The 142,798-nt window shown below is 41.3% G+C and overlaps 5 protein-coding genes and 1 long non-coding RNA gene across 11 annotated transcripts; 3 read left to right on the forward strand and 3 right to left on the reverse strand.

Annotated features, from left to right (window-relative positions):
* Window positions 1–708: 708 nt before the first annotated feature.
* On the forward strand, window positions 709–23,486 carry DHX32 (DEAH-box helicase 32 (putative)). Its single transcript, XM_064663552.1, has 11 exons — window positions 709–1,583; window positions 4,152–4,345; window positions 6,106–6,478; window positions 6,694–6,939; window positions 9,128–9,227; window positions 9,343–9,501; window positions 17,741–17,932; window positions 18,891–19,040; window positions 20,101–20,291; window positions 21,127–21,308; window positions 22,404–23,486. Exons 1-11 carry the CDS (start codon window positions 1,314–1,316, stop codon window positions 22,597–22,599), a joined length of 2,253 nt encoding a protein of 750 aa, XP_064519622.1. The 5' UTR covers window positions 709–1,313; the 3' UTR covers window positions 22,600–23,486.
* On the reverse strand, window positions 22,829–33,173 carry BCCIP (BRCA2 and CDKN1A interacting protein). Its single transcript, XM_064663553.1, has 7 exons — window positions 32,923–33,173; window positions 29,296–29,370; window positions 28,728–28,808; window positions 27,572–27,670; window positions 26,899–27,086; window positions 25,665–25,842; window positions 22,829–23,220 (listed from the first exon to the last, which is right to left on the reverse strand). Exons 1-7 carry the CDS (start codon window positions 33,043–33,045, stop codon window positions 23,050–23,052), a joined length of 915 nt encoding a protein of 304 aa, XP_064519623.1. The 5' UTR covers window positions 33,046–33,173; the 3' UTR covers window positions 22,829–23,049.
* An 80-nt stretch (window positions 33,174–33,253) lies between these two features.
* UROS (uroporphyrinogen III synthase) lies at window positions 33,254–45,426 on the forward strand. Of its 4 annotated transcripts, none has more exons than XM_064663554.1 (10): window positions 33,254–33,979; window positions 35,289–35,378; window positions 36,180–36,263; window positions 36,643–36,739; window positions 38,504–38,578; window positions 39,015–39,089; window positions 41,680–41,763; window positions 42,082–42,167; window positions 43,337–43,435; window positions 44,150–45,426. In XM_064663554.1, exons 2-10 carry the CDS (start codon window positions 35,316–35,318, stop codon window positions 44,294–44,296), a joined length of 810 nt encoding a protein of 269 aa, XP_064519624.1. In that variant the 5' UTR covers window positions 33,254–33,979; window positions 35,289–35,315; the 3' UTR covers window positions 44,297–45,426. The 4 variants fall into 4 exon arrangements, with proteins under 4 accessions (XP_064519624.1, XP_064519626.1, XP_064519625.1 ...); XM_064663556.1 differs by having other exon boundaries at window positions 33,254–33,556; XM_064663555.1 differs by having other exon boundaries at window positions 33,254–33,500.
* A 225-nt stretch (window positions 45,427–45,651) lies between these two features.
* EDRF1 (erythroid differentiation regulatory factor 1) lies at window positions 45,652–68,874 on the reverse strand. 3 transcript variants are annotated; one of them, XM_064663547.1, is made up of 25 exons: window positions 68,716–68,874; window positions 67,168–67,376; window positions 65,678–65,744; window positions 64,364–64,489; window positions 63,750–63,874; window positions 63,247–63,406; window positions 61,909–62,010; window positions 61,505–61,626; window positions 60,714–60,825; window positions 60,037–60,184; window positions 59,854–59,962; window positions 59,452–59,563; window positions 58,282–58,542; window positions 56,834–56,905; window positions 56,568–56,718; window positions 54,227–54,415; window positions 53,004–53,204; window positions 52,486–52,704; window positions 51,149–51,372; window positions 50,592–50,750; window positions 50,011–50,160; window positions 49,626–49,779; window positions 49,247–49,362; window positions 48,478–48,641; window positions 45,652–46,465 (listed from the first exon to the last, which is right to left on the reverse strand). In XM_064663547.1, the coding sequence occupies exons 1-25, from the start codon at window positions 68,779–68,781 to the stop codon at window positions 46,294–46,296; spliced, it is 3,690 nt and encodes a 1,229-aa protein (XP_064519617.1). In that variant the 5' UTR covers window positions 68,782–68,874; the 3' UTR covers window positions 45,652–46,293. The 3 variants fall into 3 exon arrangements, with proteins under 3 accessions (XP_064519617.1, XP_064519618.1, XP_064519619.1); XM_064663548.1 differs by lacking the exon at window positions 68,716–68,874 and adding an exon at window positions 67,500–67,725; XM_064663549.1 differs by lacking the exon at window positions 61,909–62,010.
* Window positions 68,875–69,489: 615 nt separating this feature from the next.
* On the forward strand, window positions 69,490–75,268 carry TEX36 (testis expressed 36). The gene is made up of 5 exons (XM_064663558.1): window positions 69,490–69,593; window positions 70,187–70,403; window positions 71,197–71,328; window positions 73,531–73,611; window positions 74,918–75,268. Exons 2-5 carry the CDS (start codon window positions 70,353–70,355, stop codon window positions 75,173–75,175), a joined length of 522 nt encoding a protein of 173 aa, XP_064519628.1. The 5' UTR covers window positions 69,490–69,593; window positions 70,187–70,352; the 3' UTR covers window positions 75,176–75,268.
* Window positions 75,269–134,386: 59,118 nt separating this feature from the next.
* On the reverse strand, window positions 134,387–136,572 carry LOC135418465 (uncharacterized). The gene is made up of 2 exons (XR_010432461.1): window positions 136,334–136,572; window positions 134,387–134,789 (listed from the first exon to the last, which is right to left on the reverse strand). It is a non-coding gene; the product is annotated as an uncharacterized LOC135418465 (long non-coding RNA).
* Window positions 136,573–142,798: the final 6,226 nt, after the last annotated feature.

The following is a 142,798-nucleotide window of genomic DNA, read 5'->3' on the forward strand; positions in this document are numbered from 1 at the left end:
TCAGAGTTGTTCCCCCAGGAGATCACACTCGGTTTTGGTCCCCAAACTGGGCAGCCTGTCAGTCCCTGGTGCCAGGCACTCCTAGTGCCAATAATCAGCCTGTTCTGTGAGCAGCACAGACATATAATTAAACTTATCTCATTTGTACTGAGATATCCATGCTGCTGAAAAAAAGAGTTTCTCCTCCTTCTCTTTGTTGTTTTCCTGTGCTGTTGCCATCAGAAGCTGCATTTAGGGCATCATAGCCAAGATGGTCCAAAGCTATGAAACAAGAAAAATTCGTAAGAAGAGGCAATAACTTTCATTCTATTACTTAGTGCAGAAAAAGCCTGATATAGAAAAAGCATCCAAACACTGTGCTCCCAGTCTGTTCATCAAGACATTATCAGCATCATTATTCAGCAGGACACTTGCCTCTGGAGCTAAAATAACAAATGTTATTTAATATTTGTCTTGCAGTACAGATCAGTCAAGATTAGGAAACACTATTTTGTTACTTTTGAGCCCCAAGAGTTGGAGTCACTTTACGTCAGTAAGTTTTTCTTCCACCATCTTTCAAGGCCACTCCCGGTGCCCTTGGAGGGTTAGAACTGGACTTGCTCTGCTTTGTTTTAACATATTAAGCATATTTTAACAGTGGCAAAAGCTGTCAAAGCCTTGCAAGATCTCTGAGCTAATACACAGAGTATATAAAACGACTCTTTACCACTCTGACTTGCTAAAACACTGCAAACAACACAAACCCAGAGCGCTGGCTGTTCCCCGACGGACTCTTTCCGTCACCTCCCCACTCGCTGTTGTTGCAGCACCCAGGGGTGAAGCCCATTGTGCCGGGATTAGCCTCCCACATGACATCCCTGCAATCACAATAAGTGCTCCAGAGCCTCCTATTCACGGCAGCAGGAGTGATAAAGGTCAGGCTCAGAGTGCTCTTTCCCAATTATTCTCCAGCCTGGCCCAGCCAGAGCAGACAAGAGCAAACACACCGGGACTTCACAGGCTACTGGAGTGCAAAAGCTACTCAGCTTCTCTTTAACGTCTTTGGGTTTAATCATCGTAGCTTTGAAGAGTTTGGATGATTTTTTAAATATATTTTCTCAAGGTTATTGAACCACCTGGAGTGGGACAAGCAGACCACAAAGGCAGCTGGAGCCCAAGACTGAACTTTTAAACCGAAGAGCTGCGAAATACTAATCCTGGGGCAAGGAAAAATGGATTTCCTCAGGTTTAGGGAGCCAGAATGATCCATCAGTACACAAAGGACTCCTTCCACTACTAATGTGTTTTTACTGGGGATAATTTATGCAAGAAAAATGGAGCTTTTAGCCTTTTCTCCAGAAAATCACTGCTTTTCAGAGTTACTTGACAGCAGTGATGGTGATGAAGAGGAAATACTTGTATGTGGAGAAGATTTAGAGCTTAATCCTTTTGATGGCTTGCCTTACTCCTCCCGTTATTATAAACTTCTGAAAGAGAGAGAAGAGCTTCCAATATGGAAAGAGAAATATACTTTCATGGAAAGTTTGCTTCATAATCAAATTGTGATGGTGGCAGGAGATGCTAAGACTGGCAAGAGTTCCCAGGTCAGTACAACAGACTTGGTTGGGGGTTTTTTAAATTATTTTTAGAACATTTAATGTTGTCTACTTTTCTTCTGCTATAACTATTTCACTAATACTACATATTCTTAAAAAATAATTTTGCAATAATTCAGTATGCACAGCTGTTGCCCTGTATTGGGCACATCAATATCCAAATTTACATTTTCCTTGTATGTATTATGCTGAGAACTGTCTGGTATTGCAGAATAAAAGCACCCAGTTCTGAAGAGATGCAACACACACAGTTGTACTGAGTTTAGCAGTTCTCAGTGCAGAAACAGATGTGCAGCCAACTATTGTAATCTGAGGTATTAAGGCCAGAGAGGGAAAGTGAAATACAGGAGGTGAATAAACATCAGTGCAGTCAAACATGGATTTAAAATTTATGAAACATTTAAACAACTTTCTTTAAATGTTCACCAAAAATTGGTACTTTATGTTTGTCTGTTACAAGCAAGTTTTACTTGGTTGATGGTGTTTTTAGGGTTCAGGGTAAGATAAGTTCAAGAGTAACACTTCTCAGATTGTCTCAGATGCTCATAAACAACTAATAAAAATCTCAAACTACAACTTTTCTGTATTAAATACTAAATTTAAAAATATCAAGCCCTTTCTGAACACTGCAGACCACATGCATGAACTGCTACAGTATAAAATCCAGAACCAAATACACACACAGCCTTAGAAAAATTCCGTATAAAATATTATTGTACCCACCAGTATGTTCACTGTTCATTTTTGTTTTGTTTTTATATCCAAATGTAACATCTCAACATGAAAACGTACCAAATGTACACTTCTAAATGTATCACAGAATGTATCAGCTGAAATCTTTCCTTCCTGAAATTATAGGTGTATTTCCACAGTCTGCACATAGACCAAGACTAAGTGTAAAATACTTTAGGACTTATCTCAGGTTTAGTATTTTAGCAGTAAATAATTCCTTCTACGTTTGGCTGGCCATTCTTTTGTTAATTTGGGGAATTTTGTTGCCTTCTCCTTAATCATGACTAAACTTGCCTTTTTTTGCTTCTTTTTGTCCATCATCACACTGAACCCCAGTGGAAATGGCAAACTCTGCAATGCCTGTTTTGGATTCAATGCATATTCTTACTTGGGAAGTGTGTTTTGGTTCTGATTAGTGCTACATCAGGAAAGACATACAGTGGATTTGCTGTCAGGTCATAAATGAAGGTGATAAAAGTACTCAGGGAATGAAGGATTGAAATCAGTAGGGCTGTTTCTCAGGGAGAATTAATAGTTTCCCTCCCTTCAGCCAGGAGCCAACACTTTTTCCAAGAAGACAAAACTACTTTGCAGAACTCATGCGAAGACATCACAGAAGCCAAGATGTCAGTTGATTCTAAGCACACAAACATCAACCAGGACTATCAAATTCTGCTCTGACAATATATAACAATCTCAGTCTGTTGCCATAGTAAACAGAGAATTTTCAAGCAAGTGTTAGAAGCCACAATATTATTGTTTGTGATTGGGAACAGGAGAAAACTTTCCTGCAGGTAAAGCTGGGGGATAATTGCTGTTGAAGGGCATCTCATACCTGCCAGAGACTTTGATGCTGGACACTGCTGGAGATCACATATTGAACTAGAGACATCACACTTCCCTCTGAAAATTCCTATGTTCCTATAAAAGTGACACACACCCACCTGGTGCCTGGAATGACTTTTGGAGAGCAGTCTTTCTTGTTACTGACTGTAATTTATACACAGCAAACTTTGTATAATAATAAACTGCTTGGTAAGAAATGTTAGCTTTTAAATTGTCCTTAAACAAATTGAATAAGATGTAACACGTTGCTGGTTGGTTTTTAAACATTTTTAGAAATACATATATAACTATACCGAATAAATTATTTATGGCTGATGCACCTGATTTTATATGTTGATCAAGTAAAGGATTTGAAATCTAATACCTTCACTAAAATAATATTTATAATGCAATTGCACTTTCTCATGACAATAACACATGAATATTTTCCAGCGTTGATTTTATGTAAATCTATAAATTAGAGCACTGCTGTGCAAGCTGCTGGAGCAGATCAAGTTTCAGTGATCACTGTTTGCAGAGTAATTCATCTGAAATTACATATATTTACTGTGGCATTTGTCAGTTTGAAGTCCTGTTCTTTGTGGGACGTGTTTCTATGGATATGATAAAACACGAGCAGGTTTATTCCTGTCAGCAGCCCCTGACAACAACTGCTCTAACCACGCTGGATCCACCAGCAGGTCCTTATCACGACACTGCTGGTGCCACCTCCTCCCTGGAGGCCAAATCTGTCCCTTCCGCAATATATTCAAACTAATCTGAGTCCAGTTGAGAAATTCCCAGGTAAACCTCCTCATTCCTGTTGAGCACTTACGAGATTCCAAGCGCTGACATCTATCAGGGCAGACGATTTCCGAGCGAGCGCAGCGGGTGCTCGCGTTGATTTAGTTGTTCTACGCTGTCAGCTGCCGAATTACAGCCTCTGTTAAACATGTTAAACACTACATCCTGGTGGTTTTTTTCCCTGTTTCCCTGCAGATCCCTCAGTGGTGTGCCGAGCACTGCCTGTCTGCCCGCTACCAGCACGGCGTGGTGGTGTGTGCGCAGGCGCACGGGCGGACGGCGGTGAGGCTGGCCCTGCGTGTGGCTGATGAGATGGATGTCAACCTTGGCCATGAAGTGGGGTATCTCATCCCTTTTGAAAGCTGCTGCACACCAGAAACTATCCTGAGGTCGGTGCATTTGGGGTTTTAAGGCCTTCAGGCTCGCCTTGAATATTGTGTGCAGTTTTGGGCACCGCAATATAAGGAAGATATGAAGCCATGAGAGAGCGTCCAAAGGAGGCAACAAAGATGGGCCTTGATTTGAAGCCAAGTGAGGACACTGAGGGCACTTGGTGTATTTGGCTGGAGAAGAGGAGACTGAGGGGAGACCTCACTGCAGTTACAACTTCCTCAGGAGGGACAGGCACTGATCTCTGCTCTGTGGGGACCAGGGACAGGACCCAGGGAATGGCCTGAAGTTGTTTCAGGGGAGATTTAGCTTGGATATCAGGAAGAAGTTCTTCCCCCAGAGGGTGGTTGGGCACTGACCAGGCTCCCCAGGGCAGTGGGCACAGCACCAAGGCTGCCAGAGCTCAAGGACTGTTTGGATGATGCTCTCAGGCACATGGTGTGACTCTTGCAGATGGTCCTGATGCTAAGGGTTGGACTCGATGATCCTTGTGGGTCCCTTCCAACTCAGCACATTCTGTGATTTTGTGATTAATGTGTAGCTCACAGCTCCTTGCAAGTGCAAAAGTTTGCAGCTCAAGCTCTGCAGTTCTTAGCTCTTGAAAACAAAGAAATCCAACACTGCTTTATACAGCTATGTATAATACTTTAAAATGCAGATTTGTGATCAATCAAGAAACAGTAATGGGTTTGAAGGTGCTAAAAATCATAGTAGAGATTTAAGTGGGCAAAACTTCATCAAGCACCTCAGTGACTTCCTTTTTTTTTCTCTACTTTTGTCTCCTCTACTTTCCAGGACAGGAATGTTCATTATCATAAGAGAACGTGGGATAATCTGTCTCAAAGTAAAGCTGGAATTCAAAAGCCATCCAAAATCATGGCTAGATGAGGGTACATTCAGTAACAAGAGAAAAAAGTATTTGGGAGGATATTTAAGAGATAAGAAATGCGCATTATATATTAACTATAGGCAGGTGACACCAGCAGCACAGGGATTGATTCAGCTTTTGAGCCTCCCAGAAAGTTAGGAGAGTTATTTTCTCTGGTTCCTTAATATGGCAGGCACAAAACTAGATCACAAGCCTTTTTCCCAGCCACTGATTTCCAGTGGGGAAGAGGATACTCGCCCCTTCTGAAAATCAATTTCAGCCACTCTGCCTTTTGCACATCCTTTCTCTTTTCACGGAGAACGCTGTAAACCTCATCCAGCAGCACAACTTCCTGCAGCTGCTCCAGCTGGGAAAGGGAGATGAATCCTGTCCTCTCACACATCGAAACCTGGTTCAAAATTTCAAAGTCCTGCTGAGCAACACAACAAAAATATAACATCCTTTAAAAAGAAATTCAGGAGCAGGAATAACAGGGACAAAAGTGAGGGTATGAATTAATCTCCCATCTTGGTTCTGGCACTGCCTCACGTGCTCCTTCTTTTCCTCCTCTGAAAGTATTAGCTCCAAGCTCAGGAATTGTTTGTGGTGTGTAATATGCTTAGATAGTTTGGAAGATAAAAGGCAACACAAGTCATGATTTTAGGGCAGAAGTATTTCTTCTTTTGCCTGGAGCATCCTTTCAACCACAGCGCCACTGAGTGCCATTGAATCTCACCGAGTGTGTAGCTACTTAAAGAAGGATTTAAGCATGGAGCTGAGACTGTGCCTTATGAAATCTTTCTTGTTAGAACAGAAACAACCAAGCTGTCCCCAAGCCCCTGACTGAATATTCCAAGCCACTTTGCAGAGTTTTCTGTTTCTGTGTTGCAGATACTGTACAGATGACATGCTGCAGAGGGAAATGATGTCCACGCCCCTCCTGAGCTATTACGGGGTTATTATCCTGGACGACGTGCATGAAAGGACTGTTGCAACAGATGCATTGCTTGGCCTTCTCAAAGATGTGCTGACAGCAAGGCCAGAGCTGAGACTGGTGGTCCTCACTGCCCCCCACATGTGCAGCACTCTGCAGGATTACTGTGGCGGCATTCCCGTCATCCGGGTGGAGATGAAGCACCACGCTGAGGTCGTGTATTCCTGCTCCACCCACAGGGACCTCTTTGGGGCTGCCCTGAGGCTGCTCCTCGAGATCCACCACACCAAGGAGAAGGGGAACATTGTGATCTTCCTGGCGTGTGAAGAGGTAAGAGATTGATCTACTCTATTATTTCTGTGTTTAGATGGCCTATAAATATCTTATTGCCAGTGCCTAAGACCTGTACAATACTTGTATCTTCTTAAATATAATAATTAAGGTAAAGTAGGGAGGTTTCTGAATACTTTGATCATTTTACATATTGTAATTGGAGTAAGAACACAGTAGTTTCACGAGGAAAAATGCGTTTCTCTTGATTACAGGAAATTGAAAAAGCTTATCAAATGATCAGACAGGAGCAGCCTAATTTAAACCCTGACCTTGGCGAACTCATCCCCGTCCCCTTATACCCCACAAAGCAAGACCCAATTCCCAAACCAACGCCAGACAAACAGAAATGCTGCAAAAAATACAGGAGGAAAGTGCTGCTCACCACAAGCTTTGGACAATCTTTGATTTGGATTAAAAATGTGACCTTTGTCATCGATGTCGGTGTTGAAAGAAGAAAGGTCAGTAAAGCTAATCAGAGTCTGTCACAAAGGAACTGTGCAGAGGGGTCTTTTCAGGGTGGGGGAAAGGGAAATGTGCAGCTCAGATTGATGAAAATGGCTACAAAAGGACCATATATTTTTCTTTTCTGTCGTAAATCAGGTTCTGTCGTGTTTTTAAGATACAAATTAATAAAATCTACATAACTTTCATGGATAGCTCATGTGAAAACCAAGCAAGAAGTCACAATTACTTCCTAAATTCAGTCAGAAACCAAAAATTTCAAGTTTCTAAAGCCAGATTAACACATCCAGATGAAACTGCCACTCATTTGAGCACCAAACCAATGGCAGGTCATGGTTTGGTCACTGACAATGACAGGTCACCTCACTTTAGTTTTGGTCCCAACTATCTCTTCAGTATCTTATAGTTAAAGCAAAATACAATCAGTTCTTGGGTACCTACTGGCAGATTTCCTGATTTGGTAGATCAACCTCATTCTTTGTTTAATGAGTTAATAATCCATGTAGTGTCATAACCATGTAACACCACGGGATGCTCACACAGGGAAACTCTCCTTTTTAAAGCTGCTTGTGCTCCTTCTGGATGTGTGTTACCATCCAAGTACCTCAAAATGCTGCAATTTATCTAATCAACCTTTGAACTTTTACAGTTTATTCTAAATATGCCCTCAGTTCTTGTTTCCCACCCTGGGAAGGGCTAGTGCAGCTGCAAAAAAAATCTCATTTCTTTCATTCATAGAAAATTGATGAACTAAAGAATGAGTAACTAGGTAGGAACATGTCATTACACATGAGTTTGAAAGCTGCACTACTACAGACTTTGTGCCTGTCCCACATAGTCTCCTAGTCAAAATAAATATTGCAGTAATAGGCAAAAGAAACAATATAATACAATTGCTTTCTATAATACAAGGTGGAATAACAAAAATTGAAGTCAAGCGTTCCTAAAATCTTGGAGTAGGGTCAATAATCCTGATTAACTCTGAAAACAGTTGAGGGAGAAGCCTGTAAACTACCAGGACCTTTCATTTTCATTGTAAAAACCTGTCATTTTTAAAGGTTCTCATATGGGGGTTATAAACTAAGTCATACGCCAGTCAAGCTAAAAAAAAGTCCTACTTTGGTGTGCAAGAAAGAAGAGCCTAAAAGCAGTTTTCAATTAGACCATAATAAGCCAACTTATTTCTAAAACTCCAGGTTTTTTGGGTGCCAAAAATGAATCTCATTTCCATAGTTAACCTGAAGCCTGAAGTAAAATTCAGTGCTTCCAGACTTCTGTGACTCTAAAATACGAAGCAATGGGAACAAACCAGTTCCAGCAGTCCTGACAGCCATCAAAACACCTCTATTGGTTATGACATTTTTACCTTTAATTCAATTATTTTGTCCTTACAGCTGAAGTTTAGTTCTGTAACATTCGTCCCTCAGCAATTCAAACACATCCAACCCGTGTGGCCGAAAGTCAGATGAATATTGAGAGAACAGGGAAAGTTTAGTGCAAAACAAAATCCCACCTAAGTCTTACAGCTGGGATATTTACCTGGAGGAAAAAAATTTGTCCCCTGCACTGAAGGACAGTTGTTTTTTTTTTAATAAGACCCAGCTTATAGGAGACAAAGATATTTCAGATGTCATGATTAAAAAGTTGCCTTATCCAAACAGCCCTTTTATGTCTTGCTGAACACTGTGGGGGTTATGGACGTCATTGGTGGCCAGAACAGAGAGTGAATCAGCTCCTCAGTTTAATCAAAATAAAGTATAATTAAGAAAAAAAAAGAAACAGGGCATTGTACATCTTTAATACAGCTGCTGTCTCCTGTACTGAATTGTCAGATTTCAGTGTTAAGACAAAAATCTGGAGTTATGGAACAAAATGTTATTAGACTGTTATTGGAAGAAATAAATAACTTTTTTTGATGCTTTTCTAGATGACACCATTTTCTGCTTTAGTAAGGTGCATTTCTTCAGAAAAAAGACATTTATCTTAGAGCACACTTGGAGTTACTGCAAAACTCTCATTTTGTCAGTGCTGACTACTCTCATTTCCAAGCTGGTGACATAAAAAGAAATGAAACTGTTACGACACTTTTTGTAAAATGACCTAGAGAAGAATTCAATACAGACCATTAATATCTTTGTAGCCTTCTTGTACTTATCTGATGCTTAATATCTCTTTCATTTAAAGGTGTACAATCCTAGAATCAGAGCAGACTCTGTTCTAACCCAGCCTATCAGCAAAAGTCAAGCAGAGATGCATAAACAAATTCTGGGCATGTCTCCATCAGGTAGAATTATCAGCTCAACATTTACATCCATTAGCTCAAATTATTAATAGAATCAAACTGCAATGCGAGGGAAAAAAAATTAAAAAAAGGTAATTTTTCCTGAAATCTCTTCCAGGCAAACTCTTCTGTTTGTATCCTGAGGAATTTGCAGACAAAGAAATGAAACCACATGTCCCAGCCAAAGTGCAGGAATCCAACCTAACCAGCCTGGTGCTCTTCCTGAAGAGGATGGACATTGCTGGCTTTGCACACTGTGACTTCATAAGCAGCCCAGGTAAGGGAGATGCTCCAATTTTTCATCTTTTTGTTATTACTTTTGAAGGTATTTAAACATTAGTTTTGCCCTGTTACTCCCAGTATAGTTTTTTATTTAAATACTTGTAATAATATTACTCTGCTTTTACCACTTACCTGCTACAACAGTTCCCAATTCAATAGCTGCACTTAAAAAAAAATACCATAAAGTATCTGAATGGAATTGGAGTGAAAAAAAAAAAATCAATATTCCAAATATCTTCTCATCTAAGTTTCATATTATTTTCCCGGAACCCACAAAGAAAATGTGTGTCCCATTGTACAGATATCCAACAAAATAGATTCCTTTAATCAAAGGTTTACAACCCAAATAAAGCACTGTTGTTACCTGGGGGATATATGTGGAGGAAATGAGCTTCCTTCTTATCCTCCAGCATCTCCCACCTCAAATTTACAATGAGCTGTTACTTAAGGACAATATTCTTTATAAAATAAACCCAAATAAACTTGCAGTGCTAGACAGGGAATACACTGAATTTTGATGTAAGCATGTGAAGGAAGTTGCTTTTTTTTCTCCTGACTTCATAATTTAGGACTTTTTCTATAGAAGAGTATTCTCTGTTCTGGCCTATCAAAACACCCAGCAAATCCTGTTATTGATTTGAAACCCATTAAAGTGAAGGAAATAGCACTGGTTTCACTGGTCTGGGGTGGATAATGGCTTAATTCCAGATAATTTTCCAGTCCAAATAGGAATAATTCTTATATTATCCTGCCTTTCCTCTTGGACACACATGAATTTGAAACAATCACTTGTCTTCTACATGTTGTGCACTGCAATTAATCAATAATAGAGAGTTTAATTCCCACTATTGGGTGTTGCAATAGATTGGAAGTGGAATTTTTAAGAAGAATGTATTCTACTTTTCTCTTGTTTGCCTATTTAGCAGAAACATGCCTAAAAGACATATGAGAAAACATTGCCAGTCTGTGCAAAAGCTGATGCAAATCAAAGTATTTTGTCCTTGTGAGTGTCACCTCCTGTGTTGAATCTAGGAAGCCTGCATGGAAAATGCTTATGGAATACAGCTGTCTTCCACCCAAATTTAAAATGTATTTTACTACAAAAAAATATACTAAAACATGTAAGTTTTTTTACTGGATACGAAGGAAGTTGTTCTCGAACTGTAGAACGAATTAGCAAAATTATACCAGGAAAAGCATTCACATTTTGGGATTTAAAGACACAGTGGAGAGGCATTCAGAGAAAATGAAATGCTAGAGGCGTTTAAGGATTTCACAGATGTAGGGATTGTAAGTTTTGGCTGTATTTTGGATAATGCAGCTGAAGAAAAGCATTGTGTTGATGAGTACAAATCATGAAAGCATTTGGTGAATGCATCAGCTTTACTTGGATGGGTGTTAAATATGAAAAAGTTTGTGCTAACTAGTCTAAAAGTGTGAGGTCAAGTATTGAATAGTTTTAGGAATTACTGAAACGGTGTGAGGAATGTCAGACAAACTGTTTGAACAAAGGAAAAATCCCACAAACTCTGTAGGGGTCCCCTGACAGGAGATGAGAAAGTCTGCACCATTTCCTGGTCTCCTTCCCATCTTAGGCCACACACAATTAAACATTTGAGACAGAGCTGTAATGGTCTAGTACAGCTCTTCATTTATCCTAGGATAGGTCACACATTGGTTTTCTCTCCACTTTAGAGCAGGCAATGAACTTTTCTCCTACTGGTACTTAAACTGATCCCCCACCACAATCCCCCCTGTAAACCTGACATGATCAGAGCACAGTCTGAAGGACCTGCTGTGAAACACATTTGTCTGAAAGGAACAGGAACACTGAAGGAAGGAATTTGTAAGGGGAGTCAGTTATTTTATTAGACCAACCTACAGAACTCAAAACACACGTCAGGCTTTCAAGCACATAAACCTCAGAATGGTTTGAGTTGGAAGGGACCTTAAAGATCATCCAATTCCACCCCCTACCATGGGCAGGGACACCTTCCACTAGCCCAGGTTGCTCCAAGCCCTGTCCAACCTGACCTTGGACACTTCCAGGGATGGAATTTGGGTCCTTCATCTTCACAAGAGCTTTGGGTCAATGATCTCAGCTTGTGAAAGCCCAAGTTTTCTCATTCTGTGCCAAGATAGACCCAACCAGCCACAGATACTCAATGCTACACTGATCTCCAGTAGTTAAAATCCAGCACAATTATACAAATAGATATATATAAATATATAAAATAGACTGTCCCTAAAATCACACCATGGAGCCCCTGCTGCCCAGCTCCAAATATCACTGGTACCCAGTTACAAGGGAGCTCTGAAGGTTTTTATTGCTAGTTATAAGGTCAAATAGATGTTACACCTTCTCTGGGTTATGTGCTGCAGGACAGTGATGCAGAGGAGGCAAAGAGAAGAGCTCTCAGAGATGGGAAGTGTCCTCTCCTGAGCAGGAGATTTTACCTTTCCAAAAAGGCTTCATTATCTATCATAGAATCATAGAATCACAGAATGGTTTTGGGTTGGAAGGGACCTTAAACATCATCTAGTTTCAATTCCCTGCCATGAGTTTGACTATTCCATGGCTCTTCACCTTGGACTTGATTTCCCTTCAAGAAAGGGAGTAAAGACACTGCAGCATCTCCCATGTGCCACAGGTTTTCCTCTGGACCCTTTCTGCCCAACTCACATTCTCACCTTTCCTTTGCAAAGGAACAGATGGAGGCTTGGGTTTTTTTTTTAATCCATGCTGAACTTCTCCTAAACAAAATAATATTTTCACTGAGATGAGTAAGGTATGGACAGGAACTGGTGAATAAACTAATCAGAAGGACACTGAAATTCATAGCAAGAATTCCAAGTACTTCACAGTCCATTTCCTGCACGTGAAGGAGAGAACATACAGCAGATAAGAAGTAAAAATTACATCAGTAAAACATTTTATTTCTGCTCAGCAACAATGTGCACGAGAGGTTTTTTCCTCTGCTCTTTGAGGAAAAATAAAAGCTGGGATTAACTCTGACTCATTACTGCATTATGAAAGCAACAAACATGTCAGGCTTACAGCTGCTGCATTTAATTCATGCCATAATCGAGAGCAGCTAATGCAGCTTGTTACCCTTTTTAGGATTCATGAGCCATATGAAAATGTATCTGGCACTGCAGCTCTGAAGTGCATTACTGGAATTCCTGTGCCACTATAACAGGGATGTGTTTACATTTGCATCAGTTAATCAGATAGATTTTACTGTGTTTTATAATGGGACAAAAGAATTCCAGTCCCATGGATTGCAGCAGTGTTATGTGTTTTTGTAAATCACTGGAAAATCCTTGTTTAAACTATGCAAATCAGTATAAAGATGAAGCCGTGTAAAATTTCTGTAAGAAATCAAGGTGGAAGCAGTTTGCAGATTCTGCATTCATTCACAATTACCATAAACAACTTTCAGAATAAAGTATTTGTTGATGGTCATGGAGACCATGAAATTTGACAGCTGCGCTATTACAACCCCACCAAGAATATATTTCTAGAAAATCCATCATAACAAAAGTTGCATAAATGTGTATAATTTCAAATTGTTCCAGGAAAGAAAACTGTTTGCTTATTTTTTCAGTAGAAACAGACTGTCAAAGACAGAAACTCAATGTACCATGTAAGGTCTGCTCAACAGAGACCACTTCATGGCAGATTTAGTATCTCAAGTTTATTTGTTAATTCTCTGATGGTTTGATTTCTGAATTTCATCAGTTAAGTAGTGTTATGTCTCCTAATGAAAAGCTTTCTGATAGCATAGACATGGCCACATAGGTCATGGTCTGTGCTGCACAGATCAGTGGAAAAGGATAAAAGGAACTGGAGAAGGTAAGGACCAGACAGCAAACAAAGGAAGGAAGGACAACCTGTCCCTTGGCAGCAGGAACAAGGGGCAGGGCAGTAAATACAGTCTAATAACTGAGCCTACACCCCACTGAAAGTAGCCAATTCCTTAGAGCTTGTATCACAAAGGGCATCCCAAAAGGTTGCCCAGAGAAGCTGCGGCTGCCCCTGGATCCCTGGAAGTGTCCAAGGCCAGGTTGGACGGGGCTTGGAGCAACCTGGGACAGTGGAAGGTGTCCCTGCCCATGGCAGGAGGTGGAACAAGATGGGCCTGAATGTCCCTCCCAACCCAAACCAATCTGGGAGTCTTAGATGAAAAATGAGAAGAAGGGAGGGCAGTAATGATATATAATATTATTTAAATGATTCTCTTTCTGGATATCCATGTTGCACAGTCATGTAGGTGCTCTGAGGGCGACACAGAGCAGACAGAAAACAAATGTTGCTAAGCAGTCAGTGCTATCCCTGGTGTGCAGATATTATTCAGTGTATGCTGTCAGGAAAGTGCAGGTCAGGCTCTGCCTTGCCTGTCCCTCCTGGCAGAAAACACAGCAGGGACCATGACCAGCCTCACTGGAGTGATGAAGCAGCATAAGGGGGAATGGAAAGACTGCAAAGTGTGAGTTTGGAAAAGCAATGTTTAATGATCAACTATAATTTCAAAATAATAGTTATAGAACTAGTGGCTTCAGAGCAAGACAGACTCATGAAAAATCCTCCCTCAGTTACAGGGGAAAAAAGAGAATCAGGATGGAATCTGCATACAGAAGCCTGTGCTTGGAGAAGAAAAGCCTTTGCATGATTTGAGGAAAACTTGGCACTAGATTTGTCCATATCTTCAGTTTGCTATCCAAGGAGCAATGCTAAAAAACAGTAGCAGCATTCCTCAGAACTGTTCTCCCTGCAGTAATTACTTTGGCAGTTCTTCCTGTTGCTCAGCCCAACAGGAGCTGGAAAACTTGCTGTTTGCCAGGCAGTGAATCAGCTCTTTAAAGACAACATCCCTTCACCTGACATTCATGTCAGCTCTAACTTTACAACAGTTATTTCCATGGAAAGAAAAGATCTACCAAGAAAAAGATATTTTACTTACACAATGTTTGCACAGAGCAGAAGGAACACAGGAGCTGTGGATCCTAAGTGGACTATTAAAAATTTTGAAATTTAAGTTTCCTGTCTCTAATATTCACTTATTTTTGAACTTTGACCAAACCCCTAAATCACTTGTTCCTTACGCAACAACAATAATACTTCTGTATTTATCTGGTCACACCTCGAGCACTTAATTTCAGCCATGTGGGACGTGACACTGAAAAGACAGGTGCAGCTATCTTTAGAGACATAATTTACTGTTCATGTCAAAGTTACAAAAAACTGAAACAAAGAATATCATTTTAAGTAGTTTGAGACTCTCAGATAAATGAGTTCAGTGCTAACAATGACAATTAATTATATATTTGCTTTACTAAGCCTAAGAATGATCAAGAGCAGGGTCTGTATTTCTATAAAACTGGTCAGATTTCCTGAAACAAGCCCAGAGCAACCCAGTCTTGAGCAGCCAAAGAACACAGACAAGGGAAAGACAATACCAGATTAGGAAATACCTTTTCAAATTCCAGGGATGTGACAGTTTCTTGGTGAAAGCACAGGACACATCTTGAGAGCTTCTTTTTAACTCTGCTCCTGTGAAAGCAGCGGTGGAGCCACAAAGCTTTGTGGTTCAGCAGTGACTGGAGTTGGCATAAACCCCTAAAAATAATGACATTTGCTGGCTAGAAATAGTTGTAAGACAATGCACAACTCTTCTTTAAAGAAGGGTTTTCCATATCTAAACATCTCCACTACTTTTGGTTTGTCACAGTTTTTATTTAAATAGGATCACACCATAAAAAACTCTCCAGTGAGCACTTGCTGTTCTTACACTGACTTTTTACTGATTTTGTGTCTCAAAATGCAGCCCCATATCTGAAAGCCCTACTCTGTATTTTTTATTTTTTACTGTTCCTTCACCTGCTCTAATCCTTTACTATCTTGTCCTTTCTAGAGCAATAAAACTCCAGGAGTCTTCTTTTTCTATTTTCAGAACACTCATAGCAAGACAGGGAAGTAATTTGTGCTTATAAATCTCAAGACAACTAACTCTAGGGCATAAAAATGCAAACTACTGATGCCATCAGGAGATCGAAATTGGCTGCCATATAACCATATATTTTGTAAGTTCTAGCACAAACTACTTTGTTGATTTCTGGAAATTAGCTTTCCATGATTCCCTAGTAATTACCATGTATCTGAATGACCATTTTACTCTCCCTGTATTTTCAGCCACTGATATTTATTTCCTGTCACTGACTCTTAGTCATCATCAGCTGTTACTTTTCATTTCTTTAAAACCCCTAAGTATTTTCTTCTCAGATGCTTCAGCTTTTGTAAGGGCTCATCTTTTATCCCATTAAACCTCATACACCTGGCAATAAAAGTTCTCTCTAGACAGAAAGCCCTCATGTTGTAAAGGCAGAAGTAGGAATTCTGAGTGAAGCAGGTCCACAGTTTTAACAAGAATTTACAGACACCTGAGAGAATTTGTCTGAAAACTGGGTGTTTTAAAGTGAAGCCACAACACTGGCAGATTTACACACTGGAGAAGTTGTATAAAAACTCACGTAAGGGGAAATAACAAATCATTTTTTTTTCCCCTTCAGACATTAGCAACAGAAAAAGGTTAAAAACAACAGGTGCTTGTTTGCCTCCCATCTTACATTTTTTTCCTTACTTGATTATAAGTAGTTAATTACAGAGAGATGGCAACAAACTAAAAGTTCACTGCCAGTGAAGTAAAAAACTCCTCTTAAGATCTTCTTGCAGCTGTGGTGTTATGGAGAAATGGGACCCACCAGCTAATTACAGCCTTGCTTTGCTTTTAACCTCGGTGATCAGAAGTGGCCTGCCAAGAGACATTCCCATTCCCAACAAATGCAAGAAATTACTTCTAGTCACCTAATGAAGACACAAGTCCAAATACACCCCCTGCATGGGTGGGCAGCTGTGGCTGGGGCTTGGTTATTTTATTTTGAGGTTTTTTTCACATTAATATGCAATCTGCCAGCAGCCCATAGAGGGCTGACAAATTGCCAGAGCACTCATTAACTTCCAGGGCTGGGGATGAGGCCAAGTCCTGCTGCAGTGGAATTTTTGCCACCAGCTTCAAGGGGACTAGAATTGAACTTGTTATCCATAAAACTGAGGATACATCAAGCAGTTCCTAAAACTGGCATAAGGAGGGAGTTGCTGCAGTGACCAGAGGGCAGTTATGGATATAAATGAACTGGTACTCATAAAACACATTGACCACTGCAGTACGACCTGGGGTAGAAATCTACCTTTGAAAAGAGATGGGAGGAAAGAACCTTCACACTTCAAAAGCTCCCAAATTTCCCCCAATGTCTTTCATGCTCTAGCAACTACTTTCTGGAGTGTAGGCTTGACAACTTCTACCCAGCCTTCAGGTTCCCTCTCTCCAGCCCCAGCATGCACATGAAGCTCTTTGCTCTTTTGGCCACAGGGACCTACTTTCATCATCATCAGATTTCCTACAGACCTGCTCAAGTTCTAATTTTAAGTATTGATTTGCTCAATCCTGTCCTTTCAGGACATCTTCCTATATTTTCATTATGTTTTCACCTCACTGTTCTCACTTCTACCTATGGAGGTTGTAAGGAAGTTATAGCCTCCAATAAGAGAAAATTGAACAGTTAATTTTGTGGAGTGAGAAAGCCCAGCCAGTTGCTAGAGATACATTTTCTTTTATTACATTCCCATTTTTCTTCTGACACCATGAGAAACTACACAAAAAAATTAAAAATTAAACAAAAAGGCAACCAACTCCAAATACCTGTAAGAATAAGATAGTTACAATTTCTGTAACTGTCTTCTGTTTAAAAAGCTCTTTCCTGGAGCTGTTCTGTATCCATCAGCACCCCTCAAATGAGACCACCCCTCTTTAAAAAGAACAAACATGCACCCAAAAAAACACCTGAAGGCTGCCAATAGTGGAAGGAGTTTTGACACAGTCTGGGGACAATAAACTATTTAGCATTGTCTGGGCTTTTGACAAAAACTGTTCCAACATGAAAATTATCAACCAAGTTATCTACAGCTCTCTGAGTGTACCTCTTATTTTCTTCCTCCAGACTATTCTCAGCCTTCCGTTCATCTATTACTTTTTCTTCTTACTTATTGTCAAATAAAAGAATTTGACTTTTATCATTTTTACACAGGAAATATAAACCTGAAATACTATAATGAGCGTTCATTCATTTTTAAGTAGCCATTCTCAAGAATTGGAATTCTCTGTCCTCTTTCTCAGCTCCTGAAAGCCTGATGCAGGCTTTGGAAGACCTGGATTACCTGGCAGCCCTGGATAACGATGGAAACCTTTCTGAATTTGGAATTATTATGTCAGAATTTCCCCTGGACCCACAACTGTCCAAGTCACTCCTGGCCTCGTGTGAATTTGAGTGTGTGGATGAAATGCTCACCATCGCAGCCATGGTAACAGGTACCAGAAATCATGTCTTACTGCTTGCCTTGTGCCACCTGCCAAATCCATGTACTTTCCTTCCAAGTCTATCCACAAAAGCAAATTTTTGTTGTTCTCATCCTGCTTATTACAAATACATTAAAATCTTTGGCTGTTTTAAGTCTTGCCTTGGTGTGCAATGAAATATAAGTAATGACTCCATAAGAAGCATTCCATTTCCATGTTTCAGCTGCCTGACTGGGCTTCCACTCTTTTGACAGAAACATCCCTTCAAAATTAACTTTCTTATCCCATATTAATCTACATTTGTTACAGACAAAGTTAGGGGAATTTCTGATTACAAACAATATTGAACTGTTGACCTACAAAGAATTACTTTGTGAACTTGTCTCTCTACTTCAAGTATGTTATAAAACCAACATAACTTCGGACTCTCAGGTAGAAAGGACATAAACCCACAGGATATCAAGCTGCATTAATTGTTCTCCATATATTAATTGTTCTCCAACTTTATGCCCAAGCTGGGTTGATTTTTAACAGTGGCCCTAAACTTGTAATAAAATTTTTAAGTACATGTAAAAAATGTAAAAGATTGAGCACAGGCACAACTTAGTTTTTAAAAAGTTCAACCACCTCCAAAGACACAACAGAAGTGAAATGTACTGGGAGGCACAATTTTCAGTGTATAGGGGTAAATTAAGGCATTACAGCTGTAAATTTAGTTTCTTTCTATAATAAATAAACCATATGGATTCTGGCTAAATTGGATCATGCCACTATGAGGCATTTTTGGCAGCATTCTGGGAGAAAGCTGCTCACCTCCCTTTCTGTCTACAGCACACATTAACTCAACAAGAGACTGAGAGAAACCCTATTAAATAAACCCCTAGTGGGTTCAGCTCTTCAGCAGCTGGACACCAAAGGAAACTGAGGAAGAAAAAAACCAACATAACCACTGTGTTGATTTTTTTCCAAGCTCCTAATTGCTTCTTACACGCTCCTCCTGGGACAGAGGAGATCGCCCTGACCTGCTGGAGAAGGTTCTCCCACCCTGCAGGAGATCACTTTACTCTTATCAACATCTTCAATGCCTTCAAGGAAGTCAGTGCTAGCTCTACAAACCAAGGTGAGTGTGCCCATACCAAAAAGAAGCACATTGGGACCAGTTTGGAAAAGACAAGCCAAAAATCTGATCAGCTGTTGTCATAAACCCTTCCTGAATGATTCCTTCCAGAACTGCTGATTTGCAGGGAGAAACCTATGAGTAGCTACTGCTAACGAATATTAGTTTATTAACTAATTGAAAATAACCTAGGACAGCAGTCCCCATCCAACATGGATATGCAAGCACTGTTCCAGTAGTCATTTGAAGTGACACTGATGGTTCCCTCTGTAAAAGCCCAAATCCAGGTTTAAGATGTGAAAGGACATAAATAACAGCTCAGGAGGCCCTCGATTCCCTCAGCAGCCCAACAGTTCTGATGGTTTTTTGATAGCTGTCAACTCAAAGAAAAGCTAAGGGGAAAAATGGAAAGTAGTAAAGGTCACATTAGGAAACCAACTAAAAGCCAGGGGACTGCACAGCAGCAGCAGCTCTTCACAGCATTTTCCTGTGCTCAAACGTCTTGCTCCAGGTCATTAAACCCAAGTCCAGTGCTTAGACCATGGAGGGATAAATCTGCACATAAATCTAAGTAAAACCCTCAGACAGGAAAGTAGGATTATTTCCCATTCAGTCATGCTGGATGCTGAAGGGAAGTCCAGGAAAACCAGTCCGTTTCCAGAATGCAGGGCCATCACCAGCACTACAGATGTGATTTCAGCTCCGTATCCTGGCCTGAATCCAGAAGGCCTGAAAAACAGAGCTGCTATTCATTCTCTTGAAAGCTGTTACTTTTAACAGACCAAATGAGGGATTTTATTCAGAAAGAAATAGTTTAAGTTCTATAAAACTAAGTGAGGATATCAGGAACTGCCCACTGACTTCACAAGGAACATCAGTGAGCCCAAGACATCTGTGTGGCTCATCACCAGAACTGCAGACAGTCCAGACACAGCTACTCCCTCCAAAATGGTTTTAATTTCTCGCTCCACTCAGAGAGCATTTCAGAGCAGGATCTCTGTGGATTGTACCTATCAACAAGACTTTGCTTTGAGCCAAAATACTGGTTTTTTTTCCTCCCCAGAGTCCAGCACTGAGAAGTGGTGTCGGGATTATTTCCTGAGCTGTCCTGCTCTGAGGATGGCAGGAATCATCAGAGCCGAGCTGGTGGAGATTATGAAGCGCATTGAACTCCCCATTTCACAACCAGACTTTGGATCAAAGGAAAATGCACTAAACATTAAGAAAGCTCTCTTATCTGGTTACTTCATGCACGTAAGGAAAAATACCGTGGTTTGATCTTGCTGCATTGTTAAATCATACAGAATGCTTTCAGAGAATTTAAGTTAGTGAAACCTCTTGGTCACCAAAAAGAATAAAAGTCATTTTTTCCATGGTGTATCAAACACTTCCACCCATTCCAACCTTTTCTCTGGAGTTCAGCTATCACAGAATAAGAAAAAAGCAATAAGAAAACTGTCAATATGACTTTCACTTAAAGAACTCTTTTACCTCAAAAAACTCTTCTACCTTGTAACATTCTCTTAAACATTATTTCCTTTTTGAAGGTGAAAATACCCTGGAAATAGAGAAATGACTTGAATATATTTAGGTGCACATAATACACAGCATCTCAGCCTAGTAAGATACTCTGATTGTAATTGTAAACATAAGCAAGATTAATTTATTCTCACTGGAACAGGTTTTCCTTCACATCACTGTGCTTCATCTCAGCACAAGAATGACCCCTCCAAACTACACTATTTCAAGTGTCCTGCCACACATTGTATTTCAAAGTCCATGAAGAGTATATATCTTAAAGAATATATGTTTATGTTTTCACACAGACCCTTCAAAGCCAAGTTCAGACACTTATGCACTCACCTGCCCTCATCTGTTGCAGAGTTTCCTTTCAAATATACAGATGAACATTTTCTTTAAGCCTCATTTCATGGTATCCAGTCCCCAGCTTTCCCACACAAATTTGGGAAGAGGTTTAGCCTCTCCAGTTGAAAGTGTCTGAAGGCAAGTTTAATTTCTGATTTTAATATATTAGGCAAACACTGATCAATTGAGCAGTGGATGACTCCCTGCATTCTTTTTTTTTTAGATTGCTCGTGATGTGGATGGCTCAGGGAACTACCTGATGTTGACACACAGACAAGTGGCCCAGCTCCATCCTTTCTCATCCTATTACAACACCAGAAGAATTCCTGAGTGGGTTTTATTCCACGAGTTCAGTCTCTCAGAAGACAATTCCATCCGAGTCGTCTCTGAAATATCACCTGATCTGTAAGTTAACAATGATGAAACTGCTTCTTCCCTCCTGCCTCTACCACAACATCATCACTTTGTGGGGATAAAAACCAACAAATCAGTAAAAGAGGCATAAGAGAAAAGGATAATCTCCATACTTAGTCAAGCAAGAGGAGATGGCATCACTGTAAGATGAAAAAATTGTTGCTTTTCACACTTTTTATATTCACTAGTGAATATATGTGGGATAAATTTTATTTCTTTGTTGCCAGAATTGTTCTGTCACTGTGTGTAGCTTTGCTTGATGGCTCCATTTTCCTTCAAAACACGCACTGCATTAAGGCTCAGAGCTACTAGAAAAGGGAAGATGTGTGATCTCAACCCTTACCATTATTTTTGGGCAAAACAAAACATGATTTAAGTCAGCCTTCTGCATTTCCCAGCATGTGCTGATCTGTTCAGGTACTGAACTAAGTCTCAATAACTGCCACTGTAACTGTCATCAATTGAAAAAAATACCTTATAAGTTGCAAAAGCTTCTCACAAAGTAAAATACACAGAAATAAAATCCAAAGAGTTAACCAACCAGTGTACTCACAGACTAATCCAGCTCGAAATGTCTTTGTTCCCTGAAAACCTATTTTCCAGCAAATCTTTTTTTCAACATGTTTTCTGTACCCAGCCAGCTGAATCATCCTGTATCAACTCTCTACGGATTCAAGAGGCTACAGTCTTCCTGCTGCAAAAATCTCTTTACACCAAGAATATACATTTCCCTGTCCCATCTTTTCTATTTCCCATTTTTATAGGAGAGCCTTTTTCATAATGTTATTGAACCAGTATGTTCCAAACCAGGAAAATGACTATTTAATGCCATCTGCACCACTGAGAACTGAACAACAATCACCTCAAGTGAGGACTGAGTATATTAAATGCAAGTCTAATGAAAGCACAAAATACTACTACATCTTGCAGAGAATTTTGGTTTCTCACAGACAGGTTGGATTTTGGGTTGAAATACCAACTTTGCAGCTGTTATGCATCACCTTTTGCGTATGAGTGGAAATAGTTATTCAAATATTTCAGAATTCAATTAAAATTGAATTATGTTTTGTCTCATTTCCTCCCCAGATTCGCTGAGCTGGTACCTCAGTATTATTTTAGCAATCTTCCTCCTAGTGAAAGCAAGGATATTCTGCAGGAAGTGATCAATCACTTGTCACCTGTTTCAACCACAAAGGAAGAACAGAAAACTACCAATGACAACAAAGAAAACAAGGAATTTCCCACTGAGGCTCCCACTGAACAGAGATGTGCCATTCAGTGATTTCAGACTGAACTATGACATAGTGGACAACTACAAATAAAAGCAATATATGCAAAGTACATCCCCACCTTAACACATGTAATTATTTCAAACTTTTGACAGAAATGTATTTGACAGAAGAAACGCAAAGAAAAAGCACTTTTCTCAACAAAAGGAGTTGCATCCATTATTTCATAACAAAAACACATGACTTAATTTTGGTTAAAAATACACTGAGCAGATCTTCAAGTTTTCTTTTGACACTGGGATTTTATTGACTGCTTGATGACGATACCAAAGTAAAATCGGATGAAACATTTTAAAAATATTAATTTGATGGCTGTTTTTAGGAGCACAGGGGAGGCATTTGAGTGGAACAAAACCGTTACCACCAAGTCTCGTGTGGAAAATATTGCCAAGTCAGAGTTCTGCAAGGGCTGCCTTACAAAAACCTGGTGTTTGCAGGGGAGCTCAGAGTGAGAGGTAGTCTTTGAGTTTCTCCATAATGGCATTCATTCCATCAGCTGGAACTACCATAACAGTCCTCAAAGGCTTCATTGGTACATCATCAAAGGACCATCTGCCACCCAGGCAGGTGTCGCTTTCCTCTTGCACAGAGTAGTTGAACTTCAGGAGGGCTTTCTGAACGACACAAATAAAAGCATTCAGGTTAAAATTCTTCATTAGCATGAAGACAATACATCACCTAAACAAAGCAAAAATAATGAACCTATTATGCCATGCTTATTAAGAAGTTTTCTCCCATCTCAAAAGGTCCACCCAAAAAAACTCCGCTATTAAGCGTTTTAAACTATCTGCTTTTCACAGGATTTATATGATTCATATTAAATTCTAAAATGACTGCTATCATTACAGTTTAGGATCAGAAAAATTACCTAAGACAGAGGGGGAAAAAAAAAAAATCAGTGTCCCCTTTATACTCTTACTGTGCCTTATTTCAGGTCGTTTTAAGGCAGCACCTCATTCCATACAATCACATGAAGAAAGGCCAATCCTTAGAAGCTATTGTGCAACTAACAGGGATCTTGGACAGGAAAATCAGGTTCTTAATAGACCTTCAACCCTGGAACAAGAGCAAACCACCATGTAATTCTGAGAATTAGCCAAAACCCAGATAAAAGGGACAGCAGGAGAATGCAGGTGGAACTGAGCCTGCACTAAAGATGATGGATTGGTGTGGACAACATCTGGAAGGCCTGAGGCTGTGAGAAGGCTCTGCTCCCTTCATAGCCTACTCTTAAAACTGCTCAGAGTGCTAAAAATTAACATATCTGCAAGGATATGAGGAACAGTAATTCCCCTCTTTCACACTGCCAGTAGAAATCAATATTAAGGGCACGGGTACCAATATGAATCCTGAAGAGAGTTTCAAAAAGCTCTTGGAAAGGTTGGAGCCACTGGAAGACATATTTGTGCTTCTCCAAACAGGCAGGTGTTTATAATGTGTATTATTTCTTTTCAGGGATATATATACTGCATACAAAGTCCCTTTTTATTAGCTTTACTAGACAAAATACCTGATGGATAAGGAATATGTATCTAAGAAATGTTTCTAGTTTTCCCACAAGTCAGATTAAGGAGTATGAGCTGAACCATTTAGTAGAAAAACTTCCCTAACCACTTCCCTTTGCAGGGAAAGTTAAAATCCAGTCTCCTTTTAGGTTTGCTTCCCACTAACAGTATCTCAAGGCTGTAAATTTAATTTTTGAAGAACCACCATGTTAAATGAGGGGCTTTGCTCAAGAACAATATGAGCAATGGAAGCCCTAAATCTTTAATCAATTCCAAGTCTGGTTATAATAGATTTCCTGGTTATAATTTTAAGGAACAGAATAAAGCCCAGGGAACTGCCAAGTGGAAAAAGGCTTCTCTCTGTTTTATATGGCAGCAAGTGTCTGCCTCATCACATTTAATACTATTTTATGGCAATCTAATTAACCTTCTGTGTGATCAGGGAGGACATATACTCCAACACTAATTTAACATACACACAATCTTAAATGCAGAGACCCTACTTCATCTAACACCCTCCATAATGTTTAAAATGCATTTTTTTTTTTTAAGACTGTTAAAAAAAGAAAAGCACTTTCAGTTTGAGTCCACCCACTTGAGCCGAAAATGACTGCAATTTACTTGAAAGCACACAATTAATTAGCCTTTAGAATGGCAGCCAAAATAACAAAGCAGAGAGGAACACAGCCCTCCTGGAATGTGACACCCAGGGACACAGGGGCATCACACGCTGCTCCCTGTCAGCTTCTCAACAACACAGAGAGCTCAGGTTCAGCTGCTGTGGCAGGAACACAGAAAGAAAATCCCCAACTTGTTACTGCACATGAGGCAACAACATTTCCTGTGGCTAAGAATGAATTCCCCCACTTACATGTTCCTTCTTCCCAAGAAATAAAATTACAGCCCTACCACAGCCTCTCACTGAGAGTCATGAATGATCACACACAGCAACCCTGGCCATTAACCACACAGTGCATGTGCAAGGACTTCATCCTGTAGGCACTGCCAGAAATGAAAAATAATGGTCCCTTGACAAAGCAATAATATTGTAGAATAGGATTTTTAAAGCTTGGGAAAAAAAACCACCACACGATAAAAAATTCCTTGCATTTCAAAGCACGTTTTTAATTTAATTTCCTGCATCTTCCCCTCACCTGATTTGGCTTGGGACCAGAACTGTGTGGACAGATTGCCTTAGGAGATAGGAAGTAATATTTTCATCTCAGTATTTTAGCACTTTTTATTAATATACTTGCCTTGAGTAGAAGAGATAGAAAAGGGAAATAAGAGCTACTTGTTTGGATCTTCAGAAGTTTTTTATTCTGAGCATTTTTTGAAAGTAACAGAAAGTGACCAGAAGGAAACACAAATCAATACACAAAAATAGCTTGATTGCTCATCTCTCAACACTACTCTAAAAAACCCTGGATTTAATTTAGAAGGAGTTATGATCATATCTTGTTAAAAGCTCCTCTTAAATTTAAGGTAACACACCTTTTTCGGTGATCCATAAAGAAAAATTAACATCTTAAATTAAAAGTATCACGTGTTACCTCATGAAAGAATTCTTCCTCTGCATTTGCAAACATTAATTCCTCCTTTTGCTGATTTCTCCCTTCCCTCCTCTTAGAATTACTCTTTGTGGCTTCTGTGAAGGTTTTGCTGATAAGAAGATAATAGTGGCACTTCCCACAAGGTTTGTTTGTTCTCTGTGCCTCAGTCAGCTCTTTCCTAAAGATAAATAAATATTTACACATTTAAAAACATGTTTACATACACAATTTAAATCCTAAACAAGTATATAATAAACCTTATATTGCATTAGTATAGCAAGGATATTCATATTGCAGCCTATTATTTTATGAGTGCCTCAGAAAATAAATTTTGCATGTTTATTCCTAGTACATAAATACACTATTTGCACTTTAAAACAATAAAAGTACTGATGTCTTTCCACACCTCACAAGATAACCTTTTCTTTCCGGAATCTTGTTCATGGTAGACAGTCTGTGAAGTGATTCTAAGTGCAACTCTCCTTAAAAATACATCACATTATCACTTCCATGAGGAATTATAACTGAAAACACTGAAAATAACTCTTGCCCAACCTTATGTTAAATATGTTGTCACTGAAACACTCCAAAACCTTTAGGAGAAAGAGGCTGAAATCTGAATTTCAGCTGTCACAAGTGCTGTATTTGTGGTGACTTCAAAGTTAAGCCTCCAAGCACCTCATTTTTTTCCTCTAAAAACCTTCCTGACCAACCCTACCTTACACATCCAAGTTAAAATTCCTTAAAGGTCTCCTTAATTGCTTAAATGAGCCTGTCCCTCAATCTAAATGCTCCATTCCAGAGCCAGGCACTAACACATGAGAAGAAACATCCAAGTTGCTCCTAATCAGCACTCTATAAAAAGTTCTCATTTTTAAATTTTCCCAGATCAATATGAAAATAATCTGCAATACAAACTAAACACAGCTAAATATAAGCTACACACAGCTATTCCTGTAGTAGAAACGCACATATTCTTAAATTATACCCTCTTTTTTGTGTTTTGTTTATATTTTTAAAAATTTTTTCTATTTTAAAGTACAAAGAGTTTCCCAAGCCTAAAGATATAAAGAAAATTTAAAAATTAACTGAAGACCTTATATGAGATTAAAACAATTTTTTCTGTTCCTGCCTTACTTACACCTGTAGTACCACCTGTCTTAACATAGCTCCATATAAGAAATATGAAGTACTATTCAACATTGTGTCAGAAAAAAACACCCAACAAACTTACTGGAGCTGCTGGTGCATGGGCAGAGCAATCTGGGGTGGAACATTGATGAATCTTTCACTGAGTATGAGGCCCACAGGCTTTGCACAGTCACTCAGGAGTTTACTCAGTTGTTCCACCACATGTTGGTCACAGCTCTTCTCGCAGCGACTCAGAACCAGCTCTTTGATTTGCTCAGCACACTGTGTACCCTGCAATCAAAAGGTGTATTTTCTTTACCTTGCAGAAGGACTATTTACACAAGAAAACCTTGAATGTCTCCTTCAAGGGGATTTCCTGCAGGCCTGGTGGCAATTTCCTCGAGCAGCCTCCGAAGCACTAAACTAAATTCCTCTGAAATCGTTCAGCAGCCCTGAAGCTGAGGGCAAACAAAGGTTGGCAGCTGATGGGAACACAAGAGCACTCCACAGCAAAACTCCAAACAGAGGAGGATCGAAGTGGAGAAACACAAGTGACTGACAGCTCAGTCACCCTGGAATTACTGGATTTAGTTTTCACTCTTTGACCTTCAGCAAGTTACTACAACCAAAAAAAAAAAAAATCTAAGTCACATGTGACTTATGACCCCACGCTGGAATTCAAAATCCTGATCCAGCTGTCCAGGCTTGTCACACAGGGCAGAAAGCAGGATGCAGCCTCATTTATCACTAACTAGATGTTAATGAGGAATACCAACCTTCCTTTCTGTTAAGTTCAGGCAGCTTATAAAACCAAAGACCTCATCATCGTCATCATCATCATCATCATCACTACTGTCCTCCTGGACTTCTGCTTGCTGTTGAAAGAATGAAAAAGCAACAACTCAGACTGGCATTCTATTTCCACTCTGCAACAAAAGCTGTTTGTCTTCCCAGGAGATGCTCAGCAGATGACAACCATCCAGGTGATCTGTACAAACATAAACTGCAAATTCTGGTGCTGCTTCACTGAACATCTTGCTGTACTCAGAGCCAGCTTTATATAAAGCCAGGTCATGCATCTTCTGCAGCAGGGGCTTTTGAAAGGCACTAAAGTTTGATAGCTCACATTTAATAAGCAGCATCTCGGTCCAAGGCACGGCAATATCTTAAGGAAAAGCAATTTTCTGCAGTTTCTAAAGTAGGGGAAGTAAACCTGCAGTGTCTTAAAAACCACAGAGCAATAAAGCCTTGATAGGGAGTGGGACAAAGAGCTCAACAAAACTCCACAATAAAAAATATCTGGGGAAAGAATTGGGGATCATGCAGCTGGAACAGAAGGATCATATTAAACCTGGACAGAAAAACTGCTGGCACGGGACAAAAAGTGGATGTACAGCAATGGTTTAGCAGCACAACTGTGCCATGGGGGCAGCTTGTTTGGGTTTGAAAGCAATGTGGCCATGATATCTCGAGCACCACACAATATTAAGCAGCTTCCTGAGCCAGCAGAACTTGTTCAGCAATCATCCCCGCATCCTTTTCTATGCCCAAAGAACTCTGAACAAAAAAAAATCTGCACACAGGGTATTTCTGATCTCTATCTTTGTACCTCCTGAGAATGCAGGAAAGTCCCAAGCTCCTATTTCTTATGGAGATGAGAACAAACTTCTCCACAGCATTTTCGGCATTACTTCCCTACTACACCAAAATTCAGAAAGTGAGAAGACTTTCATATGTAAAAAGAAACCAATAATAAATCAAATTCATTCTTTGGTTGAAAGCAGGCATAGAAAATTTCAGCTCCCATAAAACAACTACTCTCAAAGCCAAAAAGCAAGATACAAATTAAAGCATCCCCTTCTGAAATACAGAAATTATGTCATTTCAACAACAATTATTGTACTGTACTTACAAACATAAATTCTATCTTACCTTGATAATACTTCCAATATGGTTCTGTTGTATTAATATATCAGTCAGCTCAGCAGTGTTAACAGTAGCTTTTAGAAACAACTGGAAGACAGCAAATAAGTATTAAGTTTTAGGCACTGATAATATATCATGGGCCACTTAGTAGAAAATAGTCAGTAATGTATCTAAGTTGCTATGGGATACTCTGTTGCATTTTTAATTTCTATTTAGTGAGGTTTTTTTATTTAACTTCCTTCAATATAATACTGTAAAGACTAAAAATCAGTTTCTTGAAGTACTTTCTCCTGGACCCTCCACACACAAGGTTTCCTGGGCAGCAATTAACATTATGAAGACAGAAAGATGTAATGTGAAAGAATAATCCTATATTTCATTGGGTCAAGTTATGGAAACCACGGTTTAGGAGACACATGTTCACATGCAGCTGTAACTATTTAATCTCCATGAGCTGAAGAACAGTAAAACTATAAATCAATACAGAGAATGTGAACTGATATCTCTGCTTCACTCTTTAGATATTATTTATCACAGTGGACATACCAACCAAGCTAATAAGTAGTCAAAGTACCTGTTGCAGTAATTTCTTTATCCCGTTGTAGTCATTGTCTGATATGGAATGTGCTTCAAATTCAATATTCACTTCCTGTGAAGAAGTAAAACAGAGAATATCAAACACACTTGGCAAGAACCTGTATCAAAACAAACCTAAATTTGAAGACAAGTAATGGCAGATATCAGAAGTAAAACTTATTTCCATGTTTCAGCAACCTCGCCAATTGTTAGTTATCATTTCTTCCGTGAAAGAAGCAGAGCAGCTGTGGCTGCCCCATCCCTGGAAATGTTCAAGGCCAGGTTGGACGGGACTTGGAGCAACTTGGTCTAATGGAAGATGCCCCTGCCCAGGGCAGGGGGAACGAGATGAGCTTTAAGGTCCATTCTAACCCAAACAGTTTGGTGATTCTGATATTCTCCTATGGTCTAGTAAGACAGGAAGCTCTACAGAGGTAACTGAGACCACATGATTTACTTGAAAAGCTACCTGGACATACAGCATTCACTCCTGGCACCCAGGAACTTTCTGACTGCTCTGAAATTCAAGGATCTCACTGAATGATTAAGCCACTAAATTCAGAACAAAACACAGTTCACAGTTGTTCTCAATGCTGTGCAAATCACTGCTATAAAACTGATATAAACCAAGGGAGCACTGGATGTTTTAGCACCAGTTTTGCTTCGTGGCTTTTCCACTACCCAAAATAACACCCTGGTAGGACAGAGTTCACAAACCCTCCATATTTCATCTATTAAAAAAATAAGGGAAATATAGACTCATCACATATTTTGGTGTGTCCTATCTTGCTGCTATGGGCTTCATCTCCTCCCTCCATGTTTATTTCAAAGCCAGAGCCTGCAAAGCAAGCTGTTAGGAGTTGAAGGGAAAGGCTAATATGGCAAAAGTAAAAATGCCCTTAAAGCATTACTTTACAAAGTTCTGCAGAGTTATAAATGCTCAGTACATTTCTTTAATATTACAGTGCACACCTTGATGTCTTAAACGAGAATTGAGGGAAACTCAACATATCTTTATATCAAGACTTCCAAACTGAAATAGATGTAAGAGTGATATATCATCCTCAAAAGCTGGGCTACTAAATTAAAATAAGTGTTATTCTGCAAATTTTATCAGTTGAACTGAAAAGTAGTGCAGGACACAGAGAAACCATCCTCAAAACCCCTGCCACTGAAGACTCAAGAAACTTCATCCACAGCTCAATAAAAACCACTGTCCTACCCACATTATGCAGGGGTGTTATGCACTTTTAAGAAAAAGGAGGAAAAAGAAAGGATTATTGTCATTAGCTTTAATTTTTTAGTGTTGAAACAGTAGTGAAGTATCTTTTACCAGTTTACAAACACTGAACAGGACACACAGTACCAGCAGTGCCAGTCCAGAAATTCAACATATGTTAGGTTAAACCAGGCAGTGCCCATTCAACGTGGCACACGTTTCTAGCAAATGGGAAATGTGCTTTTCCATCATGTTACTACAACTGATAACACAATTAAACCCACATTTCTTATCAGGACATATTTTTTAAAAAAGACAGGGTTTGTGCTTTTTTTATTTGCTAACTTAAGTAGGGCCTCATCTAAGAAAAAGGAAAATAATTAACTAAAAGTGAAATCCTAGTGAACACAATCACTGCAGCAAAATATTTAATTTAAAATGTACCAACTTAGAATCCACAGATACTTCTGCTCTTGGCCTTTTTAAGCCCTGTGAAAATAACAGGCTGCCTTATCTGAAGATTTTGGTAAGAGTTCAAAGTCAGTGCACAGAAACACAGAATCATTTAGGTTGGTAAAGCCCTCTAAGACCATCAAGTCCAACCATTCCCCCAGCACTGCCAAGGCCACCCCTAACACGTGTCCCCAAGTGCCACATCCTCATGGCTTCTAAATCCCTCCAGGGATGGGGACTCCACCACTGCCCTGGGCAGCTGTGCCAGGGCTGGACAGCTGTTTTGATGGATAAGTTTTTCCTAATATGCAATCAAAACCTCCCCTGGCACAGCTTGAGGCTGTTCCCCCTTGTCCTGTCATTTGTTACCTGGGAGAAGAAACCGAACCCCACCTGGCTACAACCTTTCAGGTAGTTTGTAGCCACCCCAGTTCCCATTATTCTTGCAATACTCCAGGTACAACAGGTGTAATAAGGCTAAAAAGAGAGACCAAACATTTTGATGCTTCAAGATGCTAAACTAAGCATTTTCAAAGAAACACCTGGAATTAAAGCTGTAGGCTCTTGTGAGACTAAATACTGGTACAACACTCTGGAAAAGGGCCTGGTGACAGAATAAGGGGAAAGACTTTAAGCTGAAGGGGGGTAGCTTTAGGTGGGATATTGGGAAGAAATTCTTCTCTGTGAGGGTGGTGAGGCCCTGGCACAGGTTGCCCAGAGAAACTGTGGCTGCTCCATCCCTGGAAGTGTCCAAGGTCAGTTTGGATGGGACTTGGAGCAACCTGGGATAGTGGAAGGTGTCCCTGCCCATGGCAGGGGGTGGAATAAGATGAGCTTTTAAGATCCCTTCCAACTCAAACCATTCTAGGATTCTCTGACAAAAGGAAATCAGAGCAAATCCTCTGTGCTGAGATCACTATTGTCAAGCAGCTCCAGCCCCACACCTGAGCAGACACGGACACCCCACGGGCTGGGTCTGTACAACTGAGGCCTTGGGCACCAACATTTGAGAAAGAGTTAAAGAACTGAAGACTTTCAACAACAACAAACCGAACACGCTCTATATCACCATTACCTACACACAGTGAGCTGCAGTCACAGAGGAACGGGACCAGCACCCACCACCCCACCATGGGCATCACAGGGGCACAACCCCCTCCGGAACATCCCCTAGACATCCTCCTAAACAAACACCTAACCCTAACCCAAAACACCTTCACGAACATTCCTCCGAACATCCCCCCAAACATCCTTCTACACACCTTACCAAGCATCCTCCTAAACAAACATTCTCCCGAACATCCTCCCGAACATCCTCCTACACATCTTACCAAGCATCTTCCTAAACAAATTCCCTCCCAAACATCCTCCCGAACACTTCCCCGAACACCTCCCCAAACATCCTCCTGCACACCTTTAACCAAGCATCCTCCTAAACAAACACTCTCCCAAACATCCTCCCGAACATCCCCCCAAACATCCTCCTGCACACCTTTAACCAAGCATCCTCCTAAACAAACACTCTCCCAAACATCCTCCCGAACATCCCCCCAAACATCCTCCTGCACACCTTTAACCAAGCATCCTCCTAAACAAACACTCTCCCAAACATCCTCCCGAACATCCCCCCAAACATCCTCCTGCACACCTTTAACCAAGCATCCTCCTAAACAAACACTCTTCCAAACATCCTCCCGAACATCCCCCCAAACATCCTCCTACACACCTCACCAAGCATCTTCCTAAACAAATACTCTCCCAAACAAACTCCCTCCCAAACAACCTCCCGAACATCCCCCCAAACAAAAACCCTCCCGAACACCCTTAGGAACATCCCCCCAGGTATCGCCCCAAACAGCCCCCAAGCCCCCTCCCGACCCCGCTCCCGGCGCTCTCTCCCATCTCCCGCAGCTCCTTTGGACGCCGGGAGCGGCGGGGCCCGCTCCCTCTCACCTCATCGATCGGCTCCTCCGAGTCCGAGCCCTCCGAGCCGTCCGATCCCGCGGATCCCGACTCCGACCCCGAGTCGCTGCCGGGCCGGTCCTGCGGAGCGCGGCGCTTGGCCGGCGTGGCCATGGCCCGCGGGGCGCAGGCGCGGCCGGAAGGGACGTGAGGCTGCGGGGCCGGCACAGCGACAGCGCTCCCGGGGTGCCACCGAGTGTCACCCAGTGTCACCCAATGTCGCCGTATGTCGCGACAGGGAGTCGCGGGGTAGCACAGAGGATTGGGGGGACGCGGCGGGCGGGCGGCTGGTGCGCGGTGCTGGGGGGAACTCCCCGGACCGCCCCTCTCCCCAAAGCCCCGGATTTCCTCTCTGCGCTGCTGCTGTCACTTCCTCCCGGCAGGAATTCCTGCGTGGGAAGGGTTGTCAAGCGCTGGAAGGGGCTGCCCGGGGAGGCAGTGGAGTGCCCGTCCCTGGAGGTGTCCAGGGAACCGCTGGACGTGGCACTCGGTGCTCCGGTGGCAGCTTGGACTCGGTGATCCCGGAGGGCTTTTCCAACCTCAGTGATTCCGGCTTCAAAAGGAACGGGGTATCCTGAGCATCTCTGACATGATAAAAAACTAGTACTAGTAAAAATCAGTAAAGGTAGTAAAGACTGCGAATTGAAACAGGGATCAAGCGCTTGCTGCTTGCTTAAAAAAAAAAAAAAAGGATAATTCCCAGCTTCCCCAGAACTAGACTCCCTAGTTCCGGATAATTCCAGGCTAACAAACACAAAAGGGAGCGAGGTACAGCACAGTAAGCACAGTGTGAATGTTCTCTGTATGGAAAACACCAGTCAGGAAAATACATGGAAAACTCCTAAGCACTGAAATTACCGAAGTGGTGACTAATGACTGAGCCTCAGTTATGTCGAACGTGCTCCGTTTAAGTCTTTTTGTCTAATTAACGAAGAAAGGTGGATGTTAATGAGGTCACTGAAGAAGGGGACTGAGTACTCCTACTGTCAGCCACAAGAGCAAGGCACAGGGCCTGGGATGCAATTCCAGCTTTATAAATACAAACCAAGTAGGTTAAAATTTTTGTTTCCTTTAAAGCATCAATCATGCCTCTGTTTCTTTTTTTTTTTTTTTTTTTTTTTTTGAGAGCTATACATGCTCTGGGAGTACTTAGTTCATTGCCAAAACGTGAATAATGATGCACAGGGAAAGAATTCAGTGTAGGAAGGTGAATTGTCAGATTTTTCCTGCTGCACTAAAACTGCCTTTCTGGGGATGCAGTCTGTATGTGTATAGTTTTCCATTTGATTTGTGAATTTGTGTTTGAAATTAATTACTAATGACTAACTGCTTTTGGTAAAAATGCATGATGTAGTAGAAGGGTTGGAGCCTTTTGCTGCTCTTCTGAACCAGTTTTGTTGTTGAGTTTTGGGACTTAGACACTCAAATAGCAGGAATTATTCTTAAATCTTTCACTGTTGTTGTTACTTGCTTATATATATCTTAGATTATCTGGGAATTTGGTAGGTTTCCATGGCACCCTTACGGGTGGGGTTTTATCTTCCCTGGTTATTAAACCCAGCTACTTGTGGTAAAACATTTGGATCTCTATAATAATTTATTTTAAAGAAAATTTGCTAGTATGTAATCGGGAAATTAGGATCAATGTGGATAATTAGGGTAAATGTGCAGTAAGAGAATGGATTTCTGTTTTTATGATTGGTACATTTGTAACTGAATTCAACACCAAAGTGCAAGTTTTTGAGGAACTGAGAACTATCATCTTCCATTTTAATGGCAGAATGTGTGTTTTCAGTGTAGCATTGTTAACTAGAGATACATGAGAGAAAGCATGTGAATATTATGATTATATATATTATATTCAGGTAGACACAGACACGTTGTATTTAAAACAAACATATTGAAACACTGTTTTCCCTTTAGAAACGGGTGAGATCCCAAAATGCATCAAATCAAAAATTTGCCTAAATATTATGATGAGCAGAGGGTGAAAAACAGCATGGACATTAATAGAATAAATAACTTTTCCTTAGATAGGAGCTGATCACATTGCAGAATGGGATGGCATTGTAGGAGTTGTTACTGCTTTTACAAAATACTCTTTAAAATGTGTTCTCCTTGATGACTTTCATTGGAGCCCGTTCCTTGAGCAGTGTTATCTAAAGGCAGCACGTTATTTTTTGGCCTTATCAGGGTGGATATTCCTGCCCAGAGAATGCCCAGTAGCTGCTTACTCATTGTGTAGGGAGCTGTACAACTGGTAGCAACCCAGTTCTTTGGAGCTGAGCTGTTGAAGTCACTGTTCAAGTAGATTTGATTTAGATCTAATTTAGATAAATTCCATTCTTGTATTCTAGAGTTCTGCTGCACTTCCCTGGTGAACAATGAAGGTTCTGCTGCTGAAGGATCCCAAAGACAAAGATTCTGGACCAGATCCATATATTAAAGTGAGTAAACTTTAAAAAAAGTGAACAAATGGGTCACTTCACTATTAAATAATAGTGTCAGATGGATGTAACTGTTTCAGGTGGAAAACATGCTTAATCAAAATTAGGAGTGGATGTTTGAAATTGTGATATTTTCTGAGGAAAATAATCAGAAATAGGAGTACGTGTCTGAAATTATGCTAAGAGAAGAAGTGTCCTAGAAAATATGCTCTTACTGCAGAAAGTTATGTTAGTTATGGGGCATTTTTACTGAATTCACTTTTAAAGCTCTCAGCAAAATACTGATATAAAATCAGTTTCATTTTAATTAATTAATATTGATCATGGTCATATGGATAAAATTAAGATTACAAGAATTCTTACTATTCTTACTGGGAATGTAATGTGAAATAGGTGTTAGTTGTTGGTGAGGTCCTTTCTGCTGCTGCCTTTAGTCATGTGAGTGAGTCTTATTGTAAGAGCAGTTCTGTTGAAGAGTTTCTGTTTAACAGGAATTATTTCTTTAGAAGAATACATTATTTAGAAGAATTGTATTTACAGAATCACAGAGATGTCCAGGAATATTTTCAGGACTTGGGATTTCAGAGTTATCCTGTAACTCAGGAGGCCTCTGTTCCACAGCTGTTTGTAATACTAAACAACTAACAAACCAAACTAGATTTACCAGTAAAAGGAAATCAAAGGCCTTTTAATTTTGCCTTAGTAAAAAGAAATACTTGTGCTGACTTAGTCAATTCTTTGAAAAAGGGAAAAACTGCTTTTTGGAACCTATTTCAGGAGCTGCAAACTTTTTCTTGATAGGAATTAGGATTGTATGGCCTTGAAGCAACGTTGATCCCAGTTTTGTCATTTGAATTCCTGTCTCTTGAAAGCTTATTTGAAAAGGTAAGTTCTAAATTATTCTGGTTGTCTTATTTTCAACAAAATTTAGGCCATGGCTGCCAAGATCCCGTGTGTTCTCTTGGTTTAATTGTACCTCTGTGGTACCTTTTTTAGCTGTGTATAATAAAATTTTGTGTACAGCACAGTCCAGTGGTTGGACAACATCAGGGATCTTGTCCATACTTGTTAAAGAATTAAGTTGGTCAGACAAAATTCACATTTCAGTTGATGGACCATAGACAGGCACAGGTATTGGGGCATTTCAGACATCTGTTGAAGCTGTTCTGTTCCTCTCAAGGTTGTAAAGAATTGATCAACTTAATTTTTAAATTAATTTACTAATTGTTTTTTGTTCACTTCTTGATTTACTGTTTATAAATAGCTTTCTCATCCAGAGTGCTATGGAGGCCTAGTTTTTACCAGTCCAAGGGCATTAGAAGCCATCAAAATATGCTTAAAAGAGAACAGTAAAAAAGAAGGTAAGTGTATATTTGTATTCCTTGGTCTCTCTCTTTCAGTATCTCATGAAATCTGTATTGTGCTGCATTTTATTTCACCCACCAGTAGATGTTTGGAGCATGACTTTTTAAAAACAGCTGTATCTCATAGTTCTTGTGGCATCCTGAAGGGCTAGTGGTGGATTGAGCTTTTAAGGGTTGGGTTTTCCACACTTAAAAATTGAAGGAAGAAGCCTTTGGTGCAAATTACTAATTAGTGAGAGCTTTTCCACTTGTATTTATCTTGTGCATAGGGAATATTTTACTGCAGTGCCTGGTTTACTGACTAACTACTTTCCTCATTTAAAGAGAAGAGCATCTTATAAAAATTGGCCACTACTACTGTGCCTACATAATGTTACAGAAACAGAGATTTCTCTGTCTTGAATAAAAAAAACCCCTCAAGTGAATGAATTATTAGCTAAAAAGTGGTGAAGAACTGGTGATACCTAAAAGCCAACAGATCAGCTGTGAGAATCCTACTAAATGGAAATTCCTGTCACAATGATCTGTCAAATCGTTGTGAACTCTTCAAAAATTCTTGTGATAAGTGATAGTTCTGCTATAGAGTTTCTACAAACACTTAAATAGATTTATTACTTCATCTGCTCCATATTTGGGCTGTGGACTTACTAATCAGTGTACTGGGAGTAAGGTTACACCCCTGAGTAAGCACTGAAACCCTTGGTTTATTGTACCTTTTCAGCAGCAGAGGACAATATATTAGGATTTGGAGTCAAATGTCATCTCTTATGTCGAGTTCATCCCTAATCTTGATTAGGACCTGCTGAAATACAAATTTTAATCAATAAAATGAGTCATTAGTTCCTGTTTTTTAGTTCTTATTTGAGTTCCTTTCAAAGGCAATAAATCCTTATCTTTTTCCTTTTTAAGAATAGTTTCCTCTGATTTGTTTTTTTTCTGTTGTAGTTCATATTTCTTTTTTTCCCCCCTAAAAATATCAGAAAAAACTCCCTGTCCTGTGCTGTGCTGGTTTAAGACAAGACAGTAAAAGACTTGGTGTATCTATTTTTGACCCATTAGGATTTTGGGCACAGGGATCAGGTTGCTGGAACCAAGAGCAGTAATTTATAACCTCCTCACTGCCTGAGGGAGGAAAACTGTCTCACAAAAATTTTATTTTGGTCTTGGGTACATTTTATTTCAGAGTTGATAACTTAATTTTGGTGCATGTCTGAAATATAATCAGTTCTATATATTTCTTGTGTAAGAGTTGCTTTATGCAGTTCTGTAGTGGATGCATACAGATTTTTACCCTTTTGTTTGTTGTCATGGAATATTATATTTGGGGTTTTTTGCCTAAGTACTCAATTTAAACCACCAGTTTCTGTGTCTAAATCTCCCTTTGCACAATGTGCCTTTTTTCCCCTATGAGTTCTGGTAAGTTTTTAATGCCAAAAATGAACAGTGCAAGTTCCATGGGATCTGGCACAGGGCAAAGTGTACATTAAAAGTGCTACTTAACCAAAGCAGCCAAGAACTAGTTACTTAAATTGACTAGTTACTTAAATTGACCTTTTAAAAACATGTTGAAGACTGCTGTTTACACAGTGAAAAAAACACATTTAAAATTCATTTTGTACATCCAGTTCTGCAATAGGTAGTGGGAATATTAGTTATTATTATTTTGCTGTATTTGTAGATTAAAAAGAAGTCCAAATAATCGTTTAGCATTCATATTTTGTTGCCATGTGCTTTAATTTAACTTAATTCAATGTTTTTCAGCCTGGTCAAAATCTCTTAAGCAAATGTGGAATATCAAACCAACGTATGTGGTAGGAAAAGCTACAGCTTCTTTAGGTAAGCTGGTTTTAAAAAAGAAATCTTAAGTAAATCTGGCTTCTAGTACAATTTTTGGAATATTATCTGTTGTTCAAGGGTGCTCAGAAAAAAATATGAGTAAGTTTTCTGACTGAATAATTTGAAAAACAGATAATTTTATACACATCCAAACTTTCTATGCTTCAGTCAGGATCTGCCTTCTGGATTTCTGCTCCTTTTATTGCAAAGTGATGGTCACTAATTGAAAAAATTTGGTCAAAGCAGGAAAAACACCCCTTTGTTCTTACTTTGCATGTGGCTCTTTCATTCTGTTTGGAAATTAATTTGGATGAGAGGGATTATAACCTGATTGAGACTGTACACGTAGTTTCCCTCTCAACCCATATTTCTGTAACACTAAATCTGAATTGTTCTCTTTGTTTTCAATGCTTTTCTCTGCTCCTTTTGGTTATAGTGGAAGAAATTGGCCTCACCCCACAAGGAGAAAAGTGTGGAAATGCTGAAAAACTGGCTGAGTATATTTGCTCAAGTAAGTAGCTAAAATTTTCTAGTCAAATTAAGGTACCTGCCATTGTTTCAGAACTTCCTAAAGATAAAATCAAGTACACAGTGAGACAGAGAAATACCTGCTGCAAATATCTCTTGTTTGTAGGACCTCTGGGTGATAACTCTGACAATAAAAAATACTTCAAAATGTTTATACGAGGTATTAATTTACATGAAATCTTAGAGTCTCTAATTGATTAATAATATTATATGAGCCAGTAGGCAAAGTTTAGTGAAAGATCAGATTGGAAATTGCTGCTTAATCATAAGGTTTAAATGCTGAATTAACACATGGTTTCAGAGGGATCTGCTTTTGAGCACCAAAGAAGAGTGGTTTTGAAGAATTTAAAGTGATGCTTTAAGTTTTGTTTAACCATTTTATTATGATTAAAGCTGTAATGCTGATCTTTGCTGCATCAAATTATCAGATTATTGGGTAATTTTTAGTCTTGTTAGTCCACTTCCTCTTTTGTTTTTACTGTAATTTGTTAAAATCTCCAATAGTAACAAGAAACATTTCTAGGCTTAGGGGCTGATTATTTTTTGGGTGGATGGGTCAGTACAAACTGTGAAAAAAGAGGCTGTGTTTCTGTACAGATGCCAGTGAATTGATCAGCAAAGTCTGCACAGTAGCAGAGATTTATAGGTAAAAGGAAAATACAATTGGAGCTGGCAAATATTGCTTTTCCTGGGCACAGTGTTCTCTAATTCACTGGAAAATAAAACATTTTAACTATGTGGAGTATGTAATGATAAAAGGCATTCAATCTTGCCAACACAAGATTGAATAATAAATTGTGAAAATTAAAAATTATGCTTACAATACAAAAAGGCCATAAGGGGAGAACAACCCATCTCTGCTCTTCAGCAGATACATTAAAGCAAAGAGAGGTTTTAGCTGATTTTTTTAGTGCTACAAAATCTACTTCTGGCAATGAATTCAATATTTGCCAGTTGGCAGGTGCAGGGATTTTTTTTTTGAGAAGGAAGACAAGAGAAATACCATTTTGTTCTGTTGTAGGAATGTGAAAAAACTCAACCAAACAGTGAATTTCAATTGTTGGAGTCTGCTTGTTGTTGATATATATAATTATCCTCAAAGTTTTATTAGATTGTGCATATTTGTGTGCTCTCAATTGGTTTATAACAACCTCAGAAGTACAGATTCAATTGTATCATGTTCCCTAGTATGTATATACTCATTTTTTTAGGCGTAAAAGAAGTAGATGAAAAGAACAGCTCTGAATTTTTTATATCACTAGAATTTATTGTCAGAATAAAAGGAAAATCTGAAATAATGAGTTTTTTTGTTGTTTACCTTTTGTGCTTTAAAAAAATATTTCAACCTAAAGGATTGAGAAATAAAGGAATTAACTCTGTAACTGGCCAGTTGACTTTACTCTTTTTCAAGGCAAATATTTGGTTACAGAGGTAGGGGATACCAATACTTGTTGTGTTGTTCAGGCTTAGTAAGGAATTTTTCTGTCCTTTGTAAACACAAGTCCAAAAGGATCTGTTTCTTTATAGGTGTCATATTGATATTTCAATTAACTGACAGGAGTTGCAGGAGAATTGATGCTGAAATATCTTATTTTAAAACCTTTTTTGCATTCTGAGCCAAGTTTATTCTTCCTTCCTATAGTTTATGATAAGGATATCTATGTTTTCTAATAAAACTTCAGTGTGCAGGCAGGACAGGTGTATCTGTGGTGACTCCTATGAGGGTCTTTCCATGTGATGTTTCCTATGCTGCCCTTTATTTTTTATTCCTGAGAAATCTCTGCTGCTACATAAACCAAGAATCTCCTTCCAGCACTTAAAAGCATTTCTCTTACTAGTAATGGCATCTTAAACATGTATTAACAAATCTAAATTAGTACTGAAATAATGTGTTGAGGGACTCCCATTTCTTTTGAAAGCTGAGTGCAAAGCTGGAGCAGCTGTGCAGAATTTCAGCTTGAAATTTTCTCTGATTTTGTTATTTATAGAAAAGGGAAACTGGGTAAAAGTCTGCTGTTAAATTGCTAATTTGACAAAAGCCAGTGAGGATATTCCCTTCCATCCCAGCAGTGGAACCAGAATCCCTTTTTCCTTGCAGAAGTAAGGTAGAATTGCAGATAGATTGAAACTTTTCAGCAGAAAAAAGTGTTCTGTCCTCTTCTTTGTCTGCCTGAATATTCTTTTATAGGGAGAGATCTGTCATATATTGAGTGGGACTGAGATTTTAAATATAAAATTGAGGCAGATTGTGTTAAGGAGGAGGAGGAGGAGATAAATTCCTTTGTAGAAGGGCAGGGGGAATAGAAATGCAGTTTATCTTTGAGGAGATCTTTTTAGGCAAAGTATTCATATTCCAGCTATGGAATATTTTTAATGTACATGCTAAGTAGCCTCTGTCCTCTGAATTGGGGATGCAGCTGCACTGCAGATGTTTTGAGCTACCTTAGAGCTGTGTCTGTGGTGAAGCATTTGATAAATCAGCATTTGATACCTTTAAAATGTATCAAATGTATCATGTTTACTCTTTACTAAAGACCTGAGCTAATTAAAGTTCTTGTTTTGTGTGTTTACAGGAGAGAAACCGAATTCCTCAGCTCTTCTTTTTCCTTGTGGAGCCCTGAAAAGAGAAGTTCTTCCTACAGTGCTTAGAGAGAAAGGTTGAGCTTCCCCTGGGGACTCCTTTTAATTAGTCAGTGATGAGAAAAGTTGCCTCTAAAGCTTGTGTACCAAATTTGAATAAGTAAAAATGGAACTTGCTGTTAAGTTGGCTGCAGGTTGGAGGATGGGAGTAAACAGCAGGAGGGTGGATGGCTGCCCACAGCTCTGGGACATACAAATCCTTCACAGAATTTCTATCTTATCTTTTTAGCCTAAAATAATATGCTTAAGGGCAATTAGTATGTTGTGAGTGTTTAACTGAGAGAATAGAAATTAAAGACACCCTGTTTAATTATGACTGTGTGTCCTGATTCCAGGCATACCTCTGGAAAGCCTGACTGTTTATCAGACAACCCAGCACCCTGATCTGCAGAAATCCTTGAGCAGTTACTTCTCACAGCAGGTACTGGATGCTGACGTAGTTTGAGGTTTTTTGGGGTATGTGACAATACTCTTTATTTAGTATAACTTGAATATCACTGGACACCTTTGCTCTATATCTCAAACCAGAATCCAGTAGTAACCTGCCCTACTTAGTTTGTGTTCCCTCTCTAATTATCCAGTCTATGAATGCTTTACTGATCTCATTATAAGTGTTAGAATTCCATCTGACATGCTGTTGAAAAGTGTATTGAGATATGTTTGCTAGAATTATTAGTGTTTTTCTAAAAGTATGTAGTAAAGGTCATTCAGGAGCAGTGAGTGCATTGTAAAAATAGTAATGGCTTTAAATTGTTTCAGTATTGGATTTCTGAATTTTCTATTTGTAGGAGCCTCATAGAATTATAGAATCATGGAATGGTTTGGGTTGAATGGAGCCTTAGAGACCATCCTGTTCTACCCTCTGTCATGGGCAGGGACACCTTCCACTAGCCCAGGTTGCTCCAAGCCCTGTCCTTGGACACTTCCAGGAATGGGGCAGCCACAGCTTCTCTGGGCAACCTGTGCCAGGGCCTCACCAGAGGAAGAATTCCTTCCCAATATCCCATCTAACCCTGCCCTCTGGCCATGGGAAGCCATTCCCCCTTGTCCTGTCCCTCCAGGCCCTTGTCCAAAGTCCCTCTCCAGCTCTCTTGATGCCCCTTTAGGCACTGAAGGTGACTCTAAGGTCTCCCTGGAGCTTTCCAGGCTGAACACCCCCAGCTCTCCCAGCCTGTCAGCTGAGCTTGGGACTCACCTTCACTCCAGGCACAATTTGGCAGTTTTGTTTGGCTACAGCCTATTCCTGCTGCAATCCTAATTCAGTTTATTCTGGGAGTGACAGCCCTTCCATGTGTCTGCAGTTCTAAGGCATCACCTTGTCTTTGCCAGAGGATCTCAGGGCAGGGAGAACTTGGGGAACTTGTGACAAAGTATTTGGTTACAGTCACTCCTGAACTTCAGCATTCCATGGCAGGATGGGGTTTGGCAAGGCTGGCTGTGCCCCAGGAATCCCTTTCTGCTGCCTTCACTGCAGTTTCTCATCCATAAAAACCCTTCCCATCCATATGGAGACAGCTGAAGGGATTTCTGTGACAAGGCACTGCTGGAACAGGGAGGGATCTGTGCCAACCTCTGCTTCCTTTCACTCAGGGAATCCCTGCAAGCGTCGTGTTCTTCAGCCCGTCTGGTGTCAAATTCTGCCTCCAGCACATTCAGCAGCTTTCAGGGGATGTGATCAACCATGTCAAGGTATCTTCTGTTAAAAACAGTGAAACACAAGAGGGAGTAAGTTTGGGGTGGGTAAGTGAGAGATAGGAAAGTTGTTACAGCCATTACAAACCTTAATTTTCTCTTTTGTTTATTTCTCTGAAAAAAACCCCAGATCATGGCAAATACAAATGTTATTATGTAGAGTCATAGAATCACAGAATGGTTTGGGTTGGAAAGGACTTTAAACACCATCCAGATCCACCCCCAGCCATGGGCAGGGACACCTTCCACTAGACCAGGTTGCTCCAAACCCCATCCCACCTGGCCTTGGTTGGAGTCAGCTGAAAGCCTGGTTTTGTTTTTTTTTTTAAAAGGAGTAATTGTTTTCATCTAGAATGTTTTCCCCAACCAACTTAACCCACCTCCTCTAGGATAGACTTAATTTTCTCTTACTGAAGGTGTGAGGAGCTCTTGCTTGAACTGGGCTGAAGCTGATTAAAATTCCTCTCACTTTTGCTGTTCTGAGGGACTAAGAGCTTTAAATGTTTGTAATGATGGGATAAATATTAATCTTTCCTAAATAATTTCTGAGTAGCTCAATGGATGGGTGCTTTTTAATATTGAAAATCCTCCACCTGAAGTGGTCAGTGGTGTTGAGGAAGCTCAGCTGTGTGAGGGGGTAAACTGGGAGGGCACACACCTGAGTTGTGATGCTTTGCCTGACCATTTCAACTGGAAATTTTGTCATTCCAGTTTGCTGCCATCGGGCCAACAACTGCAGAGGCCCTGGAAGCTGCAGGGATCCCTGTGAGCTGCACTGCAGGGAGCCCCACTCCCCAGGATCTTGCCACTGGGATCCACAAAGCCCTCCACACCCAGAACTGCTCCTTGCCCAAGTGAGAGCCCAGGGTGCCTGGGAAGGTGAACATGGTGCTGTAGGACGGGTTTCCACTTTCAGATCTGTTGTCGTGCAAGAAAAGTGTTTTTCAGGAATATACAACACTCTTGTCAGGGACTGGTGTGAGAAAGTTGCACCTAAATGTCTAAGAAACGTGGAATCTCTCCAGCATCTCTTAAAACATCCAACTGTTCCCCTTTCCTCATGTGAATGTGAGTATTTTATCCTTGAAAACTAGCTGTGAACACCTGTACCCTGAAATCAGTTCCTCACATCACCTCAGGTATCTCCCAGCACACAGGTCAGGTTTTAATTTCTCTGTATAATCAGTTTTACAGACACGTCTTTTGTACAAAAAAACCCCACGTTTCAATGAAGTTCTTTTGTAAACTTGTTTATTGTTCTGCTTTTCAGATATTCGTGTGAAAATGATGATTGTAGATTCTCAGTGGAATGGGAGAGTTCTTGCAGTGAAGTTGGACTGTGTGGGGCTAATTCAAGTCTGCTCTTGCCCCTCAACGTCCTTACAGTACAGGGTCTGAAAGATTAGGTTTGGGTTTCTGTTCCTGTAAAGAAGGAGGGTTTATTAATAGGGAAATAAACTGGCTTATCAGAGTTCATAATGGTGTTAGAGTTGTGTTTTGGATGTAGTTTATGCTTTAATTATTTATCTGTGAAAGGGGAAAAATAATCCGATTTAGCATTTATGCCAAGGGATTCAATTATAATCCTCCTGAAAAAAATGATCATTTGTGTTGCTAGCAAAGTGCTGAGGTTCCTGGAATAAGAGAGAAGCCCTTATTTGCTGTACAGTCCTGTTGTCTTAATTCTGAGGATGCAACCAGAATTTCCAGCCAGGTGAGATGCTCTGGACTTGGAACAAGAGTTAATCTGAGCCCAGTTGTGCTCCTGCAAACTGAACTCATTTCAGATTGTGGGTGTGGGTTCATCAAACTGGAGCCAAGTATTTGGCTGTATAAAGCAGTTCCATTTCTTGAGACAAAATGGAATCTCAGAAGGAGAATCACAGAATAATTTGGGTTGGAAGGGACCTTAAAGAAAGCTCTTTTAGTTCCATGTGCATACATGTAACAACTGTTTCTACCTTTAAATAAAGTGTTTTATGCTGCTATTTTTCAATAGTGAACCACATTTATTTGTAGAAGAACATTAGAACATCAGATACTGTATTTTTAAAAACTTTGTATTTCAATAATGTGTATTTCAAAAAACCCAGAGTCCTCACATGCTGACATAAGCCCCCCCCCAGATTTTTTCTGCCTTTCAAGTAGTTTTAATTCTCTTTTAATTTGCTGCTCTGATGAGGGTCATAACCAAGAAAAGACAGACTTGTGAGTTTATATTTAATAAATAAATTTTTATTGAAAAATATCCTCTCATTTATTCACAGTTTCAAGTCTGAAAAAGATAATACTGTTATTGATCAACTCCAACACAGCTGAAACCATTCACTTTCCAAAACAAAATCCCCGAGGTGGCCGATAAATTTGCAAGAGTCACATCAAAGCTTCAAAGGCACAACATTTTTGTGCAGGATCCTCACTGGAATAAAGTAGTGCATCCACATATCCCACAGAAGTTTCCCTGGGCTGACATCAGCAGTTAAACTGTTCCAATGCAGCCTTGCTTACAAAATATATTTCATTAAATACCAAACCAGAGCAGCTGTGAGGTTACATTTTTATGCAAAACATGGATATCACTGCAAAGCCCATTCCTGTAAGAGAAAAATCATTAATTTCTCCATGGTGAAGAACAGTTACATTTATATCCACAACTCCAACTTGGCATTTCAAACAAAGAAACGCTGGGAGCTGAACGAGTTTTGTTGGGATAAAAAGGAATCTGTGCTTTCCCAGGTGTCCAATGTAACAACGTGGTGATAACATCACCTCAATAAATACAGATATCCCATGGGAACACAGCCCAGTGATCCCATGCAGCAAGGCACTGGTTCTGCTGCTCTGCAGGGTTGCAGTCACTGGATGCCCCTGTTGCTGCCCTCAGAATTTGGAGCCAGCTGCTCCAGTAAATTCAGGATGAGATCCGTGCGTTCCAGCAGGGTCAGGCCCTTGTTGGCAGTCGCCCGCAGGAGCAGGGAATAAACCTGCTTGTTTGTCTTCAGAACCACTTCTTCTTCATTAATGCCCCTACAAAGAAAAGAAATCATACAAATTATTACCCAGCCATGATATTTTATTCTGCAAATTATCAAGACTGTTATTAAATAACAACACTGATGAGTATCCCTGTGGAACCACATGGCTGGGGTTGTGGAATCTCCTATTTCCTCAGCCCTCCCATATCCTGCTGTTTCACAGAACTGCAGTCAGAGCCCGCTCTTTATACTGCAGGAAAGAGCATAAAACATAAATAAATATTATAAATAAAATGTCCAGGCAGCAGTCAGGTTAATTGCAAGAACTTCAGGAATGACCGAGAAACATTGAAGCAAATTAAATTCCTCACCCACTTGGCAGAAATCAGACAGGTTCATTTATTATACAGAGCAGGTAGTCAATAAAAAGCCACTGAAATGCAAAGTATTTCTGGGATAAGTTACAAGAATTCCCAGAACAAAGTATTACTTTCAATTACTTTTCCCCTCTGATTTGCACAGCCAAGTTCTGTTCTGCTCTGCTCCTGCATTTCACTTTGAGAGGATAAACTGGTTTCATCCAGTTTTACTGCCAGTCTGCAAGTTTTGCTATCAAACGTTAATTTTCCCACATGTTCTCCTGTCCTCTGCACTTGAGACCCTGAAGCAGCATCTGTGAGCTCCAATTTGCTCCCTTTTCAGCCCATTATTAAGGCATAAAACAGACCTTACCTTCTGCAAAGCAGAAGGGAGGAAAAGCACACAAGATGTACAGAAGGCACTAGAAAGGTTAAATGAAAGGTAGCTTTAAGCTTGGCCTCAAAGTTTCAAGAAGTTGAACACATTTTAACAGTCCCATTTCACAGCATTCAAACATGTTCCCTGTGTGGAACCTTCACTACAAAACCCCACTCAAGAGACAATGACAACCAAGTCAATATGGGGGGAAAAAACCCTACAGACCAAAGAACGAGGTTTCTGTTTTACCACACTTGCCCATGTTATGAGACCAGAGAACTAAACCACTGTACTCAGTGAGCTGGGACATCTGCTCAGTGACACTCTGTGTTTCACATATTCACATTGCCACCTTGTGGGAGCTTTTTTAGGAGGTGAAAGCACCTGACACTGCCTAAACCAAGCTAAGAACACAGCTAAGGCTGTGTTCCCCTCATGTTTTCTGTTCACCACTCTCCCACTAGCAGCAGAATTAATTCATTTCACAGTTTAGTTTTAGCAAAACACCTCTTGCATCAGCAGCACTTCAATTCCAAAAACTACGAACTTCCAAGCCTAAAAGAATCCCCTAAAACTAATGCCCCTTTTTCATAACTTAACTTTTATATAACATTAGAAACAGCTCCTGCTCCCTCTCTATTTCCAGCATGACTGATGTGCCCACATTTCTTCTCAAGTATTCTGCTTGCAAAACTACACTGACATGTTATCATCAAGATAACTCCAGAGATCAGCAGCACACAGCAGGTGCTCTGTCCCACATGAAGCCCAGTCTCAGGATGAAGGACACCACATAATGCACCTCATTCCCTGGACAAAGTTTGATTAAAACAAAAGACAAGAAGTGTGCCAGCAAAATCACATCAGTTAAACTGCTTTGTCTGTGAATTTATACCTAGGAGAGGATTTATATCCTCTAAAGGATAAGTTAGATATGAATCACTGATGCTTTACCACATTCTGTGATACCTGTTTTGTGCATTTCAGACCACATTTACAAGTTAGTGTTGTCCTATTTGAATACAGCCATTCAAGTCTGACTTTTTTGTCCTCACTCCTGGACTGATATGAGGAAAGAGGAGAGAAAAAGCTTCCTGGGCACACTCAGTAAAGATATTTCTTGGCCATTCCCTCAGTTACACACAAACCCACAGAAAACATTCAATATTTAGACAATCAAGGCATATCTCATCTCCTTCTCCATGCAGAAAGGTCATCTCCATAAAAGAATATATATTACACTTCCTTAAACTTTAAGAGTACACAGTTTGTAGGGATTTGTGGATGACAATCACACTGACACACATGTGCCAAGGTTCAACTTACCCAATCTTCTTTTTGGTTGAAGTTAACAGTTTGATGGACTGGAGGAGAAGGAAGGACATTCTGGACTCAAAGATACTGAGCAGTTTCAAGACTTCTTCTTTGTTCAGGCCCACAGAGGAATCACTTGGTGACACACCCTCAGCAGGACTTTTGTCCTTGCTGATCTACAGGGAGAGAAACAACCAAAAACCATCTCACTGAACTCCACCATTTAGACACAGGTAATGAGTCAGAAAACCCCACCTGCAGGTGAGCTGAGTGGTAAAATGTGGAAAATAGGGACTTAAATACTCCATGTTTTGCCCAAAATTGCCAGGAAGGGATAAACACACGTCAGCAATTATTGCAAGTAATTATTGATTGAGGTATGAGGAACCTATTCACACTGGCTACAGACAGCCCTCCACATTTTAATAATTAATTATTAAATACACCACAGAGAAAAAACTCCCTTTTTTATTGGACATACATTCGGAAGTTCTTAGGTAAGGCTTTTAAGGGATAACATGGGCCCTTTAAGGGATAATAAGAGCTGCACAGAACCCCATTAACAGTTTTAATCCATCTCTGGATCATGTTGTAGAAGAATGTTTTTATCCACTTCCAGGCTAGGAGAGAACTGGAATAGATTCTAACTCTGTCCACACTATTTGAGGTACCAGCTCTGTGGAAAAGTAACCCAGGAATATTCTAACTGCCAAGTGACCAGTTTTTTGTGAATGCAAGAGCCAGAAGGGAGCAGGTATCACACCACTTGAGGTTCCTTTACCTGTTCACTTTCTGCCACAAGCTCCTTCCTGATGAGCTGGAAAGCACCCTTGGTTTTGGTCATTATATCCAGGGCCCCAAACAAAGTCTTTAATTTCCCAGCACTGCTGTTCTGACCTAAAAAAAGTAAAAATGAAGGACAAATAGCTTATTACAGACTGTACTTTTTCTTCCATCTTCAAGAGTTCAGGAGAAAAGCACATACTGTCCCAGTCAGCTGAAAACCAGCAAGATAAAAATGCCTTGTTTCCTCTCTTGAGGAAAATTCTATTCTGAGCAGCAGATTACCCCTGCACTCATACACAATGTAGGTATTTAAAAATGAAACCAAGTAGGCAGTGGGAGTTTGGAAAGCTGTTGTAAGGCAGAGCTACACTTACTGGCCATCTGGAATTCTGCAAAGGCCACTCTTTCCAGCTGCACACGCAGGAACTCACAGGGTGCATCCTTCAGGAGCTGGAAGAGTCGCACTGCTTTGCTGTAGTGAAGATCAGCAAGGACACGGTGTTGCTTCCTCAGGTGTTCATCTCCAACCTGCACTCAGAGTAGGGCACAGAGTGAATCCCAGACAGTGAATCCCAGTGAATGCAGCCACTAAAAAGCTGTATTTGCAAACTGCTGTGAAATACCACACATTTCTTTGGTTAAATAATTCAAATAAATATATCCCAGCTAGAGGTAGAAGGATAAATATCAACCTCCACACACACAGGATGTGTTAAGGATGGAACTGATGCAGAAAACCAACCCAGTGTGTACCAATACCTGGTTCCTCAGGCAGCTGTGGTACATGGAAGCCAGCCTGTGGTGGATGGTGGCAGCCCTGTACTGGCACAGGGGCTGTCGTTCAGACACTGTATCAACATCACAGTACTTCAAGGACTTCATCATGGCTTCACTCACTTCCTTCTCTATCTACAAAGTAAATAAATAAAAAAGCCCGAATTTAAAAACAAACCTGGGAGAGGGACTTTTCATCAGGTCATGTAGTGATAGGACAAGGGGGAAAAGCCTTAAGCTGAAAAAGGATAGATTTAGATGAGATATTGGGAAGAAATCGTTCCCTGTGAGAGTGGTGAGGCCCTGGCACAGGTTGCCCAGAGAAGCTGTGGCTGCCCCATCCCTGGAAGTGTCCAAGGCCAGGTTGGACAGGGCTTGGAGCAACCTGGGCTAGTGGAAGGTGTCCCTGCCTATGGCAGGAAACTGGAACAACATGAGCTTCAAGATCCCTTCCAACCCAAACCATTCTATAATTCCACAATTCCACTACCAATTTTGCTCCCTGTCCAGTTTTTCAGGAAGACAATTATACATTTTTCCCAGATGTGATGAATGCTCTCTGTTACCTGTTCCTGAGCCTTCCTTGATAATGGAGCATAGTCCTGCTGCAGAGTTGCCATAGTGAAGTAGGTGGTGGAGAGCTCCCAGTTCACAGAATCCCAAACAGCTGGATGCACATCTCTCTTACCCAGAGACCTTAATGCCTTCAGATAGTAGTCAATAGCCTACAGATGACAAAATCATGCACATACAGAGTTACTGCCTGTATTTCTAACAATCAGAAATTAATTTCCCTTTACTCATCATCAAAGGATTCTCAAAATACCTATCTGGGTCTTCTTCAGTATTTTCTTTACACCCATTTGGTAGTAACTTTAATCCTGATCATGCAATTCTCTCTCTCTTGTGTGTGGTACTACAGTACATTAAACATCTGAATGTCACAGCCCCAGAGCAGTGAAATCAAACCTCAGCAATAATACTGAAGCCTGCACAGCAAGGACTGGCATAGTATGAAAGCAGGATAGGTATTTCATCCAAACTTACACGTGTTTACCAAGGTATTGCAAGTAAAAGGCATATTAGAGAGTCTGGGCCATGCTAAAACCAGGGTGGATGTTACCTTATTGTAATAAAGGGCCTCTTCTGGGGAGAACTCCCTTTTGAAGTCCCCTTCAGCTGCACAGTGGGCCTGGGCACAGATCCTCATCAGCCTTCCTGTGTTGCACAGCAGCAGAGCAGCATTGGTGGCATCATCAATGGACTCAAAATTCTGAATTCCTTCTTCAAAGCAAGAGAAGCTTTTCTTCCAGAGCTGCTGCTCCGTCGTCGAGACGTTTTTACTCACTGGGGTGAAGGCACAAGGCTTAGAGACTCGTTCTTGAAAGGTAACTGAACAAATATTTCCATCATGTTGCCTTTCTCATAAATGACCTTTTAGAATTTAAGGGTGGGAAACAATTCTGAAGACCCAATTCATGGAAAATACTCCTAAGATTTCCATATGCTTGAGGGTTTAATACCTGAAGTGCACTACTACACATACTGTACTTCCAAAGAATTCCAATAACATTACACACAAAACACCAGGAAATCTACAGGATAAAGCAGATTTTGTTTCTGCAGTAACACTCAGGGTATTGGAGTTACTACTAAAAACTTAAAGCATGAAGCAAATAAAATGTGACTTCTACACACAAGTAAAATTCAGTATTTTAAGCTTTGACTTTGGCTAAATAACAGTTCTGCAAAGACCCAGAGATGATGACAAATTACAAGATTGAAAGTCCAACCCCAAATCCTTCAAATATTACTTGGACAAAGGTCACAGGAAACAGCTGGTATTTGGGAAACCACCTGTTTACACTGAACCACCAGCACCTAATTTGTTCTAGTTTATACTGCTCTGACTTGTGGACAAGATATTACTGGGTTTGCATTCAAAAACAAAACCCCACTGAACACCTGACCCTACAAAGCAGCTTATGCAACTGCATTTCCTCAAAAAAGCCCACCAAAAAATAAACCAGAAGGAAAGATTCCAAGGATTAACTTACCAAAAAGTTCACAGGCCGACTTTACTAAAGTTATTCTTATGTTTAATTTAAACTTCTGCTTGTTCATGCTGGGCTAAACCAAACATATCAAGAAGGCAACATGCCTTCCCTTTCATAACAGAGTTTAAAGTTTCCCTCATGCATTTTTGAGGGCATTCTAGGAATTTTTTTAAAGGAATTTCTCCAAAGCTGTCTATTCCCTTACTCAGTTTAGGCTCAATTAAGTACAGTGTACAAGTAATCTATTGTAGACAAATAATTAAAATGGATATTAAAGAACTACTAAGTTATTTAAATGTCATCTTTACAATCAGAAATAGATGAGCTTTTTCATATTATTTGTGAACTTGATCACTGCTGTAGCTCCATGAAATAGTCAGAAATGGAAAAAAAGGACACTTGCCCACTCTCTCTGTCTGCACTGCAGCAGCCTGGTTCATGTAGAACACTCCAATCTCATTCCTGATATTGCCCATCCTCTTCAGCACCTGGATGTGCTGCTCTGGGTTTTCCTTTTTTAAATTACTGAACAGTAAGATTTCATAAGCTGCTTCATAGCATTTGCAGCTGACAGAAAGCTGGTATTCCAAGTCTGTGGACAAATCCGTAGCCCAGGCAAACACTGGAAAACAAAATGCAAAGCCTGCATGTCAAACAGTATTTCCCAACATACTGAAATCTGGTAAATTTTACTTATTACTTAAAATAATTACTGTCTCTAGTAATTTTACAGCTTCAGGCTTGTCATCCAATATCTAGACAAGTATGACAGGCTTGAAAAGCTTTCTCTGAAGAAAACAGAAGTGAAGTGCAATAAACCCTCTGCCAGAAATGCTCCTAGTGCATGGTTTTGAACAAACACAACAAAATTACTGACATTTGTCACATATCCAAATTCTGGCAGTTGTATCAGGTTCGTACCTTGGCACCTGGATTCTCTGTGAAGACTGTGCAAGATCTCCTGATCTTCTTTAGTCTGGTAATTATATTCTTCAAGATAAGCTGCTCTGTTGTTTGCATTCTGAGCCAGCATTAGCTGGATGTCTCCACAAAGGGTTAAACACTGGCACAGGAACATCAACACCTCTGGAAGCATGCTGCCACAGAGACAGCAGTAGGTATCTGTTGGGGAAAAAATCCATGGAAGAGGGAGGGTGGAAGAAAAAAAAAATTACATATCCCAAGGCTTGACACAGACTGACAGTATAACTGGGTTTTATGTGACCTGTCTGCACACAGAGACTGTGACAACACAGGCTCTTCTCAGAACTAACCTATTTTAAACTCACAGTTGCTGATGGTTTAACAAGAGCACTCTGGTAACTACAAATATTAATCTCAGATCTGACTAAAGAAAAACTGACTTTCTACAGATTAACTCAAATGAGATACAGCTTGAAAAGTTACTATCCAAAAGGTAGAGCTAAAAGTTGATTCTCAAGTCTTTAAGAGACTGAAAGCTGGAGAGTGCTCTGAGTTATCAATAAGCATGTTGATGCTTTGTGCTAAGATCAAGTGGCTTTGCTTTATAAGGCTCCTCCTGCCCCAAGCTCTACAAAAATGGAAGCCAAATAGCAGCACTGTAGCACTACTGGCATTTCCTAATTGTTACTCTCATTATGGCACTATTAGCCTGAACAGTCTGATTTAACTGCTTTCCTTTTCCTCAAAATTTGAGTAATACTTGAAGATGTAGCTCATTTTAGAGGAGCATCCAATTCTGCTGATGAACAAGTCTGGTATTTCTCAGAGTCAAGAATGTATTTAAATGACATGGGAACCACCAGGCATTTCCAGGGAAAACACACCAGCTTGCAGGGATAGCCCTTAGAGCACAGAATACTGTCTTGGCCTTGGCAACAGGGCTGAATCCCCCAAACTCAAACGCTCTGAAGCTCCAAATCCACACTCAAGTTTCCCAGCCTGTCAAAATGGAAGCATCTTTCTATCAATCAGTGACTAAAGTTATCCTCACTACAGACTTCTGTCCTGAATAATGAGCCAGACACTTAGTTTAACTAAACACAAGGTTGTCAGACCTGTCACTGCCCACCAGTGGGATAAATCATGCACAGCAATATATGACATTCTGAGAGGTGTCTACAGGCAGTGGCACAGGAGACAAATCCCTTCTAACAACTTACCATGGCACTGCAAAGCCAGCTTGATGTACCGGAGTGCTCTCCCATATTTCTGCAGAATCATGGCAGCATCAGACAGGACATAATAAGCTTTTGATGATTTCAGAATGAGCTGGAGTTTCATTTTGTACTGCCACGATCCAGGAATCATTCCTGACTGACTGGAATGCTTACCCTTCTGAAACGAGCCCACTGCAACAGGAACAGAAGCTGATCAGTAAATCTCTCTGTAACACATGCCAGACACTGGACACAACTTCATCAGCTCAGACAGAATGGAAATTGCCTTATTACAGCCCTGCACAAGCAGAGTTATGGCAGCCTGTCTGCCACTACATTTATCATCTGCAAAATGGACCCAATGCTTGGCACTCTTCCACGTACTCCTCCTGCTATCAGGATGCTGGAACACAGTGAGACAATGACAGGGCAGCTCACCTCTGCCCTCAAACAGCTTGTGAAACACGGGTGCAGAGGCCAAGACTATTCCCTTAGGTAGCAGAAGAACAGAACAAGAAAGCCACAGGCAGAATTTGTCATGTTATCCAGCAAATCCTTAAGATAAATGTTCTGTTTCAGTCTTGGTGACAAAACCTCCATTTGTGGGTTTAGCCTCCAGCACAGAAGGAACTGGATAACCTGGTCTTTCCCACAAGGAAAACCAATGACTTTCTCATACTCATTTCAAGATATCCTCTGTGTAAGATTATGATGTTTTTCTTTGATGCTGCAGCAGTTATGGAACCAGAAAGAACAGGCCACTGATTTAAGGCCTGTACCTACCAAAGGACAGAATTTTGCCCTGACAATATTTGCACACAGAAATGAGTCTCTTGCTTGCAGGTGGACCTGCAAGGCCTGACTTGTAAGCCCACTATCTTCTAATAATATATAAGAAGTAAATACAGTAAGTAAAATTTTAAGCACTATTAGGACCAAAATAAATCTAACACAGTGACACCTCACACACACACACTGCACATACTCTATATACATACACTATTCTGAAATAGTTCAAATCAGAAATTCCAGAATTGAGAGCCCTTATCCTTTCTGTATGTATGTAAATACATACATGTGGCACAGAAACTACATAACTGGCCTCACAGAAAACAAACCCATGTACTGGAAAAGCAAAAGTCAACAAGTAGCAGTGCTGCTACTTCAGGGATGAACTCGAGCACAGATCCAGGAATCAAATCAAGTATTTTTTTGTGCAATATTTGCCTCCCACATCCCCCAGGAAGCACTTGTTTCTAAACTGAACAAGTGAATATGTGGGCACTCTCCCTGCCAGCTGGCAGGGAGCTGCAGTGTGTCATCAGTTCCAAGCTGTGAAGGCAGAAGACAGAGCCTGGCTGCAGGAGAGCTGCCATCAGCACACTGCTCTTGCTGAGCTGACCTTAGTAAAGCTTCTTAGGAAATCTTGGTACAAAAACACAACTTTCTGATAGAGGCCTTAAATTCTGTGGTCATGCATCTGATAATAACTAAGAAAACGTGTGTATATCTCCAGGTCATTGTCACCCCAGAGACAATCAAAAAATTGGAAGAGAAACACGAGGACACTGAAAGTCATATCTCAAAACTGAACTGGCTTATTATTTAGAGATTTTCAAAGGGAGAAAGGGGGGAGAAAGGTAAGAATAAAGAATTGTAAAAATAGGCAAGACAAATTTCTTTCTGAGCTATGCTTACAGGGCTCCTTGGCCTGCAGAGAACTCTGCTGCTTTCAGAAGAAAAGTCTTTCCTAGAACCTTTTATGTCACACCAGAGAAAAATAAAATAGACTATAGTCTGGAACCTCTGGAGTTTGGGTATTTAAGATAACAAAACATCTTTTATTTGCTGCTTCCTTTCACAACCCGTAGAGGTAAAAGAAAGAAAACAAAATCCTAGTTAACATTTTATATGCAATTCAGCAGCAAGCATAATGTAGGAGCAAATCCTGCCAGAAGGCAGAAGTTCTTCCAGGAAACATCCAAGTCACACACGAAGAAATTAAGACTATTTTAAAAACAACCCACAGAACTTAAGGTTCTCTACATACCAAAGCCCAAAATATCAAGCCCTTATGGAAGTCACCTGAAAGCCACACCTTAATAGGATCCAGTAAAATTATGTGTTTACTCACAAAAGACTCTTTGATATGCAAAATATCCCAAATGAGCTTCTCTCTTCATATTTAAAAAGGAACAGACTGTTCTCCAATTTTAGGTGTTTGCTTTTCCTTAGGCAGTCGTGTAATTAGTGACTTAAGCACACTGCTTTGACAATCAAAATAAAGCAGCAGCAGTTTGTGTTGGCACTGGAAAAGTCTTATTTGCACAACAATACAACTTACTTTTGTCTAAAAATAAGGCCATCTGCTTTTCCAGACACTCGGGACCACCACTGGTGGATTCATCTTCATATTTCAAGGGGATTGGAGTGCTGGGGTCGGCTGCTGGAAGGTCACCCTCCTTTTTAACACTGCTGTCGACAGACTTCAAGCCCTGCAAAAGGAAGAAATAGTTTCACTCACCTTGAGAGCAATATTTAGCAAACATGGAGTAGATCAAGAGTTGGGTGGTGGGTGAGGGAGCATTGGGAAGCTGACAGGGAACTCACCTCCAGGACGTGGTTGAGCACGAGCCGGCAGCGCTCCTCGGTGCCGTGGCAGACTGGGAATGCACAGCTGGGCTTCATGGGAGCAGCAGGGAAGGAAGAGAATGAGTGTTCACCATGGGAAATATGAAAATGACTGGCCAGAAGATGCAAATGAGAGGCAGCATTAAGGAAAAGCATTAATGGGACACCTGAACTCTGTGCTAAGAAGTGTCACAGTGTTTCTCTCCTTTGCTCGGGGAGCAGTTCATGTACCTGGGCCTCTTGGTCCCTCCTGGTAATTCCAAAGACAGTGGAAAGCAGGGATGACTCTATTCCATAACATCATTAAAAAAGCATCCAGAGAGGGTCTGCATTGCAGACCCTGGAAGATAAGCAGATTCAATACCACACAGAAATCATTTATTCAGCCTACATGAAGTTGCACTTTTGTCACCTCTGAACAACTCAATGCCCTGGAGTTTTTTGGGGAAGTTTGTACTTTTGTTTTCTTCTGGGGTAAAGTAGAAAGGGAAACTCAAATGTTTCTGCATCTGCACAAATTGTCATGTTTTCAACTGATGGACCTTGGAGTGTTCATAATTAAGACAGCAATAGCAGTTACAAATATTTTTAGGAAATCATCATCTTTGCTCCTCAGTACAGATGTTGGGAAAAAGTTTTCACTTTTGACCATTTAGAGCAATTTCATAATCACATCCCTACCTAGGGAAGGCAAGTAGAACATCAGAGGTAAAATGTTATGAACAGTTTCTTCACTGATCTTCCCAGATCCTTGTGTTCCTCTACTTTGTTACAATAATGTCCAGGAAGTGCAATGAAGGCAGCACTGTTACAATTCTGATTATTGGTTTATGAAGCACATATATCCCAAGGAACTTTCAGGAATACTTTGGATATGCATCCAGCTGTTTCCTTAGACACCATATGTATACATGTGCAGAGTAAAGTGTCATCTCTAGTTTAAAATTAACTATAACCAAAATTTCAAGGAAATCAAAATTGCTGTCTTCTGACCAGTTACCTTGGAAAGACAAATAAAAGCATGAATTCAAGGACTAACTCTTTGAAAATGAAGTAGCTGATGCTCCTGGAGAAAAGATCAAACATTAAATGTAGGTCCAGAAAAAACTACTAAGATACCCAAGGTATCCACACAAACTCATGGTCATCTCAAAATGGCCAAGGGTGACAATTCTTTCTCTACTGCCAAGACAGGAATATGCAAAATTTTGCCCTAAAGAACATATGGAAGATGGTAGGGAAAAATCTGCATTAAACTGTAAAATTCAAACACCTCAAATTTTATGAGCAGCTCATGAAAAGTTTCTTTTCCCCCCTTCAGTCACCCTGAAGACAAAACTAACAGGTAACTGAATTTCACTGCCCAACTTTGTCACAGGAACTGAATCTTCCCAGAAAACCCCTAAAACCCCCCCAGTGTCACTCACACGTATTCGATGCACAGACTTGTACTTTTCTGGCACTGACAACTCTCCAACAGATTTGATTATTGCCACTGCTTTATTGTCATCTGGGGGGTCAGAACTGTTACTGTAGGAACCATTTTCATCACTGTCTGGCATTTCTTCCTCTTCCTCGCTGTAACTCTCATCAGAATTTCCATTTATAGGGAAGTCTGTACTGTCTTCTTTTTTAGGTTCATCCAACTGAAAAAGCTCTGATAACATGTAGTTTGCTGAAGCAATAATCTTTTTAAAGAACAGAAAAAAAAGTAAGTCATTTTCAAGGTATACTTTTCTTCTGAGACAAGAACAATATAAATTATCTTAGAATAAGGAGGACAGAGCACATGCAAACAGGTGCTTAATCACCTGTAAACAGAGCCTGATCAAGTTCCCTGAGAGGGAAAAAGATCCAAGCCTAATCAAGTTTAGAAGAGAATAAAAAAATCAACTGGTAAAGAATGAGCATTGCCTGTTCTAAGAGCTTGTAGATAACAGGAGACAGCACAAGGATCTTATGCAAACAAAAAAAAAAAATTGAAGATTCTACTGGGATTTTGAGGACTTTTCACAGCTTTAGAAGGAATCTACGAAATTCTTAATAGTTTACAAGAGAAGGTGTAGCACATATTAACTAATCAACTTTAAATACAATTCAGGTTTTTCACATCACATTTTTGGGATTAATTTTCAATGGAAAACAGCTTAAATCTAAATCATTTATAGACTGTCTAACCCAACCCACTTGCTGCAAGCAGGTTGTCCAGTTGGGATGGAGATTATAACCTCTCTGGTTGACCTGTTCCGACTTTCAGCCACTTTCAGAGCAAAAATGTTCTTATATTCACATTTTACACTGTCTCTCCGAGATCTGCTCCCAAAAGGCTCCTTGGGAACAAGAGTAAAAGAGCAAATGTAATGCCAAGTTCCTTTTTAGAGAAGGACAGGAGACTCGTGCAGCAATGAGGGTCACCAAAGGCAACTAATTAAAGAAAATAGCGTGGGAATTCTTTAAACACAAAATCAATTTTTAAGGATTATAAATAAATTTAAAATCTCTCCCTTGAAAGGAGGAAGAAGCACACACCAGGTGCATTACGATGACAGCATTTCCATTTATTTACACAAAAGTACAAGAAAACACAGAATTCTTACTTGAGGGTGTCTGCCATTGTCCAATAACTTCAGACAATTCAGGAGCAATGTTCTGATAGTGCCATAGTGTTTCTTGTTCTGGTTTTTCTTCAGCATCATATTGCAAGCAACTCTGAAAGAAAGTTGAACAAAACAGTAAAATCCCTGGATAATTTCTTTTTGCTTAGAAGAAAAAGGAGCTTCAATTCTACTGCCAATGTAGATCTGCCAAACTTTAGGATGGGTCTACAACTTTCTTACATGGAGGAATGCTGAAAAGGAGAAAGTCTGTTTTGATTTAATAGGACTGAAGTTTACCAGGTTTATGTGTGTGATTGTCATTTGAACATGATTTTTGGTCTGTATTCTTAATACAACTGCACCAAGAACTAAGTATTAGGACAAAAATTATGAAAAACTCACTTGTACAGAAGAATGGCCACTGGCATTGTAAAAGGGTTTTGGTATTTGTCTTCTGTCTCTTCACAAAGTGTGGTGAGGTCATAGAGCTTTACTATATCACTCCCACTTGCTGCAAAATAAAATCTTTCATTAATCAACGTGACTTTACCATATATCTTTTCAAATTAATCTAAACCTACTTACCTTTAAACAACCAATAAGTATGTCCTTCTTTGGTGCAATTTGATTTCAGAAAAGACAAGATATTTTGAGCAATATCTTTTATCACTTTGGTCGAGAAATTTGAGTTTTCCAAATTGGGAATATCTTCAGTCTTGATCATTTCATATTTCTGCAAAGAATGCATGTTAAAACTCAAGATTAGGAGGGTTTTCTGCCACCTACACCCCCAAAATTCACGTATCAGTGTCTCTATCAACAGCTAAAAGAAACAAAGGCTACAATTATGGTAAATTGAGTTAATTTCTATGATTTTAAGCAAAGACATCTTGACTAAACTACTCAATAAAAGCTTTCAGAAGGATCCACTTTGTGACAAACATGGTAAATGGAGAAAAAAAAAGATGTCTTGGCAAGATTTTAAGATGTAAGATGATTTCTGCTGTTGCATTTTTTATTTTTGCCTTCACTCATATATCAGGGGAAGAAGGAATCTTGCATGCATGAAAGGGAGGGGAAAAAAGAACACTATTTTTAGATGACTGCTGCAAGCTGTCTAGAGGCCTCTCATTCTGCAGCACAGGATTTTTGTAATCTTTTTTTGTCAGAACAGTAGAGAGAGATCTGCTACAACTGAAGCCATTTCAAAAACTAGAGAACAGATTATTCTATTGCCCCCTAATGCAAAGGGCCAGACTTACCTGAACAATTCCATTCACATGAAAGCACATCACAAGCTCTGGGACGTTGCATATTAAGTTGTCCAACCAATAGTCAATTCCTGTTAGCACATTTATTGGCTTGTTGTTATCCCTGAAACCAAATATTTCTAGTGTTATTTAAGTATTTATTTACTGCTGAGAGTACATTAGGGACGTTTACTAATGGGATTTAGATTTAAGTTACCTGAGAGCGGATGGATACTAAAACAATTATTTGTGAATTGTTATAACAATGAGCTGTATCAAAACAGATTTACTGATCTCTCCAATGGAATATGCTCACATTCCATCAGCAGTTTGCAATTTTTGCCCACACTGAAACTTGAACAAGTTTCAGATGTCACATTATTACCAACATATGTACTTAACAAGGTCTAAAGGAATAGCAGTATTAGCTGCAACTAATTATAGCACAAATCATCTCCCAGACCTTCCTCACAGAGCATGGTGCTATTAATTCCTAGATGTGTCTTAAAAAGATGACAAATACACCAAGTGAGTTTCAAGTTTTTGCTCATTCTTTGCCTGTGTAGAGGTAGGAACAGAAACACTAGTAACCAAGTGATCAACATCAAAGTGTGACTGGAATACCTCTGTTTTACTGTTTAATAATATTTTAAGTACTTATGCCCAACTTACTTATTAAAATTCAGAGTTCCAGTAGGAGAAATTACTGCCCTCTTTTAGAAAAGCAGCAAAAAACACAGATAGATAAATAGGAAGCAAAGCAACAAATCAGTCAAGGCTATTTCCTGAAGTTCCAAGCTCACCTGAGACGCAGGCTCACAGCAGGGTATCTCCCACCTCCAAATATTGGCATGTTTGATCCCACCAACATGTGGATATCTTCAAAGGTCCACAAGATATTACGGACAAAGTCATTTTTAAGCCCCTTCATTAAGAGAAAAAAGATTTGGTCTATAAATCACTGGCATCAGACTGGGTCTCTGTGACATTCTGTGGAATTATGAGACAGCAAGAAGCCAAAGCAGCAACTAAAAGACAGCACGTGATGAACTAGGCTACGCATTCACGGGAACTGAAAAGACTCAGGGTGCAGATGCCACAAAAGCTACTTCTACAGGGGACTGAGGTTCTCTCTGGGTTCCAATTTAGACCAGATTTGAAGTGTGTGATGTTCAGACTGGGGGTTCAGATCTCACAGATATCATACCTGACTGTTTTCCCCGTCATTGAACAAAGGAGTCAGGTTTTGTTCTTTGGGGGCTGAGGCCACGTGCCCCACTATATATGAGGGTTCAAGAGGCACATTTCCCTGTGGAAAGCACAAGGATAAGGAGTGATTCTGCTGCTGAGGTCAAGTTAGGCCATTCAAAGAGAATATGAACAACAAAAGCACATAAGGGAAAAACCTTTACCTCTAACATCTTTAAATAAGTATGTATTAAACTACCACAAGCCTCTAGTCAGTGACTAGAATGCTTCTTTTCTATAGATAGCACCAAAGTTTTCTGTACTTGATTTATGCACTCAGAGGATCTGGAAAGAAATCAGAAAGTGTTCCTAGGAACTCCTGATTAACCCGGGGGCAGCACCAGATTATCAGTCTCCAGAAGCAAAACCTCTTTCCTGCTGTTTTATTTATAAATTAAAGAAAATCACAGTGTGCTGCTCCACAGCTTCTTTATGATAAACAGTCTGCTGATTGGGCAAAAGCTGCTCAAGAGGGTGGAAGGGAGAAGTAGTCCTTTTTCTAGCAGCTTTTAAGTACTGAAATATTTCTCCACTTTGGAATATTGCTACAGCACAGCACATGCAGTTACATTTTTATGGATAATGAAGGTTAGAAATTCCCTAAGCTGGCTGACCAAGACACTGAGTTGGTAATACTGTGCAAGCACAACTAGAGCATCATTATTCTATTAATGCAGAATGAATACAACAGATATTTCAACCTTTCCAAAACTGAATCAATTCCTGGTTTATATTACTCAAAACCCCACAGGAATTAACAGTTTTCATAAATAAGTTTAGCCACAGATGGAAACCCTGACTTAGGGCCTGATAATAATCAGTTTGTTGCATAATTACTATAAACATATCCCTTTTCATTTGTGTAATCTCATAGTAAGTATTTTTAAATGCTGCTTAACTGTTTTGCAAACGTTTTCATAGATGTTCATTTTCCTCTTCCCCTAGTAAATTAAAGGCCACAAAAGACTGATTTTAATGGCAGATTTAAAAAGAAAGGCCAGAACCTTAAGCTTCCACACACACTTTTTGAACATCATTTTAGATAAGGTCATTGATGACTCCTCCTAGCCAAATGCTTTATTTCTGAGCAATGCTGGAATAAATAACAATTTAACATTACAGCCACAGTACAAAGTAATTTCTGAAATTTGGAGCTCTGAAACACTGGCATAAGCTAAGCTGCACTTCCTGCCAAGTTCTCCTCATGCCTTAGTTCAGCTCTTTCAGCATTTCAGCATTTCAACATCTGTGTCTCTACAAACACTGAGGTGCCACATAAAACATTCTACACACCAACCTGGTTGGAGGCACCTGGATCTTCAGATAACGAGGAAGGCATTTCAAAAGGAGCTGGCCAGGAGGCCCTTCCTGCTTCATCACTCTCACCTGCAACAGGACCCTCCTGGTGCTGTTTGGAAGTGGAAGGAACAGGCTGAGCAGCTCCATCACCATTAATGCTGACAAAGAAACATTGGAAAGTTCAGTTGACAATATGCAAACAGATCCATTTTAGAGTTATGTTTGATGCACTGTTCTCAACAAATGACTTGGCTAATATGCAGTTAATTAAGTCAGGCTGTTTATTTTATGCTTTAATACTTCAATTTTAAAGTAAAATACTTCAATTTCTGGTAAAACATTCACATGTTATTTCCTGATCTCGTCCCTCAACTTCCTCTGTGTAAGGCTAAGTCAGTAAATAAGACAGACCATAATGGAATTTTAACATTTACTTCAGGACCAGAAATGAGGCAAAAGTAAGTGGTGCAGAACTCAAGATTCATGCAGACAGAAGGTTACCTGTAATACAAAAATTTAGAAAGTATAGCCTTCTGGTACCAGTGTTCTTTACTCTTCTTTTTTCTTTGCCACTTCTGATCAATCAGCCTTTGATAAAATTCTTTCAGCCACGTCCAGTCCCCTGTCTAAGCAGTATCAGAAATAGGAAATTAAGATCAAAAAGCAAAGTAAAAAAAGTGTCTTATAAACATGCAAATACTCATCCAAAACAAGAAAAGAAATCCAGAAAAGAACTTCATAGCTGAAGTCCTGAATTGGTCATTATTGAAAATTTATCTTCTAGAAAAGTTCTTACTGAAAATTTGACTTCATTAGAAAAGTCATAAACACAAGAGGTGACACAGTAACAAATATTTATTAAAAATGAAATTAATCAAATAGTTTAGCAATACTGAAGTAATTACAGGAAAGTGGGACATGGAATTTTAGTCCTACAATACCCTAAATACAGGACATCAGATGTGGTCCATGGCTAAACTGATTGCTGCAGAACAAAGCACCTCTGGCACTCACATATGATCCTCAGGAACTTCCATACATATTTCCTTGCTGGCTATTCTGTTCCTGAAATAATGCATTTTGATGCCACACTTAACAAAAGCCAACTGGGTCACCTGAGAGGATCTCATGAAGAGCTCCTGAATATCCAGCTCATCCAAGAGAAGCGTCCTCCCGATGCGATGCACGGCCATGCTCACGTGGGACTTGCTGTAAGGGATCTTCAGGAGCTTTTTAATGTTCTGGCAGGAGAAAAGTCAAAAGAGACAATATTCAATGTAATTATACTGCACTGTAAGACAATTCTTCGCAAACTAAGGCTCCATCAACGCTGACTTGGGAAGACAAATACCATCACTCCAAACATCCTCCCTTTATTGTTCTTTCCCCCAGCCCCCTTTGGTCATTTGGGGTCACCTGTCCTGGCCATGATTCCTCCCAATTTTCCAGGCACCCCCATCCCCTCACTAGTGTGGCAGCAGAAGCAGGAAAGGCCTTGGCTCTGTGTAAGCCCTGCTCAGCAGTAACAAAAATATCTCTGTATTATCTGCCCTGTGTTCAGCACAAATCCAAAGCAATCCCAGACCAGCCACCAGGAAGAAAATTCCCTCAGCCAAAACCAGCACACATGCTCAGGAAAGTAAAACCTTACAGTGACAGTGATTTTAAACCATTCCTCAAGAAAATACATGTGTTGAGGTGAGAGAACACAAATGACAGGGAGAGAGAGACCAAGCAGTCAGTAAACACTACACACACGATTTAAACATGTTCTGTCTTTTGATAATCATGACCAGCTATCAACAAAACATTACAAAACAAATGCAAGTGGATGGTTTGGATTTTAAAGCTTTATCTTCACCACAGGAATAGCAACACTTTGTCGGGTGTCCAGAGGAATCTGGAGAGAGATGTAAGTCTGAATACAAATCTGCCAAATCTTAACACAGTAAATGAGTGTGTATGTTCCTTCTGAACAGCCTCATCTGAATTCTACAGGTATTTCCACCACCAAAAAGCTGACACAAATCAGAGGAAAGAAGCAGCAAGTTGGAGGGCAGCTCTCTCTTCCAGATATGAATAGAAACAGAAATCATCTTCAGAGTAATAATTTACATCAGAATAACTAATTTCAAACACTCAAGACAACTGCCTTGCAAGAGTGATGTGCTACATTCACTAAACTGCATATTTTAGCTGGAGATTATTTGTAGAAACCCACAGAAAATATGATTTTCTCTCTGCATCTCTTACTCAGTGATCACAACTCCCTTACATGGCAGGGCAGAAGTTTGGGAATCTGTGTTTCACTGGGGGATTTTGCTTTTCCTCAAAGGACACAAAGATGCCAGAAAGCCCTGACAGTATCTTAAAATAAAGTTTATGCAATATAAGAGTTTGAATGACAGAACTTAAAAAGTTGTACATACCTCTGAATCAGACACCACATCTACATCATTTCCAACTGAGTCAATGAAGTCATAAGCCATCCCAAAGCTTTTTAAAAAAAATATTACAAGTTAACACAGGTGCAGCATGACATTAGAGACCTGGGTTTAAGTCTTATTAAATCTTTGAAAGGTTTTTTCATCAAAAAAAATAGTCCAGCTAAACATCACCAAGTGTAATGAGACTTAAAATTAATGACCAAAACAATTTCATTTTCATACTCTACAAGTTTTTCAAAGATACCTTTGAAAGTGCTCAGATCTGATTTCAAGACATTCTAAAATACTTGAAGTTTTGTTGAATTCAAGAAAAAATTGAAGTGTTTGTTAAGACAGCTATGGGAAATCAGAGAAATTGAGTTATTTCTTTAAAAAGAAGAACAGTTTTTCAAAGAGTTTCTCTCTAAGGCATTAAGCCTGTTAAATACTTTAATTTTAGTAACTGTCATTTAATTTCACCTCTCATTTTTCAAAACTGCTCTGCATGTTGTAACAGACACATCCCTTTATATTCCTCCACCCTCATTAAGGCCTCTCTAAATTACAAGCTACTTAAGTTAGAATATTTCAATGTACAGATCATTCTTTAAAATTAAACCAGATATTAGTATAACCCCAAAAATACATGATGTGCAAGTGTCCAAAGTTATACTTGTGCTATCGGCTTTTTAATACTGACACTAGAGAGAGATTCAACAGCCAGCCTCTATTTGATAAATAAACATAATATCGAAAATAAACAGGAAAAAATCATAAATCCCTGAAATACATGTTATCCTGCTCAAAAAAGTACAGCTCCTAAAAGAGATTATGAGGATTTAAACACAGATTTTCCATAAACTGTTTAATTTCACTAACTGGTTGACTTGGTATGAATTTGCTTGTTCAGCACAGGATTCGAGCCTCCTCTTTATGAACACTCTGAACTCAAGTCATCCAACTGTTTAACAAACATTCACAGTGAAAGGTAACACTGCTTTTTGGGTTTGCCCCTTATTTCACCTCCTCTGTTCACTCCTGACATAACCAGGAAATTCCATTTCCCATTACTTTGTCAGATCCAGTTTGTAAAGATCCAGAAGAGCTATAAATTGGCTCTTGGCTTCCAAGGGGAAGCATATTTGTTCCATTTTCACCTGTTATCACAGGCAGGCTGGCTGACCGAACCAATGCAGTTTAATTTTGGCCAACCAGTGAAGAATATAAAATCAGCTTGACTGTCTCAGGCAAGGTGTCAACACGCACTTGAACAAAATAATCATCCACAGCATTACCAGCATCATTAATCATTTACAAAGGAGACAAGATTAGAGCATAAAGGTAAGAACTCAAGATGAAAAAGTAGCGGGAGAATGGTTAAGACAAAGCAATAGCTTGTTGCTATGGTAAAGTCTGTACTTTACCCTTTAGATGACACAGATTCCAAGTTCACTATTAGAATTCTTCATAAAGGCCTGGAAGAAAATAATTACCTTGAGAAGGGTTTACTTTTTTTGCTGTTGCCCAGAATGGTTGTCCCTGCTGGCCCCAGCTTGGCACTCTCACGTAACCAGTTGGCCGGGGGGAGCTTCAAGTCTGTTTTCTCCTGGAGCCGAGCAAAGGCTGCCTGTGGTGGGGCAGAGGAGTATTTCACCACTGCACTGCTCTTCACTTCATTGCCTCCAAGGAACAGCACCGACCCCTGGTTTGCAAAGAGAAATCAGCCTTTTATTTATAAAATGTTGGCAATTAAAACTATCAGGCTTGCTCTCTAATCAGGTATTTTTAACGGTAAGTGACCAAACCCAGTCCTGTATTCACTTACCTCCTTCTCCTGCATGTGCTCACGAGTATTTCAGTTATCCTGAAATGTGTCAAACACAAGCTCCACTTCATGAGTTATCACAGAATCATTAAGGTTGGAAAAGAATTCCAAGGTCATCAAGTCCAACTTATGCCCAATTCCCACCTTGTTCCCCAGCCCAAAGCACTGAGTGCCACGGCCAGTCCTTCCTTGGACACCTCCAGGGATGGGCACTCCACCACCTCCCTGGGCAGCCCTTTCCAATGCCTGAACACCCTTTCCAGGAAGAAATTCCTCCTGATTCCAACCTGACCCTCCCCTGGCCCAGCTTAAGGCTGTTTCCTCTCCTCTTGTCCCTTATTCCCTGGGAGCAGAGCCTGAATTCCACCCCCCCTGGGCTCCCCCCTCCTGTCAGGGAGTTGCAGAGCCAGAAGGTCCCCCCTGAGCCTCCTTTTCTCCAGGCTGAGCCCTCCCAGCTCCCTCAGCTGCTCCTGGTGCTCCAGCCCCTTCCCCAGCTCCCTTCCCTTCCCTGCACACACTCCAGCCCCTCAATGTCCTTCTTGACATGAGGGGCCCAAAACCTCCCTCGGGATGTGAGGTTTGACCTCAGCAGTGCCCAGCACAGGGGGAATAGTCACTGTCCTGGTCCTGCTGGACACACCATGGCTGACCCAAGCCAGGTGCCACTGGCCTTCTGGGCCACCTGGGCACAGTCACGGGGCTGAAGTCCCATTAAGGTCAGCTCCCCATGGAACGTGAAATCACTCAGAAAGGCCAAAATTAAAACATAACTCCCACTAAAGTCTGAGAAAGTAAGTGTTGACTAACACCATGCGTTCACTAACACCAACACTAAAGCTAAACACTCCAAGTAATAACAAATAAATAACCCTCGTGGCTGCCTGTTTCTTGCTAAATACAGCAGAACACGCGGCTGCCACACGCGTGTGAGAGGCTCTGGAGTGACACACGTTAAGGGAAAAGCAGCTCCACGGGACACCACTTACGTAAATGCGATGCACTCAGGAACAACAACAGCAACACCGCTCGCAATTAGCGCTTAATCATAATTAGCGAGCTGCCTACCGCACTCCGGCCCTGACAGCGGCATTCCAGACTGGAAAGAGGATCAAAGCCACCACTTAAATTAGAGCACCACTAGGGGATGTGTTCGCAACCACGGCTCGTAACCCCCCTGAGCGCCGCTCCCTCACGGCTCCCCCTCTACCGCCCGTACCTGCTTGGGCTCTTCGGCGTCCCCCCTGAGCGGGGCAGCGGCGCCCGCGCCGCAGGGCTCCTCCATCGCCCGGGGCTGGAGCGGGAACAGAGCCGGGAACGGGGAACAGGGAGCGGGAGCTGAGGCGCTTCCCGGAGGCGGCCGGTCGGGAACAGCCACCTCTCGCGAGACTCCGCGAGAAGGCGCGGGGAAGGCGGGCTCTGGGGCGGGGCCGTGAGGGGCGGGGGCGGCACCGGGAGGGGCGGCGGCCACAGCGCGGTTACACGGTCACGGAACCAGTTCGGGTGGAAAAGACCTCCGAGATCATCCAGTCGAACCTGGTGGTGACCGATCACCACCTTGTCAGCCAGAGCAGAGCCCTGAGTGACACGTCCAGTTGTTCCTTGAACACCACCGTGAGCGTGACTGCACCACCTCCCTGGGCAGCCCCTTCCAACGCCTGACAGCCCTTTCCGTGAAGAAATTCCTCCTGATATCCAACCTGGACCTCCCCTGGTGCATCTTGAGGCCGCTGTCAAGAGGAAATGGCCTCAAGTTGTGCCTGGGGAGGTTTAGATTTCATATGAGGAAAAAATTCTTCACAGAAAGGATGATTTGACATTGGAAGGGGCTGCTCAGGGAGGTGGTGGAGTCACCGTCCCTGGAGGTGTTAAAGGATTAAAGGAATTTAATCCTGGACGTGGCAGTCGGTGCTCTGGTCTGGTTGACAAGGTGGTGGTGGGGCATAGGTTGAACTCGATGATCTCTGAGGTCTTTTCCAACTGAATTGATTCTGGGATTCTGTGCTAGGACAGTGTGGTGCCTCTCAGCATCGTCTGCGTGTCCCTAGTGCTCCCAGCTCACCTGGGCTATCCCAGCCCCGTCCTGGGAAAGGACTGGTATATATATTTATATATGTGTGTGTGTGTGTGTAAAAAAAAAAAATAGAATCCTAGAATGGTTTGGGTTGGAAGAGACCTTAAAGCTCATCTCATTCCACCCCCTGCCATGGGCAGGGACACCTTCCACTAGCCCAGGTTGCTCCAAGCCCCATCCAACCTGGCCTTGGACACTTCCAGGGATCCAGGGGCAGCCACAGCTTCTTTGGGCAACCTGTGCCAGAGCCTCCCCACCCTCACAGGGAAGGATTCCTTCCCAATATCCCATCTAACCCTGCCCTCTGGCAGTTTGGATCCAGAAAGGATGAGTGTCATATTCTTTACACTCTGTCGAGACCAAAGAGGCAAAGTCTTAGTTTGTGTCACGTTAGCCAAGTGTGCTGACAGTTAAATAGTCAGGATGTTTCCAAGACAGCACTCAATTTCAAAAACAAAACAAAACAAAAAAACCCTTAAGGTATTGCCATTCAGGTTGTAAAGTGTCCTGGAAGTGCTTGTGCAAAACTGATTTGTTTTTAAACAGAACTCCACTTCTCTCGCATTTTAAGACAACATTCAATCCTTTTACCAACTTTAATTTCCCTTCCCTGCAGCCGATGGGCAAGAGCAGCGTTGCTTTCGGTTGCCTGGATCTCACTGGAACACCAGGGAGGGTCTGAGATCACAAGTGGGAGGTTCCACCCGCGTCCCCCGCTGTGAGCTGGACAAGGAGCCGCGGTGATCCGGGAAGGATCTCCAGGGTGGAGGCGGCGCGGAGCCATGTCCCAGGACAGGGGGACCAATCCCAGGGAGCGGCGCTCTGGCGACTGGGTGAGGGCTGGGCAGGAGCCCCCCCGTGTCCGCCGCGGGGCTTCTTCATCCTTTCGCTGTCAAAACCCCACCATGCCAAGGTGGGGTTTTATCTTTTAGCCAGACCCATTTCTGATGTTTATGAGGAAAAAGTGCTCTAGGTATTCAGAGGAAGTGTGCTGGAGCAAACTCCGGCTGGATTTCTTTTCCAGTTTTTCAGCAATGCGGGAGGTCTATTAATCGACATTTTTGGCCCTAGCTGATTTTCTTTCACTTGTGGAGAACTCCAGACAACGTTTCCCTCGGTTCTCACCCTCAGGAGAACACTGTCGCCCCTTTGGAAGCGCTGGGTTGGGACATCTTGGCACCCCGGGTCACTGTGACACCCACCTGGCACAAGCTGTTCCTCAGGCTCTGAACCCATTGGTCTGACGATTGGTTGAGCTGTTCCCAAAAGTTTTGTCCTTTCAAACCTGTGGCCGTGCAGCAGCAAGAGCAGCAGGGGGCGGGAGGGGAAAGGTTGTTAAGTGGATTTCCTGCGTGGTTATTGCTGTATAAATAGTCTTCAGAAAGTTGCTGGATATTCTTCTCTTGAAAGTTCCTAATATTCTTGTCTCCATGGGAGGGGTTGTGTTGTATGTGAGGCTCCTGATTTTTCCAGCGGCCACTAGGTGATGCTGCAATCCAAATAATAAAAAATAAATGGCAAAATACTACTTTTGCCACATTTCTGATCAGATTTATTTTTGGCAGGGTTTGTTGTTGTTTGTTTGTTTGTTTGTTTTAATGGGTCATAATATTCGTTATTTTCTAGTTTGCTCATGTTGGAGAGTGCCAGGATGAGTTTGAGACAACGACAAGCGCCGCACAAAGACATGTCCTGGACTCCACAGCAGCTCAGGGCATTGATCACAGATTGCCTCTGGAATACAAAGCTCGGGACCCGGTGAGTTCCTGTGGCAATACAGTCGATTTCCAGAGCTCTTTTGCAAGTTGTCACTTGCTAAGTTGTAAGTAAGAACAGCTCTTGGGGTCGTTAGCAGAGCAGTCACAGCGGGCTTGGCAGACTTTGTGCCTCGGGGGATAAAGTGATTGCTGGCTGGGCTGAGGGAGAAACATATTTCCCTGTTACTCACTTGTAATTTTGGATACTCTAAGGCCTGCTGTATTATTGCTGATTTCAAGCATCAGTCACTTTTCCTTTTTATTCTTGAGACACAGAATACATTATGATCAATCTCAGTCCAAAAGCTGTGTGTAAAGCCCTGTAAGAACGTTTAATTGAAATCTGAAGATCTGTTTTGTATTGAATGTCAGCAATTCCGTATATTCAGGCAAAGGATTATTCTTTTGATCATTAAAAAGGTAGAAGCTTCCCATTTGAAATGTTTTTAAGGCTTGCTTAAAAATTAGGAGATCTGGGACGATTTTAGGCTCAAACAAAATGCGGTATTTTAAAATCACAAGAATTCAAAATGTTGCAGTTTCAAAAGCACGTTTTTATGTCCTTATTCCATTACCACACTGAGCTTTGCTTTACCCACCCACTTTGTGCAGAGAACATTTTCTATTTTCATTTTCTATAAGCATAGCAATTACATTGAGTTCATTTCACAGATTTTGCTATAATGAAGAGCAGAAATGGGCTTGGAAGGAATATTTAAAAGGGAAGCTTGGGGCTAGTGAAAAAGAGATTAGACTGTAACCTGGGTGTTCACTGTGTTGATATTACATTGGCCTTTCTGTGGAACATCTGGCTTTAGCCACTGTCTGAAAAGGAGAACCAGCTTAGAGGGACCTTTTATCAACACCAGTGTAACTGTTCACCTGGTGTTTCATGTCTTGTCTTTACCAGCCCTTCACTGTTAAACAGAATTAGGGGAACTCCTGTCTGCCACAAATCAAGAATTAAAATGAGATCAGTGATGAGAGCGCAAAAGGCTAAAATGTGATGTCACAGGGACAAACTGAGGAAGTTTGTTTATGTGACATTTAAAAAGTTGGAAGCTCACTGCATGTTTAGCTGGATGGCTCTGATCTCTTTGCATGAGGGAACTCCCTGGCTGTGAGGTTAATAAATTTTCTCAGAAATACTGTTTAAACCTTATTTCTTACTTCATGACAGTTCTATAATTCTTCTAAAATAGATTTTTTTTAATCATTAGTTAATATGGGGAATCCTTCCAAGAGATGATATTCAGTATTTACCATCCTGGTTTTCAGTTTTCCTGCAGCACACAGGCATTAGTAATAAACACTGTTGCTGAAATGTTGAGCTTGACAAGTAATTGCAGTAGGATATTTTAGTAAGTCTTACATTTTACTGACTTAGAAGGTGCGTATTTTTAAACACATATATTAGAAAATCTGCCTAGTAGACCAAATATCCTGGCATATGACCATGCAGGAAGATTTTCTACTTGGGGACCTTTCTTCTAGATCAGGCCTCCAGTTACATTTCTTTTTAGAACTGATTCAGATTCCCCTGCTCTCAAAACACCTCTTTTAGACTGTGTTACATTAAAACTTGTTCTTCTGTTTGGAGGGGAATATCATAGCTGGAATATTGCAATGACATATAACAAACATTAAAAAATTTAAATATGTTCAGTTCTTTTTAAAATAGATCTTTTTCAGTTGGCCTTTTTTTCTTCTGAAGAGACTGGATGAACATCATGTTAAAGAATGAGATTATAAATTAGTTAAGCAATTAATACCTCCTCCACTTCCCCTGCAACAAGCAATGTCGATGACATTCAGTTCATAAATCACAGACTAATTCAGTTTTGAGGTCCCTTTTGTAGTTTATTTTAATTAGCTTTAGGCCTGCTGCTAAATCAAACAAGGCAATCCTGACATATCCAGCATTTTGCTGCCTGCAGACAGAGTGTAGCATTTCTTATTTGAAAAGTCACACTTTTATATTAATCATGTATATAAACATAAGCAAATCCTCCTGATTATTTAAAAAAAATAAAAGGTCCACATTGCCTCTATAAAATCATGTGCAGTTGAATATTTAACATGTGAATATGACTTCTGTGCTAGAACACAGCTGTAATTTCAGAATATAAGGACTAAGATTGGTAGACTGCAAACAGGGTATATGAAAATTCATATTTTTTTGCTATAATTTCTTTTCTTTCAGAAAGCAGGGAACAAGAATTTCCCATTTTCTTCTCATGACAACAAACACAGCCTATGTAATGCAGCAGAGTATTTTGATCTTGTAAGTACTGGGCTCTGAGACAAGTCAGTCAAACTCATATCTATTAGTCTGCCAGAGACTGAACACAGTATCTTTTCTGTCCCCTGCAAAAAAAAAAAAGTAATAGATGCTAAAACTTCTGAGAAGAGAAAGATGTAAAAAAAAAAAAGAAAAATGCATTTTTTATTAGTGTAGGGGTGGGACTTCTCTGGGACTGTCACAGATGTACAGCAGCACACATTGAGAGTGGGAGAATTCAACAGGAACAAAAAAAAAAACATTATTTGGGTCTTGTATTCCTGTTTTGGTTTTCTACCCAGTTATAGGCCCTGTTAGTCTGCCCAAGGTGATTGGCCTTGCAATGAATTTTTGTAGGGCTCTCAGGCACTCCTAACCCACAGCCCCAAACATTTGGTTCAGACTCATCTTTATCAGAAGTTGAACCAAAATCCATTGGATACCCACAGTCCATCTGCAGAGTGTATTCTTTTCCAATGCAGATCTCTATAACACACCTATTTAAATGTATGCTGCAGAAGCCAGCACACAATATCCTATCCTTTGAATAGGATTGAAATTGTTTAGGGCTTCTCTGTATGTGCAACAGTTTCGTGTTCTTCCACTTTTCTTAGATTGTTGGTATGAGTCCAGGCAGCAAAAGAAATGGTGCAGTTCACAGGATAATAAGTAGAGGAGGAAGCAGTGAATTGTAATGTAGAAAGTTTGTCTGACTTTTGGCTCTCTCAGACTTTTTGGAATTCATATTTCACTGAGTAACCTCCATTTCTGTGCACTTTGTGCAGTGTCTCATAGTTTTAGAGATACTGATCAACCATAATTCCAAATAAATTTCCTTCAAGCTACAGAGTGTGGAAATCAGGCTCTGTCTCTCTGTATTTGGACACACAAGGGATGGCTTTGAAGATTCATATTTCATGGTCTGTCTCTTGTCTCTTCATTGCAGCCTGAACCTAAAATTATTAACCTATTTCTTTGGGTTACTCTGAAGATTAATTTAGCTGAGTGTAGATAAATAGCCTTGAGTACATGGTATGCTACAGAAATGCAAAGTAAAAGTGGTTTATTAGCACTAAGAGGTGGAAGGTCAGCAGATTTCCCATTATATATGCAACCAGAAACGTTCATCCAGGCAAGTCTGACAATATTATTTTTAACTTGCTAAAGATCAGCCCTGAGTTCTTGAAATCACTGTGGTAACAGCTTCGTTCACTTCCCAGTGGGGTAGTGACTGTTACAAGATTCATCTGTGAAGCTGTGACTGGAAGTCATATGTTTGCATGAATTTTTCTCTCCATTTTTTTCCCAGGGCATGGGCCTGAAGAAGTTGGATCCAGACAAACAGCAAGGGAGCTCCACTAACTTCTTTGAGTGGGCTCATGAATCCATCCCTAGCAGTGAGGATGGCTTAACCATTTACCAGACATCCTTTGTGACAGATGAAAACAATGAAAACGCTGAGGGCCCCTGGTTTAGGCGGTTCCCAAAACACCACGGCACAAACTGGTCCATTGAGCAACCTGTTCTTGAGAATGTAAAAAACCTGCAGCCAGACAAGTCATCTTAAGTGTAAAAACACCCCTGGAGCACTGACTTCCCAAACCTGAACTGTTCATTACACAAATCAATGGTGAAGGAATAAACATTTTGGCAAAGTTCATGTGGCAGTAGAGTTGAGGTCATTGGAATCAATCTTATGTTACTCTGAAGACATACATTGCTATAAAGATTTTCATGAAGAGGAGCTTTATAAAGATTGTACATATTTTTCGAAATACCTCTCTACTGGGAGAACAGAGGTGGGGATTGTGCTTGTGTTATTTGATACTGGTTGACCCTCATCTTGCTACAAAAGCTCCTTCAGGTTCCAGATCAGTGGCGTGGCTGTACCTCAGGCATCTGACAGCACCTCTGTTGACACAGGAGCATAATGGAATTGGATCCTCAAGGGTTTACCACGACAGGGAGCCAAAACTCTGTGTGTTCAGTAAGAGAGAAACCTTTCATAAAGGTTTAGTGCCTGTGAAGGCAGGTCACCAGCCACTGGAGAAAGGAGATAAAAAAGAAGCTGTGCGTTAAATTGCTGTGCAAAGCATCTGCCATGTTGGGTTATAGCACAGCACTGTAGAAGTGGAAAAAGAGAGTGTTGTGGACAATGTTTGCACACTGTGAGTGCACACACAAAACCTGATTCCTGGGAGTAAGGGGGGGAAAAATCTCGAGCTGAAGTGAAAGGCTGCGTGAAGATTTGAGTTTGAGGTGACTGGATCTGAAAAGAACTGAGGATTTTATAGTTACGTGTCCCTAAGGAAATGAGTTCAGAACCAATCCTCCAAGCACTCTGCTCCTAGAATATTCACTGACGTTAGGATGTGGCAGGCTGTAGAGTCAGACCTCCAAATGATGTGTTTTCCTCTTCTGGATCATTTCCATTAATATCAATAAAATAATAAGCCAAACTGCGGGTCTTAAAATATCCTACAAATAAGGTTGTTGCTATGCAAAATAATGTTGACTAAAAAAAAAAATTAAGCACAAGTTTATGGGCCAATTTCCTTGATTTACAAGATAAATGGTAAAATAAACCCTCAACCCTTAGAATTCCCTGCACTGTAAGAGCTGCCTTGAACATGAGCTAAGTTAAGAAATGACATTTCTGCCTTTCAGGGCACAGATATATCTTTTGTTATCAGCATGCAATGGCTGGTGGCCTTTTTGTGTGCCATCAAAATAGGTGGGTTTAGAGTATTTCCCCAAACATGATTTTATTATCACATGTTGAAATAATAAACTCATATTTTTTTATGAGTTCCCCCTACTAGAGTTCTTGGGGTGCTGCACAATACATTAAAATCCAAAACATTGATGAACAATGTAAAACCACATAAAAAGCCAAGTAACATGTGAAAAACAATTATTTTTTTTCTCAGAGTAAAGACAGCCTGCCTGACAGCTCTAGAGTCAGAATTTCCAGAGCTTTAGCCAACAATTTCATCTCCAAACTGATTCAGAACTGGAGTGTGTGCCAATCACACGGTGAATGAGGTGCCCCATGCTGTTTGGCAAACTCCAGAGGGCAATCTTGGACCTCCATCACAAGGAAGCAGCACATTCTTGCTCCATTAGTAATGTTTATCTGTGGTTTAGCATTACAACTGGATGTGGTGAAATAAATTGCTGTGGTTAGTTATGCCTTAAAACACCAATAGAAACATTCCAGATTTCTTTTTTTCCCCTCTTTTTTTCTTCTTCACATTTGATTAAAACATGGATTTTTTTAAACAAAAAGTAACTGTGAATTAATTTCAACTGTATTGTAATAAATATTCCAGAGGAGAAGCAGAAGAGATCATAAAGTCTCTATAAACTGAAATACACTGTGCTGAGTTGAACAAAACAGGTGATTCCCACACATCTCATGCCCTGGCAGTGTTTGTTGGGTAAATAAAAGGAGACACGATACACTGAATTTGGAAAGGAATGATAAATTCCCCAGATAAATTCCAAAAGTCATAGCTTTGTGTACTTTGGATAAAAACCATCAATTTGTTTAATCTTGGGATGATAATGTCTCTGAGAAGAGGGTCCTGTTGAGTTAAAACATTTTTGAAAGTGGATTTTCTTTTTTTTTTCTTCTTGGGGGATGGAAGAGAGGGGAGGAGGTTTGGCATCTCCCCTAAAGGTTTCCTAGAAGTGCAGGAAAGGGCTCCTGGCTGGGAGTTAATTGGGATCAGATGGGTGTAGGTAGGCTCAGCAGAATGAGTGTATTGTGGCTTAACCCGGCCAAATATTGTGCTGGAGAGGGAGGGGTTGTGCTCTGGGTGCTGCTGGTAAAGAGGGATGTTTTTGTCACTATTTTATTTTTTATCTTTTCAGAAACAACAGACTTCATCCTAGAATCCTTTCCAATGAGTATCATTGCCCTCTGTTTTTTCTCCTGAGCCTTCATCAACTTAGGGACTCTCTGCACAGCATTTTTAAGAATTCTCTTCTGGGTTAATTTAAAAGCGTTTTCAGTTTATTAGTTATACAGAACTCAAACAAAATTGATTGCAAAATAGATTTAAAAAGTTAAAGCAGGGGATGGGCTGCAAGTTCCTTTGGTTTAATGAGTTGCTGCTCATCAGCTGAACCCCACAACATGTCCTGAAGTTGTGTCAGGGGATGTTTAGGTTGGATCTCAGGAAAAAAGGTTCCTCCCCCAGAGAGTGGTTGGGCACTGACCAGGCTCCCCAGGGCAGTGGGCACAGCCCCAAGGCTGCCAGAGCTCAAGGAGTGTTTGGACAACGCTCATCAACGCTGTTGATATTGTGCCATAGCAGATGGGGTTTGGTACAACAGGAGGCAAGATGTAAATTTTGTCTTTTGCTTACTTGGTGTCTTAGGAAGCTTAAAGAGATCCTTAGAGCTGGAACTGGCTGGCCTGTGGGGAACATTGGGAAGGGGGAGTGCTGCTGCTCGTGGAGCTGGGAATTCCATGGGGATGCAGCTATTTGACTTCCAAGTCATCTGCTGCTCATCTAATCACAGTGTTCATGATGGAATCACTCCATGTGGCTGAAATGTTGTTCCTTAGAATGTCCTCTCGAGGTTAGTCAGAGTGAAGGAACATGATACAAATGTGGCACTGGACATGAGCCCTTTTCTTTCCCTTTCCTTTCCTTTTTCCCACTGTCACAGTTACACAGTGGCAATTCTGCTGGAGCTCTGTCTAAACCCAAAGTTGGTGCTCAGTTATTTACTGTGATATAGTTCATGTGTGGATAATATTAAGCTTCTATAAATGTTCTCATACTGGTTTAGCTTCTCCCTAGATGAACAAAATATTAGTGTAACTGTGATGGTGCTAATGTTGAACCAAAAGTACAGGCCTGTATCTAATGGAAATGTTTGTGTTGGACCCTGGCCATGCTTGTTGGCAAGAAATAAACATTCTGAAACTAGGTAGAAACTTTGGATTGGGCATCTCTATCTTTAAACCACAGTTTGCAAACTCTTTTTTTTTTTTTTTAAATTATTATTCCTTAGCACTCCCCTGCTGTTGCTACATTATCCAATGAGCACTAGATGGCAAGGACAGAGGCCCATTCCACTCTGCAGTGGGAAAGGACTTGTTCCAACAAAGTAATGAAATAACAAGATGTTAAAACATAATTTCTGGAATATGTAATTAAAGGGAAGTCTATTCAACAGGGAAACAATCCTAACTGACCTTAATTTGGATGTTTAGCAACAGTGGGTGTGAGTGAACAAGTAAAGCACCCATTTTATGATTTGGGCAGGCAGCTGCTTTTATGGAAAGCATGTTATCAGCTTGCTCTCTTGTGGTGTCATGTTTGTTATCCTTTGGTATATTCACCTGGAAGTGAAATATTTCAAATTATGATTTCTTAAATGTGGTGTGCAGAGAAAAATGTAGTTTGACATAGGTAAGTGTCAGTCAAACAGAAGCCAAGAGGTGCTGCTCGGAGGGGACTGGTGGGACATACCTTGCAGCAAGGACTGGGACTCAGGAGTGCCTGCTCCCAGGTGAGTGCCCAGCCCACTGAACCAGGGAAAACCCTGGGCTTTCTCCCAGGACCAGTGTTTAACTATTGCTTACAAAATGCAGCAGCTCTGGCAGAGGGGGGAGGGAGTGGTGGTTTCCTCCAGGTTACCGGAACCAATTCAGAAAATCAGAAGAATCTTGAGAATACCCTTTTTTTTTTTTTTTTTTTAATTCCTTGCTGTGGGATGCCTGGAAATAGTGATATGATGATCATAAAACACTACCTAATAGCAATGAATTACTCTTTACGGCAGCCCTGTGAAGTATTTAAGTGGTAGTACTCATTTGGCAGATGAATTAATTGTGGCTTGCTGCACTGAGGGTGATGGCTCAGTTGGCAGCAAAGCCATGACTGTAAGATTGAGGAGTCCTGACTCCTGGACTTCTGCTGTCACCAGCACTCCTTTCCCTGGGTATGGATTTGCTATGGAGCACTTAGGAACTTCTTTAGAGACTTAGTTGCCTGCTGGTATATTATTTTAAGAAATTAATTGCTGTATATATATATATTTTTTATGATACTTCACAATACTCCACGGAGAAACAATTTTTGTAATAAAAACCATGCTATTTCTGAATTTAAAATGAATTTTAAATGAAGATCTGCTCTCCCTCTCCCACCTTCCCACCCTCAAAAATGTAGATTGTGTTTAGATTGACCAGTATATTCCAATGCCTACAAATGGCAGTGCCAAGCCAATGATGCAAACAGACCAACACAAGGATCAAATCCTGTGCTCAGATGTAAATCCTGTGGGCTCAGGCTCTATAATACTAACCTGACACTTCAAATGGCATTTTAGACAAGCATTAATGACCCTAAATGACAGACCTCCTCATCTTATTGCTTAATTAATCAATGGCCCAGTGGCACATGGGCAGTGCTGTTTTTCAAGCTGTGCCTCCTCTCACATGGTAATCAGATGGGATATGGCTCTGTCTACTACTTATGGGAAAGTCAAACCCCAATAAATAAAGTTTAATTTCCTGATTCCCCTGGGATGTAGTCATTCTTTTTAACAATGCTTCTTCAGTTGAGTTGAAATTAAAAACCAGCATGATCAACATATTGTGTAATATTTCATGGACAGAGTTAAGCACCAGGTTTAGAGACTTTAAAAAAAAAAAGGAGGACTGGAGGGGGAAGATTGTTGGTACAGAAGCACAATATTTTCCTTCAAAAATGCCTAATCCTATTTTTGTTACTGGTGTTAAACTCCACAGTCATTTTTTAAGCATTGCTGGGAAGGTTTTCAGTGCATGTGGGCTGTTCATTTTCATTCTAAATTAAACGTGCTATCATTTGGACTAGAATTAACGTCTAGTCTTCAAAATGTTTTGTGACATGCAATACATTTTGGTACCATAGGAGGGCAGATGTGTTGAATGGCTTGATTTGATGTATAATGTAAGATCTACAATTGTGAGTTGAATTATCATATTTATACAAGTATCAGTGAGGTCTCAAATTGTGCCAGAGAAATGCAACAACTTGATTCAGACAGTAATGGAAATATGCCACTCTCTTGGGTTTTGATGCTTACAAAGTTCACAGGTTTTTCAATCCACACATATTTAATTTTGTCTTTGAGATCCTATAATCTCACTGCAGTTACTTATTTAATCAGTGACAGTATCCAGCAAATTAACAAGTTTAGTTCTTTGGTTTACTACTTGGATTTAAATCAACTTTTTGTTTCTCAAGCTTCACCTTTTCAGTATGTGCTAATTTATGCTACAGTTTTCTTTATGCTTCAAGCTGAATTCAGGCTTAACTATGAAAGAGCTTCACCCTCTGGGTTAAATAATTCCTTACAAAATTTGAAATTTCAGTCCATATTTGCCTTTTCAAGTGAGTGAAAAAATGAATGAACTGGTTTTGTTGGAGGCAGAAATGTGTGTGTGATTTCATGGCTTAGATGATCCAGTTTTGGAGAGGAATTGGGAGGGACTCCCCTACACTGAGTGCCCCTCTGACAGTGTTGGATTCAGGAATTAGTTGTGTGTCCGTTTGGCTCTGTTGTTCCTGACCCCTCAGTGCCACCACAGGGACATCCCTGTGGAGCTGGGAAGCAGAGGCCTCCCTGCAGCCCAGGAGTGCTGCTTTCCTGGGATGGGCTTTCAGTGGGCAGTGGAATTTCTTCTGAAAGTGGAGAAAATTTCCCAGCAGCTTGGGCTGAAAGAGCAAGAGAGCATTTCATCTATTTCATGTAACGAAGTCCCTGAAGTAGGAGAGGGCTTATTAAGCACTGAAAGCATTAAGAGGCCCAATTTCCAAGACAAATCCGGGCCTTCAGCTGCAGGAATGTCTGTGGCAGCCTGACCCTTCCTTGCAGTTCAGCTGACCCCTCCTCTTCCCTCTGAGCCTGGCAGAGTGTCTCTTGGAATACACAGGAGCACCTGGACTAGGAATCCAACGAGATTTCCTGCAGCATGAGGCAGCTCTAAACTGCTGTGGAAGCAAATATTCTGAGGTCATGGAAGGACAATGGAAGGAGCAGTGTCCTGTTGGGGTCCTGTTGGAGTCCTGTTGTCTCCAGCCCCAACAGCCACAGAAGGCAAACCCTACTGTCCTTTAAAAAGAAATTGTCACATGGTCTGTTAGCTTTTGCTTGCAGAAGTGGACATTTCTTTTCCATATCCTTCTTCTAGAACACAGCTTTGGACATCCCAAAAAAATGTTAGGGGATTGTAACTTAAGGAGGATCTTCTTCACCTCCACTCCCTCACTTGTTCTCAGGTTGCTCTCATGTTTAAACTCTAGATTCTGATCTTGCTGACAAAGTGCATCCGAAGGCAATATGGCAGCTGTCATACAGACAAAGATCCTGCTGAGATCTGGGAGGTAATTCATGTGTCAGAGCACAGGCCATCTGATAATTTTATTTCTCTTGAGGTGCAGGTGCCTGGTTGGATACATTCAGAATCCTTTCAGCCCAATGTGTGGTCTAAATGCTGGTAACTAAGACAGCAACAGAATTTGTCACAACTCTTGATGTCCTTAGGACATCGGAAGTCTGTCCTCACGTTTTCCTGGCACTCTGATAGTAAGTATCTAGAGCTGCTCTGTCTGATGAAAACCTCTCTCCCACTTTCCAGAGTGGAACAACTGGAGGCAAACATGCCAGCATCGCTGTTACAGAGATGCAAAAACTTTTCTAGGCAGCACTGGTTTTTTGTTTTTTTTTCCTCCTTACTTCTCCCCATTCCCCTTGAACTCCCCCAGTAGGATTTTTGCAATCCATTTCTAGAAGTACTGTGTTCACCCTGACACACAACAGTATCTTCAGCAGTGATAATAAATTAGGTGCAGTGGGAATTGAGGCTTGTTCTTTTGTCCAAGGTGATATAATGGGAGTCATTCATAATGAAGAAAAAAGTAATTGTTATGCAGCATTTTTGTATTAAACATGCCTCCCCAAATTATCCAGAGCATAAAAGAGAATGTTTTGAGTGCTTTGTTACAACCACGCTTGAGCAAAATGCATGTGAATGTCCCCTTATTTGCATAAATAGGATTTCTTAAAACACAAAGCATTCATATTGTGCTGAGCTCCCTCAAGCCTCTCTACCTTACAAGATGGATCATAGTTTTATCATTAATCAAAACAAAGCCAAAATCAATAAACATGCATAATCAGGAGTCTCTGATTCCAGTATGCAAATACACTACATATTGATGCAATGTTTCTGAATCTAAAATAGTTTTACTCTTTTTTTTTTTCATCTCAGAAGTCCCTGAGCCTTTTAATTTTAATATTTTATGCATCGCAGTGCAAACAGTATATGTGTATCAGAGATAACAAGTTAAAAGATAAATGTTGGATGGATCTCCTAATCGTTTTTGTTTGCTCTGCTGACTTTAAAGGCAGTTTATGCTTCCGAAAAGCTGGTAATTACTTGACCTTTAAAGTCCCAGTCCTGCCAAAGCAGTGGCTGTGCCGAGCTCTTTCCAGCCGGTACCAGAGCACGGACAGCCGGGGCCTGGGCCCTGTGCCAGGGCTGTTTGTTAATTAGTGAAAATCATTTATTCCTTATGTTTGGGGTGATCCAAGGGTTACGTTGCAGGGGGACAGAAATGATGTGCAGTTGGGATGAGTCCGTGTCCTTGGTGTGTGGCTGAGGTGGGGATCAGCAGCACCTGCAGCTCCAACACTGGATGGTCAGAGCTCAGCTCCTCTCACACCCCGCAGGTCATACAAATAATTCCTAAAACATACTTAGTGCTGCCCTCTGTACTTATAAATTCCTTATAAAACATACCTACATGATGATACAAGGCACATTATCATCTGAAAATGCAACCAAAGGTAAACGTTCCACCCAGATTCTCAGTCATTTCTTAGGTTTTCAGGAGTGTTGCACCACTACAGTTAAGAACCTCTATCACTGCATGGCTGAAATTAATGCAGCAAATTCCTTTAATTTGAATCACAGATTTCTAACAAGTGAGCTGTGATGGACTGAATCTTATCAGCAGCCACGCTTAACTCGTTCTGAAGCCGTGCATATCCATAACAGGTACAAAATGGGCCCAGGAAATGGGCACATCAACGACCAAAGGATTAAAATAAAACAAAATTCTGTGAAGGCCATAGTTAAAGGAAAAGAAGGATGAAAAAGATCAGTGGTAGAAAAGCCAGGCTGCAATTAAGTTGAAAAAGTTCCTTGTTTGCTACTCAAATAATAAGCCGTGCCAGAGCTCCAGAATTGGCTATTCCTGCATAATTGCATCTCTTGTGTATCTGTGGGACTCTGCAAACCACAGGCATGATCCTCTCGTGAGAGTCATCCCCTCTGAGCTGATTCATCAGCCCTGTGAGAAGTTTAGAGGTGTGATGTTTATTTTATGTCATCATAAACTAAATGTGGCAGTGATCATAGATTAGGAAGCCCAGTTTCAAACTGTGTGAGTCTTTGAGGCTGATTAATTTGCCATGGGCAGGTTTCACAATGGATATGTCAGTTTGCCAAGTAATGTTTATTTACATTTCCCCAGCGCTTGTCTCCACAACCACAGAGAGTCTAAATAATTAAATAAATTTCCTATAGGTGGGAATAGGTGCTCACCTGAAGAGAAATGGTGGATCCTGCGTGTAACTGCACTGTTTAGTTATGGAGACAGCCCCAGCAAGCCAACAGTGTCATGTATGTGTATATAGCATAGATACAGATAAATATATAAGGTGAGGGGTGCAGTGAACTCCTCAAAGTCACTTACTTCTTGATTTCCATTTGCTACGTGGATGGTTTATGGGAGACTTTGTACTTTTGCTTTTTTCAATTGATTCTTCGGTGAAACTTTTCTTTTAAAAATAAGATAGAGCTTTAATTTTCCTGGCAAATACCTGCACCACAGCATTTGGCAAAGGAAAGAGGAAAGGCTGCTGCTGCAATGGGTTGATGATAAGAGGAGCTGATATTCCTCAGCATCTCCCTCACTGCTCGGTTTTCCAAACCAGCCAAAGCAGTGAGAACTGTTTGTCTTTGTTTCAACCTGTGCTTACACAGTCTGAGGCAGAATTTAGCCTTTACCTTCCTTTCCAGATTTTGGTAACTGTAGTGCATTTCTACTGGACTATCACAATCTTACAGTGTCTGGGATTGCTTTGTCCCCTGTTGCTGCGCTGCATCCATGAGTTGTAATGTTGAGTCTTCTACCTATGCTGTTTGTTTATTTTAGCTGTAACTTGTCATTTTGGCAGGTCTAAGGCTAACAATTGTTATGACCTGGTGTATCAACACAAATTCTACATTAAATCTTTTCTTACTCAGTTGTTTTCAAAAAGGAGAAAGAGAAAAATCCATCAGCCAAATCAAGAGAAACAAACTCCAAAGTCTGTTTCTGGCAAGAGTGGTAGAGGAAAATACAACTGTGGCCATTTTCTTAGTGCTTGTGGAAGGTATTCAAATAAATGAGAAATGACACAGAATGAGAGTAGTGATGTGAGGGATTAATATTTTTAAAACTCTTGGGTTTCTTTGGCTCAAACTTCCTGCAGAAGGGTGGAGTGTTAAATTAACCACCTTCAGGCTCCAGGGCTGTTAGCCTGGCAGCTCCTGTCATTGTTGCATTTAAAAAAGAGGGGAAAAAAATGACCTGGTGATCCTGCAGGAACATTGCTGGGAGTAAAGGGAAGCCTCATCTTCTCCTCCAGGTCTGAGGGCTGGGAGTTTTAACATCACTGTGTGCTGCAAATCACAGGCATGACTCCCACTGGGTTATTAATCTCTAATTCCGTGCACTACCACTTACACTTAGAGTCATACAACGTTTTGTGTTTTGAAAGTGTTTTTCACTTGAGACTTCTGAAGTGCATTGAAGAAGACAAATGGACCTCTCTCCACCCACGAAGTATAATTGTCTGCTTGGCAGAGATAGGATTGGAACGAAAGAAACCCCCTCGCCTTGATCTCCTTACCCTGCTCTAAACATTTTCATGACCTTTTTTGGAGAAGCCTTGCAAAAGTAATATCAAACAGAGGACTTTTTTCCCATGTCCTCCTCTGTTTTATTGCACAGTGTGGTCTGTTTTAAATAAGCTCTACAGTGCAGTCATTTAAGGAAATGAAGATATTTCATAGCAAGCTTAACATTTGCATTTGAATGTAGGCCACCCTGCTGTTTGATTAAACTGGAGTTTAAGAAAACTATAAGAATCGAGGTTCATGTGCAGTGCAGTACTTCACACTCAGATTGCAAAGGTTGTTGAAGGAAAAAAAAATGATAATATCCTTGGAAGTACATGACTAATGAGAATATATATAGCACTTCTGAGACAGCTCAAATATATAATTATTGTGAGGATTTCACAGACACATAAATATAATGATCTTCAGCTAAGTAAATTGCTACCTACCAATGAAATAAATATGGTCCCTTCAGAATTTGAAATAATTCAGTACTGTAGGTGGTGGGAAATGATTCACCTTAGCTGTTATCTCTGGAACAGTAATATAGAAATATATCTGCCAGTACTGTTACATTTACATTGTTCTTCATATCCTGTGGAGTTTGTCAGAAGATCTGTGGTCCCCGCTGGTTTCCACCCCCTTATTTTGATAAGGCTCCTCACAGCACGACTCAGCCATGGGCTGGAGCAGCTAATATTGTTTACCACAGTAGGCATCCCAGCCATAATATTTTTCCAAGAAACACTGATGTGTTTAAAGGTCAGGTTGATACTGATTTGACTGCTAAACATGAATTCATTTCTCTAGGAGTAGAAGGGTGTACATGCCTTGGGATAAAGGTTAAACTGTTGTTTATGCACTCGAGAGGTGGAAAACACAAGGCTTTAATACACAAATCATAATGGCCCATTCCGGCCAGTCAGGCAGATGTGGTGCTTTACATGGAAGTGGAAGCTTTGAATCCACAGGCTTTTCTGACTGTTGCTGTAGGAAAAAAACTCGCTGAAAACTTCAGTGCTTGCCTGGAATTTGCAGCCAATTAAATTTTTTCTGGGCACAGCAGGCCAGAACTCACCTAGGACCTGATAAAATTGATTTTTGCTACCCCTGATGAGGTGCCAGGGACCGGCTCCTCCTTCTGTGGCAAGGGGAGTGAAAGGAAAGAGGAAGGGAGAGATGGACAGCCCTACACATTTGGATTTGCTGTTTTTGCCATCTTTGATGGAATGGGAGTGATGTGTGTGCCAAAAGGCAGGTTCCTCTTCCTCTCCTCCTGTAGCTGCCCCTCTCCTTCATGTGCCTCTTCCCACGGCAGTGAAATCATGGTTGGGAGGGCTGGCTGAGCCTTGGGCATGTCTAGAAGGCAGCTGATGAAAACATCTGGATTTAAAGGAAGATGTGACATGTTCTGAGAGCTTCAGCTGGGCTGGCTGGGCTCCCCAGGAAGGCAAAACTCAGCCAGGACATGCTCAGTTCCTAATTTCTTAGAGGTGACATCAGATGGAAGTGTGAGCACTCAGCGCTGAGCTGTGCTCTGCCTGCAGCGCTCTCTGTGATGTTCTCCAGGCCAGGTCAGGAGGGTGACACATCCCATAGCTCAGAAGGAGCTTGGAGACCTAGGATATCTCAGCATTCTTATGTGATTTCTGTTTTCCAGGTACTTGTTCTTATTTAAGTACCATTCCTTCCAGCCTCTAAAATATTATGCAGCTCTCAAGTGAGATTTTAACCCAACCCCGTGGTCAGTTTTGTGGGAAGTGGTTTTGCTTCCATCAAAGGGTGTTCTTTGACAACACTCTCCCTGCTTTCTTGCATTGTGTCCACGTCAGTCACGCCCTCTTTTCCCATTGTCTCTTTTTCTCTTCTTCCAGCCTCTCAAGGCCTGAGTCACCTCATTTCCCAGTCATGGATATACCTTTCCCTCCAGCTTTCTTCTTTTTTCTTTCTGTGATGGGGAAAGGTTTAATGTCAGGTTACAAAGAGCTGGCTGGAGCCATGTGGGGTCACATTATGCATTTCCTTAACCACACCTTTTGGTGTTTTGGGGCAGGGCTTTTGGGGTCCTCAAAGCCCATCCAGGATTGTTCCTATTGAATTATCTTACAAAAGTTGTATAGATTCACAGTGGTATTTGATTTCTACAGATTTTGTCTCTGCAGAGACTCCAGTCCTGGTGTGGCAGCTCAGGTCACTTCTTTGATGTGGTTTTCAGTGGGATGTTCAGACACCTTGACCATCTTGGCATTTGCTTTGAGAACAGATGGAGGAAACAGTCCAGAATATGCCTGTTGGCCTAAAGGCAGAGCCTCTGGTGGTGCCGTGAGCGGCTGGCTGACATCAGTAGCACAGGATGTGTGTTTGATTAGCTTTGCTCTCACAAGAAAGACCCACTGTATTGTTTTGAAGAATGTGTTCAGTTGTTTTAGCAAACTTAAAAATCCCCCGTGGCTACAGAAAAAGAACATTGAAGTGAAATGGCTGCCATGTCGGGGATAAAAAGCCTCGCAAAATGTTTTGTCTACAGATCACCCTTAATCCTGAAGCTGTATCAGCTCAGAAAAACTTCTGGATGTCTTTTTTTTTTCCCCACCTTCTGAAGACAGATAACTCTAGAAACCCTGCAGGAGGGTTTTTGACTTAGCAAATGGTGCTTGACTGCATTTTGGGTTGGTGTTTTAGCTCCGTGTTACAAATACTTGTGTCAAAGATCTTGGCTGGAATCCTGGAATTATTTCAGATGCAATGGTGTGATAACAAGAAAAAAATCCTCCCTAGGCTTTCATGCCTGCCTCTTATTTCTGCCAGGTTGCTCTCGCTGAAGAGGAGAAGTTGTAAAGATAATGTTGTATTCCTGGGGTTTCTTACAGTAGGATGATTCCTGTGGATGTTGTGTAAAGAAGCTTCTTTACTGTTTTTTAAAAAGAAAACATGGCTCGGAATAAAAAAAAGGTCCACTTGAGGACAAACAGTGCTGGGCTGGAAAGGAAAACTCTCATTTTCTCTCATGTTTTTCTTTTTCCACCCCTGTTCCTCACGCCCAGAGTCCCATACCCCATTTCTCATCCTCATTATTAATCATTCCCCTGCACTTCTAATTGCTTTTGTAGAAAACCACCTCTGAGTTCCTGATATATGGCACCTTATCCCACAAATGTTGAGCAGGAGAGACAGCCACTTGTTAGATTAATTCCAGATATGTATTTTTACAGAGGTTAGGCCATATTTTTTAAACATTTTAGTAAGTAATTAAAAATACTATAAAGAAAAGCTATTGTATCTATTATCTACACTTGTTTGTGTAAGGAATTTAAAGGAGTGTTTACATTTGGCTGGTATTTGAGAAATATAAACCTACAGGTTTTTCTAGAAATCAGAAAATTGAAAAATATGGGATAAATATCATTCCATGTTAACAGTTGTTTCAAACCAGAAAGAAGAAGAAAATAAAGCTTCATCTGTTTGAGAGATTCCTTTCCTGTTCAACAGTAACACATTCACCACAAAGTGTTAGTTTGAAACATTAATTGTACAAGACAGAAAATACAATTTGATTTTTCGTTTAGTGGTGAGTTTTATTTCATCCTCATTACCACAGTGTTGAGCATTTTGAATCACCCTTTAAGTGACAGAACTGACATCTGTCACAGTTTTTATGTCTCCTCTTAGGGAGTTGTGTTTATGCTCTTCATAGATTTGGATTGGTACAATCTTGCTTAGGTGTTTCCCCTCCCCAAAATGTGCTGACCAAATAAACCACATGCCCTTTACTGGAAGGAGAACACGAAGTGCCTGATGAATTTTTGGATCCTGAATTGCCCATCAGAATAGTAGGTTGAGTGATGCCCCAAGATTGAACACTTCCTGGCTTTGCATCTGCTTTTCACCAGAGCATTTATCTTTGCTTGAGAACCTCTGTTTTTCCTGGAAACATGGAAAGCACACGGGGTAAGGAAGACGTAAAAATACAATATAATTCCTGGTTGTACAGATTGAGACACAGTATTGCACCACCACATTGGACTGCCTCAAAAGGAGCCAAAAACCCCAGTGCTTTCTCAGTAATAGCACAAACCAAACCTGTAACTATGAGATTTTGCCTGAGCAAGTTTAAGGCCTATTTAATAGTAAAAGAAAAACAAACGTCTCAGAATTTTAAGAAAAATCCCCAAACAATATGGTTATGTTAATAGTAGAAGGCAAGGGTTGTAGACACCTTCAGATTAAAAAAGGCAATTAATATTTATTTCATATCAAAGGAGATTGCTAATTAGAGCTGTGCTCTTCCCATCCCCCAGGGAAATAATCAGGCAAGTGAATCTCATCTGGAAAGTTCATGTCTGGCAATGAGAAGCTCATCATGGAGATAAAACCAGCAAAAACCTGGAGACCTGATGAAATGCTCAGGCTGTCTCAGACACTTTGCTCTCTAATGGGGTTTAAAAGACCTGGTATTAGTGAATTTATTTTACTGGTGTTCTAAAAGGCCATGATTACATATATAGCTCAGTTGTCAGAGTCCTTTCATTAACATGCCTAAAGAATCTTAATTGCTCAATCAGAATCACAGATTTTGGGTCTGCTGGTACAGCTTAAGAGGTTATTTAAGCCAAACAGAGAAAATGAAAATCCCTGCCCAGATGGATCCAACAGAAAGAACAAACCATTACAGGAAAAAGTCAAGCAAGACTAAGAAGAGAATTTGAAGAGCAAACAACAGAAGATGGAAAGATAAACAAGAAATTATTTCAAATATAGCAAATGTAAGACTAAGGGAGTGAGGGCCAAAGGCAGGGCTGGGTATTGATATGTCAAAAGATGACAGGGCTGAAATGAATGAAAAAATTGAAAAACAACAAGCTAAACTAGATAGAATTCAACATTTAAACCTTTGAACTACTAAATAACACTTCTTTTTTGACAAAATCTTGTGTGTATTTGTTTTCCATTGGAAAATGTCTGCTCTTGCCAGCCTTTCCAGTAGCATCATCAAGGTCCTCTCTGTTAAAAATTGAATGCTTGGGCTTTGGATGAGGAGTCCATATTCTGTCTTAAAAAAAATTAAAGAAGTTCTTGGGGAAAATTCCCATTTCCAACCCAATCGAACCATAACTACACTGTAAGATATTTGGGTAAAATAGCTACTCTGAAAATCATGCCTTTCTGGTCTAGTAGAATTTTTTTTGTTGGGGTTCTCAAGATGATAAATTTGGATTTTCAAATGTCTCTTGTAAACTTGTAGAACAAGTAAACTGCCAAGAGAGAGCTAATTTTTCTTCAGTTTCATAACTACTTTTTAATCTGGAAAAAAAACCTGGAAACATCAGAACATTCAACTTCGAGTGTGAAAAAAATTACAGAGATGTATCCCAAGGATTAATAACTCATGTCCTTCAATCTTTTAGCAGTGAGGATACAGTGTGAATTAAAAGACGCTAAAATTTACAGATGAAACAAATTAAATGCTGGAGAGAGGCAGATGAAACTTTGAGGGAACCGATATCTGTTGGTGTTTGGACATTGTGAAAGAAATGAAATTAGGTGTTAAAGTTGCATCAAAGCATATTTGAAAGAATCTTTATAACTACTCACATGGATATAACACAGATAGTTTCTAAATTCATTCCAGACCCTCAGGAAAAAAAATCCAGAAGTCCCTCTAAGAAGGTAATGGATAATGCTTCAGATGTGTAATGTTCAGGAGTTAAATATGACTGTTTTCAGAAATGCATAGAACTGAACTATTTTAATGCCTTATGTTGATTCTGTGTGAAGCAGCACCTGAATTGCTTTCCTTGAGTCTGATCAACCTGTATTAGAAAAGGTTTAGTGGAAAATGGAAGAGCTAGTCTGTTATTGCAGTGACCAGGAAACACTTCCCCGAAGAATTTAAACAATGAATAATAAGCTTGAGGAAGCAAAAGGCCTTCAAAATAATTAAAATAAAACCTAGCAAAGTGAGTAAAAGATCCATGCAATTTTTCTGATGTTTTCCTGTGTGGATATATGTTTAAACTCCTTCAAATCAATTCTTTGACGTTTTGTAGGTTGCATGATGTGCTTTGAGGTATTTGTGTGATGAAAGGTGAGTAGCTGGATGGTTTTTCTGTCCCTTCTTTAAATGCTGTTTGCTATTCCAGATTTAACTGAAAAGTAGAGGTTGTCTCTTTGAAGTTTAATGTTATTTAATCAGCAGCAAGATGTCTGACATGGTTTGCCATTGTTCCTAAAAAAATAATTAGGCATTGTAGTGGAGTCAACCCCCATGGAATACAGGTATATCTGCTTTATAACCTTTAAGACACGAGCCTTAATTACACCGTGGCAGAGTCACTTTAGCACTTGAGTCCATTTTGCTGGATGTTGACATTACTAAATTATCTCATGTTCAAAATGCAAAGGAGCTGATTTTTCCTAAATGCATTTCTTGGCAACCAAGAGATAAATTGGTCTGGTTCCATTTTTAAGAAGGGCTTTGTCCTTTAATGGTCCTTAAATTAATCCTGGTAATTCCACCTGAGAGGATGGCACTTCTAGCAAGCACAGAACAAAATCGTGCACTGTATTGCCTGCACACATTTACAAATATTCTGTAGTCTGTTCACACTTGAAAGAGATTTCTACAGTTATTTAAGAAGTGAGATATAAATAGATGAATGTCATTAAAGATCAGCCTTCCTGCCTTTGAATTTAATGGCAGGGCTTTAGAGGACGTGAAGGACAGTTCGTCCTACAAGATTGCAAGTTCTTTTTCAGCAGAACTGGAGCCCTTAAATTAGGGGATGGGCACACATTTAGAGGCATATACACAGCATAAGAATTTTTAATACACCTCCAACCCACATTCCTTGGTCCATCTTAATTCTTACACTGAATAAGAGGCTGTTAGTGACTGTTTTATGTAGTAAAGCTCTAAGGATCAGTGTTTAGGATCCTTACATCCTACTGCCTTTGCTCCTTTACGTAAGACATTATTTTAGGCACAGAATTTGTGTTTGTTCTGATAGTTAAAAAAAAGGGAAGAGTGTCTAGGGGAGAGAGAGCAGAATCCAAGCCTGTCACACGTTTCCAAGGTCTCTCCAGAGTTTTGTTTTGTTTTAACTCTGTGATCCTGTAGCGCTTTACAAGAATTATTTTGGAGAAAAGTAGATCCCGTGTTTACCTAAAGGGAAGCCTTGGCACAAGAACACCTGAAGAACCAAACCTGCAAGGTACTAATGCCAAGAGCTGGGCTGGGTGTTCCCACATCCTCTGATGCAATCATGCTTTCTCCTTTCCTCCTGTGGACGCACAGATCCCACTCCTACCTCCACCACATCAGGCTGGAGTTAAAGCAAGAGTTGTGTGTCCCACCCTGGGAGAGGAGACCGTGTTACCTGTCTCATCCTTTCCAGTCCTTCTCCCTGAAGGACAAGGAGAGCCAACGATGTTCAACAGCCTAAGAGGAGAGATCTGTGTCCCACTGACTTCCCGAGGGCCCCTCTGTGGCTGCGGACGGTGTCGAAACTGTTGTCACCACTTTTCCTTCCCTTTTTGAATCCGTGGAAGGAGCGCACGGTGTGGCAGGAGCGAGGGGCTCTCCGGTAGATGGTGCTGCTGCAAACCTTTGAGGAACCGCACTCACCTCATCCCTCATCCCTCACCCCTCGGGGGGGCACAAGGAGGGCACCCTGTGCATGTACACGCTGCCTTAGGGCATGGGTGTTCATCACAAATGTCCCAAAAAGGCCTTTCCAGCTGAAAAAAAAATCCAGAAAAAAATATCTGCCTTTTCTTAACACAGCAAAATATGTTTTAAACACCCTAATTGTAGCTACATATGTCAGTTAATAAATAAAGCAATGCAAAAAGTTATTCTGCAAGGTACCAGCCCCATTATTTAAAATCACAGACTTCAAATTATGTCACTAAGGTTGGTGGCTTCAAAGAAAGAATCCCTTTACTGACCAAAAAGACCCCTAAATCAATATAAGCAATTAATAGTAGTAATAGTGTATCAGAAAAAAGACAGGACTCTGCATGCTCCCTTTGGCTTGGTATGGTGTTGGAAAACCTTTCTAGTGTGGGGTACAAAAAAAAAGTAGAAGACTTGAAGGGTTTCTGTACTTACAGTCATTTTCTGTAAAGGGAATTATTAACAGTTCTGGATTTCAGGTTAAGACAGACAGGTAAAGTTAATAACAATAGTTCAAGTTCTCTTCCAAATGCTTTTTCTCTGAAAATTCAAATAGTAAATTTGAATTACCTGTCTTGGCAACACAGGTACCGAGGAAGGAAAAAAGCTCTTAAGAAAGTTAAATTTTCAATTCAGTATCTGAACCTCTCTCTCAAAATCCAGGCCAGGCACTGGAGGTGTTAGCACTGTCTTTAGTCAGCAGGATCCTGTTCCTTCCAGAGTCCTTGGAGAATTTGGATTTGAAACAGGGAAGTATTTCTTGGTTCAAAGATTAGTAGTAGATTAAGTGTTGCCTGCATCAGACTTTTGAAGTTATTGCAGATAAAGTTTTCACGATGTGCTGCTTTTAAATGGATACAGCCAAGGTCCCACCATCCCTCACTTTGAACAAACCTCCTGTCAGAGATGGAGCTGGGCTTTCCCTTCTCTGCTCACCTGCCCTTTGTAGGGTGAAGTGAAAAGCAAAAGCCACAATTCTGTTTTCACCTCTGTCTTCCTGATTTAGAGTCCTGAATTTGTTCCTTTGGGAGGGGGAAAGTTTGTATGGAATGACATGGAGACCTGGGACCAGAGATCTGCCCACCTGGAATAACACAGAGACAGGCAGAGCTGATGCTCCACAGAGACTTTTTTGTGTCTTCTTGCTTACCTTTGTTGGGACCAGGGCAATATCCTAAAGTAGTTAAGAATGTGTTTTGAAACTGAATTAAAATAGTTTAAGTCTGTGATGCTGCCAAAAGGAGGGTCTGGGCTCTCTCCTGGTTCTCAGGTCCTGGTCTATCCCAGCAGTGGTGCTCGAGGAATTTTGCAAGCACTCAGATCAGCAAGGTGATGCTGCTGAAAGCACACTCGTCTGAGAAAGGAGAAGTAAACTTAGTTTCTTGCATAGACCACTGAAAGTGAATCCAAAGAAGCACTGGAGAAGCACTCAGGGTGGAAAGAGGATCAGCCCTTTCTGAACTAACAGTCTTAAGTACACTTCAGCTGGCTGCCAGGCTGTACCCACAGGAACCTAAATATTAAGTAACATTTACTGGCTACTCTCCAAAACAGAGTTCCCATGAAGTTTAACTTCCTGGCTGTGTGCACCCAAAGATGCCCAAGTCCTTAAATTTCCCTGTTCCTTTCCCGTGTTTGGTAGCTGCCTCAGGATCCTCCTTGGTGTGAGTATCACCTTGTCCCCAAAACATTCAGAGCTGTCTCTGGGGAGGGATGCAAGGACAGCAGAAGGAGGGAAGTGATCTGAACACCAAAATGTCCTGTGAATAGCTGTGATCAGAGTACTTACACAAATAAATGTAGTGTGTTCATAAACAGATGTATGTTCCATTTCCTCCATAGAACAGTGAAATTCAAATCTCAGCTCTCAGGTGAATTATTTGAGTTACAAATGGATGGGGCAAGAGCCTTACCAATTTTTCCCATTAGTCCAGTGAACACTGGTAGGAACAGGAGTCCACAACCCAGTACATAAGGCACAGTTTGAAAGGTGAAGGGCTGAATGGGATCTCTCCTGGCCCTAATGACTGTTTGGCCTGACATTCAGGGGAGACATGCTCTAAAGGAAGTCTAAAACCTATTACATATTGACTTGTGGTGTCCCTGGGAAGTTATCAAATCCTGTTAATCCTAAAACCAGACCTTAACGTGGTTTATTGAGGGAGCACAACTTGTGCATTTATCTGCTTGTCAACCAGCCTGACCCTCTGTGGTGGTATTGTCTGACTAAGAGTGTAGGGAGCCCCTGGACAAACTGAATGCTCTTGGTTAAACCTTGCTTTTATGTGTGAGTGTTTGTGCTGCAGCTGAATCACCCACTCACCAGGACAGTGGGCTGCTGGAAGTCTCAAGTTTTAGGCGATCCATGTGAAAAGAGAGTGCAAATGGATTTGGTTGATTCTGCTGAAAGATTATTTGGTCGTGACTGTTTTTAAGACCAAATGTTTTGGAAGCATTGCCCCAGAGATTGGTGAGTTTATTTGTGTGGGGTAGAGATATGAGAGATTTTAGGAGGAAGGCAGTAATGACATTGATTTTCGTAAAAACTGGACTCTGCATCTGCTCCCGGAAGATATCAAAAAATGGGACTTTTTTTCCATAATTATGATTAAATGTCTGCCCCGTGGCTGCATTTCTGGTATCAAAATTAACTAAATATATTTTGCATGGCTTTTATTGCAACTGGCAAGTGAGCAAGTCACTAATAGTAACAGAGCTGTTGTGTAATCGAGGCTAATCCTTACTCATGGTAAGAATCAGTCAAAAGCCCATAATCCTACTGGAGGCCACATTCCTCAGTAGGTTTCCTCTTAATATCTCTTGCTTTTTGCTCCTTGTGAACTATTTTCTGTACTTTTAGATGAAATTCTTGACCTAAAATTTGTGTTATTTCTTTTGAGTTGGGGTTTTTTTTCCCCATTGGTGATGTGCTCTTTGAGTTGCCTCCGTGCCCTCTCCACTGCATTGCAGCCTGCCTTGATGTCTCCAAAGACAGTCACAGCACTGCCAGGGCTCACACACTGCTGCATTGCTCACATTCCAGATTTTCAGAGTCCTGCTTGATTTCTGAGTCTCAGCTTTTATGTAACAAAGTAAGAGGAAATAAAATCTTCGTGGCTGTGGAGAAAGGTCTGACAGGAAGGCTCATGAAAGAGAGGAAAATAAAAGGCCTTCGAATTAAGTCCTGTGTTTTTGCAGACCTGATTCAGAAGTTTTGAATGATTCCAGCTTAATATCTTAATGTTTACCTTTTACTGGGTTGTGGTTAAAAGGGACACTGTGCACAGGCACATGTAGGTGTTTGCAAAGGCTTTTTTTGCCATTACTGAACAAGTGCACTGGAGTCTTTGCTCTGAACGAGTTCTGATGGCAGCACTGGAGATGAGTTACAACTCTTTACTGTATCCTCTGATTTCCTGATGTACTATGTTTATCGTAATTAATAACTAACAGCTGTTTTTGTGACTCTTCACAGTTTTTTCTTTTGGAATAACTTCTATCAGTGTGATCCCCAACTTTCATGTATGAAAGGTGCCTATCCTGGAATGGACCGTGGGTCCATCCAGTTTGCCAGCCATCCCTACCAGCAGCTCATCTCCCAAACTGCAGAAAACAGACTGCACAGCACTCACAGAGTATCCACCAGCTCTGTGCCTGGCTCTGTGGGAAAATTCTTCTCTGAGACCTGTCAGAGATCATCTTACAGCATGAGAGGGAATACTTCTTATTATCTGGATTTGAATGGGCCCAAGCTCTATCAAAGCTAGAGGAGTCCCTGCCCTCCCTTGCCTGTGTGCTTGGCCATCAGAGCCTGTGGTACTAAAAGAGAGAATTGACCAGAAAAAAACGTTGCCTGAATTAAAGTTGAGCATTTTCCACACAATTTTTTTCTTCTTCCTTTCTCCGTCTGTGCATCTCTGACTGATCCAGGTAACGGGAGAAATCCAATCCCAGAGTGGCAGCACATTAAGAGCAGAAGGGTCACATAGCAGCCAAAGAATTGGCTGTCACAGGAGTGACTTTTGTGCTCTGGTGGATATGATCCGACTCAGCCATTAGATCCCTTCTCCCTGCCCCTGGGAGCAGCTCTCAGAGGTTACACTCCAAAGCACGCACTGAGCCTCTTCCAGCTCCTCCCAGCTGGGAAGGAGATCCCTGGAGAAGACCCTTTGTGTAGGGGCCACAGTTCCTGCCTCTGGAGGCATTTGCTGGTATTGATCCATTTGGGCTTGGTGTACCCTGCACCGTGGGAAACCCCACAGGGTTACAGGCAGGGTCAGCCCATCCCAGGGAAAGTTCCCAGGTGAGCTTTGAACAAGGACAGATGGATCATGGCTCTAAGCAACAACTTCAGCCCTAGATCAAGCCTTCTAAAATCACCAAAAATCAACTTATTGTTTTTCTCTCCTTCCTTTCTCCCTTCTCATTTTTTCCCACAAACCGCTAAGAATTGCTCATTTTCAGGTATTTTCCCGCTCTGAAACTTCATATAATTCTTTAAAATATAATCCTGGGTATTGAAGGAGAGTCAAAGGAGTCACAAATCCATTTCTAGCCAAAGAAAAACCAGCATGGGAAACAAAGCTGCCTTAAAATCTATTTTTCTGCCCAAGATAAAAAAAATGGTTAAAACTGCAGGGAGATTATGGTGTTATCAATTATGAATTGAATGAGGAATTTTGTAGCTGGACATGCATTGGTGATTAATTCAATCAGAAAACAAGATTTATGACCAGTCTGCAATGTACTCCTGCTGGTTTAAACTGTATTGAAATGATGTAATTTTGTATATTAAATTTATGTAATACTGGTAGAACTGCGATCAATATTTCTTTCAAGTTTGTTGGTTTTTTCTTTTGGTTGTTTTAGTGGAAATGAAGAATAGAAAAGTGTTTATTTATGAAGTTTTGGGCTCGTTAGAGTTTCAGGCACAAAACTCCCACTGGATACAGTGCTGTACTCATTCCTCCACCTGCAACAATCAACACTTCATTAGCACTTGCCTTATAATCTGGGAACTTAATTACTACCATTAATTACTACCACTGAGCAACAATTTCTCACCACTTATCCTTCCCTAACAAAATACATGTTCTAAACTTGATTCTCGATGTAGAAATTAGGTAGAAACTTTCCACGGAGTTTCACGCAGGTATTTGGGATTGGTCTGATCACTGGAAGTATCCTGGAGGGCTGTGTAGTGTTGTATCATCACTTCTGTTTCCAAATAAGCTGTGGTAGTGAAGTGTGAAACCAAAACCACTTGATCCACTGTGGCTTGAAGTCACAGGGAATTAAAATGAAAAGCTTTATTGTCTAGCAAAGAATTCTTGTTGCTTGTCATCAGCAACAATGGATTTCTTCCTTGTTCTTGGAGTTTGGAAATGTCTGCCAGTGAAAAGCCATGAATGAAGAGTTTTTACACAGACCAGATTATTTTTTCCTTTTTTATTTTTTTAATAATTAATAGGAGTTTTGTCTAAGTTGGAATGCAGGACTTGAAGCTTTATTTTGGGTCATTTTAAATCTAGAGGGGCTTTACAGGGCAAGAGATAGACAAGGCATTGGAATAGCTCTTGTAGACAGGTTGTGGTGTCTCCCTCTGAGGAATTAGGTTGGCCTCAGAAGTCATTAGGTATCATGATCCTGTTTGTGCCTTGGGATGAAACAAATTACCTTCAAAAGTCCCTCAAAATCCTACTATTTCATGATGAAGCAGTAACTTTCCAAACTTTGCTGTCCTATGTATCTTGTATAAACCCAGGCTCACACCACTCCAGTGAGATTTATACGAGGATGTTTCAGAGGCAGATTAGGAAGCCCTGGAAAAATCCAATGGCAGTTGTCTCTTCTGGCACCACATTTGTTTTTTTGACTCAACAGTCCTAAGAGGTAATGAAAAAAAAATAGAAGACAGAACTATAAATATAAAGACATCAGAGGAAAGACTGGGTGGATGAGTAAAATGAATGGCAAAAGATGATTCACAGGGAGGAAATGTCAGCATATATTATACATAGGAGACAAACAGCTCTCTAAAATCAACAGTTTATTTTGCTGAACTCTCTTCATTGCAAACATCCAAGCTAAAGGATCAAAAGGAATTAGGATGCACTTCATCTCTGGTAGTGCCTGCTAATAAAGATTGAATTGGTGAATATTAGGGACAGTCTCCACCAGTTCTACTCATTGCCCCTCCTTTCATACACATACATTTTCTAAACCATAGCAATTAACCCTTGTGATTCTGAGCAACCCCCTTCTCATGAATAGGTGTAGGTTTTTTTAAATACTAACCAGAGTTGCATCTAATACATCTCTTGTGCATGGGGAGGGGCTTTGGGTAGCAATAAACATCCTCTTCATGCTGCCATGGCTCTGTGATCCATCTTTGACTTGTAACTGCCTTTGCCCTTGTGTGGTTGTTGGTGGGAAATAGAATTTACTGATTCCAGAGGCACAGGGAAACACCAAGACCCAACAGGAAACTACAAAACCCCACAGAGGCTCTGCAGCATTTTGCACACATCTGATGGTGCAGGAGGGTGTTTTTCCCAGCTTTCAAGAACTGCCTGAAGAGTAATTTCGTATTTAAACTCAGCAGACATTTTAAACTGGCTAAACCACTTTATCTGTCAACATTTGTGCCTCCTGTCAAACCTTGCCCTCCAATGGATTTGCAATTTCCTTTTAACTATCACACATTTGCAGCAAGTGGATGGTCCATATGCTATGGCCACCAAATCTGTTGCTTCATTTAGCCAGAAAAGATCATTTGATCAGTTTAGTCTTCAGGTAACATCTACACCAGGATGTCACCTGGCTATCTTATTTTTGAGTGCAATCCTTTTTTATTGAGAAGGAAGAATCTGAGTTTCATTTATTAAAAGAGCCTTTGTTCTCATGTAGGAGGAGAGTGTAGTCAGAGATAATCTTTACCTCTCAGTCTCTTGATAGTACAGAAAAGCAGCTATCTTGAGAGCTGGCTTTCAAGTAAAATGGAAAGTCAGGGGTTTTTTTCTCATGAAATTTCATTTTTAATTTTTAAGTGATTGAAAAACAGGAACAAAAAATAGTTGTAGGAGTCCCTGCATTTGTGATTACGGCAAATACATTTTAAGTAAATTACAGATGGCTTTTTACTAAAAAAATGTTCAAAATGCCTCAGTTAACAAATATACTTAGCCTGGGTGTGTGATAAAGTGGTAAGCAAGCTGACAAAACAAGCCAAAACTAAGTGATTATTCTCTTTTCCGAGGAAGCCACAAATGGTGACTGTTGAGAGAGGAGCCCAGTCATCAGAACCAGGGGATTAATCTGCACAGAATGAGCTCTGGGCTCAGAGCAGGAGGAAAAGTTTCAATAACAACAATGGGATCATTGTTGGGAAAAAAATGCAGCAAACCCATCTGCTGGAGCCATGTGACTGAGTCCCAGAAACAGGGGTGAGCTGTGCATCCCAGGGAGCAATCTGGAGATCAGCTGAGAGGAGATCCTGGACAGAGCCTGGACCTGCCTTTGGAACACCTTTCTAAAGGAAAGGGGAAAAAAAAAATAAAAGGATACTGAAGAGAAATTTCAAATAAAAAGTTCCCACTTGCCCAATTAATGGACTGACCTTTCCAGAAACTCTTACAAATTTCCAGCCTCTGAGTTTTAGGTTTGAAATATGAATTTAAAAGGGGGGGTGGGAGAGGGAAGAGGTGGAAGGCGAGTGTGTCATTTCTTTTGGTATTTTGTTTCCAGCTCTATCCTTTGATCTCTGCAGCAGTGTAGTTCAGACAATCTGTAGAAATATTGCTAAACCAAGTTACTTTGTTATATTTTACTTCAGCCATTTGTCAGCATATGCCATAAAAATTTTAGTTTTCTCTCTTGATCTTTATCAGAGATTGCTGTTTCTCTTTGATGTCTCCCTCCTTATTTGACATTTGGGTCTGGTTTCCCATTTAATTATCTAACTCTCTATTGCTATTTTAGTTTAAAAGTTCACTGCAATATTTTACTCCTCCTGTTTCTCAGTCCCTTCCTCTGTGCTCCAGCTGAGACACAGGAAAATGATGAGGGTGATCACCATGTCAGGGGGGTTTGTGCCCAAGCCCTCCTGTGAACAGAGGGGAGCACAGACCCCTTGGTCATTGAGCATGGGCAGAAAACATGAGCTCCAAGGCTGGCTCTCCTAAATCAAAATTTTCAGGGGCCATTCTTTGATTGAATGGTAAATTAAGACCGTTTCATGGAGGTTTGAAAGTCTGAAATGTAAACAGCAACACAGTCAAAATATCTGTAAAAGATTTAATACAGTCCCAGTTCCTACAACCCATCTTATGAAAACACCATCCTCACTGCTGTGTTGGAAACCAGAAGGAATTCTTCACACTTTGTAGCCTAGAGTAGGAGATTTGCTCTCAAGAGAAACAAGCTGAAGCAGGGTGGACATTTTACCTCCTTGTTCTGGAAAGATGTCTCGGAATAGCTGGAAGCCCTTCAGGACAGCTGATTCCTGGGGTTGTTGGGGCTGTTTCAGGAGCCACAGGCCATCAACCGAGGTGGGGATGATCAAAGCACCAACAAGGACTTGGTCTGGTCAGTTTGTTGCTGCAGAGTGTGGCCATGTGAGTGTGAGACATGAAGGACTCTGTCTCCTGGCACTGCTGAAGAAGTGCTTGTAAACCAGAGGGGTAACTGTACCACCCCAGTGATGGGGTGGGATAAAGTCCTGGTGAACTCCTGCAGGAACAGAGAGATTTCAGCTTCATGCAGAACACGAGAGGCCAGAGGAAGAGACATCTGGGAACTATTTCTTGCTCTGGAGTACAGGGCAGGTTAGAAGAACCTTTCAATGGGTGCTCTGAGATAAAGGATCAAAGATTTATTATTAAGGGCAGAACTGGAGCCACGTGCAGCGATGGGTGAGTCCTGGCATATGGGCTGGGGATCCTTGTGGACGGTGTGGAGAGTGTGTAGCTCCATCTGGCAGCCCCAAAGGAGAGGATCCACTGGAAGCCCACGGCAGACTGAACATATTGTGCTTCTGACTGGGTGACCCCCCCAGCCCAAATTTGGCAGCCAGGCTAAAACTGTGGAGGGAAATACAAGACTTGATCAACCGCTTTTTTTTTCTTTTTACCCCCTTCTCAAATGAAATCTTTGAAAGCAAAGATAAACCAGGGAAATTATGCTCCCAACCTGCTTATGTTCAGGAGTAAGAGTGCTTGTCTAGCATGAAGCAGACCTAGGTTTGGCCCCCTCTTCTGCCTGAGAAGTCTGGAGTTTGCCTTTTCCACCGCTAAGGAAAATAACCCAACTGCTGGGATATTTGTAGATGTATCCAGATAGATGGAGTTATTTTCATGTATTTGCCATATGTCTTTTCTGTTAAGCGAGTTCCTCTTTGTGAGAAGTGCTCAAATATTGATGGAAGAAGAAGAAGAAGGACTGTGAGAGGGACTCCCTGGCATAACATTTCTAGCCAAAAATATGGAGGTGATTTGTTTTACTTTCTGCTCTTTGCACTGCAATAGCTTATATTTGTCTGCCAGATAAGGCACTTCCCACAAGACGGTGCTTGGAAATGCACTCCTTTGAAGGCAGGCAGAAAATATTCTCTCACCTCTGGATTCCCTGGATATGCCCAAGGCTGGAAAACCTCATGCTCCACATCTGAAGAGGGTTGTGAGTCGGTTTGCTTCCTGTGTGGGGATGAAGCTCTGAATTTGTCTGCCTTGCCCTGGTTCACCTTGTCTCCCAGTGGGAACTGGGATTTAACAGTGAAACAAAGAAAATGTTTGAAACTCAGGATAGATGTTTGGTAACAAAACATAAATAAAATAAGGAATTATATGGTCCTGCTCTGTAATTGAGAGGCAGTTGTTCGCTAGATCTTCCCTCTTTCTCACCTAGATTGTGTTTTTGGGGATATTTTGGGTGAGTCGATCTCCTTGGGTAGTACAAGGAGCTTGATCCCAAGCTTTTGGGTGTGAAGGAGAGTCCTCTTACCTTCCCATCAAGTTTTATTCTAGCTGAAGTAATTCAAGATTTCTTGGGCAGTTTCCAGGTTATTCTTCAGTTCAATGTTCTGGGACTGGGGAACAGAATCACCCCTGTTGAATAGGAAGTGCTCAGGATTTTATGAAGCATTTTTTTTAAATACAAGTTGGAATTTGAATTCTGGGACAGATGATTTTCAGTAATATTTTCTTTTCCTTGGTTTAATTCTGTTCAAGTCAAATTTCAGCATGTATAAAACAACTTGTCTCTGCTGAGCACTGACAGTAAAACAACAAGGACATTGGGAAACACCTTTCTCCTTTAGCATCTCAAAATGCAGGGTATGTAAGTCTTGGGATCTCAAACTACTGAGCTGTGTCTGTTTTCCCACTTAGGGTCAGTGACAGCAGTGATCTGCACGTGGCAGATCCCTAAGTGTGCTCCAACAGCTGGCTTTACATCCTTTGCACAGAAAGGATGGACTCATAGAATCCCAGAATGGTTTGGGTTAGAAGGGACCTTAAAGATCATCTGGTTCCACCCCTGCCATGGGCAGGGACACTTCCACTATCCCAGGTTGTTCCAAGCCCTCTCCAGCGTGGCCATGAATACTTCCAGGGATGAGGCAGCCACGGCTTCTCTGGGCAACCTGTGCTGGGGCCTCACCACCCTCACAGGGAGGAATTTCTCCCCAATATTCCATCTAACCCTGCCCTGTGTCAGACGGTTCACCCTCAGGTGACTGCAGGGTTTTATTTACTTCCATGGCATCTTGTGTGTCCCTATGGAAAAGGGAGTTTCATTTGTAGCCATGCATTGCTTGAAAAAGACCACTAATACCTCCCTAAGTTTCCTTTTAAAGTTTTACAGGGTAAAAAAAGAGAGCCAAGGCGTTAAGGACTTTACATGCTCAGAAGGACAACAGCAGAAAAACAAAGAAACTTAATCTGGGATACACAAAGAAGAAAGGGGGGGAGCCTGATGTGGCTCTAATGAGAGAGGGCAAGATTGACATGGAAAAGATGGGACAGGCAGCAGAGTATAAATAGTAGCTGCAGTTTATTTGTAACTCTCATTTTTAGGTGGGGATGATTGACACATGGATGGGCTGGATGAAGGTAACCTCCCTGATCTTTAACTTGCAGGTCACATGGAGAAAACTTTGAGAAAATACTCCAACATGTAGATGTCAAATTGAGTGACAGCCGCGTGTGAGGTGAATTGCATTTCCTGGCTTTTTTACATGCATCACTTCACAGAAATGATGGCTGCCAGCGGAACAAAGAGACGTCCCTCCCGACCGGGGTCAACACACTGACAGTGCCCACCCATTAATAGAAAACACTGTCATTTAAAATAAAATGCTGTGGAGAAAACTTCAAAAATCTATTAGCCAACACAGCGGATAGTATCAGTTTGTGCCGTGAATTACTGTATACCATTCCAGTGTTAATGTACAGCGCAGTGTGTGGCACCATTTTCATCTGTAACAATATATATAGAATGCCATATGGCTGACAGCATGTACTACACATGTCAGGCTCTTCTGTTTTCTAGCTCTGTACATCTTATTTGCTTCTGCCTAATTATCTTGTTCTGTTGAGGGGAGGGGAAAAAAAAAACCCAAGAAAAGCCAATGGGGATTCAAAAATCAAGGGCAGCAAATAGTGCCAGTTACTTAATTCCAGTGTTAATGCGTTTCTGTGATGTTTCTTAAAAGATGCAATTGGACATCCATTGCTCGAGGTGGAATGTGGGGCTGTAGTAAAGGCTCTATCTGTGGCATTTCAAAATAAACAAACAAAAACAAATGAGAAAGAACAGCCCTGCTTTATGCCGTCCACTTATATTGCTTAATTCTAGGCATAATTTTTACAGCTGTTAGAATGTGCCTATATTGCCTCCGATTCTCAACTTCTGCCTAAAAGTAGTGCCTGGTTTGTTTTATTTTTTCCCCAGCAAAACCAAAATAGGGCTGAAAAGAGTTACCCTAAAATTGGACCCCTGCATCTAAAGAGCTCCTCAGAAGTTTAAGCCCTGAATTTAATTTTTTTCTTTTTTTTTCTGGAGGGATTTTGTATTGTTTAAAGGTCAAAGCCCCAAGATTTGTCTTCAGAGATTTAGTCCTGGCTCATCTGTCAGTCACTCTCACCCTCATAAAGGCCAGAGGCGATTGCCAGCACCCCCCTTGCTGCGCTCCCCCCTTACTGAGCACTTGCTCCACAGGGAAATATCTTGTCCTAGACTGGAAGGAAGAAGTTCCCATCACTCCTGTAATGAAAACTCAAGAGAGAGAGGGGAAAATCAGGACTGACACCTACTTGCAATGATCCTGAACAGGGCAGAACTACTACGACCACTGCAGCCTTCAGGCTTTGCGTTCTCTGTGGTCAGAAAGAACTGGTTGGCCCACCAGGAGCTTAAAATAGTAACATTTTTGGATCATTAACTTTTACTAGCTGCTGCTTTCAAAATGAAGCTCAGTTCCATGCTGAAAAGTCAATATAGTTAGAAATGAGTTGTAAAATTGGTGGGGAAAAGCAAACGCCACAAACGGGGGGCTTGGTGTGGAAATGGGCTGGCAGGTGCTAAACAGGACTGGTTAGCACTGATCTGGCTATAGAACAGTCTGTGAGTGAGGGCAGAAAGTGAACACCATTTTTAACCTGCACAGCAAGGTCTTCCAAGCAGGAAAAAAAGACTTAACCCATGAATGGGGTGTTAAGAGCTGCCTTGATGCAGTACCTACAGTCTCCGGGGTTGGGACGTTCCAAAAGGGGGCATTCTTTGATCAGGAAGGCAATTTTTCCTTAATGTTTTCAGTGGCAAAATGGTTTTTATAGTAGAGATTTCATTGAAAATTCAGGAAGCAGCCAAAGTTAACAGCACTCTGCTCTGTTGTGTGAGGATCCCTTGCCATATTTTCTCTTAAACCTAATTAAACATGACTATCCATTTAGGAAAAGAAGCCCTAGTATCATTTTCCAAAAATTTTCTTAGTTCAATAAATTATTACTTTATACCATGACATTTTGCTCGGTTGATGGCGACATTTCTGCTAAACTTACTGCACAATTGCAGCTGGAGTTTCCTACTCCCAGGAATGTTCTTCCTCTGAGCTGTTGTGATCTTTGTATCAATTCCAAGTACATGATATTTCATTAACTCACATTTCTTCTTGATCGTATTTTTGTTGATTGTGTCAGATTCCTTCTGCACAAATTCCATGGCAATTATGAGGAAGAAGCATGTTCCAGGTTCCCACTTTGGTGTGAAACCTGTTCCAGCAAATGGCACACGATTCCTCTCTCCCAGTTTTAAAGTGGAGTTTTCATTTTCACACCAGAGGTGCCTGAAGTTCCAAAACAGGGAAGTAGTGCAGCAAGGCAGAAATAGGAAACTTTTAACAGAGAAAGTATGAATTTAATACAATGAAAACCAAAAAATTGAAACTCTTAAAATGCATCTCTGAACAGTGTTTGAGTAGTTTTTGCAAAGTTGAGAAAAAGATCACAAAGCCCTGAAATACTTTGGAGGGGAAAGGAGCAAAAAGGGAGGACAAGGTGGCCCTGGATCCACAGAAAAGAGAAGTGTGCTGTGCTCTCCCATGTGTGTGCTCACTCCAGGACACAAACAGGATTGGCTTTGCTCTACCCTTCTATTTTTTTCCCCCCTCTAAAAAAAAATCATTTAGAAAAATAAAAATACCAATGTGTTTGAGTTTGAGCATCTTACTGGACAGCCACATACATACATAACTTTTATAAATGTTATATATCGTGAGTTAAATTCGGCTCTTTCACCCATAGTCATGGAGATTCAACCTTTCCAAAATGGATGGTTGACAAAATGTGGTGTGAATGGAAAAAAATAGCTCATTTATCCATGGCAAATTACAGGATCAAGTTCTCCTATGTTTCCTTAGTGCAATCTGTAGTATTTCAGTTACTTGAGCATTATTTTTCTGACTTTCTAACAGGGCAGCTGAATCCATGGAGCACCTGATGTCTGTCAGCCTGATCACACTGAGGAGTGTTTTGGTATTGAATAAAGTGGTTTTGTGACATCTTGGAAATAACACAGGGCCAGAGTTCCCTCCAGGCTCAGGCAAATGAGGCAGTTGCCTGGAGCAGGAGACTGTACAGGAAGCAAAATGGCCATGGCTCTTATCCACTGCTACAGCAAACCCCTGCATGGCCAGAGCAGCTCCTGCTGCTGGACAAACTATCATCCCGGATGGAAAACTCAACAGGGATGACCACCAGGAGTAGGGGACAGGGAGTCTGCCCCAACAGCAGCAGTAAATCTCTTCCTTTTCCATCCATGGTCAGCAGAGCCAGCCAGACTCTCCAGAGTCCCTGCTCCCCGTCCTGTATCCCAGTTCTCTGTTTCCAGTATGCTCTCTGCCCTTTTCCTTCTCTCTTGCTCCTCTCGGCCACGGCCCAGCTGAGCTCTGGCCAAACCCTGTGCTCCTGTCTCAAGGATATAAACTTTCAATACTGGCAGCACTGCAGGGAAACCTGTGACACACCCCTGTGATGGTTCAGGTCCCTACTCCATGGTCATAGATGGCATTTTGGATAGTAATAATAAACCGACCTGCAAGAATATCTCCAGTGCCTCTCCTGGAGCTTATGCACATTCCTCCTGTAGTGAAAACTAAATGTCACCTAGCTACATATTCCCTCCTTGTTACCTGATCACTGGGGGTTTCTCCTTCCCTCCAGTTTATTGCTGTGAAGAGACATTACAGAGCATTGCTGCTTCTGCCTGAGAAAATGACTGTATGTTTGGTCTAGGGCTGGCTTCTGGATAGGATTAATCATTAATTCTAATGAAGTTAGTGGTTTGGATCCCATTTCTGTGCTGCAGTTTTGCAAAGAACACTTATAATCTTAGGATGAAAGGTTCGGAATAAATGTGAGGTACAATCTGTCCTGAGTATGAATAGCTCACTTATTGAAGCCACTGTGTGTGATTAGCTTTGCCTATTTGGTCATTAATTTTGGTCACAGGCACTTACAAGAAAGCAGAAAGCCTGTGGAGAAATCACACCAGGTCTTTGCATCTGCCCTTTCCTCCAGAAAAGACATTCCTGTTTCTTCCTCTTTGTGACTATGGGAGTTATTCCATACATGGAATGATGTTCCATATGGATAGATTCTAGCTATGTGACCCTGTACAATTGTTTTTTATGCATGTGTGTATAAAGCATATATAGATCTCAGTGGGTTCCCCCTCTGCTGCCAAATAACCCAATACTGACATGGATGGGGAATTGGGGAGCCCATGGGACTGCAGCTGTGAGGGGGCAAGTGGAGACACAGGTCTCCATGGTGTCCATATCTCCTGCTTCTTGGGAGAAGAAGCTCCTCAACCCTATGGGCAGTGCAGCCTGGCCAAGTTATTTCCCATAAAATCTCTGGGGTTGTGACCATGGAGAGGCCACTGCAGAGGGGAGAATTTGCCTGTGTCAGGGCAGCAGGATCTGCAAAGTGTGGGAGCCTTGATGAGCTCAGTCTGAGACAGGGTCAGAAAGGAGTCTGAAAAGGGGGAAAACACTGGGGCCATCCAGTCTGGAGTCTGTGGCCCTTCTCTGAAGGGACATCCAGAACGTGGATCCTTTGCACTTTGAGGAGGTGCTGTGGGAGCACCACACAGAGCTTGTCCCTGTTGCTTCAGGAGGCTGCCCACTGTAGGGTACACATCTCTGCCTCCTGTCATGTGTTTCTGCCACACTGAGCCCCCTCACACCCGGCTCATTTTGGGGAACAAACTGTTGCTGCAGGCCAGCAACAGCGTGTCTTGCCTCACTTGTGCCAAAGTGTCCCTGTTTTCCCCCGAGCTGAGCTCCCAGAAGAGCAGTGTGTCCATGCTGAGGCCTCTGTCTGTGTTGTCTCCTCTGGGCTTTGGTTGCATGTGAAAATTCGGTTCTTTCTGTTTCACTCCCTCAAGGACTTAGGTCTGTTCTGGGACAGGAGGTGTGTTTGCATTTCTAACTCTCTTTACCCCAATAGCTCTGTGTTTCTTCTCTTTTTGTTATCTTTTAATCTGCTGTTGGATCTGCCTGCCCTGTGGTAATGTTTCAGCCTTGTGTATCTGGCTACTCAGTGGGAAAGACAGTTCCCAGAGCAACGGCTGCACTAAATGCTTTTTGGCATCCAGATGTGTATTCTGTCATTTCCCATGCTGTGCATGTGCTGTCTTTCGTATCCATGGATCAACAAGTGTGGACAGGTACAGAGGCATATGGTGCTGCTATTTCATTGCTGACACTGAAGAAGGGCTTTCTCATAAGAAACAAACCAACTCCTGTGTGACACCTGTGCTCTTACAAAGGGACCTCTGCAAACTCAGCTGCAAATCTGGTTTTCCCTTCAATATTGACTGGCTTGCAAGTGGGCAATTTGCTCTCCATTCCAGCTCCAGGCATGGCTGGAAGCATGCTGCCAAGAGATCGTGTGGATGCACTGTTCTGTTTGTTAAGCAGATGATTCCCAGACAGGTACACGGGGATGGGAAGCTGATCCTGACATCATCCAAGCTCCCACAACTGTGCTGTCATTAATCCTGCTCTGTGTTGGATCCCTCTTCCAGGGTGACCCTGGGTGGCAGAAAGTGAATGAAGAGAAGATCTGGGGTTCTTGGTAGTGCTTTAAGCCTCGTCCCTCTAACTGCAGAAAACATTTAATCCATTTTATTCCAGCAAAATGAAATTTAGATACACAATTAAGAAAAATACTTCCCGTGGGATTTCCTGCAGCCCCAACAGCTGTACAAAGGATCTACAAATTCAGAAACTATAATGGGTGACTTTTAGCTCTTCAAATTACTTTATTATCCTTCCTCTATCTGTAACATATGCTAAATAATGCTGTTATATTTGGCTTTGATTTTTATTGTTTTACAGTATTGAAACATTCATAATCTTGGCTAATCCTAAGAGTGTTTGTTTAGGAGCCTTATTCATTATTTAGGCCAAAATATTAAAAAATGTCTGTCAGCTCTGGGGCCTTGCTTTTTTTCTGAGTTTTATTTGAGTTTTCTGGTTTTGTTTTTTGTAGCACTGATCCTTGGCATTAATTATATAGACTTTCACACAGCACATGTGCTTGCAGAGAAAGGACATCTCCTACAAAACTTGTTGTACACAGCCAAGCCTTCCCACGCTGGTGATGAATATTTATGCCATGAATGTAGGGTGGAAGGTGGCATCTTCCTTGATGAATTGGGGGCTAGATGCTATGACTACATTATTTAGACCACTTTATTATAAGGGGTTACAGTTTTTATTGCCTGTTGCAAAGCAGAGAGATACAGTAGATCTTCCCAAAGATCAAAGCGTGTCTCTAGGGCAGCCAGTAAATTAGTGGAGATTATAAATGAGTGCATAGTCATTGATGTCTTGAGAGCTCGGCTCAAGAGATCAGAGAGTATTCTTTCCCCCTTTCTGTTCATAAGTGTCTTTCTAGAATAGATTACTTTTTTTACACTTAAAAGCAATATTCATGGACTTCATAAGAACAAGTGTTTCAGTAGGACATGCTCTGATGGCATCACTCCCTATTGTATATGGACTTATTATGGACTGATGCTTCCCTGAGATACAGGCTCCTGGAGACTGATGTTGGTGATGTGTGCTCAGAGAATCGTCTCACTTAACTGATTCCATCGTACTTTATAGCAAGCACAGCCTCCACAGGAACTTTTTCAGCAGAATGAGAGCTCTTCAGAGCTCTGTTATGAGGTGCAAAGAGTGTATGAAGCAAAATAAAAGCCAATTAGAGAACGCTTCACTATCCTGAAAGAGGAGATTATAGCTATGGTGGGGAAAAGTAAGTATAAACCAAATCACACTATGCCAAAAACTGCACATAAAAACCCCCAGAATAAACATCCATTTCATGAAGGGATTTGAAGTTAACTTTTAATATCCAAGCTGGGAGAGAAGTCAGAATTGTGTCTTTGTGCAGAAGATGGAACCGAGCTCTCTCTTACAACAACAAATCCGGAGTCTGTATATTGTGAGAACAACCTCAACCTGAAAGACTTAAATTTTATTTTAAAGTTTCTGTATATTTTGTAAAATAGGAATATAAAAAAAACTAATCTCAAGCCAGAGTTTTCTGGATCTCTCAGCTTTAGAGAAATGCTTTGTGTGGAAATCAGCACTGCAGAAATAACTGAGTAGGATTACATTTTCAAGTTTATCCGGTGGTGGCAGTGGAGACGCCAGCCTTAGGTTTTCAGGGAAGGCTTTGATTAACTCCTTTATCCCAGTTCCCCTTTACAGGAAGCTTCTGCTGCCATCCCAGTGGATGCTCGGGCTGGTCAGTCTGAGAAGTTCAACCCAGGTGAGAGGCTCCTGGTGAAAGGAAAGACTCATAGTGCAATATAAAAAAGCAATGAGAAGATCAGTCGATGCTTTTCCACCCATCCATCTGCTCCTGTAGTAAACTGAATGTCTCAGACAACATTGCAATTGTTCATTTGCCTGCCCTCAGGCAGCTGAGTCAGTTTTTGTTAGTGCTACCTTTTCCTTCAGGTGTGTTCTGAACCTTGAACCAAGTTCAATAACAGACTTTTTTGCCTTTGCAATGGCAAGGTCAGTGCCATTAGTTTTATTTCTTGTTTAAATGAGGATTGGCCATCATGGAAATACTACACAGCTGTCAGGTAAACACAATTTTGTTCAATTGGGCAGTTGGAGTAGTATGAATATCTGGTTAAGTGCAGAGATTGGTCCTGATCTTTTAGTCTAGATTTTGCTTGGTTGGGGCCAGGTTCTGTGCAAATAGTGGGATGATGTTTTGCATAAACTGCAGCATTTCATGACCAGCCCATGTGGTCACAGGGTAAGATGTTACCAGCCCTCAGCTCCATTTCCAAGTGAACTGTAGATTCTTTTTTCAAGCTTAATCCATTCCAACGACTCAAAGGAAGCCAAAGATGTTACAAAGATGCCATAAAACCCAATCTGATTGAAAAGTACTAAATGAAATGTCATGCCAGAAGTAGCCTGTTGCCAGGAACAGGTTGCCAAGATGAGATGTGTCTTTTTGATGCAGGGTTGAAATGCTTCACTCCTCGCTGGAGAGACTTTACATGTGCCTTTACCCTTAAGTGTCCTCTTCCTACAACTGGTAGGACTGACCAGGACTGGCAGTGAGCACCAGCAGAGCTGTGGATTTTGTTTTGTAGATCAGCATGTTTTGAACTGCTTAAAGCTCACAAATTCCTTTAACTGAAGCAATCCTGCAAGTTGTAGATATCCATTGGCCTCTCTATCTGCCACGGGAAAACTGGACAAGGAAATTTCAGAAAACAACACTCTGTGTTTGAAGATGGTACCATTTTGATGAGGAAATACAGTCTGTCAGAGATCCCCGATGAAACCTCTCACTGTGGTAAATGGCATAAAATAAATCACCAGCTGTAAACAGAAGTGTGTGGGCCGTGTTTGTTTGCTGTGTTTGCACCAGTCCCAACCTGGATGAGTGACATCCCACAGAGTGACACGGGCCGTGCTGTCCACGCTGCATCGCTGGTGCTACAAGCTCCTGAGGGCTTAGCACTGAAGGCTTCGTTTTGGTGAGCAGCCTAAGCTGTAACATCTGCTCAGAACTGTACAAAAATGACAGTATTGGTTTCTACAGAAGGAAATTCCTACTCCCTAGGTGAACTCCTCTGGAATTTATTTTCACTCTCGGGATACAGAGGATTCGATGAGTGACAAAATGCCATGTCGAGAACAGGTCTGATTATTGATGCTTTTTCATGTGCAGAGGAATGGGTTATTTGGGGAATTTCTTTGCTTGAAATGTGGATCCTATTTTCTAAGGTGATCCCAGAGGGATTAAATTTTTGTCATCATGCTGTTGTGCTTTTTTATCGACCCTTACAACATATTTATACCATTTTTTGAGACATGATGTGACGCTTCCTTAAATGTTGGTTTGCACCAACTTCGATGACATCTTTTGCTGCTTTCACAGAAACTCCAAACCCTTTAATTCCCTCTCTGTTCAGAGGCCTTGATTACCCACTTTGGTTGTTACACAGTGGAGCTGTTTGCTGTATTGTTAAGACCCATCTGAGGACAAGCGGGGTTGAATGGCCAATGCAATGTAAACATGTGTGACTAATCCGTCTGATATGGTGCTGTTTGGGCTTTAATATTCCAGGCTGGAAGATCACGTCTGAATGCTCCTGTCAGAAGGGGTGGGAAAGTGGCAAAAAGCTGCTTTCTTTGAATCTGAAGCATAATCTTGCCAGACTATCAGGTGGTAAACCGAGATTTGGACTAATCATTAAAATATGTTTACCTGTTAGGTTTTTTGGGGGGTATGATTTTCTGAGTCAACCTTTCATTCAGGTTTGAGTGCTCTGAATATACATAAATAGCTAAAATTACACCTTTCATGCTTCTGCACAGGAGGAAAAATACACTTATGATATTTTAGTTTTTAAAATATGTGGAAAAAAAATCTGTCCCTGTGCGCTGTGCTGGAAGCGCGTGGGAATCCAACCTGAATTATTTGGCATGATGTGTTTTCTCCCTGTCACTGGATTGCTACTCTGGTTTTTAGTTCTTTCTGGATGAGGAAACTTCTACATGAATCACAGATTGCACACAAATATTTGTCTTCTGAAAACAGCCCAAACTTGACTCAGTAGAAAAGCCTTTGGCCTCAGAAATGTAGACACTGCTCTACAGTGTTGCTAAAAGTGATGGGATATTCAGAGATTACAGACCCACAGAAGATGCTGAGTTGGAAGGGCCCCACAAGGATCATGAAGTCCAACCCTTAGCCCTGCACAGGACTATCCCCAGGGTCACACCATGTGCCTGAGAGGATCATCCAAACGTTCTTTGAGCTCTGTCAGCCTTGGTGCTGTGCCCACTGCCCTGGGGAGCCTGTTAAGTGCCCAAACACCCTCTGGGGAAAGAACCTTTTTCTAATATTCAACCTAAACCTCCCCTGACACAGCTCCAGGCCATTCCCTGGGGTCCTCTCCCTGGTCCTCACAGAGCAGAGCTCGGTGCCTGCCCCTTCTCTGCCCCTCCTGAGGAAACTGTAGACTGTGATGATGTCTGAGTCAACTGTGGAAGGATCCTTTTCCCCTGGGAACATAGTATTGACCAATTCTGGACAACACTCTCGGGCTACAAGGTAGGATTCTTGGGGTGTCCTGTGTATAGCCAGGAGTTGGACACAATGATCCTTTTGGTCCCTTCCAACTCAGCACGTTCTATGATTCTGAATTTCTCCCAAGACTTGAGGGAAGCGATTGAGTTCAGAGTATGTGAAACACTCTGCAAAGTAATAGGAGAACAGACAGAACGACAAGCAAGGTGTTTATCTCGGTGCAGAGCGATGCCCCTTGGACAGGGCCCATGTCCTGAGCCCAGCCTGGCCGTCAGGGCAGAGCTGCTCTCCCACCTCTGCGCTCCGGCGTGTCCGTGTGGCAGGACTGGGCTCCGGTGTGTCTGCGGGGCCGGTGGGCCGTGAGCTGATCCCTATTGATCGGGATGCTGCCCACACCCGCTCCCAGCGCCCGCTCCCATCGCCATGGCAACCCGGAGCCCGAATCCTTGTCCACGTACTTTGGGAACCTCATTAAATCAGGCAGCAGGACAGCAGCTGTGGGCTCAATGTGTTCTGCTGACAGCCGGGGACTCGCTTTATGATGCTCAGGTGATTTTTGGCCCTCTCTAGGCCAAACTGTTGAGAACGTGGAGCTGGTGGGACAGATGGCAGAATAAATAAATATTGCCAATATGTTTAATGTGCACACATCTTCTGAGAGGTGCAAAGCAACCCCGCTCAGTCTTATCAACTCTGATAATTTTAAACAAAGCATAAATAAAGGATAAAAGAGTAGAGCTGAGCTGAGGGTTTTCTTAAAAATTTATTTAAGAAGGTGATTTTAAGAGCAAAGGGATTGAACTGCAGGGTTGTAGAAGATCTCATAAAATTTTGCACAGATACAAGCAATTAAAGTTCTCTTATCTCGATATATAATCATGAAAATTCAGCAATGCAAGGCCCAGATCTTGAGAGGTCGATTCTTTTTTACCACTTGTCTTCCATGAGGCTCTGCCAGAGGTAACATCAACAGAATAATATCCTCTATTTCTTAGGCAGAGTAGTTTCTCATGCACCGTAGGAATTAAATACTCCAGCCACCCCCCCAAATCTGGTTTTCATCAAGCTCTGCTGCACTCCCCTGATCTGGGGTTTGGAATTATTAGCATAGATGGGACTTTATACCATGGGGCTAAGCTAAAGATAGATTTAGCCCAAAACCACTCTAAATTCATGTACATTCACATTTTATGTGATAATGATTGCAATTATTTCATGTTCTTCATAGTTCACCTATCTTGACTTAGGGTGCTGGGAAGCAGTAAAGTCAGAATGTAATTAGATGCTTCATGTCCTGGTATTTTGCATAATTCTGAGTTGGTTTGGGCTTTTACATTATTGCACAAATAAAGTGGAAAAATGGTGGTGTAGAGTTCTGATGCTCCTTTTTAATGTAGGCAAAATTGGTTGTATTGCTGATGGATGATTCCCCTGGTGAAAGGTGGTCATCCAGAGGATATCCGTGGTTCCAGTCATTTCCAAAGGACCAAATTAAACAAGGAAAACACTGAACTACATAAAATCAGCATGTTACAAACCCCAAGATCCCAAAACTGGTATGTCTCAACAGGAGCCGAAAAATAGCAATACTGTCATCCAGGTGCTTTAATTTTTTGTGGAAAGGAATGACAGATGCCTCAGACCCTAAATTATAATTTGTAGATCCTAAACAAAGAACCTCAATTAACCACTAGTAAAGCAATTATTAATATTGGCTTGGATCCATTCTGCCCAGGGTCTCAGATTACAAACCAGTCCAGTCAGCTGCCCAGGACTGCCTGACCTGGTAGGCACCTAAATTCATTTGATAATTCCCTACATCCTTTGAAATTGCTCTGGACCCTTAGCCAGAGAGCCAGGACTGGGATCCTTTGTTTTGCATTGGGATTTTTTTTGGTGGCCATTGGTGGTGTCATATAAAACGGGCACAAACTGTAGGGCACAGGCACCAAAATGTGAGGGTTTCCCCCTGCCCAGCTGGTGCCAGACTTGTGGTGAGAGGGAGGTGTCTGAGCTCGTGAGCTGTGGATGCCCACCTGCAGTGCAGGGAGGAAAGGCAGAGTCCTCTCAAGCTGGGTATCTCCTGGAGAGAACATTTCCTTGTGAGGTCGATTCCATTGCCCTCAGTGCCTGGAACACGGGGCCACCTCCTTTGTCCCTAGACTTGTATGTAAATAAGAGACCCACTGCTGCCAATCTGAGTAATGAGCAGTCCTGGAGATGAAGAAACCTGGAGGACCTGGAAGGGGAAAAGGTGGAGTCACCACTCCTGGAATTGTTCAAAAAACGTGTAGATATGGCTCTAAAGGACATAGTTTAGTGGTGACCATGGTGGTAGTGCTGGGTTGACAGTTGGACTTGGTGGTCCTGAAGGTCTTTTTCAGCTTTAAAACCTGGATTCAACGTGGAGAATGACACCAGAATGTTCCTATTGCTTCCTGTAGCCTCAAAGAGGCAGAAATGCATCTTCTCATCTAAAGGAAGCCCAGTGAGGGATTAATAAACCCATAAAAGTCTCCTCTTGCTAAAAAAAATCCTCAATTTGCAAATAATGAGTGGAGCAGTGGTCGGGCCACTCTAAAAGAGAGGACTCTGCCTGACATGAACCTCTGGTCTCAAATATGACCATCCTCATGTTTAACTTTAGTGTATTGGATTGCTGTCTAGAGGTTAAATTTTGCATATAGCTGTTGGGAAGAGGGGAATGCAGACATTAGACTGGATGCTCTCTGTATCTCTGCAGGGTTTCCATTACAGATTAAGCAGTTACATGAAATGAACCCTCCTGCCCCTGCTCACTGCCTGCCATGCAGGTACCTAAAACCTCAGTCAGTCAACAATTAAGATACATCTGTCAGAGGGACTCAGGATATGTCCCTTGGAAAAATATTTTCAGACTGCTCCAGCCATTTTAGGAATATGATGTGTACTACACCTGGAAAATTGGATGCTTCCTTTTTTAGCAGGTTTATTTTTCACTCACTGTCTTACTCCTTTTGTGTATTTGGAACTCCAAATAAATGCATTGTTTTATATAGTTCATGATCAAGAGCACTTTGTTATGCAGCTGATTTCATTCCATCTGTTGAAAAGAAAAATGATACAAATACCTTTTTTGGCTGTGTAAATAAGATGAGCAGAAAGAATCTAAATTTAATGACCAAATCTGGGTTGCCTTTCTCCTGCAGTAAACTCCAGGGAATCTGCTGAAGTAACTAATGTGCACAGAATCAGGGTTTAAATGTGGCTGTTTCACCTGAGAGAGCTGAAGGACCAGCTTAACAGCATCCTCCAGGAGTCCTGCACAGAACAGGGATAATACCACATATGCTGATAATATGTGATCATCAGCTGCAAGCAACTGCATGATAAAAACTACTTTTGTTCTCCAACACCACCATAAGAGCTCAAGGAAAGCTACTGGGGCATTCCTATAGCTGATTCCCAAGTGCTCATGAACAGGCTCTCTTAGGCCACGATGGGCTTTTCCAAGTGGAGCACAAAATGTTTGTGACACGTGCCTGCAGCACTGCTCACCTCCACTTTACTGGGCATTCGTAACTGTGTAGGTGTTGACCCTGGAGAAATACACTGGAGGCTTGACTTGGGTAGAGTAGAATTACTCTCTCGGTCATAAATAAAGTATTTTAGTTGTTAGTCTGCATAACAAATAACCAAAATAATATCATATAAAAGAAGGGAAAATCTTATTTATAATGGCTAGTCATTAGTAACTGACACAGAAGCTGTCCATTCCATCACTTTTAGTAATGTTTAATAACTGAAAATACCTTTATTCCTTTCCCCTATTAATTTTGTGGGTGCTTGCTTAACAGATAGATATTTGTATTGTACAATTAAAATTAATTTATTCCCCCCCAAATTTACTAATTTAAAATTACTCTTAGTAAAACCAATTAAACAGCAAGTATTTGTTTTGCTTTGTATCAGTAGTTTAAAAATGGCTTTTTAAGTTGAGCAGCAAAATACAGCCCGGTGAACGCACCTGTGTTTCTAATTAAGCAATCCACACTGGAAATAAATAACAGGAACATTTTCAAATGATAACAAGTGAAAGCCAATTCAGCTTCCATTTTAGTATTTGTGGTCCCAAAGATAATGCCCAAATCTCATCAACTCCACTGAGACTTCAGCAGAGTTATAAAATTTTCATATGTACTCACGGACTTTTCTGAAGAGTTGACTTAAATTAAGGTCGATGACAGGCAGGAGTCCCGTGGGAGCCACCAGAGTCATATTAGCACAGAAGGAAATAAGCTGTCCTAGTAATCTCTAATTTCTTTTCCCAAATCCTGTAAGAAATTCCATTTCATTATGCACTATTAAAGCAGTTCTTCCCATGATGTGACTGATAGTTTTCCATCTCTGTGTTTCAGTGGATTAGCTGGAGATATGACAGAGTCCACAGCCCACTTGTTTGAGAGGAATTACCTTAAATTTCTTGGTCTTTTGGTGTCAGAAACATCCAATTTACACTGTAGGGGAAACCTGTCATCAGATAAAGGGCATCCAGGTGGGAAGAACCATCTTCTGAAGTTCTTCTTGAAGCACATGAATGTGTACATGCTGAAGACTTAAACCTTACTTGTTCTCATGTAGAAATATCCATTTTTTCAGTGGAAATTGTTCATTAAAAAAAAAAAAAATGCTCAGTTTCTGTAAGACCAACCCAAACTTTACCTAAAACTGATGTTTCATTCTGTATTTACAAAGCAGCTGTGGGCCATTTTCCTTGTCCCATGCTGACTCCACAACGATGGTAGTGAGCAATAGCTGGTTCCTGCCTGGTGTGACTAATTCAGACATCCAGAATACTCCAACAACACCCTGGAAAGTATTTCAAGGTGAAACTCCATAACTCCTTTGGAAATAGTGGTGGATAGGGTCTGGGAAAGGAGTGTGCTGTGAAGGAGTCTCCACCATGGGGAATGTGCTGGATTGAGCCTCTGCTCCCCTGAGATCAGGGTCAAACCACCAGGACTTTGTCTTGGAGATGCTGCCTGTGAGGGACATGTCCTCGTCTGTAGGAAGGGATTAAAAGCAGACTCAGGTTAAATTTATTCTTCCCCGTGTTTCTATGACTAGGAAGATGATGTGTTCTACTGCCCAAGGCTGGTTTGCACATCCTATGGGAAAGGGGTCGGGCACTTGGCAAAGTCCCTTTGTGAGCCAGTAGACTATCAGACAGACTCTCCAAACCTCGTTAGTAGCAGCACGTGGACTTATAAATACTGGTGAATTAGGAGGTGGAGGTATTTCTTCAGCAGCTGTATAATTTTACAGATTCGTTTTCAAGCGCTGGCATACTTTAAAAATTAATCTCTTTTAAATGAAATGTTCATTTAAAAATGATGTTTAATGAGGTCTAATGCATCCTGAGATGCTGGCAGAAGAAGGTTTGTTCTGCAGCTGATCCTGACAAAGGAGGGTGGGGAGCTAATTAGGAAAGACAATCAAACTTTCATTAGTATTAATAAAGCCTGTACATTAAAATACTTTGATGCAAACAACTGCTATTTATGTTTCCAAACCCCATCCTTTTCTATCAGTGCTTCTTTTAAAGATGCTTTATTGCGTGGGTTTCTGGATGACACCACATGTAATAGATTTCTTGGAAATAGAGTTTAACTGTTAAACATGAGGATGTGTGTCATTATTTTCTTCAGCTAAATGCCTGAAGGTGAAGCTGAGTGAATTTAATGCATTAAGAAAGGTAATTATCAGATAATCTTGATTGCCAAGATTCTTCCTCCTCCAACAAAAACTGATGGTGGCATAATCTGTGTTCCTTTCTGACTTTGATTTAGGTCTGACAGCAGTTCACAGCAATGTTTCTGTGTTATTTTGTGTTTCCCTTCTAATATTTCTTCTGTATTTCTCATCTGTTTCCTTGTTCATCTGCATAAATTACGCTTCTTTTACCAACTCCTTTCCTTTAAGTAATAATTATACGGTCAAATGGATTGCTGTGCCTTAAGGGCTAGAGGGAAAAAATTGGCAAATTTTCCAGTAACAGATTTTTTTTTTTCTCCTTTTCTGAAAGCTGAGGTGTAAGTTTGTCACAGCTTTTGCAAATCTTCTTTCTCAGCAGTCATGCATCAAAGGCTTAGAACTGCAAATGAATTATTTTGATTACTGCTGCCCTGGGAAGATCTCCAGGGAATGGGAGGTGGCAGCTTAGCTACTGTCCATCCCTGCTGAGCTGAATCCTGATCCCAGGGAAGTAAGGCATTAGGATTTTGGCCACTGACTTCCCTGGATTTAGCATGGAGAGCACAGACATTTTTCTTTCAAGAAAATAAAATACCAAGTTCATGCTCCTGTGAAGTCAACTCCCCAAATTTGGTGGAATTCAATATTTTCCTTCCCTGCAGTTAGACAATATTTAGGTAAGTGAGGGAAAGGAAGATGAAATGAAGGACACTTGTGGAAACAACAAGAAATAAAATAAAAAGAAAATTCTTTCCAGATATATTTGCATCATCAAAGGCAGAAACAGCTTTTCTTTCCCAGGTTTTTGCTTTTCCCTGATGGATCCTTTCAAAACTGACTCTGCCACCTCACTGTGGGAAGGATTAGAGATGACAATAAGGATAAAACTGATGAGGATCTAGAGAAAACAGGCAAAACAAATACACTCAGTGTTTTTTGCGGGATGTTTTCATCAGTTCACAAAACCCTGCACTGCAAGGCGTGAAAGGTTGTTTTCATTACAGTTTTTCCTCCATCATTCATAACTGGAAGGGAAAAAGGCTGGGGTAGGAGGAGTTCCTGGAGCCTGTATCCTCACCTCTTCCCAATTCCTTTGTCACCCACCCCTGAGGGCAAGGAAACTTGGCAGGAGGATGGAGCCAGGTGTGGGTCAGGCTCTGCTCCCAGGGAACAAGAGACAGGACAGGAGGAAACTGCCTCGGGTTGTGCCAGGGGAGGTTTAGATTGGATTCTGGGGAAATTACTTCCCTGTAAGGGTTGTCCAGCCCTGGCACAGCTGCCCAGGGCAGTGGTGGAGTCCCCACCCTGGTAGGATGTAAAAGCCTGTGGATGTGGCACTTGGGGACACGGGTTAGTGGTGGCCTTGGCGGTCCTGAGGGAATGGTTGGACTCAATGGTCTGAGAGTGCTTTTCCAGTCCAAATGATTCCGTAATTCTGTGATTCCCTCTCCTTTTCCAGTTTGGCTGCCTGTCCTTCCCTCGCTGTGCAAGGAGCTGTGCTGTCCCTTCCCTTGGAACCAATCCCTTGTTCATCACCAAGCCCTGCTATTCCAGCTTCTCCTTTCCGTGTGATCTGGGGAGGCTCAGACAAAGTCCAAGAGCTGGGAATCCCAGAGGAACATTGCATCTTAAATCACAGAAAACCCATGGAAAGTATCAAATGGCCAATAAGTGTTGCTGTATTTACGCAGCAGCAATAGTGGATTTGCCAGAGAGCATGAAGGCAAAGTTCTTGTCAAGGAAAGCATATAAAATAGTCTCTTATTTTAATTAAAGTAATTATTCAAGGGACACCAGATGTTTAAAAAAAAAAAAAAAAGGAACAAAACCCTTTGCCTGACAATGAATGGCAACATAAATCGCCGGAGTTCTCTGTGTCAGGACAGAATGGATCCACTGCTCAATATATCCCTCCAGTTTTATAAAATAATGTTAATGGCTATTGCTGTCAATACTCCTATGGAAAATAATTTAATAGAAGATTATTGTCGATCTATTACTTTTTTTTTTAAAAAAAGCCATTCATTAGAATTATATCCTTCTGCAAGTTGTCTGAAAAAAGGGGCTCTGAAAAGGACTCCCTGCTGTAGTAAATTCTATAGGCCTTCAGAGGAAATTCCATAGAGCTGTATTACATTTCTATAGATTTAATTCCTAGTGCTTTCTGTGGGATTTTTTTCCTGGGAGGACACATGTGAGAGATCTAATGCTCTATTTGTATGTGCTTTAGCATTCAGTAGGCTTCATCCTTTTTTTCTTTGTGGGCTACCAAAAAAATTTCCAGTAGGACATGTTGGCTCTTATGTGTTGAATCCAAGCTCAGTGACCGTAGATTTCACTGCTTATGTGGGAATTGGAAGTCAGCAGACTCCAGTGGATCCGTGAACAACAAATTGGGAACCTCTGCTTTATTTATTTCCTTTATGCTGGCCATGGAAAAGAAAATGTACCCACCACTGCGCTTGGAAGCAGCTGAGAAAAGCTGCTTCCACATTTAGACTCGTAACACATTAGTGTGATCGTCTCCACTGTCATTTATTAATTTACACAGATTCACATCTGCTTCTCCAAAGTGAAGATCAGGCTGGAATTACCCCCCAAGTATGAAAACAGGAGCAGTTTTAAATCATGAGCAATGTTGCTGCCATGGTGTTGGTTTTCAGAGGAGCAGCATTAGGGGAGTGGAGGGGACACTCAAGGAAGAAAATATTCCCAGGCTGCTGGGAAGCTCAGACTGTGAGAGTGTGCAGCGAATAAAAAATCTACACCATAGAACAGAAATGCAGCCTGTGTGTTTGGACGTGTTCAGTGCTGGGTTCTCACTGGCACTCATTAAAATATGAGACTCATATTTTATTCTTTCCAAGACCAGCATTTTGCCCCCATTTTGGAGATGGAAGACAAAAGAAGAACCTTTATAATATTAGATAATTAGATATTCTTGACTTTTAGACAGTGAGTATTTGTTGTTGTATCCCTCTTGGTGTGTAAGGCAGACAAATCAGTTATGAAAGTGTTCTTGCTGGCTCTGAGATATCACACAGATGAAGGAGCAGAAGTTTTAAATTATCCTGATGCAAAACAATTCTTGAGTCGGGGTAGACTCTTTTTTTTTTTATGTTGAAGGATCTTTGCAAGTGCCCATGAATCAGTGCATTTGGAATCTTATGGAACAGGTTCAAAACTGTCAAAAAGGTCTATTCAATATTGAATATGCTTGCACTGTGAATAGCAGAGAGGAAAATCCAATGTCTGCCAAAGGAATGTAAAAAGGACTGATAAAACAAGCAGAAATCAGTTCTTTCAACTCCAAAAGGTTTTGTTTCTTTTTCCTTTTTTTTTTTTCCTAAGTAAAAAGACATAAACACAAAAGCTGCAGTTGACAGTGTCTCTTTGACAGCACTTTTGTAGCCATTTAAGCAAAACAATGCAAAGCAGCTTTCTGGAGGCCGCTGGCAGAACATACTGTAGCTTTCAAACTTCACACAGACTGCTGAGAAATGAAATGTTTGACTGAGAAGCTGATGTGGGTTTGGCAACATTGCTTAATTGATAGTGTGAAAAGAAAGAGGATTCTGCTTCCACCATCTGCAGCAGTAAAGGAGACCAGCTCTTTGTCTGACAGCATCTGTAGCCTTTCTCCCACCTCTGCCTCACCAAAATAGGGTAATTGCAAGGAAACAGTCCAGCACGTGAACCGGGGAGGATCAAAGAGTGTGGATCTCCTTTCAGGTTTAATTACTGGTATGAAACTCCTCTTGGGTCTGTCCTTATTCCTGTTGGAGAAAGGTTGTTTGGAAGTGGAGTTTGCTGTGCTGCTCTGGCCCTTCTGAGGCTCACAGGTTGGTGCTACCCCAGCTGAGAGGGGTGAGGGGCTTTAATGCAGGACTTCCAGGACGGCTTGTGCGTTTGGGAACGTGATTGGGATTTCCTGCTATTTAAAATTAAAAATCCTTTCCAAGGCATTTGTGGCTCTCACACCAATCCTTGCTCCTCTGCTTGGTCCTTCCCCTTTGAGAGAGAGGATTTTCTTGTCCTTGAGCAAACAGGAGAGTTCCCTTGATGGCCCAGAGCGTGGCCTGTTTATCCCAGCAGCAACGGCCAATGCAGGGAAAATGCAGTATAAACACAGCCACTTAATGGATAAGCCAGACCAATCCAGAGCACTTCTTCCCAGTTCTCATAAATCATGAGCTAAATTAAGCCCTAGGACAGAAAGTTTTAAATCTCTTTGAAAAAAAAACAAAACCAGACATTTATTTTCAGGTAACAGGAATGGTCTCTTGTGGAGCTTTGCACACTTCCCTAGCTCCTTCCTTGTTTTCCTTTTTAATATGGAAAGGGGCTGATCTAGCCCTGATGTGACAGAACTTAAGCCAGGAGCAAGTTTCCTAATGAAAACACTTGAGCATCTATATGACCAGACTTAGGAATAAGGTGCTTAGTTGTTAAATTTTGATATTTTGAAAGAGATTTGCAGAAAGTTTTATCACACCAGCCTTTCAGTTTCTGCAGTGCTTAAGAGAGGAATTATGGGGCAGTTCCTGCTCTGGTATAAATATCATCTGTGAAAATAATTTAATGTGATGAGAGTGTTTGTGACTAAGGAGTTGCACCATGCATTGCTATTATCGCCTTAATCCTCCTCTGTGTCCATCCATCTGAATTCCATTCCCAGTCTGCCTACAGGCGTGTTATGTACAATTAATAAATCATCCTGAGTAACTCTGGTTTTTTCCATATATGTAATTTTGGCTGAATTGTTTTCAAAAAGGAGAATAGTATGTTGGTTGATATACAAAGCCTGTATTTGTAATCTCTCCTGTATTTAGCAGCATACATCATGCTGCTCAGACAAAGTTGGAAACCTGATAAATCTGTACCCAGAAGCAGGGAACCGTGTGTTGGTCTGGCAAGCCAGTTATGGATCAAGTAAGGAATACACTTGAGGTGACAGTGGACAATTCAAAAGCAGGAGAAATGAGTGGAATGTATTGAAAATCTGTTTTCAGGAAGTTATACCCAGCTCTTATTTGGACTCCTGAGCACAGAGCTTGTCTCCTTCCTCTTGGGAGTGTCCTGTCCCAGCAAAAATTTCCTGGCTTTCTCCCACTGCTGCCCTCACTCGGACTGCAGTCCAACCTCAGGGCTGCAATGGCTGTTCCAATTTTTCAGAGAATCATAGAATGGTTCGAGTTGAAAGGGACCTTTAGAGCTCATCTACTCCAATCCCCCCGCAATAAGCAGGGATACCTTCCACTAGACCAGGCCTTGAATGTTTCCAGGGATGGGACAGCCACTGCCTCTCTGTGCCAGTAGTTTACCGCTTTTGTTGTAAAACATTTCTTCCTTATATGCAAACTAAATCAACCCCCTTTTAGTTTAAAACTGCTGCTCCTTGTCCTGTCACAACAGGCCCTGATGAAAAGTTTGTCCCCATGTTTCTTATAGACCCCTTCAAATACTGAAAGGCTGCAGTAAGGTCTCCCTGGAACCTTTTCTTCTCCGGGTTGAACAATCTCATTTTAGCAGCTACACCTCAGAGAAGGACCAAGCTGGTGAATTGCCTGTGCTCTGAGTCCATCAGCAATGTTGCTTCTCTTTGGAAATGTCAAAGCAGAGTGATGAAGTGACGTTATTTTACGTGCAGCTCTTCAAGGTGTGGTCCTCAAATGCTAATAAGCGTCTTTTAATTTTTACACAGACCAGCTGCAATTCAGGCTTCTTCTAAAATGTCAATAATGAAGTTTTAACTTGCAAAAATTTATGATCAAAAAAACCCGGGGACCCTGTTTTCTGACTCAATTTATTAATTTTTCTGAAGTTCTAAACATACAAATACATTTTACTGAAACGGTGTAACCCAGAGGGAGGCATTTAAATGTACTGGTCTCAGAGGAGATGACCCCTACTCTTGTGACTTGTAATAAGAGCCTCTCATTGAAATTGCCAGGAGTGTCTGCTCATTCTGGCTGTCACTTGTTTTTACTTCAGCTGGCTAAAAAAAAACAAAAACAAAAACAAAAAAACCCCAGTTTTCTTGCAGGTTTTTATCTGCAAAAATCACAGCAACCTGTTGTGACTGGTATAGATCTGTGAGAGAAATTATAGCAATGTTTTGATGTGTAGTGGTAATACTTCTGTCATCTACACCCGATGCTGAAGGCAGAGATAACTTCTCCAGGAGAAGGATTAGTTGAAGTAATCTGCAATAAATAAATTTGGTCTGGGTTGTAAATCACTTCAATGTTCTACATAGCATTTTGTCTTCCTCACCGGCCTTCAGAAATTTGGTGTCTTCACTGGACCTGACAAGTGTTTGTATTTCCTCCCTAATGAGTGACTTGAGTAGGGCAGCAGTTGGAAAAGTTCAGAAGTCCAAGTTTGGGGTTTTATAATTGACACTTTAGGGGTTTATTTTCCCTTCCCAGAAGCCTGACAAATGTTTTGGGGGTTACTTGATAATCAGTAATGCTGAGGAAAAGACTGCAGGGAAAGCAGAGTGCAATTCAGTAAAAAGCTTTCTGAAAACTTGGAAAGTTGATTTTAATTTAATTTATTTTAAAAAATCCATGTAAAACTAGATTTTCCTTAACAGACAAAGTGCTTACAAAATTCTGCTGCTATCATTGCTTAAGTATTTGTACATGCATGTTACTTACCAGTTCTGTACAGCATTTTAAACCACACGTCACCTTTTTACACTTATAATAATTTCTTACACTTTTAATAGAAGAGACCCCTTCAGTACAGACAAGAACAGTTCACCACAATTTAGATTGTCCTTTTTTTTTCCCATGAGAAAAGAAATTGTGCTTGGGACAGAGCAACGTTTGTGGAGAAGAGGTTTGTCTGTTCCCTCCGCCCAACGGCTCATGAGCTGGAGATAAATGAGGCGGCAGCAGCAGCTCCGGAGGAGCCTGGAACAGGCCCAGCTGTGCCAGGTGAAGCTGCCTGGCCCTGCCTGGAGCCGTGGCAGCTCCATTATCCGCCTCCTCTAATGATGTGCCGAGACTTCCCGTGGGCCACCCCTCGTTATCCGACGAGACAGCGCCAGGAATGCACCTTTCCCGGCTGGGCTCCTCCGTGCCCAGAGCCCTCCTACAGCTCCCCAGACAGGCAGCACCTGCCCCTGCTTCCTGGGACACCCACAGCTCCAACCAGGTTTCCTTCCCTTCCCTCTGCTTTTGCTGCTTCTCAGATGTGTTTCCTGCTTCACACTTGGCTAAACCTCCCCTGGATACGAGCGTGTCGCTGTACATTTCCAAGCTCCTCATGTGGCATGCCTTGCAGTTAGCTCATTCTTTCTGCTGGATGGAACCTCAATACATTAAGAAAAGGATTAGTATGTGCAAGCACAAAAAAAATGGGAATACTGTAGAGCACTTAATTGGCCAACTGCCGTCAACCATTTCAGCACTTGCATCTTCAGAGCTACTTGTACCGTATTGTTGGAGGAGAATAAATCATTTGACACAACTAGGTTTTCGAAAAATATGTGAAAACCATTCAGCCAAAAAATCAGTTGAAATGTATGAAATTTTCCGTCTGAGTGCTCTCTGCTAAGAGAAAATATTTCAGTGAGGCACAATATTTAATCTTGTTTTAAAATAAATAGTTTACTATATAAAATCGCTTGGGGTGTAATTTTTTTAAAAGGCAATGTAATTTTATTTCGGTTTTAAGGTTTGTACCTTAAAATGCTGGAATGCTGGAACATGACGAATAAGGCCTAGGAAAAGTTGTGTGCTAGAAATAATCCTGCAGCAGTTGGGTTGTATAAGGCAAGTGCATGGATTTAAATATATAAAACACTTAAATAGGCAGAAATCTGTGAATGTGACTAAGGCAGAGCAGAGCTCATGATTGCTTTTGTACAAAGTGTGGCTTTCCCACCTCTGCAATGCATGACCTGGGTGAGAGGTTTTTCCTCATCTACACTGTTTGAAATGGTGGATTTCACAAAATCACAGAATGGTTTGGGCTTGAAGGGGTCTTAAAACTCATCTTGTTCCAACCCCCAGCCATGAGCAGGGACACCTTCCACTTTCCCAGGTTCTCCAAGCCCTGTCCAACCTGGCCTGGGACACTCTAGGGATGGGGAGTCCACAGCCTCTCTGGGCAACCTGTGCCAGGGCCTCACCACCCTCGCAGAGAAGAATTTCTGCCTAATATCTAATCTAAATCTACCTCCCTTCAGTTTAAGGCCGTTCCCTTTATCCTGTCACTCCATGCCCCTGTCCAAAGTCTCTCTCCAGCCTTTTGGAAGCCCTCTTTTGGTATTGGAAGGGTCTCTAAGGTCTCCAGAAAGCCTTCTTTTCTCCAGGCAGAACAGCTAAGAGAAGGAAGCAGAGCAAGTAAATGATGGACTCCAGGTCTGAGCCCAGGTGGCTCTTCCCATTTTCTGCCAAGGCTTGGATGGAGCTCACTGGTGTTCGGGACCTCTGACCCACGTTAAGAGTACGGCGTAAAAATATGAAGTTTGGGCAAGGTCAGTTTGTATAAAGGTTTTATTCCAAGCTCTGTTTTTTTGGATAGATATTTAAATATAGAAAAGAGTGTGTCAGACCTGAGCTACTGCAATTGAAAATGTCCACTATGGAACACTTAGCTAATTAAGTAGGGCATTAAAACTATAGGGGTTTTGCAACACATGCATGGGTGTGAGCCAGTCATGGCTCATTAAAGTCCTAATCCTGAAAGCTGCTGAGAACAGGAGACATTTCTCTGAACTGTGCAATCTTTTGCTCTGAAGTTTTATGATCTACAGGAAAACAGTCCCGCATCCGACATCGATACAGGACCAATACAATCAAACAGTAAGTGGCTCCACATGCATTCCCTTAATTGTTAGCTGTCCTATTGAGATTAAATTGGGCATTAAATTAAAGAGAGATTAAATTGTGACCTGAGGTGTAGTAGTCATATACATACTTAAATATAAACCCCATTGTTTATTGGAAATAAAAGAACTCATGTTGCTTTGTTTGTAGAATTTAGTTTATTGTTCTTAATATAGATTAAAAAAAAATTAAAAATAACTTCTGACTGAGTACAGTCAGTGTTTACTCTTTCAAAGGAAGAGCAAAAGGAAAAGCTTTAGGGTACAGAAAGCTTTTCCATCACCCTCCAGCTGCTTCTGCAACATTCTCCTCTTCTCCACAGGTAGTGATCAAGGAACCTCCTTAGAAATCCTCTGCACACAGCTGGGAATCTTCACATTTGTGGATCTTAAAAACTGAATTTGCCTCTTTTTTTCTGAATGTATAGAGAAACGTCTATTTTTTATGACTTTATGGCTGGAGGATTTTTTCCCTTGTGTTTTGGCATTGTTTTGGTGACTTGATCATCCTTTAACAGGAGGGTTGGCAATCCATGGTGCAGGTTCTGAGAAGGACGGTGGATGGGGGTGAGTGATGGCAGCAGGTCCACACAGGCTGAGGTTTTGGAGCTGCAGACAACAGCCCCCCTGAATTTGGCACTGAAGTGGGATGGGCAGCCCTTCTCTGCCATAGCAGCAAGATGTTGCCAAGCAGCTGCTTGACAGCATCTTGTTTCTTTGAGAGGCCACATCTGCCAACTCCCACCAAACCCCTGCCAGTGCATGTAACCTCTAATCGAAAGGAGAGAGGAGCAGACTGGTCCCAAAACCTTGCTGATCTTTACATTAATGACCCAATCTTTGAGTTTATTTTGTTCCTGCTTGTCCTTCCCTGTGTTCAGCTCTGCTTGCTGTTGCTCCTCCTCTCTGTATTTTGATATTTCTCCATGTTTCTTTGTGTGTAGCAGTCACTGTCCATCCAAGATTTCCAGTGGTGACTGGGTAGATGGCAATGTACACTCTTCAAAGCATTTAGGGCTTTTGGGGTATCTTGTCCCTAAATGACTCTCTGTGAGTGGCAAGCCTTGGTGCAGGATATAGACCTGGCCCAATTTAGCTCCAAAACCAGTGTGGCATTGCCCTGCAAGGACCTACATGAGGTAGGTCTTCTATCCATGAGGCTTGGTGTTCCTTAGTGACTGTACAAACAGGATGATCCCAGACATGGGAACAGAGGGCTGAGTAATGCTTAGGCTGTGCTTAAGTGAAAGTGGTAGCTGAAGATCCAACCCATTATATTTTCTGTTCTTTTGAGGCTGAAAATAGTGCTGGTGTGAAATGGGGCATAAAGTTGATGAAGAGATCAAAACACAAAGCAAATTTTGGTCTTTTAAGCACTGTCAGGCAGAGGACTGAACAGCCTCAGATGAGTTTGGTAGTTCACTTGAGAAAACAGGCTCAAGCAGTGTCTAATCTGGAATAGATCTTGAAGGATTCTAGCTCCCAGTCCAGTGCTCAGCTCATTAGACAACACTTCTTTGCCACTTCAAAAAGCAGTTTTACAGTTTCCTCATTTAAAACCCTTTTGTTCCTGTTGCTCCATTTTTTATTTATAAGAATGTTAAATTAAGCATTTGCCTTAAATTAAATCCTGTAAGTCTGTGATATACTTTTCATTACATGAAATATTATGAAATAAACCTTGTCATATAAACAATTAAAAGAAAGAGAAAACTCAGACACATTCTAGACATTGAGCCGTCAGCCTTTGCAACGAAATGCAATCCTATTCATAGAAAAATAAGTTATGAAATTAAATAATGAAAAACTATACCCAAACAGGGCTGTCACATAGGAGCTGATCTATCAGAGCTCCATGAGATCTGTTCTCAAACCTCAGATCTGCAGGGATGATACACAGCAAAAACCTCCCACAAAAGGGCACGAGCTATAGGTGTGAATTACTGTAATTACAATTCATTTAGCAAAATTAGGCTGCATATTACTCATTGATTTGAAAGCAGTTTGGGTGTTGAAGAGGAAAGGTAATGATTCCATGCTCAGGAGATGGTAGAAGGTTCTTGGAGGCAGGTGGTGGGATCCCCAGGATGGCTCCTGGCCATCAGAGCTTGCTGGGGGCTCCAGCATGAGAACCTGGCCTTAACTGCCATGAGGTTATTCGAGATTTAGATAATTTCTGTCAGCTTCTGAGCCAGATCCTGGGCTAATCTGCACTTTGTGCAAATCCATGAGCTTGCAGTGTTGGAAATCGGAGCCAAATGAGATCAGTTTGTGCAGAATGAACATGGTAGTGGGTGATGTGATGTGTACTTGTTCCCGTCACTTCTGTTGATCGTGTTTTTGTTAGATCTAAATTTGCTCGTTGCATCCTCCACTTAATTCCAATTGTACACTCCCTATATCATCTTGTTCTCGGTTGCTTTCTACAGGCTGTACTAGGGGTGTTTTTTTTCTTTCCACCCAAAGACTGAATTTCATGTCGTTTTTATAGAGGTTTTTAGGTTAAATGCTCCAATATTTCTGTCTCTATTTCTGGGCTTGGAGTAAAGTTCTTCTCTGCTATTTCCTCACTGACCTTTTTAGAAATTGAAATTACTTTGAGCTCCCTGTTATGTTTGCAAAAGACTTCTGCATTCTCCCCTTCTGCAGTGGCATATTATAAATATTTCCTTTGATGTGTGCCTTTACTCCATTCCCTCCCACCCTCTCCTTTTCCAGAATGGTGTACTGTTCCCTTTCTTTTTCTTCCACACCACGGCAGCTTATCAGCAGCCCAAAGCGAGGAGGTGGTTCCTTTAGCATGTAAATAAAGCAACACTTTTTCCAGCAAGCAACTCAGGCTGGAATTCTATGCCAGAAACTCTCCTCTACACAATGTTGAGTTCAAGTTCTGCATTGTGCAAAGGGTTTTTTCTTTCACAGTAGGAAAGGTGATCAGTCTGCAATTAGTCCTCTCCTTCCCCAATCTTTTGTGGCTCCATCTTTGCTAATTTCTCATCTCCCAGGACCAGAGCCGAAGGTAACTTTTCGGAATCCATTTAATGTGACAGTGCTCCCATCATCCAGCTCTGCATAAAATGAGCCTGTCCTCCAGCTGACGGTAAATGATGTGGCATTAGAGCAATATTTGGAAAGATGTGCCTGCAGTTCACTATTCTGGTCAGATGAGCGGGGAACATGCTTTTGCATTTTAATTTGAAATTCAGTGAATATTTTGAATGCCACAGCATGTCTATAACATTATTTAAAAGATCCTGTGCACTCAGGCATGTAATGATTGACATTGGCTGTAACTTGATGCAATGTTGCACTGTTTTAATTCTTTTTGGGGCAGTGTTATCTTTGATCACTTCGTATTCACTGGAAAAATCCCACAATTGCAATCCCACATTATGTTTCAGCAAGGATGCCAAGTTCTCTATGGTACGTAGCTATTCAAGGCACTTTGTCCACCCTCAGGCTGCTCATTAAAGTGATGGCAGTTTCTATTTTAATGAATAAGGTAGAGTGCAAATTCCCAAGTTCATTCATAGACCTTGAATGGTCAAAAGGAGTGGGTTCTTTTTTCAGTTCTCAACTTCTTTGTTTTCTTGGAAATTGTGTAAATGTGTTCATAACCATGGCCACAACTCCATGTGCATGCAAAACCCAGCGAAATTACAAGTTTTTGTGTCCAAGGTCTGTGTTATTAAAACTTCCCTTTGTGACCAACACCTCCCATCCCAGATTTCATTTCTAGACACAGCTACGTGTCCATATTGCAAGAGGTAAGAGTAGGAAGGTGTTTGTGAAGAGATGCTTAGTTCCCTCCTTTACTTCTCTGTTATTCCCTCGCTAGTGTCAGTGCTGTGCCAGAGAGCCTTTCCATACAAACCCAACATTCCTTGCTTTCAGGGACTGCCATTTCAAAGGCTGCGCTTGCCCACAGTCACACAGCAGGGGCATGAAAGCTGCTGCACATTTCCTCTCAGTTCAAACAGGGCACTTTAGGGTAAAGCATGAACTAAGTGCATCGCCGAAGTGCTGCACAGGCGTGAACAGTCGGTGTAAGGGAAGGACACAGAGTTCTCCGCTCGTCCTCCTGCCCATTATCCACGTGCCACTCAAGCCTAACAGCCTGGACGCCTTCTTTTGACCCTGCTTTGCTGTGAAAAACTCTTTTCTCCTGCCCATTACCCAAAGTTTGGGAATAGCTGTGGCTGCCAAGTGGAGGTTTTTTGAAGGTGGTGCCGAGTTGCTCCTCGAAACTGGGTTAAGGAGCACGTGTATTTTTTGCCGTGCCCACGTTTATCCCAACCAACCCCTGCAAGCCGGAGGGAAAAGCGTTTTGGGGTGCCCAGGGCTGCCTGGGCAAGAAGAGCTGGCTGGGGGGAAGCACCGACACAGAGATTCAAAGCACAGCCAGGAGTGTCGGGCTCCTCACTTGGGTGTCAGCCTGGTGGGGGAGGTTGAGCTTTGGGCTCATTTCAATCTGTGCTCAAACTCAAGGCATGCACAGCAAGAGCTGCTGAAGGCCCTTTCCGAGCCCCAGCACTCTGGTGAAGTGCCCTTTGCGCTTCCCAGAGATCCCGAAAAGTGTCTGACTTTTCCTCAAGGCCAAGCCATGGGGCAGTTGGAGACCCACCAAGAGAACTCTGCCTTCATCTTTCCCTGCCCACAGCTCCTTGGACCAGATCCATCTGTTCTGCAAAGGCTCTGGCTTTAGCTGGAAGATACAAGTTTCTTTGCTTAGTGCACAACAATTTTTTTACGCCGTTGTATAAAATCAGAGAATCAAGTACAGGTGGCTTTTAATTTTTTTCCTAAAGAAAAAGTGAAGATAAATACTGAAATGAAAAAAAGGGGTTGCTATTTAACAGCGTTAAATCACTACACGTGGTTGCAGGAGACTAAGGAATTATTTTAATATTATTTCAATTTGCATATGTTCCTCCAAAATCCTCTTGCTGAAGCACACAGTTTCAGGGGAGAGGCTGAAACATTTAATCATTTAATAAAAGCAGCTCTTGCCGTGTATTTGTTATAGTCATGGATTTTACACACCAGAGGATCTCTGTGGTACACAAAGAACATGATCCTGAAGGGAAAAGTCCAACCTCTTTCCAGCTACACTAAAACATGTTTTTTCCTTAAAAATCTTCACCTTCTTTATCAGTGGGGCTTAGGGCTCCCTGGATGAGGAGTTGGTGTCAACACCAGGGAATTCTCACCCCATCATTGTGTTGTGATAGAAACCGTGTTTGACTGGAAAATGTGATTTAAGGTAGCAAGTGGAAGTAGGGCCATACACACCTGAGTCAGAAATGTTAAATAACTACCAAAACCTGTGCAGGGTTTTCTGGAAGGATTTTCTTCGTTCAGTAACTTCATGTTTGCATCATGTTTGTATGTTTGCCATTTGTTTTTCTCCTGAAGACAAAAAGTGCTGGTTTCTAGTATTCCTTACCCTGTATTAGTAGAATGTATTACACTTGGGCCATGGAATGCTGACATCCCTGGAGAGCCTGGTCGCCCCAGACTCCTCCTTTGGGCAAGTCAACACCAAGGAGAAGGCTCAAATTAAGGGGCTCTTCATCTCTCCCTGTCTGTGGAGGCTGGGGCTTCATTCCCAAGGCTCCCAGCTGTGCAGAAGAGCGTTTTTTACTAAAACTTGCTGTTTTGGTAAGATTGGTGGCTGTTCCCAGGGAGGGAGCACTGTCACCCTTGGGCAGTGGTGCTGCCAGGCTGGCAGGAGATGTGTCCCAAGGAAGCCAGGCTCACGGCAGATACTACACAGGAAGATTTGTCTCTCCTTAGGAAAATTCCCTGGAATGAATCTTGATGTCTGCAAATCTGCAGAAATTAAAATTTAAATAAAAGGTTGATTTGGGTTTTTTCCCTTAACTGGTAGCTCTTGTGAATTCAACAGAGAAAGCCACTTGGTGGCCTTTTTGCCTTGAGCATCCTCAGCACAAAGATTTAGTGTTTGGAATTTTAAATTACAATTTGATGATTTTCCATGTGCCACAACAGATATTGCTCACTCTCCCAGAGCTGCAGGAACTGAAAAAAAAAAAAAAAACAACAACCCAGAGAAGAAGCAGGAGGGTTAAACAAACAAACCTCAGCATACAGAACTTGAGCTTTTTAAGGAGCAGACACATTATTCCAAGGACTGTGGTCTTAGCAGAGTATGACCCCTAACAAGCAAAAGCAGTAGATCATTGAATTAAAAAAGAGCCATTTTCCAGAATGTAATTGCACCTTAAGGGCAAATAAATACCTTCTTGCTACTTAGATTGGTAGCGTTCCTTCCCATAACTGAAGCATCAGGAATAATTATGCTAAAAGACACTTAAGCTTGCAGAGAAAACACATATTGCATTTTATGATGCTCTTGCTGGGCTTCTTGTGTAACATGAGGGAGATTATATTAACACTGGTGCTGCGTCGGTGTAGAATTACACCCCCGTGTTGGGCTGAACTGCATTGTGCAGCTTTCCGCACTTTTTATAGCTCTATTAATGGCTTTCAAAAACTGTGGGCTAAAGGAGTATTAAAATGTCTTGGCAATGTACAGTTGCTCAATCTTTTTACTGTGGGATTACATATACCTTGTTTCTGTTTGATTTTGATTGCTTGCTTGGCCTAGATTCCCTGCAAGCGTTCGGTACGACTGAATAATTTTTAGTTGTACTTTCTTGCCATGCTTTATGCTAATCTGCTGATGTTTTGCAGCCACAGCATTGCCAGTCAATGCTCCAGCCTACAGTCTTTATCCTTTACTGGATTTTTAAAAGGGTATTTTATTGCCTGTCATTACCATTCATTGTGGCTTTATGGACTGTGCTCGCGCTCTCCCGGCGCTGCGGCTGCCGCTCGCTCCCAGCGCAGCTCCCGCCGCCTTTGTTCTGCCCAGCACAAGTTTTACACGGTCCCTTCTGCCCCAGATACCCCTTCGCAGGGGCCGCTGGAGCTCCCAGGTGGGAGAGTGTAATTTCAGCTTCGTGATTTAAACAGAATGTTTTTTTTTTTCCCCCCGAAATATCTCCGGCTGTTTCACGGGGTGAATGTTAAGCACAGAATGTGCAATGCATTGTGCTGCGGGAGTTTTTGGTATCTCTCGAGCATTTTTTATTGTGCTAATGCACACTTGAAAGCAGCACCAATGTTTCATTCAAGTGACATCATTAAATTAATAATTATTTATTAGGAGTGCATTAAATTTCTCATGCCCTGCTTATGCATATTTCTCAGCTTTATTTAATAACACATGGGTCAAAATCAAACCCAAAGCTGCAAATTGCAAACCCATTTGCTCAAAACTGGTGGCTTGCTTAAAGCAGAACTCTAAATAAAATTATTGTAAAACTCAACTGTAAATAAAATTGTTGTACCTCGAGGAGATTCTTACAACTCGATGATCACTTTCTTTCATCTTTAGTAGGTAACAATTTTGGATACTTCCTTTTAGTTGGAGATGCTTTTGGGACAATTAAGTCATTAGGAAAATATCGAAGCTCTATGAAAGTAGGGGTTTATCACTTTAAGTCCCTGAAAAAACATGCAATAAATCAGAATAATTTTTTTTTTTAAGGAGGTAGGACCTCATGCCATGCTGAGCCCAGAGCCCCACTGAGACGTGAGGCAGTGCTGCCTGTGAGCTCATAGACATTGCCCCTGGTCACAGAAGATGGAGCAGTGAGGGCTGAGGCTGTTGGGCAGGTCGGAGTCTGATGTTGCCTGCGGTGCATCACTTTTTCACTGCTGTTGCCCTATGAAGGTCTGAGATCATGGAAAGGAGGCAAGGCTGGAGATTTGCTGGTTTGGAGTTAGTTAGACCTGAACAGAGGCATTTATGTATGAATCCGAATGCACATCAATCTTTGCCTGACTACTCAGCAAAAGGAAAATGGATAGTTTCCTGTAGCAACACTTAAATGTTTTGATTGGTGCTTTTAGAGTAAATAAATCATTCACTCTGTACTTTTTCGTGAGGTGATTTATAACCTTAAAGTGCAGAGTTCTTTCCAAGCAGGGCGCTGTGTCAGATGGGGAGAGCAGGAGTTGCACTGTGAGAGCCCTGTTTCCCTGCCCGAGGATCTGCAGTGGTGTTAACAACAAGTTACCTCCCCCGAGCTGCAGAGACACACATTTTAGAAGGCCTGACTGGAACACTGACTTCAGTGGGAGCTGAGTGCTCAACACCTCCCAGGATTGGACCTCAAATACTTATCTGTAGGAGCTTTCCATTATTCATTCTACAAATGAAACTGGTTGTAATGTAAATTATAGAATGAATCTTTCTATGGCTTAAGATCCTGTAACTTAAACCTCCTAGGCTGCTTATCTGCCTTCTGCCACCTACCTACAGTTTATCCAGTGCACTTGGCATTCTTGATTGTTCTGTGCATATAAATTTCAATCATACCCACAGGGTCCCTCTATTCTATAATAGCCTGCATTGTGAGCAATTTAGCAGAGAACTGCTCTGCCCAAACACTGAGTGAGACATTTGCTATTGGGAGAAGCAAAACCCTTGGGAAGTGCCATGCATATTCCTCACATAACGCTGTAATAAGGCAATTGTACTGAAATTAAAAAAAAGAGATTGAGAGATTTATCTCCCCTTTCAGTCACACGGTATCATGGAGCTGTCCGGGAGCCTCTAAGCAAAGCAATCCCACGGATGCAAAGTCAGCCGGCTCGGGAAGTCGGGCTGATTGGCTCACGATGGCTTGATACCTTCTACAAAAGTCATTAAAATTCTTCCTTATCTCAACAGAATAACTTTGCACTGTAACAATCTTATTATACCCCAGTTGTTCTATCCCTCTGCCTGGCAGGTGACGCACAGCGCCTGCCTCTGTGATTCCGTGCCTGCCTTTCATCCTGCTCCGTGTACGGCTCCAAGCCGGCACGAGTTTCTCCAAAACACCACAGATGCTGCTACAGAAACTGGTCCTGGCTGTGGATGCACAAACACAGTAGCCCTTCATGCAGTGTGTCATCTGGAGACCTGAGTAACAGGGAAAGCATGAAGGATGTCTTTGGGGTAGCAGTGTTTTCTGAGACTCTGTCCTCCCACTACACTCACTTTCTATCTTTGGTGTGAGGGAATAAGAGGGAACATGAAGAAGATTACGATGTGTTAGGGAGTTGAGGTCTGTGTGAGTAAGGTGGAAGTGGAATTAGTCTTGAAAGCCTGGTAGTCTATGAGAAAGTGTAAGGAAATGGGAAAGGTGCCATTTGTATGATCATATAATCACAGAATGGTTTGGGATGGAAGGAACCTCAAACACCATCTCATTCCCACCCACAGGTGAGGACACCTCCCACTGTCCCGGGTTGCTCCAAGCCCTGTCCAACCTGGCCTTGGACACTTCCAGGGATGGGGCAGCCACAGCTTCTCTGGGCAACCTGTGCCAGGGCCTCCCCTCACTCACAGAGAAGAATTTCTTCCCAATATTCAATCTAAACCTACTCTCCATCAGTTTGAAGCCATTCCCCCTTATCCTGTCACTACATGCCAGGGCTGTGATTTGGAGCAGTCCTTAAAGTCTCCCAGACTGATATACCCTTTTTAAGTGAATCCTGAGGAGCTCTGACATTTTTGGCTGCATTTAACTCTGTGTAGTTTTTAATTTAAAAAAACCCCACCCGTAAGTTGCTCCTGTGATTTACCATCTTGTGGTACCTTGTAGCAGCACATTCAGAACAGAGCAGTTTGTTTGGAGAGACCAAGAGACCAGAGGGGATCCACAGTAGGAACTGTTTCAGGACACTGTAGGCAAAGGAAGTCCCTGAAAGTCTTCATGGAAACTAAAAGATGTATTCACTGCTTCCTATCAATAGTAAAAAACAGCAAGAAGGATTATGTTTAAAATCTATTGCAAGTGATTTCCTTTAATATAGTTAAGGAGATTTCTCTCTGTAATACTCATCATGTTCCTCCTGAAGTTCATTCTATTATCATCCTCAATTGTAGTTCCATGAAGCCTTCCTAATATTTATGAGATAAGGGAGTTTTGGCCTCGGGTACAGAGGAGAGCATTTTAGGGAGGAAAGGCTGTTTGTCTGGGGAGGCAATAGTGGAGCATGGCAGAGTGCTGGTGTGTCCTGCTGGCAGCACTGCAGGAGAAGAGTGTGAAAAATGTGTTTGCCAGTTCAGCAAATGAATAAAAATGCAGTTACTTCTTCTAATGATCCTTTCTAGTCTGAAGTGAAAATGTTTTCTCGCTGAAATAAAACCCAAAAGAATCTGAAATACTTTTTGGGTCAAAACTGGAAGTAGTTCACTGTTAAATAAAATGTCTGAATTTGATGTGGGACAACTGCCAAAATCAAAGAGAAGAAATTTCAAGGAATGGTAATAGTGGTTTCCTTTAATCCATCAGTCTTTGACGGGAAGTGTCCCCATGGCAGGAACTGGATCATCCAAAAGCCTCCAAGTGAAGACTCTTCCTGCAGAAATCAGAGATACCAACTCGAGCAGTGTGATGAACTGAATTGGAACCAACCACTCTTAGGTTAGTGTCCTCACAAGAAAGCTCTGGAGCATTTCTGGGCTGGATAGTCCATCCTATGGGGTTCCACACTGCAGAAAATACATGGAGAAAGTGTGGGTGGCTTTATGGCTTGATGGTACTATGTTTGCCTGGGAGAAACAGCCTATCTCTGTGCAAATACAGAAAATTTAGGGCAAGATGATGTCTTAGAAAGTCTGTGCTCTCCCTTTATCCCTTCTACTGTCAGCCCTTTCACCCCGGGTGCTTGAGCTCAGCTAGAAGGGCCAATCTGCAGAAACAGAGAGACTTTGGGGGTTTTTATTATGGCCCTCAATTTATGGACTTTATAAAATAATTCTTTTCTTTGGCTTCACTTCACCTTCTGCAGAAAAGTAGGGAATACCCATTGTCCTGACCTATCCATTTAGACACGGATGATTTTTGCATATATTTAAGAAAGAAGCTTTTTAAGTCAAACTTTAAGGAAAGATCGATTTGTTGTATTTTAGCTGGTATTCACACTAATCCTTGGACACACCAAATAGGCTGGAGTCCCAGTGTGACACATCTTACAAGTAAGAGGAAGTGCTTGCCTGAAGAAGATAATGGTCTAAAAATTAAAGAAAGAAGAAAAAAAAAAAAAAGAAAGCCTTATATTTCCACATGGTCACATGTGGGAATTCAAATTCATGTTGGATGACAGATCCTGGGTTGCTCCTGAAGTCTCTGCTAATCTCTAATCCCAATAATCAAAATCATTGCTTCAAGCCCCATCTCACATTTAAGTGCTCCATGCTTGCTGGTTTCTTTCTTTAACAGGTAGAATAATGAGTATTTCTTGAATGTTGCCTTTAGCCAGCTCTAATCTGCTTCTGTGGGAATTCCCTGGGAGAGCTCCTGGCTTCCCATGGAGCTCCAGCAGAGCCAACACTCGTTGTAAACACAAGGTGGTGGTAATTACATCTGTTTCTTTGCTGCACAACCTCTGTGTAGAACTTTCCTCTGTCTTTGCCCCAAGAGCTACAATACGTCTTAAAATCAATAAAGTCGATACCTTTAAAAAAGATTTGTTGGTGTTTGGACTACACATAAAATTAGATCCTCTGATTAATAGCACAACAATGTGGCAGCATCACTGCATTATGGGACGTGAGGCTCTTCCTCACTCACCCACTTACAAAGAACTGTATCTTGGAATAATAAAGACTAAAAATTACAGCTAAAAGAATAGTTATTGACTCACAGAAATAAACTGCAAACCCCTTCCACTGTGCTCCCCTTCCATATGCATTGTGTTGTCATTTATTCACGTCCATCCTCACGCTGGATGTCAGAGCACTTCCCAAAGAGACACTGAACAAACAAGCAGTGCAGTCCCACCACAGGGTTTATGTGGCAACTGCTCTGCTGTAAATAACAGCCCATCATAACCAGCCCCTTGGCTCAGCAGGTTCTTGAAAAAACAGTGGTGGACAAACTTTGGAGTGAGGAACCATCTCCTCTGGGGCTGGTGGCCACATAAGTTATCTCTGCAAGTTCTGTGCTTATAAATAAGGGACTTGAGGACTTGTTTAAAAGGTTTATCTAGGTGTAGGTGTTGTTTCCAATTTTTTTCTGGTTTCAGCTTCTTCCCCAGACTATAAGAGGTTGTCTTCCCAAAACGACAAAAACATGAAAGCTGGAGAGGGGCTTTCGACAAGGACATGGAGTGATGGGAAAAGGGGAAATGGCTTTAAACTGAGAGTGTATTACATGTAGATCTGCTATGAGACAGAAATTACTTACTGTAAGGATGGTTTTTACACACTGATGCCTTCAAAGATGTTGTCCCTGCTTTGTGTTAACACCACAAGCAAATTGGCTTCAAGTTTTTCATCATTTCCCTTCCTACTGCCATGGATGTGCCACAACACCCGAGGAATTTCTTCTCAAGTGCTTTTGGGCTCTGGGAATGTTCCTGGGACTTAAGGAACAAGCAGGTGGGAGTGTTTTGCCTTGAAGACTGGGTTATCTGTACTGCTTGGGTTTATTAGATCTATGTCCCATCCTATAAACTTTTGCACCGTGTTATTGCACTTCCATGGATTCATCTCTCAGTAGATTGGGTTTAATTGCTGTGCAATGTCTCTGAGTTTAGTTATTATCAAATGAGGTTTTTTATATTTTAATTACAGTTACAAACCTGTGGTCCCTATAAACTCGGTCTCAATTATATTTTCCCTCTGGAGTATCTCTTGTTTCTCTTGTGTCTGTGTAGCGAGAGACTTCACTCTGTTCCTTTTGAAAATAATTATTTCTTCCCCCCCACCACCACTTTTCAATCTCAAATAACCATGTCAAGGTATATTATTTTTTAAAGCCTTGATAAGAAGCTATTTTATTATTCTTCAGATGAGTAATCAAAGTCATTGGAGATTGGTAGGTGAATCAGAATGGAATAACACGCTGAAATGGAGCCTTTTGGGAGAGAACAAAGCAGCTGATAATTGGCTGCATTATCTGAATTTGCCTGTTTGGTGGGAGGAGCTGCCAGGCACAGGGATACTGGGGGAGGTATTTGGAACCTGGAGATGGTGGTGGTGTAAACTGGAATGGGGACAGTCTGGTTCATGTGTGTTTAGTGGGAAACCAGGAAAAGGAAGAAAGGAGAAGAAAGTTTGAAAGAGGTTGGGGAAGGAGGCTCAGCTCAGGGATGTGTTACAAAGGCTTTCTGGAGAGTAGCAGGAACAGCTCCCTGTGTTGTTATCCAGGAGTTAGATGGGAATAGGGATGTGACTGTGCTCTTTGGGGGAACTGGCTTTGAGTGTGAGTGTGCAGCCAGGCCTGGTGGCATGGCCAGATGTCAGCAGATGACAGCAAAGATAGAAACCTGGTATGGCCACAATCTTCTTGCTTATCTGGTGCTGCCTCTGCCACTCATGGGTTCTCATCTTGAGCCTTGACAGCTTGTTAGATTGTGAAGGAAAAGGGGGAGCAAGTCCTGGATGTCTCCCACAGTGCAGTGGTGGGATGGGCTGTTGGGTCAGCTTGGCCTGGCTGTGCCCCATTGCCTTGTACCCCTCTCTGATGGAGGGACCTCGAGCTGAGAGGAGCAGGCTGAGGGAACCACACCAGTGCTGGCTCTTGCTGCCTGTAAAACATCAGGTAGTGGGGAAAGGCTGATAGTTAATCAGTAACTTTAGTACTGCCATAAGATTGGGAGATGAACATGACCTTTGCAATAAACTGCAGGAAAAGAGCATGAATTACCTCAAAAGCCTCACACTGCAAGTTGCACTCAGTTTTATAGGACAAGACAGCACCAGAATTGACAAGAAAACTGTGATCTTGATCCCAGTCCCAGTCCAGGACATC

The sequence above is a fragment of the Pseudopipra pipra genome, chromosome 8 (genome assembly GCF_036250125.1).
Source record: "Pseudopipra pipra isolate bDixPip1 chromosome 8, bDixPip1.hap1, whole genome shotgun sequence".
Lineage (NCBI taxonomy): Eukaryota > Metazoa > Chordata > Aves > Passeriformes > Pipridae > Pseudopipra > Pseudopipra pipra.

Excerpts from the sequence above, each read along its gene's own strand:
- TEX36 (XM_064663558.1), top strand. The coding sequence starts at position 70,353 with ATGTCCCAGGACAGGGGGACCAATCCCAGGGAGCGGCGCTCTGGCGAC. Across the intron at positions 70,404-71,196 it reads AGCGGCGCTCTGGCGACTGG|TTTGCTCATGTTGGAGAGTG; the intron begins GTGAGGGCTGGG and ends GTTATTTTCTAG. Across the intron at positions 73,612-74,917 it reads CAGCAGAGTATTTTGATCTT|GGCATGGGCCTGAAGAAGTT; the intron begins GTAAGTACTGGG and ends TTTTTTTCCCAG.
- DHX32 (XM_064663552.1), top strand. The coding sequence starts at position 1,314 with ATGGAGCTTTTAGCCTTTTCTCCAGAAAATCACTGCTTTTCAGAGTTA. Across the intron at positions 9,228-9,342 it reads TCTGGGCATGTCTCCATCAG|GCAAACTCTTCTGTTTGTAT; the intron begins GTAGAATTATCA and ends AATCTCTTCCAG. Across the intron at positions 21,309-22,403 it reads TCTGAAATATCACCTGATCT|ATTCGCTGAGCTGGTACCTC; the intron begins GTAAGTTAACAA and ends TTTCCTCCCCAG.
- UROS (XM_064663554.1), top strand. The coding sequence starts at position 35,316 with ATGAAGGTTCTGCTGCTGAAGGATCCCAAAGACAAAGATTCTGGACCA. Across the intron at positions 36,264-36,642 it reads TTGAAAGCTTATTTGAAAAG|CTTTCTCATCCAGAGTGCTA; the intron begins GTAAGTTCTAAA and ends GTTTATAAATAG. Across the intron at positions 36,740-38,503 it reads AGAGAACAGTAAAAAAGAAG|CCTGGTCAAAATCTCTTAAG; the intron begins GTAAGTGTATAT and ends AATGTTTTTCAG.
- EDRF1 (XM_064663547.1), bottom strand. The coding sequence starts at position 68,781 with ATGGAGGAGCCCTGCGGCGCGGGCGCCGCTGCCCCGCTCAGGGGGGAC. Across the intron at positions 51,373-52,485 it reads AGTGCAGACAGAGAGAGTGG|TGAGTAAAAACGTCTCGACG; the intron begins GCAAGTGTCCTT and ends CCTTCACCCCAG. Across the intron at positions 49,780-50,010 it reads ACAGCTGCCTGAGGAACCAG|GTTGGAGATGAACACCTGAG; the intron begins GTATTGGTACAC and ends CTCTGAGTGCAG.
- BCCIP (XM_064663553.1), bottom strand. The coding sequence starts at position 33,045 with ATGGCCACGCCGGCCAAGCGCCGCGCTCCGCAGGACCGGCCCGGCAGC. Across the intron at positions 29,371-32,922 it reads CGGAGGAGCCGATCGATGAG|GAAGTGAATATTGAATTTGA; the intron begins GTGAGAGGGAGC and ends ACTTCTTCACAG. Across the intron at positions 23,221-25,664 it reads AGGAAGAATTCTTTCATGAG|AAAGCCCTCCTGAAGTTCAA; the intron begins GTAACACGTGAT and ends TGTGTCGTTCAG.